We start from the raw sequence: 141,256 nt of genomic DNA, 5'->3' as shown, positions 1-141,256 counted from the left end.
TCCTTCCTTCCTTCCTTCCTTCCTTCCTTCCTTTCTTTCTTTCTTTCTTTCTTTCTTTCTTTCTTTCTTTCTTTCTTTCTTTCTTTCTTTCTTTCTTTCTTTCTTCAGCTGTGGGGCTTGAACTCTGGGCCTGGGTGCTGTCCCTCAGCTCTTCAGCTCAAGGCTAGCACTCTACCACTTGAGCCACAGTGCCACTTCTGATTTTCTATTGGTTTATTGGAGATAAGAGTCTTACGGATTTGCTGCCCAGGCTAGCTTTGAACTATGATCCTCAGACCTCAGCCTCCTGAGTAGCTAGGATCACAGCTACACTGGTGCCCGGCTTCTTCTTTTTTGAAACCATTTCTATGAGGCTGGGGCAGTTACTCAATGGGAGACTGCTTGCCTAGCATGTGCAAGGCCCCCGAGTTCAATCCCCAGCACTGTTAAAACTGCTGTTTAACCAACATGTTATATTTATATGAGTTTAGGGATAGAGTATGACCATTCTATGCATGTATAAACTGCTATGATCAAAACAGGACAATTAGCATATTAGAATTCCCCCCCTCCCAACTGTTATTTCTGTGTGCTGGAAATTTCTTCTGATTCTTCCAGTTATTTTGAAATAGCATCATCATGGGGCTGGGAAGTTGGCTCAGTGGCAGAGCACTTGCCTTGCAATGCATGAGGCCCTGGGTTCGATTCCTCAGCACCACATAAGCAAAAAGAAAAAAGCTGGAAGTGGCACAGTGGCTCAAGTGGTAGAGCGCTAGCCTTAAGCTGAAGAGCTAAGGGACGGCGCCCAGGCCCAGGGTTCAGGCCCCACGACCGGACCCCAAAAGAAAGAAAGAAAGAAAGAAAGAAATAGCATCATCTTGTCTTTTTTTTTTAGTCGTGGGGCCTGAACTCTGGGCCTGGGCGCTGTCCCTCAGCTCTTCAGCTCAAGGTGAGTACTCTACCACTTGAGCCACAGCGCCACTTCTGGCTTTTTTCTGCTTATGTGGGGCTAAGGAATCGAACCCAAGGCCTCATGCATGCAAGGCAAGCGCTCTACCACTGAGCCACCTTCCCAGCCCCTCATCTTGTCATTTCTGTGGATCTCAGCAGGTATAGTCCCCCTCCTCTAGGGTAGTGAGAATGGTGTGTGTGTGTGTGTGTGTGTGTGTGTGTGTGTGTGTGTGTGTGTGATGTTGGATGCCCATGGGTGCACACCTGCCCTCAGCTTGTCTGAACCAGGTAGGACCCCCGCAGCCTAGGGTCTAATAACAGTCGCTTGAGATCTCTCTGCTTTCAGCCCCCTGGGTCTTAGGGGTCAGCCACCCTCAAGGCACAGGGGACATAAACATTGTTGAGCCATTCAGCTGGAAAGTTTGGACTCCCATGCCCCCCCATTCCCCCCCAGCTTCCCCATCACCGTGGATGGAGATCAGACGCCGAGCCCTTCCCTTGTGACACACAATCTCACCGGCTTGATTTTCAGGGAGACAATCAGCCACTGTCCCCACCTGTTGGGCCGCCGCTCGGCTGCCTGCCCTGGAAGATGCTAGACTCAGAGCAGATATGTGCGGAGAGCCTTTCCCAGCGTCTCGGTCTCCCGGGCTGGAGGTGGGCGGGTGGCCTGGGCCTCGGGCGATGTCCTTGCGTGACAGGCAACTTTCTGCCGCACATGGAAGGCAGCCAGGTTTTGAACCCACTTCCCCTTCGCCACAAGGCCACAAGTTCAGCAGGCCCAGGTGTCCTCGCATGCCTCCTGCCTCGGTTTGTTCCTGTGTTCAACCTTACAGATAAACCAGACAAGTTTCTCAGGATGCCCAAATTAAGGAAGAGTGACCGTGTACGGATAGAACAACAACTGAATCGGAAAACAAAGCCAAATAAGGAGGAGGAGGAGGAGGAAGAGGGAGGGAGGGAGGGAGGGAGGGAGGGAGGGAGGGAGGGAGAACGTAGTCTTTGAAGTTCCCAGCTTGTTCACAGCTACCAAGACACAGGACTCCAGTCCTGGTAAGCCCACTGGGAGAGTGCAGTGAGCCATTGCGCCTTGGACCTGTCATTTCCTAGGGATGGCCGCCAGTGGCCATTTTGCACTGAGGCTGAGTAGCAGAGAGCAAATGGATAGGGAGAGTCTAGAATGTTCTCCCAATCTGCAGTTGCACCTGGCAACAGACTGCAGGATCATGAGGCGCTATGCTACAGAAGGATTTTCCAGAGCTGGCCTTTCCCAGCTTTGCTCAGCCTGGGCCTGCAGACCTGCAACTAGAGGAAAGGTTGGCTTGTGCAATCTGGGGGGACAGTCAACTCCGTGGAGGAAGGGGGTTGGTCAAGTGTGGTTGTCTGCCGTGGTGGGACTGGAGACTCCCTGCTACATCTTCCAGTGAGCAAGTGAGCAAGCAAGACTTCTCAAGACTCCAAACTCTCTCTTTCTCCTTTCCTACCAAGCAAAAGACCTATTGATTCCATTAAGAACTTCTCACCCAGGCTGGTGGCTCATGCCTTTAATCCCAGCTATTCAGGAGGCCAAGGTCTGATTATAAGGTCCACCCTGGAAAGTGGGGGGGGGGGGGGAGGAAGACTCCTCCCTCCTCTTGGCTAAGTTTCTGCCCAGTACCTGAGTCACCTAGGTAACTGACACACCTGGAAGTAGTCACACACCTATCCCTCCCCCCCCCCTCCTCTGAGGTCACATCCTGGGCCACCCCTGTCACACATCCCATTGGACTGGGAGGGTCTCAGGCCCCAAGGTAACATCCAGTGTAGCCACACCTCCCCTCCCCCCAACCCCCTCCCCAGCACACCTTCTCCCCAACCCTGGACTAGGTAAGTCCTGGCCCGAGGATGGCTCACCCCTTTTTGGCCATGTGCTTCTCCGCCATACACAGTGGAGCAGGCATTTCCCAAATAAAATAAACTTCTCTTCCTGCTTGAATACCGCATGGTCTTCTTTTCATCAGCTACTTAATACCTTACACTGAGGATCGTGGTTTGAAGCTAGCCTGGGCAGAAAGATCCATGAGACTCTTATCTTCAATAAATGACTCAGAAAAGCTGGAAGTGGCACTGTGGCTCAAGTGGTAGAGCGCTAGCCTTGAGCAAAAGAAGCTCAGGGACCACCAAACTCTGAGTTCAATCCCCAGGACCAGAATGAAAAAAAGAAGTTCCCATCCCAACATCTATTTAAGCCCTATAAAATCCTCTCTCCCCAGCTACTCTTAAAGCAGAATTTAGGAATATGTGATAACCTGCTACAGGCTAATTCTACATGAGCTGTTGGCCTTCGGTATCCTCATGATGCAGCCAGGGGATGTGGTCCACCTCTAAATCGAGGTGCTCAGAGGCCACTGGGCATCTCTGGATACAAAGAGGGCTATGTTCACCACACTGGCTGTTTATAAAGGATGTAGCTCCCACCATCGGAGCCTGTGGATGCTCTGTGGATGAAGATCCTGCGATTGCGTACGTATAAGGATGCTCCACCAACCTGGAATGTGTAAGTCTGAGTTTCCATCCTGGAGCCCTGCATGAACCTGGGATCCCGGGCTGGAAGGTACCATTTCCTGTCAATTTTTTGAACTCTAGCCCAACCATCCAGGAACACTGAATACACACACAGGGACTTGTTAAACACGTAACTCTGAGCTAAAGTGTGTTTATCCATTTCCCCCAGCCAGGTATCAGATGTCCACTTCACAGTCCATGGGGGACCCGGTGAACAACCACCAGGGGGGTTTGCTTCCCGTTTAATTGGAGCGGGTTTGGAAGCAGATGGCCAATGTGCAGGGAGACATGGATGACAGCTTGGGGCCTCTGGCCACCGAGGCTGGAAATATGGAAAATGAAAGCAGGAGAGACTCAATCCAGGGCTGATCCAGTAGGCCTCAAGTCTTCTGTCCAAGGTGGCATCTCTCTTAGATAACTACCTTTGGCATAAAAGGAAGAAAGGTAAAATGAGAAGTGTCCTGGCATCCAACCAGATGCCAACAAGGCCTAGACAACTTCCTCTAAAGAAAGCCTAATGCAAGAGCACAGACCTTTCCTACTTGTTCCTGCCGGGGCTCAGCTTGGGGCTCTCTGGAAATCACAGATCCAACAGCTGCCTCAAAGTAACTGGCAGCACTTTTGCAGTTAGCTTGAGATAGTCATGTTTAGTGTTTGCCTAGGAGTCAGTATCTTGCAAAGAGAAGTAGGGCGGGGGGGGCGGAATCCTGAGAAGAAGCAGGCTAGGGAGAGAGACAATTCACTTAAAAATATTTTAATCTGGGTACTGGTAGTGCATGCCTGTAATCCTAGCTACTCGGGAGGCTGAGATCTGGGAGTTGTGGTTTGAATCTAGCCCAGGCAGACAAATCTGAGACACCTTTATCTCCAATTAACCATCAAAAAAGCCAGTTCTGGAGGTATGGGCCAAGTGGTAGAACACCTGTCTTGAGTAAAAGAAGCTGAGCCAGAATATAGGATCTTGAGCTCAAGTTCTGGTACTGGCACACATACACCACACACACACACACACACACACACACACACACACACACACACACACACACACACACACACACACACACACACACACACACACCATTTTTGACTGAGCAGACATTGCTAACATAAAGCAGTTTCACTATGATAATTCCATCCATGCATTCAGTAGACTTACAACACATTCACCCCTCCATTATATCTCTCCCTCCTCTTCCTCCTTTTTCAGATTTTGGTTTTGGCTATGGCTTTGGAGCCGGGAAAGGGGGTGAAAAAAGCTACCCCTGAATTTCATCAACCAAAATGAGGACCTACCCTTAGCTAATATAGCAAAAGGAGATATTTAGAAAAGAAAATGACACTTAATCAAACTTTAATCACAACAGCATGTTTCATAACATGGTCTCTGGAGGCTCTTTTGAAAAATGAAGAAACCAAGAGTGTACATTCAAAAGCAAGTTTTTCTTTAGAAAGGGATCATCTTTATGCTTTCTTTCAGTTGAATGACACTTTACTCAGTAACTTTTTAATTGGTTTTAAGTGTTAAAAATCCAGACACATTGTTCTATAGTTCTCTTTTGGCAGTACTTAGGTTTGAACTCAGGGCCTTGCACTTGCTAGGCTGGTACAACTTCCACTGAGTCATATCTCCAGTCCTGTTTTTCCTCTGGTCATTTTTAGGATAAGGTTACTCTACACCTCTACCCAGAGTGTACACCTGAGGTCCACTACTTGAAATTTCCTGTTCTTGCTGGGCTGGGAGGTGTCCACATTAGTCCATCCAGCATCCCTCTGTGCAGTTGTGAGGACTTTTTTGCCTGGGTTGGTCTGGCTCACGCGCACACACACACACACACACACACACACACACACACACACATGTGCTCAAGCCTAGGAACTTACTGAAGAGCCATTTTATTCAGATTAGACATTTATTCCCTTGATGTAAGTAAAATTTTGTGTCTACACGGATCTAGTCAGAATGTGATAGGCTTCTGATGTCTCTCACTTGGAGGAACACCATCATCCACTTCTCCCCAGTACCATGAAGAAGGTGGCCTTCCTGCTGCTCAGACTCTGCCATCAAAGGCTGTGGTGATGATGTGAGGGTTTGGTTACTGTGTCTGCCTTGCCTTTAATGGCTGAGTAGACATTTGGCTCCTGTTGCCCTGAAATCCAGTGTCCACCATTGGATTTAGTTGAGCCAACTTGGTCACTGTATTTTCCACGGACTACCCTGAATTTCCAGTTAACTAGCAAAAAGCTGAGCTGGAGTGTGGCTCAAGTGGCAGAATGTTAGCCTTGAGACAAAAAAGCCAAGTGAGAGTATATGGACTTGAGTTTGAGCTCCAATACTAGTGCATGTGCGCACACACACACATACGCACACACGCACACACACACACACACACACACACACACACACAGAAAATTTTCCTTAAGGATGCTTGATTGCACATCATTTATTGATGAATATAGTTCATAAGATTTACCCAAAAAATTGTTGTGGGCCTCTAACACCTAAAATTATGGTTGTCACATTTCTTGAGTATAATTAGGTATATTTTACAGCGTTTTGCATTGTTTATAAAGAGGCAGTAGGGAAGAAAGATTTTTCTGTCTGGATTAAATGATAGGGCAAGCTACACAGACATCTTTTGGGTTTGGAACTGGCATTTAGACCCAGATTGTCCATTTATCTGGGCCATCGGCCTTGGGTCTGGGCTGTTTACCCTGATGCTTCCTGGGCTGGAGCCCACAGCCTGCCTTTGATTGACACCAGGAGGCTTAAACTGGAGTGGGAAAGAGGGAGATCCTCCCCTCCTCTGTGGCTGCCTTGGAGTTTCATTGGACCATGTTGCCCAGGACAAGAGCTTTTATTCTTTCAGATGAGTTCACATAGATGGTGTTGTAATGGAGCTCAGTCAAACACTGTGTACTGTCAGAGGAGCACAGAGCCTGTCATTTTAGCTACTCAGAAAGTTGAGATCTGAGGATCCCAGTTTGAAGCCAACCTGGGGGATGGGGGGATAAGTCCATGAGACTCTTACCTCCAATTAACCAGGAAAAAGCTGGAAGTGGAGGTGTGGCTCAAGTGGTAGAGAACTAACCTGGAGTGAAAAAAAAAAGCAAGAGTAAGGCCCTGAGTTCAAGCCCCAGCACCAACACACACACACACACACACACACACACACACACACACACACACACACACACACACACACACGACACCAGGTAGCCTTAGGAAGATGGGCAGGTAGAGAATGAAACTTGGACAGGACACCAGCCCAGCATGGAACAGGCTTCTGCCCTGTGTCCTCTTTGCCTGCTTGAGTTGAGTGCCTATCTCAGATTGCCAGCTCCTCAAAGAGAAAGAGTTCTTGCAAGGATTACCCCTGCTGGGCACAGCCCTACCCAGGCCTGGGATTTGAGCATCCTGGGTTGAGTAGACAAGTGTTGTAACAGACAGTAGAAACACTGCCAGGCCACATCCAGCATCATCTCAAACTCACACACATCTGGCCCATCCATCTGCAGCATCCCTCCCACATCCAGTATTGTAGGAACCGGGCGTCACTTCCCACGTGATTATTTCCTTTCCAGGTATCTTTAGGAATTATCATTCTTTGAAACATTTTATACAAAAAAGGACCAAATGTACTGGAAAGTAGAGAGACTGGCTGGATAGATTCACATAAGCAAATCATCAGTTTCCACAAGTTTTTAGTCAGGGAAAATTCCATTTCATCTCTGACACCCCCCCCTTCCCAACACCCCCCTTCAACCCCACACATTGGATTATTTCAAAGCCAACCCAGACATCATACCGTTTCATCTGTAAATATTGAAGTAAATTAATTCAGAAAGTTAGAATTGTTTTCGGAAAGATATAAGCACAGCCTCATTACTATATGAAATTTTTAAACAAGAAGTTCTAAGAATCATCGAATATTTGGGATTCTTCACACACACACACACACACACACACACACACACACACACACACACACACACACACATTGACACACACAGAGCCTTGGATTGGGCAAAGCATGAGACAGAACAAGGCTCAGGATCCAGCCTAGAAATCTGACAGACTTGCTGGAACACATTGCCCCAACTTACAAGTCTCCTTGGTTTGTCCACTTGCCTTGCCTGTGATTAGCAGTTGCCCCTGGTTCTGTACCGATCATCTGCCTGGTCTTAAGCAAGACTTGAGTCAAGAATTAGAGTAACAATGTCCTCACCAATGGAACAAGATGTCAGATGCCTTAAATATTTTGCTATGAAGAGTGAGCATGCTGATGACAATATTTGTCAAATACCCATTTCATAATAGGAGCCTAAGATTGTCATCTTGACTCTGATTCTGAACTTGATGATATCCTTGATGACTTAGCACCTGATCTCAGGTGTGCCCTGCCTTCCTACACCAAGGTTATTTTCCTATCTCTACTTTTACTTTCAAACTGCTATGTGAGTACATTGGAAGTCTCTTGTAGACAGCATGTGGTGAGATTATGATCTTTAAGCCACTCTGGAAATCTCTAGCACATTTAGATCATTTATATTTAGTGTAATCTTGATGTGTGAGGCTTAAATGTCTACTCATTTGTTTTCTCTTTGTTTTTCTTACAGATTGCTTAAACACCTTACAGAAGGTGTTCAAACTATGGTTTGAATATGATGGGTACCCCACTGGCTCATACTGGTAAAACATACGGGGTAGGATCTACTTTAAGGACCCCTGGGAGAATGTCCTTGTGGGTTTTTATCTTGCCCTCAACCCTTCCTGTGTCTGCTGTTTCCTGTCCCCTGCAAGGCGAACAGGCTGTGTCTCATCTCCTATCACCATGATGCTCTGCCTCATCCTGGGCCAGACTTAGCAGCACCAGGAGATATGCACTGACATAAATGACTTCTTCCTCCAGCAAATCAAGTCAAAACACTCATTGTGGAGAACCACCCTCTCCCCCTCATCCCTCATCTGAGGGGCAGATTTTGTGGGCTAAACCTCTCTCAGGCAACATAGAATTCCCTATTCTAATTAATGTACAACTGCAGATTTTTCCATCAGCAAAAAGACAGATTCCAGAGTGGGGTTGGTAACATGGTTAATTTGGCTTGGTAATGTCATATAGTGTGTAATCAGATGGCCGCAGATAAACCTGGGCAGTCAGCTACTGAAAAAGATCCTGATTTTTGCCTGTGGTCTTTTAAAGATTGTCTCCCGGGGCCTTAGAGGCAAGATAGGAGACTTCTGATTGCTAGTGACCCAGGTCGTGGAGGGACCCCCCCCCCACATACTTCTATTCTGGCCGGGACCCTAGTGTGTGTGTGTATTATCCTGGCCAAGCTGGAGGCATACAGTGGAACACAGGCACACTGTGTGAGGACACAGAACCACAGGACACTAGGCTGAGCCAGGAACCAGCCATCAGTGGTATGAGAGAAGTGGGGGGTTAAGCAGCTGAGAGTGTTCTGTTCAGGGGGTACAGTGGGCACCTCTGTGCTGTCCCTGAGGACGAACTCTTGGCTAGAGACTTCTGGAAGAGCTGCAGAGTTGCTGCATGGTAAAATTGAGCAAGGCACTAAGGCATCGACATGGGGACAATCATATAAAAGCCAGAGGTGCTGTGATTGGCTCGTGGGGTGGAATGGGGGAAAGGACACCACCTATCACTGAGCTCTGACTGTGAGAATTCACCTAGAGCCATGTGGTCCTCCCTTCCTTGGGCAATGCAACCATCCACTGGCATCAAAGCCCCAGACTGATCTGACCCAGGTCTGTTCTCAGGGGCTGGTGTGAGACCCAGGGTGCCTTAGAACAGAATGTGCTTCAGGGGCAATGGATGCCATCTTGCAGTGGTCAGGGAGGCATGGTCAGGCAGAAAGCAGTGCTGGCTCACCTGGGGGCGCCATCGTGAGGGACTGGACAGTAAGGGGATGGGGAAGAGGAGGAGGACGCTGTCACTTTAGGCTGTCTCCACTAGAGCACCAGCTTTGTAGGGCACAGAGGCAAATGTCTTCTGCTCACTTTATCTGATTTCTTCCCAGCCAATAGAGAGCACAGTGGCAGTACAAAGTTCCTAGACAAGAATACTTCTAGGATACTCTAGAACTTCTAGAACCTTCTAGAATACTTCTAAAAAAAGACCGCCAGCCAGCACTGGCATTCTGAAAGCTTCTTGGTGATCCTGTATTTTGAGATGTCACTGCATGGATGACAGATCAGAGACCTAAGATAGCTTTCCTGGAACATATGGAATAATGTTTTTGGAAATCCATTAGCGTAGTGTTAGCTTGATTCAGAAGATCATCGTTTGAGTGAATCTCTTTGTTCCAGAAATCCGTAACAAGCAATTAGTTCCTGATGGCGCCCTCTGCTCGCTCTCACTTCCTTCCCCCAACCTGTCCTTATGTCTCTATCGCCTTTCCCTCCAGAAAGTCACTCAGAAACTACTCTAGAATTTCTCAGTGTAAGGTCCCCAGACTACCATCAAGTCTCAGGGCTTCATTGTAAAGGTTGATAAAATACGGCTAAAAATTAGAACCAGAGGACCAGTAAGCCATGTTTTATTGGCAATGTGGGATTTGAACTCGGGATCTTGAGTCCGCTGTGCTGACACCCTACCACGGAGCTCTGCCCCCTGGCCCTCTACAAGCCTTTTAGGAACCAGCGCCGAAGCCACCGGAAAAGTCAGACTTCAGCATTGTGTGTAATGACAGTCTCGCATCAGCGGCCAGTTATAACGAGGGGCAGGAAAGAGCATGAACTTGAACGAGGCTCCGTTGACAGCTGTCTCATGATGGAATTTGCAAGGTGAAAACTATCAAAGCCAGAGGCTTGAAAAACACCCATGTTCCACATGAAAGACTTTTAGGTAGCAAAAGAATGTTCAATACTGTCATAAAGAAGGCAAGAAAAACACACCATAGTGGATGTTCATTGTTTGATGAACAATCCATCAGAAATACAAGAAAGAGGGAGCAGAGGTTTCCAACGAATTATGACAAGGTGCATTATATCCACCAAATGTTGAAATTGAGATGAGTGACATCCCATTCACTGCGTGCCTGGATCCTCTCACAAGAAAAGCTCTATCACTCTCCTGTCATGGAGAGTGTTCTTAGATGTGTTCTTTAAAAAATAAAAAGGAAGCTGGGCGCCGGTGGCTCATGCCTGTCATCCAAGCTACTCAGGAGGCTGAGATCTGAGGATGGTGGTTCAAAGCCAGCCCGAGCAAGAAAGTCCATGAGATTCTTATCTCCAATAAACCACTAGAAAACTGGAAGTGGCGCTGTGGTTCAAGCAGTAGAGCGCTCACCTTGAGCTGAAGAGCACAGGGACAGTGCCCAAGCCCAGAGTTCAAGCTCCATAACCAAAAAAATAAATAAAAATACAATAAAAATAAAAAGGAGACAGTAACTGGGTGCCGGTGGCTCATGCTTCTTATCATAGTTACTCAGGAGGCTAAGGTCTGAGGATTGCGGTTCAAAGCCAGCCTGGGCAGAAAAGTGCACATGGAGTCTTATCTCCAATGAACCACTAAAAAAACCAGGAGTAGCCCTGTGGCTCAAATGGTAGCATACTAGCCTTGAGCACAAAGAGGCTCAGGAACAGCACACAGGCCCTGAGTTCAAGCCCCATAACCAACAAAAAGAAAAAAAAAGGAGACAGTAAGCCAAGAAAGATAAAGTTATTGATGCCAAGACAAGGGTCTCAGTGAAGGAGGAAAGAAAGGAAATTTGCAGGATGAGAGGAAGGGTAGGAGGGAAGGGATAGTGGGGGGGGGGGAAAAAGAGGGGTAACTGTTTGAGAAGAAACGTACTCATTACCTTAATCATGTAACTCTACCCCTCTGTACAGCATCTTTACAAGAAAATACATTTTTAAAAAGAGACTGTCATATGCAATGACTCATACCCGCAATCCTAGCTACGCAAGAGGCTGAGATCTGAGGATCACTGTTCAAAGCCAGCTCAGGCAAACAAATGTGAAAGACTCTTATCTTCAATTAACTAGCAAAAAGCTGGAAATAGACGTGTGGCTCATGTATTAGAGTGCCAGCCTTGAGTGAAAAGTCTAAGGGACAGAACCCAGGCCCTGAGTTCAATCCCTAGTACTCAGGAAGAAGGAAAGAGGGGGGGAGGAAGGAGGAAGGAAGGAAGGAAGGAAGGAAGGAAGGAAGAAAGAAAGAAAGAAAGAAAGAAAGAAAGAAAGAAAGAAAGAAAGAAAGAAAGAAAGAAAGAAAGAAAGAAAGAAAAAGAAAACCATAGAATACAGCCAAAGAAAGTCTCCATTATCCACAAAAGTAAATTCTGGAAGATGGCAATGCTAACTTAAAGCTGCTAGCCATCACCAGCTCCAGGCGACCCCTGTCCAGATCCTGCCTGTGGAACAGCTCTAGCTTTCTCTAAGCACAAGGCTGGCCCCCTCTGTCCATCCCTGGACAGTTCGTGACCAGATGAGCACTCTCACGATAAATTGGCGCCGGTTGACATTGAATCAGTTCTTAGTTCCTCTGGAGCATGGCTGACCCAGCATGGACACAAGCACACACACACACACACACACACACACGCTGTGTGCCCAGCTCACTCCTTCTGGTCTTTGCCTGTGTAGACTCTTTGTGGGAACAGATTCTTGTGAACAATTTATTCCAGTGCCTTTAGGACAACAAACTTCATCCAACAAAAAGCTCATTTATTTTCCTGCATGGTTAATTCCCTGATTTAATGGTCCTTTGATATCACACTCAGCACCCTAAATTGGAGAGCAATCCAGCAATTACACTGCAGGATTCCAGGCTATACTTCTACCCAGAGCTTCAGCCCTGGGTGGCCCACAGCTGCCCTCCAGGGGCCTGAGGAGGGACCCCAGTGGGGGTCTCAGCTCCTCCTGGAGACTGCACACTCAGCCCCTCCCCCAGAGCAGCACCTACACACCCTTCACTGCGGCCCACACCCCGGAAGTTCTGTATCTTGAACAGGAAACTGCATATATGACTCCCAAAGAAACTTCCTTCCTTCATTTCTTCCTTCCTTCCTTCCTTCCTTCCTTCCTTCCTTCCTTCCTTCCTTCCTTCCTTCCTTCCTTCCTGGAAGAGAATATAATTAGATAAGATTAATAAAATGCCTAAAAATAGGAAAGAAAGTACCCTTTTCATTATCTGCAGATGTTACAATAGCATTCCTTGAACACACACACACATCCCACCCCTGTATGCATGTGTGCACATGCACATGAGAATTAACTGAACAACGATTACAAAGAATGAGAGGATCTCAGGGACACAAGTATTCAAAGTCAGTTCCTCCTGCGCATGCCAAAATTGATCAGAACATCCAAAGCAGGGTCAGGTGGGAGGCTGAGTCCGGAGGATCACAGTTAGAGGGCAGTTTGAGCAGAAACGTTCAAAAGACCCTTTCTTGAGCCATAGGTGCAATCGCATATGCCTGTCACCACAAGCTCCATGTAAGGCAAAGATGGGCGGTGGGGGCGGGGGGGGGGGGCAGATCCTGTTTCCAAGCCAGTGAGGCAGAAAAGTCCCAGAGACTCTGTCTCCACTGAAGGAAGCTGGAGGCCATAACTCTTGCCTGCAATCCCAGCAAAGAACTGGTATCTAAAGAAAGGAGACTGTGACTCAGATGCCTACTGGGTAGGAAGGAAGACCCTATCTCAGAAGTAGTCAGTGGAAAAAAAAAACAGAGCTGGGGGCATGGCTGGGGTGGGGAGTGTCGATCTAGCAAGTTCAACCCCAGTACCCCCTAAAGATTAAAATAAAAGCAAAAGCTGACATGTTTATGCACATGGCCAACAATGTTAGCGAAACTTTGGACACATTCTGAAATAGCCTTGACTATTTCAGACAATTTATACACATTAATATGAGATAGATTAGAGAGAGATACACAGCTAGATACATTCAAGTACCAAGCCAAGAAAAACACACAAAAGGCTAGCTCGTATTCTTATCCACAGCTACTAGAGAATCCAGGAGACTGAGAGAGTCTGCGGCCATTGTTTTGGTAGAGAAAGTAGAGGAAGGATCAGGCTGTATAAACTACAATATTCATACCCATATACCTTAGGTAACAGAAGGGGATTCAGCTTGGAATTCAGGATTGAAGGAAGACTGGCTTTCTATTAGAGTGTGTGCTCCCCGCCCCACCCCCTCCCCCAGGTACGTAAATGACCTTTTTAATTAAAAATAGAAGTTGAGTAGTAAGCCAGTAATAAGTGGAGCGGTTTTCTGCTCCCGCTAGGAGGAATTCCACGTGCCCATCGCCCTTTCTCTCGGCCTACTGATGCTTTCAATAATCAGAGAGCCGAAGGCCAGACCAGTTCCCAGTCCCGTTGACAAGCTGCAGCTCAAAAGTCCCTTTATGAGATTCCATCCCTCAGGAAGGCTTGCAAATTGCTGTGATCTTAATAGACAAAGGCATCGCTCATTCTTTGAATCTCTGAGTATCCTACACAATAACGTAAGAATTGGCGAAAATGACCCCTAGATAAAGCGTCTTTTAGAACATCAAAGTCTCTGATTTCCAGGCTGTAGGCTGCAGGTATTTGACAAGGCTGACAGCCCAGATGGACAGCCCAGATAAAGGGAAAAGTGAAATTCTCCCGGGAGCCTGAGCGGCTGCACCCACATTGGACTTAGTGGCTAGGATTTCTGCAGAGATTAATGTCGTCCTCAGAGGTGTGAGCTTACGGGGCTCTTACTTTCCAAACCAGGTAATCAGCAGCAGATAACAATCAGAGATGGAAGCTTTTTAAGTACTTCCCCAGCTGTGAAGTCTTGCTTTCCCCTGTCTGCTTTGTTTAACTCTGGCTGGGAGAGTTTGGGGCTATAGGGGACATACTTTAGGCTTTTACTTTCACCCATTGTTGCTAACTTCACCACCTGAATCTCTTTCTCTTCCCACCATCATCCTGGGCTGTCAGGGACAACCACAGCTTTGCTTCTAACATTAAAGGCTCTTGTGTGTCCAAAGGGAACACAGGCAGAAATATGAACAAGATGGAAAGTTTGCACACAGTTCCCAGAACACATCAAGCTAAGCACCTGACATCAGCCATATGCACTGGAAGCTTCACTCTCTGAGCAAAAGCGAGACTGTCTCCCAACCAAACAGGAGGATCATGGTTCCAGGACATCAGGGGCAAAAGCATGCAGACCTACCTCAAAACTGAACTAAACTCAAAAGACAGAGGCAGGCCTTCAGTGCTACAGTACCTGCCTAGCAAGCATGAGGTCCTGAGTTCAAACCCCAGTACCACCACAAAAGAAGAGGGACAGGGCAGGGGAGAGAGAGAAGAAAGTTTCAAACCATTGCCTCCAAATTGACCAGGTTTCAGAAACTGGCTTTTTATAATTTCTAGTGACATCTTCCAATATACCTCAGCTCTGTGCACATTTGGAATTCTAAGCCTGTTTTAAAATTAAGGGGAGAGCCGACCCCCAAGGCAGAGAGCAGAGGGGAGAAAAAGGCAGACAGTGGATGGTGATGTCCCATGATAGTCCCTCATCATGATGCTCTATAGCCAACCCCAAGTCTTCTATCTCCAGCTGCATCATTAACCAACAAGGAGGAAATGCACATCTTCAGGGAAAGCTGTTGCTAGAAGTCCACACCCATCAGGTGTGGTGGTTCAATCCTGTCATCCTAGCTACTCAGGAGGCAGAGATCAGGGCAGGGCTGGGCCTGGGTGAAAAAGAAGTTTGCAGGGCTCCATCTCAACCAGTGGCTAGCACAGTGGGCGCACCTGTCATCGCTAGCAACCCTGGGAAGCATAAGTAGGAGAATCACAGTCCTGACCACCAAGGTATAAAGCGAGAGCCTACCTGGAAAATAACCAACATAAAAAGGGGCTGGAGGTATGGATCAGGTGGTAGAGAACCTGCCTGTGAAGTATGAGTTCAATCCCCAGTAACACCAAGAAAGGGCACATAAGATTCCCAAACCCACCTTCGCCTTTCATAAGCAAAGTCATCTTCCTATCTCCAAGATCAGGAAACTGAGGCTCAGGTCCATGGCCAGGCAGCTGAGGGAGGGTAAACACACTGAGTGCAGCTGTGGCTTCTGCGCAGCTCCCCCTGGAGTCACGCGGACGGGCTCTGAAGCACAAGTTGGGAGAGTGGATGACTTGTTTGTAGTTCACGCCGTGACTCCGCCTGCTTGTGTTTGGACGCTGTCTGCACTAGTTACAAAAGCTAAAGAATTATTCACCAGGCACCTGGCACTCGTGGCTCATGCCCGTCATCCTAGCTACTCAGGAGATCTGAGGATCATGGTTCAAAGCCAGCCTGATGAGAAGAAAAGTTTGTGAGATTCTTATTCCCAACTACCCAGCAAAAGGTGTGGCTCAAATGGTAGAGCACCAGCCTTAAGCAAAAGAGCTAGAAGAGAGTTGTCTAGGCCCTGAGTTCAAGCCCAGTACTGAGAGAAAGAAAAAAAAAGCCCTTCTAATGTATGTCTTAAACAAAGCAGAACCAAACCTGAAACACATCTAGTCATTTTTTAAAAAAATAAAAAAACAAAGAAGGGTAAAAATAGTAACTGTCTTGCTTGCATATTGTATTGTTTTCTTTAAAAAGTATCATGAATATTTTCCTCTACATTTAGCACTTATATAGAGGTGTGTGTGTGTGTGCGTGTGTGTGTGTGTGTGTGTGTGTGTGTGTGTGTGTGTGTGTGTGTGTGTGTACCTATACTAGGGCTTGAACTCAGGGCCAGAGCACTGTCCCTGAGCTTTTTTGCTGAAGGATGGCACTTTACCATTTAAGCCATAGCTCCACTTCTAACTTTTTGCTGTTTACTTGGAGATGAGAATCTCTTGGACTTTCCTGCCCTAGCTGTCTTCGAACCACTATCCTCAGATCTCAGCCTCCTGAGTAGTTAGGATGACAGGCGTGAGCCATGGGTGCCTGGCTTCCTCTTTTTCATTAGGCCCTTGGCACTCACCAGCACAGGACCTTGTCCGTGGAAGAGTGACTTTCAAGTCGTGTCTTGAATGCCACCTGGTTTCCAGCCTCTGTCTGTCATTACACTCATGCAGCTCAGAGAAATTAGCAACCTGACTCTTCCCCTGCTGTCATGTGAAATGAAAAGCTTTCTTCTACGCCATCTGAGAAAAAGTACAGTAAGGCGAGTGGCGGGCAGAGACGGACTGGGAATGAAACCTAATTAACTGCATTCAGTGGCGATCTCTATTGACAGTGCTTATATTCCATGACTTGGCAGGTCTGTAGGTAGACTGATGCTCTGATCTGGGTTCTGAGCGCATTTAATGTAGATGATGCCACACTACAGCATTTGTTTTTGTTGGCTGTATTGGAGGCATTTCTGACATAAGGTTATTCTTTATTTTCAATAGACAATGGGTTTACCAGCATACGAGCCCATCGTAAATCCAGGTCTTGAATATCAACGCCAAGCTGCCAACTACATGGTCAAGCTGGGGTCTCCCACTTTCCCAAACCTCCCACCCCATCTCCCTGTTTTCCGTTCCCCCAGTGACTCCATGAGTCAAATTACGGGCACCTCAGCTGAGTTTCCTGTGGGATGACAGATCTTACTGTAACCAAATATTACCATCTTGGCAGAACCTCACGCAGCTGCAGCGAGCGAGGATGCTACATTCTCACACCAACAGAGAAAAGCGCCTTTGTTCTGCGATCAGACACCTGCGCCATGGTACCCCGGGCGGCCATGGTGGGGGGGGAGTGATGCAGACCTGTCCTCAGAGGATCACTCCCTCCGTCCCATGCTTTGTCTTGGCTCTGTTCCATCCGATCTGGTCTCTGTATCCAGCTGTGGGCATATGGCAGGGGGCACATGGGGAACAGAAGAGACAGGATTAAAGATGTCAAGAGGTAGCAGGCTTGAGATTTGCCCCCTTCTCTCAGAAATGATTGTGAGTGTGTGTGTGTGTGTGTGTGTGTGTGTGTGTGTGTGTGTGTGTGTGTGTGTGTGTGTGTGTGTAAGAGGCAGACACTTAGCCGAGACCAGGCAGCTATTCTTGTGATGGCTTCTCTGAGAAACTAGCAAAATCCTCTTTCTATCTATGCTTTGAAATATTTAGAAAGTATTCTAAAAGAAAAGCTAGCACTCTGTGCCAGTGGCTCACACCTGTCATCCTAGCTACTTAGGAGGCTAAGATCTGAGGATCCTGGTTCAAAGCCAGCCAGGGCAGGAAAGGCCGTGAGACTCTTATCTCCAATAAACCACCAGAAAACTGGAAATGGAGCTGTGGCTCAAGTGGTAGAACACTGGCCTTGAGCTGAAGAGCTGAGGGACAGTGCCCAGGCCCAGAGTTCAAGCCCCACAACTGACAAAAAAAAATGCTAGCTTCATTTCTTCCATATTTTTGCCATGCAAAATGAGGCAGTCACAAAAAAGAAATGCTCCCAGGCACTGGTGGCTCAAGCCTGTCATCCTAGCTACTTAGGCAGCTGAGATCCAAGGATGGAGGTTTCAAGCCAGCCGAGGCAGAAAAGTCCATGAGACTCTTCTCTCCAATGAGCCAGCACAAAGCTGGATGTGGAGCTGTTAGACTCTATCCCAGGGCTGCTTGGAGATGAGTCACAGATGAATGTGGCAGAGCTCAAGACGAGCAGGAATACTCTTCTTCCAGAAGACTGAGAAATGCATTTCTGTTGAGCTCTAGCTATTTTGAATAATTTCAAATAAACTTTAATAAAGCTGTTAACACTCGCTCCTGCACAGGTATGCTTTGAGAGGAACAGAAAATCTTCCTTTGAAGCTCTATCTTTTACACAAATGTGGCCCAGAGCCCAGGCCTGGTTAAATCTTTAAATGTATTCCCCTTAATGTGTTTTCAGGATTTGGGGTTCCAAGAAGATGGGCCAATGAAAGGAGAGATAAACAGTGGGTGCAGACAGTCATAATAGTCAATGTACATGCGTGGAAATGGAAGCAGGTAATTTGAAAGGACGGGTGAGGTTGGGGGGAATGGTGGGAAGGGAGACATTAATCATGATGCATTGTACTCACAAACTGATACGTCGAATTGAGACTTCAGTACAACTATTTAAAGATGTAAAATAAAGCAATATGTAAAATATAATTTAAAAGAGGTAAAATAAAATTAAGACATGAAATAAAAGTTATATAAAACACAACCCACACACCCTTAACTTCCAAACTAGGGATGGGGGCAGTGAGTCTCTTCGCAAACATTTCCCTTAAAATGATAGCCGTCTCATTAATTATTTCCTGTGCAGTGTTGGATTTCACAGACTCTGGTGTATTTTTGCTCATTTATGCTGATCTCTCTAGTAAGACGCAATTGGGGCAGCTTCATTCCACTTTAAAGCAAGTTCAATTTCCTTGATTAAAAGTATGTCGACATTCAACACAGTCTCACGGGCTCAGAAGGGACATTAATGAGGAGTTTCCCTTTGAAATAAAATATACAGATTTTGTTTCCCGATGTTTGCACATCGATCTTCCTTGCTCTCTTGGTTTTTTTTTTTTTTCCTGTCGGATTGGATTTCACAGAGCGGCAGCAGGGCCAGGCAGGGTTTCTCAAGGCAGCCGTTCTCCAGGCTTGCAGTCTGAGTGAGTATATATCCTACAGGAACAATGAGACAGCATTGAAGATCCACCATTCTTCATTCCTGAAAAAGAAATGGTCGGGATGAAGAGTAAATGACTAGTTGTAAAAGGCCTTAGTCAAAGAAATTATGTTTTATTGGAATTTCCCATCCTTAATAAGTACATTAATTTGGGGGGAAATGACACCCCAGTTATCATTTTCTGAGGAGGGTTCTCCCCGACCTCTTCTGCCTCTCACCACCTCTCACAGCAGAAACAGCAGGAAATAACCTCTAACTTCCTGATGATCTTTCCAAAGCCCTATCAATATTAGTAAAACAACAACAAAAATCTCATTAGCATTCATTAAAAACAAAAAACCTGGAATCCTATTGGCCAGAATTTATTACACAGTCAGAAAAAAATTGAGTGTTTCCTATTTGTTTGTATATTTATATCTTTCAGGGGGAAATATCCTGTGTGCCTTATTTTTTCCCCTGCTGTGCAGAAAATCCTTAAGCAAATACATAATTAGACCCTTTAAAATGTAACCATATTTATTTATAGCTTGCATCCACACATTTATTTTTATTTATCTGAGGGATCAAACCAGCTGTTTCTTGAATTAGTTCCTTTGGGGGTTTCTTGTTTAAATAGGTAATTAGGCAAATTTTGAACACACCTGATGACCCTGAAGAGACTGAGCAGCCATCTTTTTGAACCTTAAAAAAATAGTGGTAGGCAATAGCTATGTGCATCTGACCATATAAAATAATATTTATCGAAATGAACTCCAGGAGATGAAAACAAGAGGTTTTTTTTTCTTTGTTGCTGTTTTTATTTTCATTTGTTTATCTGTCTTTGAGAGGGTAAGGGAGCCCAGGAAAAGTGGGGCAAAGGGTGAACAAATGCAGTAGCGGACACTATAAAATGAAATATAAAACTTGTGGGTGAGGATGGGAGGGAAAAACTGGGAGAGAGCGAGGGAAGGGGTGACATTGTTCAAAAAGAAATGCACTCTTTATCTGACTTACGTATTTACGTAACCCCTCTGTACATCAACTTTTCAATAACAGTAAATATTAAAGAAAGAAAGAAAGAAAGGAAAACATACTGGTAGGAAATTGTTCCCTGAGTTTTCTTCCATCAATTTCAATAACTTAGCTATTCATTTCCTATTGCCAAAAGCCAAGGCAATTAGACCATAATGAGAACTCGGGGCTTAGAAGATAGTATCAGAAAGTTGAAACTATGTTCTGCTATGTGAATGTGAGGCAGAGAGGGGCAGCAAACCCCTCTCAGGAGCAAGGAGGGGCACGGGGCCGGCAGGGGATCCTTCCTCAACAACTGGAATGACATCTACCCCTAAAAATATATGTGTGTCTTCCTGCAGGAAGGCCCAGGACACTAGCACAAAGTGACACTTATGCTGTTTTCAGAACCTCACTCTCCCACTTAGCTTTTTCCCTCAATGCTGGTGCTCTAGCATTTGAGCCACAGATCTACTTCTGGCTTCTTGGTAATCAATTAGAGATTGATGTCTATCATAGACTTCTTTGCTTGGGCCTGCTTTGAATCATGATGCTCAGAGATCTCAGCCTCCTGAGTAGCTAGGATTATGACGACAGGCCTGAGCCACCAGCACTGGGCTCCTTTCTGTTTTAGAATGATCAATCTTTTATTGTTAAGAAAGCATTTTTGAAAGCTCCAGAAAAGCTCAGAACATTTGAGCAAACTGTCACTTATTATTTCAGTATTTTTTTTCTTTTTAGACCTAACATAAAGAGAAAGAGAGAGGGAAGGAGAGAGAGTAAAACACATGTTTTTCAGATCGTTTTCTTTCTCTTCTCTCAAGGAGATAGAATTCAGGGTCTTGAGCATGCTAGGCAAGCTTTCTACCACTAAGTCATCTCCCCAGCCTCCCACAGCCTTCCCCGCTTCTCACCTGTGTATATGCCCGTGTCACCCCACAAACACCAAGAAGTAAACCCATTTCCACACATCTCGGACCCTTCTTGTCTGCATCCCAACCAAAACAGCCACAGTCTTCATTTATCTCTGCTCAGCACTCAGTACGGATGGCCTCTTGGCATTCCCACTGCTGTGAACTTGACCTTTGAGTGAATAGAGCATAGTTTATTTATCCGTTCTACATTTTGGGGGACTTCCTGGTTGGGGCTGGTGTTAGTCAGCTTCCTAGTGCTGTGATAAAACACCTGATGCAAACAACTTAAAAACAGGAAAGGGTTATTTTTGACTGATGGCTTCAGACCCAGGGTTGCATGACCCTGTTGCTTTAGACCTTGAAAACATTATGGCAGGAGGTATGTGGTTAAAGAAAAAAAAGCAAAACGCTGTTCGCCTTATGAGAGCTAGGAAGGGGACAGAGAGAGGGAGGGAGGGAGACAGAGAGAGGAAGAGAGGGAGAAAGGGGAGGGAGAGAAAGAGAGAGGGAAAGAGAGACAGGAGAGGAGGGAGAGAAAAGGAAAGAGAGAGAGTGAGAATGAGAGTGAGAGAGAGAGAGAGAGAGAGAGAGAGAGAGAGAGAGAGAGAGAGAATGGAGTCCTAACACATCACCAATGATCTGTACAGGCTAATGACACAGTCAACCACCGAGCTATACCTCTAGCCATGAACAACTCTTCTAAAATAAAAAACAGTGCAATGGCATTTTCAAATGTATAATCTTTCAATTCCTTCTCTAAATTGAGAATCTGCTTCTATTTGCTGCACGAGCCATCCAGAGATAACCAAATCTCAGTTCAGGCCCTTGCTTCCATGGCTTCCTCCTGAACAACTTCCTGTGGGGATTTTCCGCAGGGCCTTTGCTGTGTCTTCTCCATCCCTGGCCCCAAATGGACTAGCATCTCTGATGAGCGTTCCACATATTCCGGGCCCCTGGCGTGTTACCTAGAACTCTGGATATGGGATAGTGGTTTACCATCTTCCTAGAGACTAATAGGATGCCCCCCAGGCATCTAAGAGAATTAGGGGAAGTAAGGAGTTCAACTGTTTGTCTACCTTCTGCACAAAGGGGCAGGAAAGTGCCTTGGCTCCAACAGGCCATGTCCACCAGTGACAGAGCAAGCTGGGTGACGAGGGAAGAGGTGTCCCAGACCAGACTCTGTGTATCTTGATCTCTGTTTCTCTGATCTTCTTTGCCAGGCGATTGTTTTTACCCTCCTCCCAGTAGGAAAGGGACAGGGACAGATGGAGAAGGCCTACCTGTGGCTAAGGGCCTAGCTGAATCGAGGTGAGATGGAGTAGTAGCCCCATAGGTGGACCCCAGTATGTTGGCAGCTACCTGGTCCAAGTGTGCCAACCTCAAGACAGAATCCAGATCCTTGGATGTTCTCTCTTCAGGAGGTAGGGTGGAATTCTCCGCAGCTTATGTGTGGGCTGGGTTGGTACTTCACTTCCATGCATAGAATAAATGTTGTGTGACACCCAGATTAGTTTATAAATGGAACGGTTACTTCCTGCTTCTCCTTGTCTTCCCTTTTTCCTCTTCTCTTCTCCCCTCTCCCTTTCCCTTTCTCTTCCTCTCCCTTTCCTTCTCACATTCCTTATTTTTTTCTCCCTTTCTCCTTCTTCCTCTCCCTTCCTCACCACTAATTCTGGGGAAAACCAGCTGCTCTGTCATGAACACTCAGGTTTCCCAGGAGACAGACCCACATGATAAGAAACTGAGGCTTCCTGCCAAAAGCAACATGCATGGGCGCGCCATCTTGGAAGTTCTGGACTCATTCAGGCCTGCATCCCTGGTCAGTGTTTTAGCCACAACTTCATGACAGATGCTGAACCAGAAGCATTCGGCTGAAGCCACTCCCAGATTCCTTAGTAAGAAAACAAATGGTTATGTTTTTAAGCCTCCATATTTTGTGATTTGTTACACACGGTTACTAACCAAACATCTTAGGTTACTAACCAAACACGACAGAATGGCCTATCTCCCTTCCTTGGAAGTTAGGGATGCACATGTAATTTTCCTGGATAATGAAATTGAGTGAGACAGAATTGTGTCTCCTCTGGGAAAGACCCTCATGAGCCAGTACAGTGTCACCATCTCTTTTTGCAAGGGATGAGTGTAGCAAATGATGAGGCAGTCTTCCACCAGGTTGGGGGTCAAGAAGAGGGGGTGGTCTGGAACAGAAATACTAGACGACTCAACATGGACACATGGCGGAAGAAATCGACCTGACCTCTGTACATGTAGATAGATAGATAGATAGATAGATAGATAGATAGATAGATAGATAGATAGATAGATAGATAGATAGATAGATAGATGTAGAGAGAGAGAGAGAGACAGACAGACAGAGACAGAGAGACTCAGAGAGACAGAAAGACAGAGAGAGAGATTTGTCAGTCATAGGGCTTGAACTCTGGGCCTGGATGCTGTCCCTCAACTCTTCAGCTCAAGGCTAGCGCTCTAGTCCTTGAACCACGGTGCCACTGCTGGTTTTCTGGTGGTTTATTGGAGATAAAGAGTCTCACAGACTTTCCTGCCTGGGCTGGCTTTGAACTGTGATCCTTAGATCTCAGCCTCCCTAATAGCTAGTATTACAGGCATGAGCCACCAGCACCCAATTAACCTCTGTATATTTCAAGCACCTATACTGTGTGGGTGTTTGTTGCTGCAGCACAACCTGACTTGTACTGACTGGTGTAGACAAGATTCTGGGAATCTCTTGCCTGCTTCTTCCAACTCTTGGGACTCTTTGAGCCTAACACAGCCAGCATATCCACCGAGGTCCCTTAATGTGGGATCCTGTGGTCTCCAGAAGGCCCAGCCCTCCCCGCAGAACCCATCCCAGATCCCAGATGGAAAGGATGGAGCCTGGTTCCTCACAGTGTTGGGAGTTCAGCCCAGTCCTCGCGTTCCCATGGATCAGAAGCCAGTGGATGAGAGAATGCCGCAAGGGAGGCCGAGGAGTGGAAGGAAGGTGTTAGGTCACCGCCTCTGTGAACTCTTTCCGAAAGTCACAAAACCAACAACGATTGATCCTTTGCTTTCTTCTTTCCAGAACCATGGAGAATTTAGGGGAAATTTACTGTCTGGCCCACCCAGAACACAAAGACCAGTTAGGATTGGTTTTTGTTTTCTTTCCTTCCCAGATCAATCCGCAGTTCCTCCCCGCCTCCCCCGGGAACTGATGTGGTTTGGAGCTTCCTCTGCCCGACCCCCCCTCTCTTCTGATGGACTCCATGCACCCCTGGCCCTCCCCCAGCCCCCCTCAACCGTCCTCCCCTTCCCCGCTGCCCTTCCTCGCCACCCCCACCCCACCCAATGTCCTCATTAGGAAGTGTTAGGAAGCTGCTGGAGTGAGAAATGAGCCTGTGAACGTTCTTTGTCCTAATTAAACTTCCACAAGGAGAGTGACGAGAGGCGACAGGGAGGAAAGAGTGCCACCATGGCGTCCGCCCCCCCCCGGCTCAGGTTGGACAAGGCCTTTGTCCCCCCGAACAAAAGCATGTGTTAAACCTCATCAAACTTCATCAGACCCAGGTGCAAATGACCCACGTCGCAAACACCATCCCGGCTTATAGCACCTCCCTGGGCATTGGTGGGCCCTCGCTGTCAACCCCAATCAGAGCCAGACCCCCACATCAAAGCTGCAGCCCCCTCCCCAGATCGCTTCTACTCCAAGACACATTGTTAGCAGGACTTCCTATGCTTGGCCCTCGCCGGATGAATTAGGGCACCAGAGCCCCTCTGTGGCATAGCCGGGCCCTGTGGCGTTTCTAATGAGGTAGGAGGGTAGAATCAGCCAGGCCTCCGTCGGACACAATCACACGGAGTTGTTGCACATGCCCCAGAGTAAATCTCCCCGGCTCTCCTGGACTTCTTCGGAGAAGACACAGTATCTCCTATTGTGAACCAGGGACTGAGAGTCACAGCCCTGGGCAAACCCTGGGGTGGTGATGCCCAGCGTGGTTTCCAAACACCCCCACCCTGGCCCCTGTGAGAAGCAATTTTTCACTTCCAGGCTGGCCAAGCTGGCTGGGGAGCACCAGCGAGATCTGGAAGTGGCCTGCGACACAAAACCCTGGCAGCTGGTGGCATTTGGGGGGAGGGGGAAGCTGGGTGGCAGCCAATGTTGGTCCTGCGAGATAGGCTCAGTGTCTGGACAAGAGCCAGGGGACATACAACCCCCACTGCCCTCCCATAGCCAGGCCCAGGAGGAGATGCCTGGGGCCCCGGACCCAGGGCGGGGAACCCCAGGAATCTCTCAGAGCATGCCTGGGAAGCCCTGACCCAGAGACCCTCATCCTGAATCTCTTTCCTTCTCTCCCTTCCTTCCTTCCTTCCTTCCTTCCTTCCTTCCTTCCTTCCTTCCTTCCTTCCTTTCTTCTTTCCTTCCCTTCTTTCTACCATCCTTCTTTCCTTAGTACCTTCCTTCCTTTATTCTTTCACCATTTCCTTTCTTCCTTTCTTCATTTTTCCCTTTTCCTTTACTTGTTTTCTTCTTTCATCCTTCAGTGCTTCCTTTCCTTCCTTCCTTTTTCTTCTTTCTCTTTCTTTCTTGCTTTCCTTCCTTCTTTCCTTTTCCCTTCCTTCCTTCCTCTAGTCTTTCCTTTTCCCTTCCTTCTTTCCTATTTCCTTTCTTTGCCCTCCCCTCCTTTACTTCCTTCTTTCCTCCTTCCATCTTTCCTTTCTTCCTCCTTATTTCTGATCTCCCCTTCCTTTCTTTCCCTCCTTCTCACCCTCCTTCCTTCACTCTCTTTTTTTTTCTTTCTTTCTTTCTTTCTCCTTTAGGGCTGGGGACCAAACCCAGGGCCTCATGCATGCCAGGGAAGCACTCTCCCGCCGAGCCACATCTGCTGAGCCACATCCCCGGCCTACAGCTTACATTTCTCCCTAGGACTCCGGGCTACGGCTTCCTGACTCACCACTCACCCTATAACCACTTCTTCCTCTTCTTCCTCAGCATTGACCATAGTGGTTGTGCTTGAGAGGAAACTCCTTTCCCCCTCACTGGGGCCTCCAGGTCACTGGTCCTCCCTCCAGCACATTCTGAGGACCCAGGATGGCTGGAGGAGCCCCAGGAACGCAGCACAGGGCCTGGGGTAAAAATGGACTCAGGAAGAAGGGGGATGAAAGGCAGAGCTGGGTGGAGCTGCAGAGCTGGGCTGAGCACTGGGTAGGGAGTTAGGAGATTGCTCTGGAAGCTTCAGAGTGTTGGGGTTGAGTATAGATTCTAGAATGTTCTGGACCACCAAGAATTCTAGAGTGACTAAAATATAATCCTTTCTTCTTTTCACCCTGGGGAGTCCTGAATGTGAACAAGCCAAGGTAGAAGGTTCCAGAAGGCTCTGGAGATAGTGCAGAGGAGGAGGAAAGTGAAAGCTTCTGTGCAAGAAGATAGAAGGTTCTGGAGATCTGCCCTGGCTGGCAAATCCTCCACATGGCGGGAGGATTTTGCCAAGAAGGAAGAGATCACCGTGAGCTGAAGTCTTAGCAAGCAAAATACTTCTCCATTCCCAGCTCGTCAGGATCCCTGGAAAACTATGATTTTCCCCATCTGTAACCTCCAACTACTTCCCACCCCTTTTGGGTGGGATCTGAAGCGAGCACCCAAGCAAACTGGGAAATAAAAGCCTTTTTTATTTGTGGGGGGGGGGGAGATGGAGAGGAAAGGCCTAGGAACCAAAAGGATCCATTGGAGCCAAGAGTTCATTCTTGGACATTATCAAGAATGAAATCACTTACAAGGCATTTTATCATATGTCTCTTCTCCCCCCCCTCAAAAAAATAATTGATCTATATTCTATGGGGTACTGTGCAAACCAAACAGCAGAATATAAGATATTCTGACTCAACTTCAATGAAGTTTTAAGAAAGGATAATGTTACGTTAGCCTGTGGTCCATTAGAGCAATGCCATGCTTTCTCCAGGAGCCAAGCATGTCAGATCCTAAAAAACAATGCTTTAAGGCAAATGTAAAGTTCTATTGCACACTTTTCCAGGGTGTAATTATAAACATTTTACCCACTATGAACAGCAACCTGGATTTCTAATAGCGGTGTGTAAATACTCTTTCATTCCCAGAGAAAGATACCCCTGTCCTGCCCCCCCTTCATTTCCTGACCCACTTCTCTCCCCCACCCCAAAAAAAGGATGGAAAATTCTCAAGACAGAAATACTTGGGGCTGTGCTGGCTGGCAGGACAGGGCCATTGTGGTGGCCACATTATCAAGTGGCTCTCCTATAAACCCACGTTTCTGTGGCTCTGTGGCCAGCGCTGGAGACAGACGCTGGGGAAGAGAGGCAGGGCCGGAATGCACGGAGTGCCTTGTTACTCCAGCTGGGCCGCTGCTGGGGCCTCTGGATAGAGCCATTAATGGACAATTATTGGGCACTCAGCCCGCAGCAGATGTGCTAAGGACTCAAGCCAGAAGAAGCGGGGATGCAGCCGCCCGGCAAAGACACACCAAGGGCCTGAGAAGCCTTGGAAAGAAACCACAGGCGGAAACCTAAAAAAAAAAACAACAACAAAAAAAAAAAAAAAAACCCAACAACAAAGATTTCTCACCATCCCAACAAGCTTGAGGTACAGTTTCTTTCCCTGAAATGAGCTTGGTGAACCCCATTGTTGAAAGGCACCAAGAAGGGAGCAGGGGAGGAGAAGAAGGGAAGAAGGTCAGCATGTTTTATATTTATCTGGCCAGCATATCTAGCCGCCCCCTTCATGTGTTGAATTTAAGTTCAAGATCAAGGTCAGAACAAAGAGATTGGGGAATCACCGTTGTGAAAACATCTATATCTTGGAGTTGTGCCCACATTTGCTCTGCTGAAGCTCTACTGATTGAGCCAAGCCCCCCAAACCCCGCTTTTCTTGTGTGTCGGTCCTGTGGCTTGAACTCAGGGACTGGGCACTGTCCCTGACATTTTTTTTTTTTTGCTCAAGGCTAGCACTCTACAATTTGAGCTACAGCTCCACTTCCAGGTTTTTTGTTGTTGTTTTGTTTTAATCTTTGAAGGATTTTTGTTGTTGTTGTTGTTGGCTTTATTGGATTTTTTGTTTGTGTTGTTTTTTTGGTAGTTTATTGAATATAAGTCAGTGAGCTGACTTTCCTGCCTGGGCTAGCTTTGAACCACAATCCTTCAATCTCTGCGGCCTGAGTAAACTAAGATTACAGGCGTGAGACACCCGTGCCTGGCTTCCAACCCTGCTTTTTTTTTTTGCTGGTTAATTGGAGACGGAACCTTAGAGAACTTTTCTTTCTCTGACTAGCCTCAAATCATCAGCCTCCAGATGTCAGCCTCCTGAATAGCTCGGATTTTAGGCATGAGCCATTGGTGCCAGGCTGTGCTTTCTTTTTTAAAGACCAAGTGAATAGGTAGCAGCCTGCAGACTCACGCTTGGGGTGGGGTCTCTCTGGGTGCCCCCTCCAGCTGGCACCTGTTCCGTTCAGCTACCTCAACTCAAAGAAGAAAGATGAGGTTCCATTTCCTCTAGTGTGGGGAGCTCCTGTTCACCCATCTGTGTTCCTAGGCCTCAGCCCCTTTGCTTCTTTCCCCCTCTGCCCTATTCCACAGATTAAAGTCCAGAACATTGTCACCCAGCATTCTAGTCCCAAGACAACAAACCATCCGGGGTTACAACATAGCTGGACATTTCTGAGGACCGCCAGAGCCTACATGCTGACAGCCTACCTTCCCAGCAGACTGTCCCCCCTCCATCCCTCTGAGCAGACCAGGCCAGCCTCACCTGGCAGGCTCTTTTGTTAAAGCAGCAGCAAGCAAACCCACACAGTTAGCATGGCCCAGGGTGGCACGAAGATGGAGACACCCGGAGATGCCATTCATAGGATCATTTGGGGGGTGTAGCTGTTTCACTCCAGGGTTATGTGCGACTCTCCAAAAGTTATAGGTGATGATGGAGAGGCTGTGAGAGGCGAGGGGCCTCATCTGTGCCCCCGAGTGTGGAGAAAAGAATCCAGGACACCCTACCTGCACAGCCTGTCCTCGCTCAGCTCCTTAGTCTATTTCCATGGCTATAATGAAATACCCAGGACTTGGGGATCTATAAAGAAAAGAGTTTTTTTCAGCTCACAGTTTGGAGGATGAAAGTCTTCAGAGCATGTTACTGGCTCTGGTTGGGGCCTCCTGGCAGAGAATACCATGGCAATAACATGGAAGGAAAGATCAGATGGATAGACAGGAAGCTAGAGAGGAGTCCAGGGTCCAGCTGACTCTTTTATAACAAACATTCTCACAGAGCTACCTTAATCCCTTCCAAAGCCACTGCCCCAATGACCTAACTGCCTCCCATTTAGCCCCGCCTTCTTAAAGGCTCCACACACCACACGCCAAACTAGGAATCCTTGGGTGTCCAAATCGCGTTGTCCCTTTGTTTCTGTCTGCTTTGAACACCACGGACTAACTAAGAAAAGAAATATGCTTCTTACTGTTTCAGAGGCTGGGAAGTCAGAAGCCAAGAAACTGGAGTTGGGAAAGACACTGCAGAGTCTGGAGATCATTGTGTACTGAGACAAAAATAAGATTGTTCAAGCCTCTCCTCCTCTTCATATGAGGCCACTAATGTCATCATGGGACTCACCCTCATAACCTTATCTCCCCCTAGTTAACCCCCAAAAGTTGCATTTCTAAATACCAAACATTTTTGGCTCTCAAGGCTCAATGTCAAGAAGACACCATAATGGCCTCAGACTTGGTCATGGACTATCATCTGTGTGTGTGTGTCTGTGTGTGTGCACAAATATGCATGTGTATGTACGTGTGTGTGTGTGTGTGTGTGTGTGTGTGTGTGTTGTGTTGTATACCAGGTCTTGAACTCAGGCCCTGGATACTGTCCCTTAGCTTTTTCTTGCTCAAGGCTGGCACTCTACCACTTGAGCCACAACTTCACTTCCAGCTTTTTGTTTTTTTTGCTGGTTTTTGGAGATAAGAGTCTCACAGACTTTCCTGCCTGGGCTGGCTTCAAACCACCATCCTCAGATTTAAGCCTCCAGAGGAGCTAGGATGACAGATATGAGCCACCAACACTGGGCTCTTGTCTGTGTTTTATATCTATTACTTGCAGCAATGAGGGAGTCCTCGGGAAACTGTCACCCAGAAGCAAGATGACTAGACAGAGGGATGGCCCCATGGAGGGTTGGGAACACCAATTCTGCATCACCCCAAATCACAGTTCCTCTACTTGCTTCTGGCCGTCGTGTTAACAATTCTAAGCATCATTCTCTTAGATGATCACAAGTCCTCACACATCCCCTTAATTCTTCTCTCATTGTTTTTTCCCCAGATAAATCTCTGCACAAGGAAAGCACCAGGGTCCTTGTGAAATGAGCAACTATAGAAGGGGAGCAGAGCTCCCCAGGGCAGGTCTCCAGGAACCGTGTACGTTCCCTTTGCCCACCCTGGATCTGCTCTGCTTTGCCCAGATCTGGTTTGGGACACACACAGTTCCCAGTGAGCCCAGCCCCCACCCCTCAGCGCTCAGGCGCAGGGTAGGGCAGGAGAAAGAATGCAATGCGAGTTATGGCTTAAGGAAGTGAACCGTGCTAAACCATAAACAGACAGTTTGGGATTTGCTTTGTTATTTTGTACAAGGCAGTACCTTTCAATAGCAACTGGTGTTAGGGTCAAGCTTAAACATTTTCGTGTCACCAACCAAAATAACAGTGGTGCCATTGTTACAAGGCTGTATTTTTCCATCCAACAACAGGATTGGGTTTTGTGGGCTGAAGTTCCTTCAGTCTCGAAGGTCTGCAGGGAGGAAGTTCCTAGATCATCTAAGAGATGAGAGAAGGCTGTCAGTGGACAAGAGTGGGCAGAGAGATGCCAGGCTACTTACCTGAGTGTTTGTAATAATGTGTGTGTGTGTGTGTGTGTGTGTGTGTGTGTGTGTGTGTGTATGTGCATACGTGCGCGTGCGCTGGTCCTGGGGCTTGAACTCAGGGCCTGGACACTGTCCCTGAGCTTCTTTGGCTCAAGCCTAGTGCTCTACCACTTGAGCCTCAACACCACTTCCGGCCTTTTTCTGAGTAGTTTGTTGGAGATAAGAGACTCACAGACTTTCTTGCCCAAGCTGCCTTCAAACTTCGATTCTCAGATCTCAGCCTCTTGAGTAGCTAGGATTACAGACATGAGCCACCAGTGCCGGCCTGTTTGTAACATTTAATAGAAGTAATGCAGACAAAAGATCTTACATAAAACAAGGAGAATATAAAAAAGGGGTCCAGCAGTCCTGATAGACAGGACACAGCCGTGCGTCCTCACAGTGTCAGTGTTGTCAATCATTGAGAAATCAATATCCCCTGAAACAGGACCCCCACATGAGTGGGTGGCCCACCTACCAGCCCGGGGTGGAGAGAAGATGATTTGGGATGCAGGTGGCTCTGTATGCCACTTTTGGAAGGGGCTGTGCTAGTTCTCAGAGGCCATGCTACAGGTGCGCCACCGTGGTCTCATTTCCATACTGTCATAGTTGGGGAACACGTGGTGCATTTGTGGGGGGCACTAGGCCAAGTGCTGCCGTCCGCCCGGCGTGACCTGTCTTCAGGAATGAGCTTCCTGCTTCGTACATGTCTCATTTGGAAATCCTGGGGTTTGAACTCAGCGCCTCCTGCTAGCCAGGTGCTCTACCACTTTGAGTCACTCCCCCAGCCCTTTCTGTCCAAGGTAGTTTTCAGAGGCAATCTCATGGTCGTTGACCCGGCTGGCATGGGCCACAGTCCTCCTGTTTCGATCTCCTACCTCACCGAGATGCCAGGCACATGTCAGGGCACCCAGCTTTATTGGTTGAGATGGGTCACCTGCACTTTTTACCCCGGCTGACCTTGAACCGTAATCCTCCGATTTTCCTTATCCCAAGTGGGATTACAGATGTGAGCCTCTGTGCCTGGCCCCCCTCCCACATCTCACAGGACACAAACCAGGAGGTGTGTTAGCTAGCGCATGCCTGGGTGTCAAGGGCTCTGTAGTGTAGGAGGTCCAGAGGCCTACCTGTTCTGTCTAACTCTAACGCCACAGACTGCGCCTGGCCCTGGCCCTCTCCGGCTATTTGCTCACACAAGAGTTTGGAGGTTTATGGTTTCTACCAGAACTATACTCTAAGCTAGCATTTGACATCATTTCATCCATAAATAGCCAATCACAGGTGCAAAGACAAGGAGACAATTCCCACCCACCTCCCAGTACTAAAGCTTGAACTCAGGGCCTCACACATGCTTGAATTGATGATTTAGCTGGTGCCCTATTACTTGAACCATACCTCTAGCCCGGCTTTGCACTATTTTTTTTGTTTGTTTGTTTCTGAGACAAAGTCTTTCAGACTTTTCTTACTGGACTGGCTCTGAACAGTCATTCAGATCTCAGCTTCCCAAGTAGCTAAGATTACAAGTGAGAGCCGCCAACCAGCACCAGGATACAAGAGATAATTTTTTAAATTACTTTAACATAAGGCTTCATTTTAACTTTAGTTAAATTAAAGAGAGTAGAATCTTAATTAATTAGGAATTCATCAAATTCCTGATATATTTGCCACAGACCTGCTAATAAGCCATCCAACGCCCAGTTGGGGAACATGCCCACTATTGAAATGACATTTGTAGCTTGAATAATTTGGTCCCTTGAGCTATCCAGCCCTCCTCAGAGTCAGGACACTGGTCACACTTGTCTTCTCGGTGTCCCACTACAGTAGATCTGAGTAAACACCTTGCTGTGTTCTGTTTCCCCTAGAGTTTTTGGTGTGGCTCTTAGACCAGCAAGTGGCATTCAGTCCTCCAACAGCACCAGATCAAACCTCTACTGTGTCCTGACACCTCATACCTCCAGCCTAGGAGGTCAGTAAAAAGGCCATTTTTATTCAGTGTGATACAAATGTACCTCTTATTAATTGTGTTAACAAGACAAGGCGGGGCAGGGTTCTGCTTCCTGTTGGGCAAGTATCAGCCAGAGCTTCTTCCATTGTGGTGTGCGCTTGAGCCTCCTGGAGCTCCTGGGAACCTGCAGATCCTGTCTCAGCAGGCTTAGGGCCAGGCCTCACAGTCTGCATGGCTACGAAGCTCCCAGGAGATGCCAAGTGTAGAGAAGGACACGTGGGAGATGTGTGTCAGAACTGCCAAAGCCCGAGCTCCATCTCAGACCTGGGAATCGAACATGCCTGCTAAGATTCCAGGTGTGTTCTGTGTACATTACAGCAGAGGCAGGCTGGTTTGTTGGGTTTATCCCCTGTCCAAAGCAGACATAACGAATCAACCAGGAGACTCGGATGATCCTTCTTTATATAGTGTGACAGTGCCAAGGAATGCCTAAAGAGATAGCCTGGGATCAAATCCTTGTAGGGAAGTCTCCAGAAGAATCACACAGGACCAAGTTGGGGTATTTATTTAGAAACCCCAAACTAGGAAGACTTATGAGGCTGCTAAAGATCCCAGCAGGAACTCTTCTGGTCTCTCTCTCTGCTAGACTGAACACCAAGTCTTGGCCAGTTTCCATGCTGTGGGAGGGGCTGAGGGGGGGCGACAATCTGGCCGGTACTTGGGATCAGAAAGCCAAGGGTGGGCAAGACAGGATTTGGTGGCACTTGCTGTCAGCTATCTCAAGAATCAGTCTGGGTTGTTTGTTTCGGCTGGCTCTGTTTTCTTTTCATCTTGTTTGCCTATATGTCTCTGGTAGAGTATGGGGAGCACAGAAATGGAGGGACAAAGGGTGAACAAACACAGCAGTGGTACTCACTGGACACTGTGTTGAAAATGAACTAGACAACTTGTGGGTGGGGCCGGGAGGGGAGAGAGCGCAGGAAGGAAGGAGTGACATTGTCCAAAAGGAAATGTAGTCTTTACCTGGAGTTATGTAACCGTAACCCCTCTGTTTTTAACATTTTCAAATACAAATAATTTTTTTTAAAAAATCAATCAGGCTGTAGTGATGTCCTCTCATTTGCTTTATTGGAAAAAACAAAAACAAAACAAAATAGGTACACCACACCCACTTTCACTAACCCTACAAATGACTCTTTGATGAGCAGGAGTCTGTTCTACCGATTTCATCAGAGGAAGGAAAGGCTTACAAAGATTCTGCCCACAGCCACATCTGTCTATCCACAGAACTAAGGATCCATCTGGGGACTTACTAAGAAAATGAGTGAAACCAGGTACCTTTGACTCACACCTATAATTCTAGCTACTCGGGAGGCTGAGATCCAGAGGATCACAGTTCAAAGTCAACCCCAGAGAAGAAAAGTCCAAGAGACTCCACCTTCAGAATAAGCAGCAAAAAGCTGGTCTGGAGACTACCAGAGTGCTAGCCAAGCAAGCAAGCTGAGCAAGAATATGACCCTGAGCTCAAACGCTAGTGCCAGCATAAATGAATAAATGTTTTTGGTTTATTTGGGATTAGCCTCTGTGCTGATTGGCAGTGCTGATTGTGACTATGGCCCCATCGGTTTGGGGTACTCTACTTTCAGTAAGATTTGCACAGCCATTCATTTGTAAGTTGGGGGAGGAGTTACCTGTGTCACGGAACACTTAGTGACCACTTCCTACTCAACTTAGCCTCCTGACATCTAGTGGCCAATAGGGGAAGCACAGGGGAATTCCTGGACATTAAGAGCAGGTGCGAAGGTTGGTAGTACTTTTTTTTTGGGGGGGGGGGAGGGAGGGGAAGATGGACTGAAATTCTTAATCACTGAAGTATCTATAGAATTTAAAAGCTTCCCATTTAATCCATGTCATGTTTATAACCCCGTGTTCCATTCTTATATTTATGCTTATTAGCTATTCCCAATAGAAATTAGACCATTTCAAATCCATTGTCTCTTAATTGATAAACTATGCCTGACTGAAATACCACAAACACAAGATGATGTATAATATTGTATAATAACATCATCAAAATGGAACGCTTGAAGACATACTCAGTAATGAAAAGCATGCTAAATGAGAACATACCCTAAGTCACTCAATCTAGATGGTCCCCTGGGAGAGGTGAGCTGGTATCTAGGATTAAAAATACCATACGGGAAGAAAAAAACTAGATTAAAAATAGATACATAAATGAATTCTGGCCTATCATACCCACACATATGATAAGACAGGATGTGCTTTGTAGACTTCCAGTTATAGAAAACCCAAGAAAGAAAGAAAGATTCCATAGGATACTTCCAAAGGCCTAAGTACCAGAAAAGCACCCAGGAAGTCCCGTGAGACTGGGGAAATCTCGTGAGAGTGGTAAACCAACAATAACTCCTCCCCTCCCCCCTACCCCTCCCCCCACACCATTGGTCTCTACCCCAGGATTTAAATAGTGGCAAAAATCCAAGGGGAGATTCTTCAATAATTGACACTTCGTGACAGGGGGTCTCAGCTGAAGGGCAGGGGGTAAAAAGTCTTGTCACTGTGAGGCCAGGATAGATGAACCCAAGGCTGATTTGCCAAACCTTAACACACTCAAATTCGTTCTCAAACATTTGGGTTTGGCAAAATGCATCCTGTGAAAGCCCCCTTTCCCGACATTTTTATCCCCCTGTGGATTTCAAAGGAAATTTAATATATGTGTTTCTGATTCATTTAGGCTGAACTCAGCACAATTGTTTGCTGAGAATCATTTTATGTCAAAGAATCTTCCTGGATTTTCTCCCCCCACCCCTTTTTTAAAAAAAAAAATGTAAGTCTCTTAAATTGTTTTCCCTTTTTTTCTAGAACAAATTGAACTCAACCCCTTGGGTGGGGGGTGGAATTCAAGTTTATTTCAAAACTCAGAATCCTTTGATTCTGAAGCTGGCTGAAGTTTGTAAGCAACTTTTCTCTTGGAGGACACTGGTGGTGGCCTTGAGTGGGTGGAATATTATGGGCTAGATGCACTGGTCACATGGGGTAAGATTTTATTCGTGCTGCCCTGCTGTGTGCCTGGCTGGATCATTTTGAGGTCTGGGGACCCAGGGACCTGTGCAGTCATGGCCGTGCCCTGAGTCTGAGACTTTCTCTCAGTAGCTAACACAGCAAACAACCTGGGCATCCTAGGGATGAGGACGGGGGGCTGTCTAGCTCCAGGGATCAAGAGAGTCACTTCCCAAAAAAGAATGTGACTATCCAACTGTGGTAATGAATCCTCCTTTAGTCCATCTCACCATTACTTTCTTCTCCGTTTAAATTTTTACTACAGACTATAAATCCAATATAGCTAGAGTATTTATTAAGATCAAAATATCAGAGATCATAATAAGATTGTTGTTTAGCGGTACTTGGATTTAAACTCAGAGCTCACGTTTGCAGAACAGATGCGCCATCCCCTGCGCTACTCTTTGAGCCCCCCCCCATTTTTTGTTTTAGCTATTTTTTCAGAAAGGGTGCTTTTTGCCCTTCCTTCCTTCCCTCCTTCCTTCCCTCCTTCCTTCCTGCTTTCCTTTGCTTATTTCTCTTTCTTTCTTTCCTTTGTGGAACTCGGGATTGGACTCAGGTCTTTGCTCTTGCTGGAAAAAACACTCTACCACTTGAACCACCCCAGTCCTTTTGCTTTTCTATCTTTTGGTGGCGGGGGGGGGGGGGGAGGAGGAGGAGATCTCAATTAACTTTTGCTCAGGCTGGCCTCAAATGGTGATCCTCTTATTTCGTTCTCCTAGATTCCTGGAATTATAGACCTGCTCTACCATGCCTAGTCAGCTTATATTTCTTTCACCACTCTAAAAAAGAAGCTGGTATATATGGCTTAAGCAAAGCACACAGCTGTCTTCAACACTGGCCAGAAAGAAAGGAAACCAGGAGTCTCATCTGGTGTCAACTTCATTCATTGTGTTCTTTCCTGGCCTTGTCACTACTTCTCACCATTGGAAGGTAGACCAGGGGAAAAAGTTCCAGAAGCCCATGAACGGCCAGGTTCTTTGGGTGCGGTCTAGCCAAAGCCAGAGCCACAACTATTTTATAAAATTACTTCTCTCTTTGCCTCTGCCTGGTCTAAATCGAAGTTACCAGGTTAATATATGGGTGGAAGATGTTCCCTCAAGACTGAACAGGGACCATCATGGCTGAAGAGAAAGCCACAAAGGGAGCAGTGGGTGGCGGCCCTTCCCTCCTTACCTGCTTTGCTTCCACCCTCCCTTCTTTCTTCTGACTCTCCTAGGATCACTATTGTGGCATTCAATGTCTCCCACAGCCCATGTGGTGCTGAAGGCTTAGTTGCCAACTGCTGACACTAGTAAGAGGAGAAGCCTTTGAAAAATGAGGCCTGGCAGGAGGAAATGATGTCATGGGGGGGCGTGGCCTCTTCCTGACTTCCTCTTCCTTTCACCTCTCAGCTGAGGTATACCAGCTTCCTGTGCCACCCACCCTGCTGTTACACTACAGGCAAAACAGCAGGGCCCAGGGACCATGGACGGCCCTTGGAAACCAGGAACCAAGACAGACCTATCCTCCTCCTAAGCTGATTCCCTCTGGTGTTTTGTTATAGTAACAGAAAGCTGACTTCACACCGTGGTGAAGACTCACAGGGAAATGGGTGGCCGTGCACGTGAGCACAGAATGGGGGTGGGTTGCAAAAGGGCTTCATTTACAGTGAGCTTGAAAGCGAAACAGGTTCCCATTCCTACCAGAGCCAATGTTGGGTGATTTGCACAAACGCAGAATCTAAATGGACACCAGGAGGGAGCCCTTCATAAACCAACCAAACTCCCCTCAGCTCCAGGCCACATATTCCCCTCTCCTACCTTCCATAGCCAGGAGAACTGAGCCGGGGTCTCCTGCCCTGGATCTCAGAGACCATGTTGAAGCTGCACTAAGGTTCTTACAACAGAGGAAGAGCCCGGCCCTGGCCTCAGCTACCAGTCACTGAGCAGCCTGGGTGGAAGGAGGCCGCTATGGGAGGGTAGGATACCCTTCAACCCTCAGAAAGACTCAGACACCAATCGTGAAATAAAGTTAAATGAACTGTGGGCTCTGCTTTTGCCCTTGTTGTTATTCATCACACCTGCTCCAGGGCTCAACAATTCCCACCAAGGCTTTGACTTAGAAAGGTGCTGGTAGCTCACACCTGTAATCCTAGCTACACAGGAGGCTCAGATCTAAGGATCCCAGTTCAAAGCCAGCAGGAAAGTCTGTGAAGCTCTTATCTTCCAATTAAGCACCAGAAAGCCAGAAGAGGAGCTGTGGCTCAAGTGGTAGAGTGCTAGCCTTAAGCACAAAAAGCTTAGGGACAGTGCCCAGACCCTGAGTTCAAGCTCCAGGGTAGTACAAAAATTAAAAAAAAAAAAGAATGGACTTAGGCAGGGAGGACAGGGGAATTTCTCTTTTGTTTTAGTTTTTCATTCATGTTCATTTTGACTGAGTGTTTAGCAAACCAACAGGTCCTGAAATGTCTCAGATCACTTGACAATTAAGACTGGCTAGTGATAGTTTGGCTACTATTTTGAAAAGTAAAATGATTCCCCCCCCCCCCCAATGAAATTAAGAGGCGAATCATAGGCTGCTAAAGCTCCCACAATCCAGAAAGGCTGACTTCCTGCTGCTAGGACCCAGACTCAGGGAGAAAGAGGAAAACTAAGAACTGGCCATGTACAACACTTTCCAGTTATGTCAGTTTCCCCAAACATTGTAAAGTATGAAGGGGGGGTCGTGTAATAGAAAAGAAAAAGCAGCATTAGAGAGCTCCTAGTCCCACCCAGGAGCACACAGCTAGAATCAGGGGAGGATGTGGCTAGAAGGATCAGGGCCTCCATGAACCTCCAGTGCCACCTCCAGAAACTCTGTGAGCAAAAAGGAGTCCTAGACAAGCACCAACAGCTCTTGCCTGTAATCCTAGCTACTCAGGAGGCTGGGATCTGGACAGGAAACTCCATGTGACTCTTAGCTCCTGTTAACCACCAAAAAGCTGGAAGTGGAGCTGTGGCTCAAGTGGTAAAGCACCAGCCTTGACTGGAAAAGTTAAGGGGCAGCGGCCCTTGGCTGAGTTCAATCCCCAGGACTGACACATTCCTTCAGCCCCTGGGATCACCTTAGGTACTTAAGACACCGGTGCTCCCCTGAGTAAATGAGGGGACCCAGAAACAGAGGACTCCCCTCCCCCACAGCCAGCACCTCTGCCCTCAGGCAGTCTGCCCTCAGCATCTCCAAGCCAGTCTGGGACGTGCATCCACATGCCTCTCCTTATTCTTCTGTAAAATGGGCGCAGAGTATCGTGGCTTCCCACCGCCCGCCGAATGGCAAGCTGAGCAGAGCCAGGAAGCGCCTGTTGGTCTGGGCAAGCCCCAACCAAGCCTCCCTCCTGACCTCCTGCTGCGCCCGTGTGTGACTCTGTTTCCCTCTGATCCCGGGCTCCCAGGGTCACGTGGGAATTCACAGGAGGAGACGCCACAGGTGATCTTGTGTGTGTCAGCGCAGCCTCTCCCAAAGCTGGTTCCTCAGTCATAAGGGTGGCTTTGGTGGGGGCAGAGGCTGCCCGCCTTCTTGACTTAGTGGCTTATAAAGGGACAGCCGTCTGTTTTGAACTCCTACAAAGAGCCCCTACAAAGAGCTGTTTCTCAACCTCTGCCCTGTTTCCCTCCCCCATCTCCCCAGCAATGGTTTAGGGAACACTATTTCTCTCCATCCACGTCAAGGGCTTTGTGGTGGTGATGGTGGTGGTGGTTTTGTGACTTGAACTTAAGACCTTTCTCTTACTTTCTCTGTCTCTCTGTCTCTCTGTCTCTCTCTCTCTCTCAGGCTAGCACTCTCATGTTTGATTCACACCTCTACTTCTGGCTCTTGTTTTGCTGTTTAAATAAAGATAAGAGTCACAGATTTTTTTTTTTCCCTGCCCATGTTGGCTTGGACCCTGGATCCTCAGACCTCCGCCTCCTGAGTAGCAAGAATCACTGGTGTGATCCATCCATACCCAAGTGTGGTTTTTTGTTTTGTTTTGTTTCACGTGGTTTAAGCTCTGGCAAAGTAACCTGAGTTGAACCCACCCAGGTCTGCAGATCAACTCTGGGCAGGAGAGTTGCTGCTCCCAGAATCTCAATGCACCTACTAATCCTGAGTCTTTGGCCTATGCTCAGGTGGAGCCTGGTCAACTGGAGGCAACACATCTATCTGCTCGGTAGCCGTGAGTCCTGGCTTAAGGGCAGGAAGCCAGGAATTGAGGGGGGTGGAGGGATTGGCTTCATTGAGGACCCCCCTCCCCCAGTTAGTGACCTAGCATCACAGAAGCTGACAGACACTACCTAGCGTTCATTCAGGGGCTGTGTGTCCGCCTTCCCCAGCCCTCCCCTGACACCTACATTCCAGCAGGTGAGGGCTCCCCAAAGGTTTCAAAGTTCACCACCTAACCAGGACACCTGAAAGGAAAGGCACACAGGCCAGAGGTCCGGGAGACCCCCCCCAAAACAGGCCGAAGGAGCCTCAGGAAAGCAGCGCCTCCCACTGGCGTCATCTGGGATGACTTCCAGAAGGTGGGCTGCGGAGGCAGAGCCTGGCCCAGGAGGAAGCCTCTGCTTTGGGGAGGTTGGGGGGCCTCTGGGCCTGGGGGCTCCGGACTCAGGCTCACGTGGGATGGGGACAGCCTGCGGAAGAGGAGCCTCGTGTGTCTCCCATGGGGCCTGGGGCCAGTCCCCAGGGTGAGGGCTGGGGGCGGGGGTAGGTTCCCCAAATGGCCAAACAGACTTGCTTGTCTCTGCCTCTTAGCTTGTTCAAGCCAGGGACTTTCACCCTGAAAACAAGGAGTTTAAAACCTGCTTTCCATACCCGCCCCCCCCGTTCTCTTTTTCACTTTTAAAACTGAGGTGATGCGTTATTAAGAAGCGAAAGAATCCCATCCAGGGCCCTGGGCTGGGTGCTTCTCTTTCTCCTTGGAGTATGGGGAGCCCCAGGGCCAGCGGGGCTCCGGGGGGGTGGGTGGGGGGCGCGGAGGTCCACCCTGGCCCCGGGGTCCATCCTGGCGGGCGGTGGGGAGTCAGACCTTCGGGTGTGCCCTGCGCGTCGGTCCCGCCCGTGGAGACCCCAGGCCGGAGACGAGCGCGGGCAGCGGCGCGCAGGGGGAACGGCAGATCCCCGGCCGGCGGAGAGGCGCGGGGGGCCGGGAGGGGGTGTGTGGGGACCCCCGGACCGGTCGCTCATCCTCGGAGGGCAGCGGGGCGCTACCACGGACTTCGGGGACGGGGGAAGGCGGCAGGTGCCTGGGCCAAACCCGCGGGATGGCGCGGGGGGCTGGGGAGGGGGGAGCCCGACGCGGCGATCCCTGCACCCCAGATCGCTGTGCCGACTCAGCCTGGGGACTTCCGGAGCCGGGTGGCCCTTCAGGGAGCTCGTCCGAGATAACCCCCCCCCGGAACCCCGAGGCTGGGAGATCGCAGGGCAGGACCCCCTCCCCGGGCTCCCCGGGGAAGCGCAGCCGCCCGGGGCGCAGGGCCCGAGCCCGGGCGGGCCTGGCGGGGACGGGGGTGGGGGAGGCCGGGGCCCCGCGGGGACGGAGGGCGGGCGGGGTGGGGTGAGGCGGGCCGGCCCCCTCCGCCCCTCCCCGGCCGCCGCCGTCCTCCCTTCCCGGTCCGGCAGCCAATGGGACGCCCCCTCGGGCGGGAGGCGTGGGGCGCTGCATAGAAAAAGCGGGCGGCCGGCACGGAGCTGTCACCCCGCGCGCGCGCAGGCTGCGCACCGAGCCCCAACCCCGGCGACCCGGTGCAGCCTGGGGGTGGGGTGGGGGGGGACCCCCGGGAGCGCGGAGTGAGCCATGGCCACCACCAATGGGGCCGTGGAAAACGGGCAGCCCGACAAGAAGCCGCCGCCGGCCCTGCCGCGCCCCATCCGCAACTTGGAGGTCAAGTTCACCAAGGTGAGGGCGAGGCGGGTCCTTCCCTTCCGACGGCACCAGCGGGAGCCTGGCCGGGGTGGGGGTGGGGGGTGCGCACGGCCAGGCTGGGGGTAACCCCTTGGATCTAAGGTCATCCCCAGAGGGAACCCGCGCCCCCAGGCACGCTCCAAGAGGGGGTTCGAAACCAGACCCTCGAGTCGGTGCTGCGTTTGCGGGGGAGGGGAGGGCGCAAGATTGCACCCCGCGCCCCCCATCCCCACCCCACCCTAGCTTTGCAGACCGCAGAGGTGCGCGCTGCGGGGACGGCGGCCCAGGGCTCGCTCTCTCCAGGCCCTGGGGCTGGGGACAGTCAGAAGACACCCAAGGCTTTAGCTCGTGTAAGCCCCCCCCCCCCCAAGAAACCACCGTCAAGCCCGGTGGCACCCCAGTGCTTGGCCTGCACCCGGTTCATCAGCAGGGCCGGGGTGGGAGGGCGGCGGGGGGAGAAGGACGGAGCGATCTCCAAAGGTTTCATGCAGGCCTGGGCCTGGGGCCGGTGGCCAGGCCAGGACTCACTGGCCCGGGCGTTGGAGGACCCCCGGCTTTGCTTCTCTGAGTTGTTTTCTTGGGAGGCAGAGCCCTGAAAACACCCGGGAAGATGGCGAGGCCCGAAGGTGCGGCCCGGAGCCTTTCCCCGGGGAAGGGAGGACAGCTCCAGGCTTTCTTGAGTTATGCTGTTCGGTGCCCACTTGAATCTAGGGTACTTGAGGAGTACGGGCCCCGGGGCAGCCTTTGATTTCCTATCTCTACATTCTACTCTCCTTCCTTTTGCATGTATAACCTGTCCCTTCCCAGCTGCTGTGGACAGGACACTTAGGAAACTCAAAAGTAGCAAAAGATCTCTCTCCAAGACTTCTAATCAAGAAGCAAAAGTGGCTGGTCCCTGTGTGTGGCTTTCACATTTCCACCTCCAGCCACTGAAACTCTAGAGTTGATTGTGCCAAGAGGTGAGACATTTAAATTAGGAGGCATTTCAATTAGCTGTGTTGTGAGGTGAGGGGTCTGTAATCTACAAAGGCGCATGCATGGAAAGGCCCGGGGATTGTTTTCAATGTCCTTCCCTTGGTCCTATCTCCTTGAGAGGGAAAATTACAACACACATTGTGGTTAATAGTTTTGGCTGTTGGTTGGTGGGTTGGTTTTACGCGAACACTCACGCTTGGCTGCTGTTGATGTAAGTGGTATTTTTTTTTTAACAGACTTTCGTAAAACTATAGAAACCAGAAAGTAAACATAAGATGGTTTCTTTGCTCGGTACCTGTGAGGTCCCATACGCTGTTTGGCCCCAGAGGGAAAGTTGTCCGCTTTCTCAGCCATTTCTTTATACCCTTTGACTGGGTAAACGCAGCAGTAATGGCGGAGGCTTCCTGGCCATGAGCGGCTTTTGTGCTGGCGGCTGCCTGGCGGGTACACACGACCCATATGCAATCTGTCCAGGCTGAAATACTGTGAGGTGAGATCACCAGGGGACTGAGTCTTCACACCTCTGCCTGCTTTGCCCTTGTTCCTTGCACACCTGTGTGTGTGCTGGCCTCCACAGCCATTAGAGCACCAAGGAGCAGCCTGTGCAGCCGGCCGAGGGTAAGCCCTGCAGTTGGGGAGCTTGGGGCTGAGAAGCAGGCGGCGGCAGCAGCGCCTGCCCCAGAAACAAGAGGAAGGGAGCAAGCGGGACAAACTGGAAGTTCAGAGCAGCGGCCTGGGGCAGGCAGGCCACCTCATGAAGGGTGAAACAGCCAAGATCCTATGGTTTTCAAAAGCAATTCGTGACTCTTCTCCACCATAGAAGATTGGTTTGAGCCCGGGCCTGTGGGCCAGTTCTGGATGAAGACTTGGTCAAAACCCGTTTGTGTGTTCTCAGATTTGAACCTCAGGCCTCGGGTCCTGTGCTGAGATTCTAGTGAAGCATAAATCTTTCTGGGGTCTCTCCCCACACCTCTTCTAGTTTAGGGGGGTCCTTTCTTTATAAAGTTTCTCCCAGTAGCAAAGATAAAACTGTTTGGTTAAAAAACCAGCTTGTATCCTCTCTTTTGTGAAAACTAAAATTCCCCCAAAACTCCTTTAAAAAAAAAAGACTCCTTTTGAGCTTAGTTGAGTATGTAGCATGATGGCCAATGGAAGTTTCTGGACACAATGCCAGCAGCATTAACTTATGCAACCTCCTTCACCTCCACCAGTGCTACCTTCAAACTCGAGTTTTGCTTCTTCAGTAAAATGTGAATTCTGCCCACAGCTTGCCATTGCTTTAATTTTATGTCTTTGTCGTATGCATTTCACACCAGTTCACAAGTGGAAGATCAATTTTTTCTAGACCTTTCGTCCTGATTTGAGTCTCAAAGCAATTCAGCCAGCATCCTCGGTAGATCATGGTAGACTTTTTTTTTTTTTTGGCTTCATTTGTGTCACTTATTTGTTTTAATGTGGAGAAAATAACAGTAGAAACCACTGATTGATTAGTAAGATAAGTTCAGTAAGGTAAAAGACATACAGGAAGGGTTTAGCAACCTGAAGGTGGTCCTATAGGCTACAGATCAATGTCACGCACCACCAAGGAGATTTTTTTTTTTGAGGAGATGAAATACAGACACCCGATCATGGAACCGGTTGCTATCTCCTCTCCCCGCCCATTTCAATTCTGTTTGGCCACCTTCTCATTTTCCCTCCCCTTTGGAATTAATACCAGGAAGGATGTAGAATCAGCAGTTTTCCCCGACAGTCTCTATTACCTAAGCCACGAAATTTCATCTTCCTTTAAATGGGCCTCTTCGCGGCCATGCTCTCCTCTCAGCTCGAACCTAACTCCTCCACTTACTAATTTCTCGCTGTGACTGGGTGATTACTGGCTGCACGGCAAAAGTGAAGTCTTGGATTTGGTTTCAGCTGGAAGAATAACTCTGTAATTGTAGCCTGGTCTTTTCCTCGCACACTTCCCTGGGGGCCTGGCCTGAGATGGAAGGCACCCAGCTCTCAACTCTAAAGATGGGGGCAGATGTTCCCTGCCCACCTGCCCATCCAAGAGTTTGGCCTCCCCCCACGAGGAAGCTTGGGTGGGCCACATTCTTGATGAACTTCAGCACTGCTACAAGAGAGCCCAATGCCTCTTCCTGTCCATGGTCCTCCAGACACCAGTGTTCCTAATGAATCCACTCCACCACCACTGAATTAGCCTTATTGGCACGGTTTGTCCTTGAAGCAATTCAAAGAGAAGCTAAAGAGAGATACGTGTGTAGGATATGCATTTAGATATAGAAGCAGAATCTGAAGCAGAATCTGGTAAGCCAGTTCGGTCTTCAGAAACCATCTTTGGGCTGGATGGGAATGGCTCATGCCTATAATCCTAACGACTGTGTAGAGGCTGAGCTCCAGAGGATCGTGACTGGAGGCGAAGCCCAGGCAGAAAAGTCTGTGTGACTCCGTCTCCAAAACAAGCAGCAAAAAGTCATAGTGGAGGCATGGATTCAGTAGTAGGTCGCCAGCCGTGAGCAAGAAAGCAGAGATGGAGCTGGAAGCCCCAAGTTCAAGCCCTAGTCTCAGCACAACGCTAAATAAGTCAATAACGGATGGCATTTTATTTGATCTTGGTATTGTAAAGGTAGGCTGCTAGCCGTTGCCGCCACTGCCGTCTTTCCCAGGCTGCACTGGGCGGTAGTGACAAAGCTCCACGAGACCCTGTGTGTCCCCTGGCTGGGTCGGCCGGGACCTCAGGCCATACTCAGAGCCTCACGTGTCTTGTGTATCTGGTTCCTAGTTGTTTTCCAAAAGGCTTCGCTTCAGAGGCGGTTAGAGCGAAACTGAGATTAAATAGAAATGTATCCAATGCGTGCCCTTTCCGAATGGTTTTTTTTTTCCTTTAGTTTTTATGCTTTTTTTCCCCCTAGAGAACAAATAATCTTATATTTAGCTCTGTTCTGGATAACTGAGGTTCTCTGTGAGATGAACTTTGTGAGTTATATATTTGGGGCTGTCCAGGATGATCTGAATTTAATGTGAACATTTGCTAATGTGGATTTTTAAAATTTATTTTTAATTTGTATTTATTTTGCCAGTCCTGGGGTTGAACTCCGGGCCTGCCTGGGCACTGTCCCTGAGCTTTTGTCCTCCAGGCTAGTGCTCTACCAATTGAGCCACAGCTCTACTTCTGGCTTTTTAGTAGCTAATTGGAGATAAGAGTCACGGACCTTTCTGCCTGGGCTGGCTTCGAACCATGATCCTTGGATCTCAGCCTCCTGAGTAGCTAGGATTACAAGCGTGAGCCACCAGCACCCGGGCTTCTAAGGCAGATATTTAACTCTGTATTCCAACACTGGTTTTTATCATGCCCAACAGGAAATTTTACATATTTTAACGGGAATAGAGTGGACCCGGGCTTTCATAGCACTGCTGACTGCTCTAGAGCATTGGCAAAATCTTATATAGAACACATTAGCATGTGTCAAAACAGCAAGGAGGAGGGGCCTCACTGCTGATAGAACCTTCTGGGCTAGGTGATATAGATATATGAGGAATTATTAAGAAAAAAAATGCGACAGGACTTCAGTTTTATTATGCTAACATGGCCGCGCTGTTGATCTCTCCGCGTGATTCTGCGTGTCCTGTCCTCCTCGGAGTCTCATCTGTACACCATCAAGGGAGATGTGGGGGGGCAGGGGGTGGGTGGCGGTGAGGGCGAAAGCAGACAAGACGTTACCTAAGGTCCTTAGCATGTTGAAAATTGTATGATTTTGATTGAAACCTAATGCGTAGTACTTCCTTTCCCGGGTAGATATTTATCAACAACGACTGGCACGAATCCAAGAGTGGAAAAAAGTTTGCCACATATAACCCTTCCACCCTGACGAAAATCTGTGATGTGGAAGAAGGCGATAAGGTGGGTCCCTCAGTAATTCGATTATTGATCAAGGAAGGATGGGGGAAGGGGGGAAATGGGGCAGGAGGGGGGGATCCCAGTGCAGGTTTGCCCTCGGGGTAGGGGCCTGGGAGCCCCGGCAGCTGCTCCAAGTGTACGGCTCTGACTCGAGGCCCAGCATGGGATCAATTACAGGCAGTCTTCTGCACAGAGTCCCCCTCCGGTGCTAGATCTTTCTGCATCTTCGAGGATGACCTCAGCTATACTGTCATATGGCGAAAGCAAAGGTTTTCATCAATTATTAGAAGCTGGGGGCATTAAGAAATCCTTGCTGAGAGCATTTCCGGCTGGTGTATTTCACCCAAGGGAGCACACTTTTAGGAGACACTTTAAAAAAAAAAAAAAAAAAAGACTTGAAGGAAGAAAGACTGGTGTTGGTGTATTCAGGTGAGGCACTGTCACGTGACCTCCGGGTTTGGTTTGGTTTGGTTTTTTTTCTCTCTACTGGGTATTTACGTGATCGTGTAAAACTGCAGTGCACATAGCCCTGTAGCCAATGCAGGTTCTGTTTTGTCTTAGAGAAGCTAAGGGATTTTTGAATGTAGCTTTTATGCTTTATTATTATTATTATTATTATTATTATTATTATTATTATTATTATTATTATTATTATTATCTTGGTTGGTCATGGAGCTTGAACTCAGGACCTGGGCACTGTTCCTGAGCTTTTTTTTTTTTGCTCAAGGCTAGCCTAGCATTCTACCACTTTGAGCCACAGCACCACTTCTGGTTTTCTAGTGGTTTATTGGAGATAAGAGTCTCATGGAGGGGCTGGGAAGATGGCTCAGTGGTAGAGCACTTGCCTTGCATGCATGAGGCCCTGGGTTCGATTCCTCAGCACTACATAAGCAGGAAAAAAAAAAGCCAGAAGTGGCACTGTGGCTCAAGTGGTAGAGTGCTAGCCTTGAGCTGAAGAGCTGAGGGACAGCACCCAGGCCCAGAGTTCAGGCCCACGACCGGACCCAAAAAAAAAAAAAAAAAGAGTCTCATGGACTTTCCTGCCCAGGCTGGCTTTGAACTGTGATCCTCAGATCTCAGCCTCCTGAGGAGCTGGGATTACAGGAGTGAGCCACCGACACCTGGCTTCTTTTATACATTTTAGGGGCATAAAGTCTATTTCAAATGGAATTGTCTGTGAAGGAAATGTTAAGGCAAAGAGAGAAAAGAAACATGACATTCTTTAACTGTAGAGTATTGAACAGATCCTCGCTCTCACAACCCCCCCCGTAAGTTTCAAACTTGCTAAGCAGGTATCTCTATGACGTAAGCCATATTTCCAGACCATTTTCTCTGTTTATTTTTGAGATAAGGTCTCACTTTTTTCAGGCTTGGACCTTGATCCTCCTGTCTAGCTATCCCATTGTAAATGGAATTATACTTGTGCAATGCCACACCAGCTTTTTCTGTTGAGATGAGGTCTCAAAACTGTTCTCTGTGTGTGTGTGTGTGTGTGTGTGTGTGTGTGTGTGTGTGTGTGTGTGTGGTTTTTTTTTTTGTTTTTCTTGCTCAGGCTTCGCTAAAATCCAAATATTCCTTATCTGCAGAAATGGAATGACAAACGGGAGCAACCTTGCCCCCAGATTTGTCCACTCCAACCCCTCCCCACTTTTAATTAGTCCTGGGGCTTAAACTCAGGGCCTAGAAACTGTCCTTAAGCTTTTGTGCTCAAGCTAGCACTGTATCACAGTGCCACTTCTGGCTTTTTGGTGGTTCGTTGAAGGTAAGAGTCTTGTGGACTTCCCTGCCTGGGCTGGCTTTGAACCATGATCCTCAGATCCCAACCTCCTGAGTAGCGGCATAAGCCACCTGCCGGTGGCTCTTTTCCTTTTTCAACATGGAGTCTTGCTGTGTTTCCCAGATAGGTTTCTCACTCCTGGGCTCCCGCTATCCTCCCTCCTCAGCCTCCTGCATAGCTGGGATTACAGGCTGTCCAGAGAGGTACTTAATCCATGTATTAGTGATGTGAAGCTGGTGGGGTGAGGATGTGTGAATACAGTTGGATTTTCTTGTCCCAGTGTCGGCTTACTGGGACATGCACAGGGACGCCCTGCAGGGGTCTTCCTCCCCAACGTTTCTCCAGTTAAGCTGGGTTTACAGAGGAGCCTGGGGAAGCTGGGAAGGTCAGAAGGGAGGGCCTGGCACTGGCTGGACTTCCAGGGATGGACGGCAGGTTTGCCTGGCCGCTGTCTGGCATGGAGGCTTGGCAGCCCTGCCATTCATTGCCCTGTCAGCACCCAGACCCTTGCTGCCTGTCATCTCAAAAATAAAAGGTGGTGGAGGGTCCCCTAAATAACCCTCACTTCTTTCTTTTTTTGAAAAAGATTGAGGGGAATGGGCGCGGTGGCACACACCTATAATCCCAGCGACTCAGGAAGCGGAGGTAGACGAATCACAGTCTTAGAATGGCCTGGGCGAAAGCGCGAGACCCCATCTGAAAAGAAAACCAACGGTAGCACTAAAGGGCTAGAGGCGGGGCACAGGTGGTAGGATGTCTGCCTCGTGCCACCGAGGTCCTGAGCTCAAACCTTACTGCCTAAAACCATCCAACCTGCAGAAGACTGGGGAGCAGGGAAGTAAAGCTGCGTGGTGGACGGAACACTCACCTGCCACAGGCCTCGGGGAGAAGAAAGAAAAGCAGAGTTCTGACACGCTTTCTGTCCCCACAGCCCGACGTGGACAAGGCCGTGGAGGCCGCACAAGCCGCCTTCCAGAGGGGGTCCCCGTGGCGCCGGCTCGATGGCCTGAGTCGTGGCCGGTTGCTACACCAGCTGGCCGACCTGGTGGAAAGGGACCGCGCCATCTTGGCTGTGAGTACTGGGTGGGGAGGGGGCTCACTGAGGGCCTGTGCCCACAGGATTTTAATTTTTTTGGGGGGGGTGTGGAGGGGTGGTACTAGAGCTTGAACTCACAAGCTCTCGGCTTGTTCCGTCAAGGTTGGCACTTTGCCACTTGAGCCACGGCTCCACTTCCAGCTTTTTGGTAGTTAATTGGGGATCAGAGTCTCACGGACTTTTCTGCCACTGAGGCTGGCCTCCAGTCGAAGTCCTCAGATGTCAGCCTCCTAGGTAGCTAGGATGACACTTGTGAGCCACCAAGAGCAGGCTCCCTGCACAGTTTCTTAATCAGGAAGTTGTCGTGGTTCAATTATTTCACTTGTTCCCAGACTTGAGATATTCACGGATGGTCACCACGGGCTGGACTGTGTGCTGGTCCAACCTTGACATTTGCACGTTAATGTTTTGTTGTTGGTGGTGGTGGTGGTAGTGGTGTGTGTGTGTATGTGTGTGTGTATGTGTGTGTGTGTGTGTGTGTGTAGGGGAGTGTTGGTTGAACTCAAGACCTCACACTCTTGCTTGGCTGTCTTGCTCTTGTCTGATGCTCTACCACTTAAGCCATAACCCCAGTCTGGCATTTTGCTGGTTAATTGGAGAAAAGATTCTCTCCACCTTTTCTGTCCGGGCTGGCCTTGACCTTCCATCCTCAGATCTCAGCCTCCTGAGTAATTGGTTGACAGGTGTGAGCCACCAGCACCAGGCTGGAGACCCATGCTGTGTCCCTGTCCTGTCTCCAAACTTGTTCCAGACTTTGAGGCTCAGAGCAAACCTCCTTTGTTTGTTTTTGTCCCCCCTCTGGGATTTAAGGAGATGTGTTGTTGTGATGCTGGGTTCGAGGAGAGAGTGAGCGCCTTGCTGAAGGACAGCAGCACCCAGAGGTGTCTTGACTGGACGGGGCCGGGTGTGCCCCGCTCTCTCTGGGGACGGATGCGCCACGGAAGCTTCCGGCTTCCCCCTGAGCTTCACTCTCAAGCTGCCAGACTGGCTTTTTCAAAAACATTTCTGTTTTCTCCGGGCGTGAGCTCATCAGTCTGCAATGTCCCCAGAGAAGCCATGCCTGCCCCTGCCCTCCGCTGTCCGAGCTGTCCCTGGGGACACGGTGATGTCCCCGCACTCGCCCTGCAGCTCAGGCCACACTGGGCTCTGACAGAACCCCATGGGGGAGTGGCGATCCTCCGCTTCACCGGGAAGAATGCCCCCCTGTCATCCCCACCCCAGAAGGAAGATCCAGCGGACCGCCCGTCAGCCTCACTATCTAGGAGGCTGAGGTGCGAGGATGGAGATTCAAAGCCAGCCTGAGCAAGAGAGTCCATGAGATTCCTCTGTGCAGTTAACCAGCTAAAAACTGGAAATCTCAATACTGGCCGGGGTGTGGAGGGAGAGAGGGAGAAACAGAAATAAAGAGAGAAAGAGAATGAAAGAAAGAACCAAGGGAGGGAGGGAAGGGAGAGAAGGAAGGAAGGAAAAGAAAGAGGGAGGGAAGGAGGGAGGGAGGAGCGAGGGTGGGTGATGTGATAAAGAGAGCTGGATCTCCTTCCCTCCTTCCTTCCCTCCTTCCTTCCTCTTTTCTTCCTCCTTCCTTCCTCCTTTACCCTCCTTCCTACCTCCTCCATCTTTCCTTCCTTCCTGCTTCCTTCCTCCTTCCTTCCCTTCATTTCTTCTCTCCCTCATTCCTTTCTTTAAGAATTTTCCATCTGTATTCATCCTAACATGAGTTTTTCTTGGATAAATTCCATACAACCGATCCGAAATTTGTATATTGTCATCCCAGTGAGCCATCTTGTACAAAATAAACTATTTTAAAAACAACAGTGCTCCTAGAAAGCTCACCACGCCCCTGGCTCGTCAGCACTTGACCTGTTGGGTATCTAAATCTATTTCAAAGATGGAGAAAATGGGTTACGCAGCCAGGGATGGAAAACCAGGAGACGGAAAAGAGGCTCCATGCCCCAAACTTCCCCACGAGCATAGCAACACCACCCTCTCGTCCTGTGCCAGGAAAGAGTTAAGCTCAACCCCTGACCCCCCAGCTCATCCACAAACAAGCAGATACTCCCAGGAGTGGCCGCTTGCAGGGTTCTGGCATTATCTGCCATTGCTAGGCTTCTCCTTAGTAAATAACAATTCCAACTTGCAAAACCCATCAATTGGATGTCTCTCCCTCCCTCACCACCCCCCCTTTGGTGTCAGTACTTGAACTTGAACTCAGGACCTGGGCGCTATCCCTTAGCCTTTTCTCTCCATGCTGGTACTATACGTCTGGAACCATTTCTAGCTTTTTGGTGCTTCATTGGACTTTGCTGCCAGGCTGGCTTTGAACCACGGTCCTGAGCAGCTGTGTGGGTCACCTTGGCTCTGGTTCACCTCCGCATGGACCCTGGGCCCCGAGTCCTGGGCTCGGGGTGGCCCCACGCGTGCGCCCTGGGGTGAGAGCACGGGACATCATGGGGGGGGGGGTTCCTTCCTTCCTTCCCACGGCGTCCTCACCCCCTCACCCCACAGAGGCGCGCGTGGCGAGCAGGAATTCAGCCGAGGGCCGTGTGTCCGGGTGGTCACTTCCTGTGCACTCGGATGACTGGACATCTCAGCTCGGGGCTCCACTGAGGCTGTTTTGTCTGACGGACAAAGGGGTTCTCTTTCACCCAGGCTGGAAATAGAAAAGAATCCCCACCATTGAGCTTTGCAGTACTCGCCCGGGTACCCCACCTCCCACCCGCCTTGGGCTGGTGAGCAAGTCCCCCCCACACCCCACACCCCATTCTGCATCCGGATGCACACATTGTGCTGGAGGCATGGTCATTCTCCACAGCCCTGCCCAGCCCCCCAAAACACACCCTCTCCCTCTCCCGCACCCTCTCCCTCTCCCTCTCCCTCTCTTTCCATTACTAGGGCTTGGCCTCTTGCTTGGCTTCTTCTGGCAAAGCTGGCGCTCTACCACTTGAGCTATACCTCCACCCCAAGCTTGGGGCTAGTTCATTGGAGCTAAGAGTCTCTCTCCTGTATCTGCCCGGGGCTGGCTCCAACCTGCGATCCTCAGCCCTCAGCCTCCTGAGTAGTGAGGACGGCAGCCGAGTGTCCTGTTTTCTGAACTGCGCAGAGGATGGGCGTGCAGAGCGTGATGTCCCAGGGCCCGCGGGGCTTTTGTTGGTTTGTTTTTCCTGCCACCCCATCTTTAATCACGCAACAGCTAAGGGAAAGCACGCTCATCGCCACGCCGTCTACCCACTTGTCCCTGCAGACGCTGGAGACCATGGACACGGGCAAGCCGTTCCTCCACGCCTTCTTCATCGACCTGGAAGGCTGCATTAAGACCCTGCGATACTTCGCAGGGTGGGCAGACAAAATCCAAGGCAGGACCATCCCCACGGGTGAGCAGGACGGACCCTCATCTCTAGTTGGGTTCTCTTTGGGGGTTGGTGCTCCCCAGGATTCCCCTTCCTGGCCCATCCCTCCTTCCTCCCCCCCCCCCCCACCGTGGCACTGCGTTCAACCTTTCTCTAGGGGGCACCATTCCTGAGGGGACTCAGGTGGAACTCAGCGAGGGCTGTCCTTGTGTCTGTCTTGTCTTTCAATGCCTCTCTGCTTTCTGTGTCTCTTCCAGATGACAACGTGGTCTGCTTCACCAGACACGAGCCCATCGGCGTGTGTGGGGCCATCACTCCAGTGAGTGCCGCGGCTGCGCTCTACCCAGGGAGGGCTTCCATCTCTTTGGAACCAACAGGAGCTTGGGTTTTGGTCCACCGTAACCATGGAAACCAGCATCCCAGGAGCACGCGCTGCTCCGTGCCCAGGGGCTCTCGAAATGCATTGTCTGTTGGATTCATTGGGGGGGGATTCCAGCCCCGTGGTCAGGAGTGGCCATGTCCGCCGGGAACGTGGGCTCTTGGAGGGGGGGGGCTTCAAGGACAGAAGATAAGGAAAGGTCTGGGTGACTCTGCTGAGGTCGGAGTTAGGCAGGGATGGGCACAGGTGGCAGAGGCCAGCAGCACAGCCCTGGCATCCGGGGTGGGGCTTGGACACTGGGCCACGGGATTTGGTAGACACCACAGGAATGCAATGATGTCTATCTGGAAAACCCCAGGCCCCTTCGATGGCCACTGTGTGGAGTGAGGGTTAGAAAGATGTTGTTTTCACAGCCGGGCATGGTAGGGCTCACCTATAATCCCAGCCCCAGGGAAGTAGGAGTAGGAGGAACTCAAGTTTAAGATCAGCTTAGGCTCTATATTGAGCCCAGCTCAGAAATACAAACAAACAAAAATATGGGTGCTCCACACAGGAAGAGGAGGTTACCCCTTCAGCAAATGAGTGTGTGTGCGTGCGTGTATGTGCGTGTATGCTCATGTGCTTGAACTCAAGGCCTAGACACTGTCCCCTTACCTTTTTGTTCAAGGCTGGCACTCTACCACTTGAGCCACAGCTTCTTTTCCAGCTTTTTGGTGGTTTATTGGAGATAAAAGCCTCACAGACTTTCCTGCCCATGCTGGCTTCAAACCAGGATCCTCAGGTCTCAGCCTCTTGAGTAGCTAGGATTAAGGCATAAGCCACCAGTACCTGGCTGTGACTCCCTTTAGTAGACTCTTTGAGGGGGAGAGCTTCCGGACACATACACCACTGTCTTTACATAAGCTGTCCACAGCCATCTCCCAGAATGCAGTTTGGTCATGGCATACTCCTATGCTACCCCTTAAACCCCAGATCCAGACTGGGAAAAGTTGACGTCCTCTGTGAAGGCATGGCTGGGCCCCTGGGGCAGGCAGGGGGTGGACCTGAGTCCCCAAGGCCCTCTCTGTCCCTGTCGCAGTGGAACTTCCCCCTGCTGATGCTGGTGTGGAAGCTGGCGCCGGCCCTCAGCTGTGGGAACACGGCAGTGCTGAAGCCGGCCGAGCAGACGCCGCTCACCGCGCTCTACCTCGCCTCGCTGATAAAAGAGGTAAAGACGTCTGAAAGGAGAGTCTGGGGCCGTTCCCACCGATGCACCAGGCCGGGGTCACAGGATGTAATGGGGTTGCAGTGCAGGTTCCCTGTTTGGCTTGGCAGTTGTGTTTGTGGTCTGTGAACTAGAATGAACTAGCACGAATGCCGGTGGAGGCATTACCTAGGGTTTGGATGCTTGGTCAGGATAGAGGATGGCGGAAGCTCACTCAGGAAGGCATCAAACATGCTGCTGGGCTTGGCAGTGGCCATGTGCAGAATGGTCTTCTGTTTCCCTCCCCCCCATCTCTCTCATGGGCTAGAATTCAGGACCTGGGCGCCCAGTTTCCTGGTGGTTCATTGGAGATAAGAGTGTCATAGACTTTCCTGCCTGGGCCGGTTTTGAACCACAATCCTCAGATCTCAGCCTCCTGAGCAGCTAGGATGACAGGCGGGAGCCACCAGGGCCTGGGGTGGCCTTGTGCACTGGCTGAGCCCCCTCCCCAAAGCCTCCCAGCACCTCCTGCTCTCTGGACAGCCAGCATCCTCCCCCCAAGAAGCCACAGTTCAGGGAAAGAGAGGCCCAAAGGGCCTCCCGCCTCTCAGCCCCAGCCGCCCGCCCGCTCCAGTTATCCATCATGGCTGTCCGGGTGCCAAGAGAGCCCCGCGCCGCCCGCTCCCTGCCTTCCTCTGAGGTGGTCTCCATCTCTCCCTAGGTGGGGTTCCCTCCAGGCGTGGTGAACATCGTGCCAGGGTTCGGGCCCACGGTGGGCGCTGCCATTTCATCTCACCCCCAGATCAACAAGCTGGCCTTCACCGGGTCCACAGAGGTAAGAACCCCCTTCATGGAGGAGGCCAAGGAAGGACGGCAGCCATGACACCCCCCCACCCCACCCCCACACACACCCCCAAGGCCGCCTGAGAAGCTCACAGGATTTTCTCTTCTTCCTATTACAAATGTTGGCCCTGTCTTAGAAAAAAATAATAATAATAAGTCAGTCACAAAACCACCGGTCTTGTTTCCAAACTCAATAAATACAGCAGGAGCCCCAGAGGCAAAGATTGAGATAAGATAAAATGTAAAAATATCACGCATCCCTAGGGTGGACAACATCATAATTATGGCTAATTATGGCTAAGAGACAATGGAGCTGGGAGGAGGTCACGGAGCACAGATCTCCAGTGTTGCGCCTTCCTATGTAAAGCGCTCCTCGAGATCAATGAAAAAACAAACAAGCCAGCAAGTGGAATGATAGGGAAAAAATAGACATCATTTTCATCTGAATAGCCAGTGCTTATGCCTGAGTTCATTGGTACGCAGGGAAATGCAAGTTCAAATGAGTCAGGCTCAAGCCGGGTGCCGGTGGCTCACACCTGTCATCCTAGCTACTCAGGAGGCTGAGATCTGAGAATCACGGTTCAAAGACAGCCCGGGCAGGAAAGTCTGTGACACTCTTATCTCCAATGAACCACCAGAAAACTAGAAGTGGTGCTGTGACTCAAGCAGTAGAGCACTTGCCTTGGGCTGAAGAGCTGAGGGACAGCGCCCAGGCCCAGAGTTCAAGCCCCATGACCAACAATAACAACAAAAAGAGTCAGCCTCTCCTTTTGTCTGTCAACTTGAGGGACAAAAAATATATATATTTTATTGAGAATGTGGAGAGATGGGTTCTAACCTCCAATGTGGAAGACAAGATTTAGTGGAATTAAGCAAAAAATTAAAAAATAAAAAGATTCCAAAGTAGAAAACGTTTGATTCTGACATTCCATCTCAAAGCAACTCTTGCCCATAGATTCTCTCAAGAGTCTTGAGATGGGCTGGAAGGTGGCTCAGTGGTAGAGCACTTGCCTTGCATGCATGAGGCCCTGGGTTCAATTCTCCAGAACCACATAAGCAAAAAGAAAAAAATCCGGAAGTGGTGTGGTGGCTCAAGTGGTAGAGCGTTAGCCTTGAGCTGAAGAGCTGAGGAACAGCGCCCAGGCCCAGAGTTCAGTCCCCATGACCGGACCCAAAAAAAAAAAGAGTCTTGAGATGTGGAATGTTCTACAGCCATTCTAACAAGGAGAGCTGACCCTCAACTACTGAGAAATGAAAGAAAGGAAGAAAGAAAGGAAGAAAGAAAGGAAGAAAGAAAGAAAGAAAGAAAGAAAGAAAGAAAGAAAGAAAGAAAGGAAGGAAGGAAGGAAGGAAGAAAGGAGGAAAGGAGGAAGGATGGAGGAAGTTTGCTATGCTATTAGTAACACTGCGTGCGTGCACCTGTGTGCCTCTGTGTGTGTGTACACACCTGTGTGTGTGTAGATATAGAAGTTATCTGGGAATGTTCCCAAGACATTACTATATCCCTGTTATGTGGGTTCGGGGACAGAACAGCCCCCTTCACCCCTACACAGCATTCCTGTAAGGAATTATCATGACAACCTTCTCTGCTTAAAAGAGAAATGAAGCCAGTGAAGCCAGTGGCTCCCGCCTGCCATCCTAGCTACGCAGGAGGCTGAGATCTGAGGATCGTGGTTCAAGGCCAGTCCAGGCAGGACAGCCTGTGAGACGTTTTTTTCTTCCCCAGGCTGGCTTTGAACTGGGGCTTCTGAGCTCTCAGCCTCCTGGGTGGCTCTGTGGGGCTTTGTCATGCGCTGTTGATCTTGTGTCTCCCTCCTGAAGGTTGGGAAGCTGGTGAAGGAGGCGGCCTCGCGGAGCAATCTGAAGAGGGTGACGCTGGAGCTGGGGGGCAAGAACCCCTGCATCGTGTGCGCAGACGCGGACTGTGAGTCCTCCTCCCACCCCAGAGCGACTGCAAATGCCCCTCATGCCCTGGCCGGGTTGATTGTCCTGCCCGGGCCCAGCGGTACTGTTCTCCAGGGGTCTGCGCCTGCCCGCAGTCCACCGCGGGTGTGACCAGCGCAGCGCTGCTCCAGTCCCACTGGGGGCTGGAAATTGTCTTGGAAAAGTGCCCGGGATGGGTGGTCATGAGGTGCTGTCCCCTCCGCCCCCCCCCAGGTCACCACCCTGCCCCAGCAGGGCTGGAGCTGGGGGCCCGAGCACCGGCCCCTGCAGCTCCAGGGCCCTGTGTGCTCCGGGCTCTCTGTGGACGCCATCCTGGCGGGTCTAAGGACAGCATGGCTCAGGCTGGATGCCATCCTGGCGGGTCTAAGGAGGACAGTATGGCTCAGGCCGGGTGCTGGGGCTCATGCCTGTAATCCCAGCTACTTGAGGAGCTGGGATCTGAGAATCCAGGTTCAAAGCCAGCCCAGACAGGGAAGCCCATGAGATTCTTATGTCAAGTAATAGAGCTCTAGCCTGCAGAGAAGAAGCCAAGGGACAGTGGTCAGGCCCTGAGTCCAAACCCCAGGACTGGCACACACACACCTGTGCCTGGTTTTGGTCACTGCCTGTGTTGCTTGCTGCCCTGCAGCCCGGGACCGTGTGTGTCTAGATCCACGCAGATGACACAATATTAAGAACATTGGCTGTTCTTGGCTGCCAGGCCCTGAAGAGGGCGAAGGGACTCCCCGGGGCCTCCGTCCCCCCCCCCCCCCCGTGCTCAGGGTGGCCCATCCAGAGGTGTGGCCTCTCTGTGTTGGATCGCCTCCCCCATCCGCCCCCTGGCGCCAGCCATTCTCTTCAGAGAGAACAGTGCCTGCCCAGTCCTTCCGCAGATAAGGCTGGAATTGCCAACACCCCCGGGAGAAACGCTGTCTACCACACAAGTTCTTACTAAAGTGTCCATGACTGACTGATACTGCCCATCCCTTTTTCCCAGTTGGTTCCCAGTGGGAGAGAAGACAGGGCGGAGCTGGAGCCCCAGGGAAGGGCGTGAAGATGGACAGTCCGTGTGGGGTAGACACACGTCAGCCTAGCTAATGGCTTTCCCAGTCACCGGGCGGGGCTCCCCGAGTCATCCAGTGGGGACACATCTTGGAGATCCAAACTCCCAATTCCTCTCCCAGCCACACACAGGATGGTGTGTGTGTGTGTGTGTGTGTGTGTGTGTGTGTGTGTGTGTGTGTGTGTGTGTGTGTGTGTGTGTGTGTGTGTACTGGGGTCATTCTCTCCTTCTCCCGACGGGGACAATTAAATGCTGACATCATGTCAAGGCTACTTCACCCTGGTTGGGGGGCAGGAAATGAATTAGCCGTCTTCAAGGAGGGGCAGCATTAGGCTGGCACTCAGCCCTGGCACCAGCGGGGGAGGAGCTGTCCTGGTGACCCCCCCCCAGCTCTGATCATACAGACAAACCCTGTGGTGTGGTGGGGACCCCAGCCCAGGTACCCCACGAAGTAGCTTTCCAGCATATTTTATTTTTCTTTCAGTAGCAGTCCTGAGGTTTGCTCAGGGAGCCCCAGCGGCTAGGCAGGGGCTTTGCCACTTGAGCCATGGCTCCACCCACCTGGCTGTTTTGGGCTTTAGTTACTTTTCAGATAGAACCTAGGACTTCAGTCCTCTTGCCTGTACCTCCCACACCACTGGGATTACAGGTGTGCTCCACCCTGCCCGGTCAGGTTTTAGCAAGTGATTTTAGTTTACCATCTAGTCTGTAATTCAGATGCAGTACTTAGACACAGATAACTCTATACCCCACAACCCCCTTTCCCTCCTTGTTTTAAATCTTTGGGCCATATTCAAGAACTATTTACTCCCGATGGCCAGTTTGGCTTTATTATTTTGAGGGTTTTTTGGTGTGTGTTTGTTTTTCTTTTTGTGGTGTCTGGACTAAGACTTGAACTCAAGGCCTGACACTGTCCCTTAGCTTTTGGGTTCAGGGCTGATGCTCCACCTCTTGAATCACAGCTCTACTTCTGGCAGTTTTTTTCCCTAGTTTACTGGGAGATAAGAGTCTCCTGGACTTTCCTTCCCGGATTTAGCTTTGAACCTAAATCCTCAGACCTCAGCCTCCTGAGTAGCTAGGATTACAGAACATTTTGGCTTCCTTAGAAGTTCTTGCCAAATTGGCCTAGGGCAAAACAAGATGGCGGCAGGAACTCAGGGATGGGAGAGGAGGAAGGAAAGAGCTGCGATGCTGGGGGCCGGGGCAGATGAAAGGCACTGACAAGTCCTGCAGTCTGCGGACTCCTTTAACCTCCAGCTTGATGCACTTAAACGTTCTCTCCCATTACCCCCGCTCCTCCCCCACGCCCAATCCTGTCCTCTTTGGGAAATACGAAGACCAAAATTAATTTCCGACACTGGGCGTCCGGGGGCTGTTTTCTCGGGGCAATTAGGCCTGCAGCTGTGAGGGCAGCAGGCGTGAATGAGCTCACGGCTTCCTCTTGCGGCCTCTCTCTGGCACAGTGGACTTGGCTGTGGAGTGCGCGCACCGCGGGGCGTTTTTCAACCAGGGCCAGTGCTGCACCGCCGCCTCCCGGGTGTTCGTGGAGGAGCAGATCTACCCCGAGTTCGTCCGGCGGAGCGTGGAGTATGCCAAGAAGAGGTCCGTGGGCGACCCCTTCGACGTGAGCACGGAGCAGGGCCCGCAGGTAACCGCGTGTCTCCATCTGGCCACCCTGCGCTGCTAGTCAGACTTTTCTTTTTGGTGCTGCTCCTGGGGTTTGAACTCGTAGCCTGGGCAGAACCGTCCCTTCGCTGTCATGTTCAAGGCTAGTGCTCTACCACCTGAGCCACAGCTCCCCTTCTCCAGCTTTTTGGGGAGGGTTAACTGGAGAGAAGACTTTCCTGGATGTGTCTGCCCCGGCTGGCTTCGAACCCGGATCCTCAGCTCTCAGCCTCCCTGAGCAGCGGGGATGGCAAGCGCGATCACACGGCGCAGGCCTGACCACACACACACACACACACACACACACACACACACACACACACACACACACACACAGCATCATGCGGGCCTGCTGGGGGTTTGGCACTAAACCAGTGTCGGTGGGGACCAAGCGAGGTGGTCCCCACCCTGGGGACCCCCAGTTATTATCCCTCAGTCTTGTTCCAAGGCTCTGGCCGGAGACTCGCGCTGTGGGTCTTTGTTTTCCCCTTTTCATCTCTGCTGCTGAGATCTTATTCCCCGAGGACTCACAGCTGTCTGAATCCTCCCGTCCCTGGCCTGGACAGAGCTCGCCCGGCCCAGGTCCCAGCGCGTGGACTGACGGCCACTGGGGAGAAGGTCTGGTCCTGTTTGCTTGGCGACCAAGGAACATGGATTGGGCACATGTCACCGGCAACCTGGCCAGCACCAGGCCTGGCAGACAGAGCCCTTGAGCCAATCCAGGGTGGGGGGTGTGTGCATATTTCCATGTTTGTGGGGTCTGTGTCTCACCCTGTCATCTTCTTTCCTGCAAGCCCTTCTGCCTGTTTGATTTCACCAATGTGCGTGGACGCACGTGGCAGGGAGCAAAGGATTCTCACGTGGGCTCAGAACTGCTTGCAGGACAGATGGAAGGTTCTAGGATGTAGTCAGGAGCCAGCTAAGACCTGGGGATTCTGGAAGGCCCTTGTATGAGCTCCCCCAGACCCCTCTCCCCCACATCCATGGACAAATGCTTGGAATACTGGGAGTTTCCGGCCAAGGTTTGGTTCAGCCAGAGAAAAGCTGGGATGGGCTGTAGCCGCAGCCAGGGTGGTTATTTGTATTTTGTTTGGGGGAAGTGGAGGACATCTATAAAGGTTCAAGATAAAAGGACTCCCTCCATCCTCTCCGCCCTCCCCATCCGATGCCCCCCTTTCCTGAGGTGACTCCTCTAGGACTCTTTACTTCTAAGTCACTTTAAGGGTACTAAGAAGTGAAGGTGATAATGGTGTCTGATTGCTCTCCCTTATTATTCTTTCATGTGAGGGAGGATTTTGTACTTGCTGGGCTTGGTGCTCTACCATTTGAGTCATGCCTTCAGTCCAGCATTTTGCTGTTTAATTGGAGATAGAGTCTTTTGTTGTTGTTGTTGGTGGTGGTGGTCATGGGGCTTGAACTCAGGGTCCAGGCGCAGTCCCTGAGTTCTTTTGTTCAAGGTTAGTGTTCTACCACTTGAGCCACTGTTCCACTTCCAACTTTTTGGGGGGTTGTTTATAGGAAATCACAGTCTCACAGTCTCTTCTGGCCAGGCTGGCTTTGAGCCATGATCCTCGGATCTCCTGAGTAGCTAGGATTACAAGCATGAGTCACCAGCACCTGGTACCAGTCTTGCTTATTAAGATGGGGTCTTGATTGTTTTGTGGCCTAGGCTAGCTTCAAACTTTGATCCTCTCGGTCTCTACCATCCAAGTAGCTGTGATTACAGGCATGAGCTACTACCTGCCAAACATTTTTTCTACTTCTTAGACCTTTTTGGACACAATATCAGAGATTAGCTTCCTATGATATGACTTACCCAATTTTGTCTCCAAGTTCATTGTTTTTTTCTTAGACTATGTGTCCAGTAATGTTGCCTTTTTCTTAAAAAAAAAATAGTTTTAACAGTCTTTCCATTGTTGGCATCTACAGGAAAGCCCTCAACACACTGCAAGTCAGCTTTGTACATGAGAAACTTTAGAAAACCTTTTATCCTTTTATTCTTCATGGCTAGATCTGTGGTCTAATTGGAACTTTCTTAGCAGAAGGTGTGGAGTATGGCTCAGACTGGTTATTTTATTCTTTGGAGGAGGGAAGAGATGGAGGTCTAGCCTGAAACTCATGATAAAGCCAGAGTGGCCTTGCATACTTAATCTTCCCTCCGTCTCATGAGTGCTGGGATTACAGGTGTGCACCACCATGCCTGGCTTCATTCTCAGTATTTTAAAACTGGATGCCTTGTCACAAGCTGGTCAGTCACATGACATACATAGTCCATACTCTCCCCTTCCAAGCAAACCAGCCTGCCCCTCGGGAACACACCACCATCTAAACACGCCATTAGGCCATGTGGTTTTCTATTTAACACCACAGGAAGAAAACCAGTTGTCCTTTAAGTTCAAAAGTCAATACGGCTCTGCCTCACCCAGCCATCCGAATGGCCATGATCGCTGGGTGCCGGTGGCTCAAGCCTGTAATCTCAGCTACTCGGGAGGCTGAGATCTGAGGATCACAGTTCAAAGCCACCTAGAGCAGAAGTCTATGAGATTTTTTTTTTAATCTCCATTTAACCATCAAAAAGCCTGATGTAGAAGTACAGTTCAGTGGCATTGAGCGAAAAAGCTCAGGGACAGTGACCAGGCCCTGAGTTCAAGCCCCAGGACCAGCACAGAATACATTTGTGTGTTTGTGCACACGCATGTGCATGTGAGCGAGATTTGAGCAGCACGCTTGCCATCTGTGAAGAAGAGGGGGCTGCCATGGTGTTGCTGAACTCAGCCGTGGCCCTGTGTTTTCTAGATAGACCAAGAGCAATTCGACAAGATCCTGGAGCTGATCGAGAGTGGGAAGCGGGAAGGGGCCAAGCTGGAATGCGGGGGCGCGGCCCTGCAGGACAGCGGGCTCTTCATCACGCCCACCGTCTTCTCCGAAGTCACCGACAACATGCGGCTTGCCCGGGAGGAGGTACGCATGCGCGGCCAGGCTCCAGCGCCGGGCTCCTACAGAGTGCTCCTTCCTGGGACCCGGGAATTTTAGGAGTATACCCAGCACGAGCGGATCCTCTGTACCTTGGGCTCCTTGGGGAGCCTGGATCCCCAGTGTCTCTGGCAAACGCCAAAGACTGCACCCCAACTTCATGATGATGCTGTGTTCTAGTGCTTTCCAATGTTGCTCATCCACTCTGCGTGACAGTGCGCACTCCCATTCAGCCAGGCAGGGGAGAGTCATTGTCCAGCTGAGGATTCCAGGGCCATGGCTGGGCTCCCCAAGGTGTCCCCAGTCTAACACACACACACACACACACACATGCATGCATGCACACACACGCACACACATGCACACATACACACATGCATGCATGCGCACACGCACGCACACGCACACACATACACATGCACACACGCGCACGCATGCACACACACATGCATGCACACACACGCACACACACCACCCTTGATATGAGCCAGCCTTTAACTCTATCTTCTCTTTGCTGGGTTGTAGCCTGTGTGACTCTTGTTACTATGGCAACATGTTATGGAAACAGACCGCCTTTGCAAAGGACCTACCCAAAGGTCACGCAGAAACATTGTCTTCTGTGTACCCCGATGCATATGAGTTACCCCAAAATCTCTCAGGATGAAGTCTTCAGATGCCAAGAATCTTCATAGATATTTTTGGTGGTTTTATTTGTGTGTGTGCACACGCACATGTGTGTGCATGTGCACGCGTGTGTACACTTGTGCCAGTCCTGAGGCTTGAACTCAGGGCCTGGGTGCTGTCCCTAAACTTCTTTTGCTCGAGGCTAGCACTCTACCACTTGAGCCACAGCACCACTTTTGGCTTTTTCTGAGTAGTTCATCAAAGATAAGAGACTCACGGACTTTCCTGCCTGGGCTGGCTTGGACCTGCGATGCTCAGATCTCAGCCTCCTGAGCAGCTAGGATGACAGGCGGGAGCCACCAGTGCCTGGCCGTGTTTATTTTTAAATGTGTGTCCCCTTTCAGTGTTCCCTTGAGAGTTCAACCTTCAGGCAGCCAGGGGGTCTCCGGTGGTCTTTCTTCTCTGTTCTTCATGGTTGTATGGGTGCGGGCTCTGGAATGTACGAAAATATCACAAGCCCCAGCAAACACCTGCCCAGATGTTCAGGGCTGCCCCCACCTTGCTTCTCAGTGCTCTTCTTGGACTTGCTCGTAGATTTTTGGACCAGTGCAGCCAATACTGAAGTTCAAAAGCATCGAAGAGGTAATTAAACGAGCCAATAACACCGACTACGGACTGACAGCGGCCATCTTCACCAAAAACCTGGACAAGGCCCTGAAGCTGGCGTCGGCGCTCGAGTCCGGGACAGTCTGGTGAGGCGAGCTTGTGTGTGTGTGTGTGTGTGTGTGTGTGTGTGTGTGTGTGTGTGTGTGTGTGTGTGTGTCCATGTCTGTGTCTGTTCTTACTTGCTTGTAAGATTCCTCTTCCACGGGCAGAGAGCCTCTGGTTGTGGTCCGCTCTGACCTTCAGCAGTGCCTACGCCGTGTGGCTTTAGGCCTCTCTCTCATTTTCTATGAAGAAACATGCAGGCAGAAGGGTTTATCTTATTGTATTATCATATTGTTCCTAAGACCCTCCACAGCTACCAAAAATTCATGGCTGCCCAAGTTCCTTATGTTCAAGGATCTAGTACCTGACTAGGTCTTCCTGTGTACTTCATTTTTGGGCCAGTCCTGGGCCTTGAACTCAGGACCTGGGCACTGTCCCTAAGCTTCTTCACTCAAGGCTAGCATTCTACTACTTTGAGCCACAGCACCATGTCCAGTTTTCTGGTGGTTCATTGGAGATAAAGAATCTCGCAGGGACTTTCCTGCCCGAGTTGGCTTCAAACCTCAATCCTCAGCTCTCAGCCTCCTGAGTAGCTAGGATTACAGGTGTGAGCCACTGGTGCCCTGTAAGAGTGCATTTCTTTTTGGACCACGTCTCCTCTTCCTAGTTTTTCCCTCCCATCCCCTACCCACAAGTTGTTACAGTTCATTTCCAGCAGTGTCCAGTGAAGACCACTGCTGCGTTCATTCACCCTCTGTCCCTCCACTTTTGTGTAATGTGACTTTTTCCTGAGTATTTTCCATCAAGGTTGAGTGTAGCTGTGACTAGATCCTACAGCCGGGCGTACTCACTGGCGAAGTATGGACACCACCCTGCTCCCTGGCCGGGCTTTAGCTCTCCTGAACTTCCTTTTTCCTTTTTCGTTGGGGGGGGGGGGGTGGTACCAGGGCTTACACTTGCCCATTCCTCTGACTCTAAGCTCACAGCTGGCGCCCTACCACTTGAGCCACGCCTTATGCTGGTTATTTTGGAGATGGAATCTCTTGGACCTTTCTTCCTCAGGCTGGTTTTGAACTGTGATCCTCAGGCCTTGACTTCCTGAGTAGCTAGGATTACAGGTACAAGCCACAAGCACCCAATAAATGAGCCCATTTTAAAGAAGTGAATTGAAGCTCACTCAGAGAGGTTGGGTAAGTTAGAGTCACAGATTCTAGGAAGAGTCTGGGAGATCTATGTCACTTCAAAGCTAATTCCTGCCTCAGCGCTGGTGGCTCACACCTATAATCCTAGCTACACAGGAGGCTGAGCGCTAAGGATTGTGGTTCAAAGCCAGCCCAGGCAGGAAAGTCTGTGAAACTCTTGTCTCCAATGAACCACCAGAAAACCAGAAGTGGCGCTGTGGCTCAAAGTACTAGAGCACTAGCCTTGAGCAAAAGAGCTCAGAGACAGCACCCAGGCCCTGAGTTCAAGCCTTACAACTGGCAGAAATGCTAGAAATGGAGCTGTGGCTCAAGTGGTGTAACATCACCCTTAAGCAAAAAAGCCAAAAAGCCAATCAAGAGCATGAGGCTTTGAGTTATAATAATAATAATAATAATAATAAAATAAGCCTTTATTTCCTGAGCCCTAATTTCTGTGTGTGTATGTCTGTTGGGCTCTCTCTTTCTCTCTCTTTCTCTCTCTTTCTCTATCATGCTCCCTCTCTCTCTCTCTTTCTCTCTTTTTCTCTCTCTCCCCCCCCCCCCACATACCAGTTTTTAGTCATCATTGCATCTGGCAGGCACTGGGCATGCTCATCATGGCCAGGAACTGGGGAGGGGAGTGGAGGCAGGGTGGATTTTCTCAGGGAACTGAGCAATGTTTCCCTCTCTCTGCAGGGTCAACTGCTACAATGCCCTCTATGCCCAGGCTCCGTTTGGTGGCTTTAAAATGTCGGGAAATGGCAGAGAACTGTAAGTCCCTTTCTTACCCCAAGTCTGCTAGCGATCGGTAGGGCAGTGACTCAAGCTCTAGCCCAGCGACTCCCCAATCCCCTGGCCTATCACAAAGGCTAGCAGTGGTCCCTTCCCTGAAGGCTGATCTGAATTCCTCCCTCCCTCCTTCCCTCTGGCCTCCCCCCTACAGCCTCCCCCAGAGCCGAGGCCGCCGTCAGACCCACCATGTCCCAGTTGGTTTGTGGCGTTGTGATCTTACTTTTGCTTAAAACAGCCTCCAACTGCAAACCTTCCAGCCTTCCCCTCTTGAGTAGCTGGGATTATAGGCGGGAGCAGCCACACCTGGCTTGTTTGCAGACTCTTTTAATTTGTATGACAGGCTGGGCACCCATGGCTCAGACTTGTAATCCTAGCTACTCAGGAGGCTGAGGCCTAAGGATCAAGGTTCAAAGCCAGCCCAGGGAAGGAAAGTTTGTGAGATCTAACTGCAAAAAGTTTCTGTCATTTTGTTGCTTTGGGACCTTTTGGACAAGCCTTATGGCTCCCCCTAGTGGCCTGTACTTGCTTTCTCCAAGACAGCAGCCTTGTCCTTGGGCCCTCCCCAGCGCAGGGTCAAAGGTCACCTTTGGAGCCACCTGCTCTGACCCCCTGTGCTGAGCCAGCAGTACATCTCCCCATGGCCAGACTTGCATGAGAACTGCAGCCCCCCCCCCTCCCCGCCACCAAAGCAATGACTGGAGGCTGGATCTGCAGGGAGACCCGTGGGTCCACTGACTCCTGGTTTGTACTGTTATAAGGGTGATCCACTGCCTGGTTTTCCTTCCTACCACCCTGGGGGCATCTTCAGGCCCCTTAGAGGCCCCATGCCCTGGCACAGAGCAGAGCGTGGTGATTACACACTGAATGCAGACTCCGCTCTCAGACTGCAGTTAGCAGCAGCACACAGGGAGGTTTGGGGTCCTTTTTTTTCTGTTTTAAGTTTATTTGGATTCCTAGACGATACTTTACCAAGGTTTTTGATAAAACAAATCAATAAATAAAGGAATTCCACAAACTGGATGTCAGTGACTCCTGCCTGTAATTTAGCGACTCAGAAGGCCAAGATCTGAGGATCTCGGTTCCAAGCCAGTCCAAGCAGGAAAGTCTGAAGGACTCTTATCTCCAATTGACCAGCAAAAAGCTGGAAGGGGAAGCGTGGCTCAAGTGGTAGGCACTAGCTTTGAGCAACATATTAAAAAACAACAACAACAAAAAAAATCAAGAACAGCACCTAGGCCCTGAGTTCAAGTCCCAGAAATGGCATGAAGGAGGTTTGTGGACACATCATGTCCTCTCTATCATTCCCTGCTAACGTCTGCACCCCCGCCCCAGCCCCCGGCCTCTGCGCTCCCCTCGGGCACACCCAGCCCTCTCTCCTGCACCCTACTTGTTTTAATACCATGTATTTACCCCCAAGACAAGCCATAGTTCTTCTGAGGATTCCAAAAGCATCCTAGACAAACAGCTTTATGCTTATTCTATTTATGTATGCATTTATTTACTTTTGTGGGTTGTGGGACTTGAACTCAGGTCCTGGGCATTGTCTTTGAGCTTTTTCCATTCAAAGCTAGCACTCTACCACTTTGAGCCACAGCACCACTCCCAGTTTTCCAGTGGTTCATTGGAGGTAAGCGTCCCACGCAAGACTTTCCTGCCCATGCTGGCTTTGAACTGCGATCCTCAGATGTCTGCCTCTTGAGTAGCTGGGATTACAGGCATGAGCCACCAATATCCACCTCACCTTGGTATTTAAAATTACATTTCCAATTACTCAAGCTCATTAGTGGCATCATAATCCAAGCCTCTCCTTCTAGCAAGACGTCATTCACAATTTCCCTTTTCTCATGATCCCCAAGTTACCCGAAAGAGTAATCAGGCATTAGAATAACTCCCCAGAACCTGTGTGTGACCTGTTCCCTCTCCTGTCATCTCAGAGGTGAATACGCGCTGGCCGAATACACCGAAGTCAAAACTGTCACCATCAAACTCGATGACAAGAATGCCTGAAAGAGAAGGCAGGCTCCCGGCTCAGACACAGATGACCGAAGGTGGCCAATGAAAAGCGCAAGGAAACCATCTGCCGTCTGCCCTCCGCCCCCTTTCCCTAGACCCTCGCTTCCGAATGCTCCCACGCTACCTACCGGAGCTGAATGGTTTTCACTGTCATCTCCTCCTCACGTTCTGTTACTACTCAAGCTCTGGATGCCCACCGTCAGGCTGGGTGTGGGAGATCACTCCTGCCTGACCGGGGAGCTGTGGAGCCATTTCCGAGTGCGCTTCTGGGGCGGGTGTTGGGAGGTGGCAAGCTCTGTGAATGCAACCTGGTATTAGATGTGTCCAGATGTGGCTTCTGGTTAGAATTTGGAAGGGTAGGCCCATGCGGAGGAAAGGATTAGCACTGAGATGAAAACACATACATAAGTGAAAGGGCTTGGAGGATGTGATGCAGGAATCTTCAGGGGGAGGGCGTCCTGGGGCCTGGGCATGCATATGGGTGTGGACCTTGAGGACTGCCATTGACATTGACCTTGAGGTTCACCTTGAGACGAATCCAGCCTTTGGAATAGGATCAAGCTAAAGGACTCACTCTAAAATAGTGTCCCGGGGTACCTTCACACGGGCACTTTCTTAGAGGGAGGACATCTTTGCTGTTGACCTAGTATCCTCGCGCCACAATGACAGAACAAATGTTGAGATGAGCAGGCTCCAGCGCTGACCAATCAGAGTCATAATCACTTTTTTTTCTTTTTTACAAAACCTGTGCACCACTACCACCTTGGGTAATCCATTACAATGAGCCTTTGTGCTTTGCATACTTACCCACAGTTCCATCATTCATTTCGGCTAGTAAAATGCACACACTGGAAAGGCGAGGCTTATAATACAGCTCTGCTTTTTGGAAGTCCCATCCAGACATTCATTTCTGATGAGTTTAGTACCACCTAGATGACATGGAGGAACCGTGAGGGAACCCCCCCCCATTATTCCACTAAGTGATCCATTTTGCTTTTCCTCTAGGTATCTGCAAATGATGTGTAAGTAAGTTCCCATGTTAACTCCGGGAGCCAAAAGTACTTGCCTACAGCTTTAACAGCAAACCAAACAAACCGGGTTCATTCAGGTTCTCTTACTGTTATTAACTAATACTTTTCTTATCGGAGAAAGGGGTGCTTGTGTCTGAGGATTAATTTGGAGTGATAATAGTACTGAAACATTACAGTCAGAAGCAGCGTGTGTGTAGAGAAAAATCCTATTTGAATTAAGGTTCTCTTCCTTGCCAGAGATAAGTAATTCACCTTTCTCCATTAGAAACATTTATTGCTTTTATTACCAGTAAAGTTGTTAAATCAAGATTTCTTCTCATCCACAACACTCCCTTTCAAAGTAGTGCATTAGACAGTTTCTGTTCTGTATGATACTGCCTTTAATATGGAATTCAACCTTATTTATAATGGCTATAGTTAATGTATCTTTTTATAGCTGTAAGTACACAGAGGTGGTATATTTGACCTTCTGTAATATACTGTATCTAGAAATACAAAGCTATATAATGTTAGATTTCACTCTCCTTTTAAAATTTACCCATATCGGATGGTTTTACATATGGCATTGCTGATTCTAACTGGAGACCATGTTCAACAATGATAAATAAAATGGGGTATTTGAGAAATGTGATTTTTTTTAATTGAAAGATCAAACTCATTGCAGTGTGATTGTATTTCTCTTTTTAGGAACTCCTGTACAGCATGACTTGAATAAAATCATAGTTCCCTAGTTATCCAGGCTCTGGGATTGACGTGAGTATAAAACCCATTTCTGGCCCAGCACCTGTGGCTGACAGCTAAGGATCGAGGTTCAAAGCCAGCCTGGACAGGGAAATCTGGAGCCTCCTATCTCCAATTAAACACCAAAAAGACAGAAGTAGAGCTATGACACAAGTAGAAGAGTGCCGACTTTGAGTGAAAATGCCCAGGCCCTGAGTGCAAGTTCTGGTGCACACACACACACACACACACACACACACACACACACACACAGGAAACTGAATTAGATCCTCTCCATATGCATTTACGAGTATACTGATATGCTTCGAAACATCTCATGTCTCAATCCAGATGTGACCAGAAAACCATAGAAAAATGACATTTCCTTGCCTTACTAAACTGTCGCTGCTCAAAGGGAGCCACTCTGGGGACAGCAGCCAGGATGTGGGGTGTGTGTGTGTGTGTGTGTGTGTGTGTGTGTGTGTGTGTGTGTGTGTGCCCGCCCCTTTGAGATGCCCTGGCTGTTTATGTTGGCAGATGGAACCTTTATAATGTCTTGGCTCCTTGCGCCAAGCCATGTGGTTGATTGTGCTTAGAGATGGAGAATGAGGAGTATTTAAAGAATTGTTCAAAGGGAGATTATCAGTCAGGTGCCGGTGGCTCACACCTGTCATCCTAGCTGCTCAGAAAGCTGAGTTCTAAGGATTGTGGTTTGAAGCCAGCCTGAGTTTACAAGCCCATGGGACTCCCCCAGAAAACAACAGCAAGAAAAAATGGAAGGGGAGGGAGATGATCAGAAAACACAGAGTTCCGGATGGAGAAACAATCAGACATCTCAAGGGGGGCAGCCACCCACCATGCGCACCTGTCCATAATCAGAAAAGTGAATTCAACTTCGTGGGGTGATTCAAACTCACCCCACCTTGGGAAGCCATCTGAGGTTGTTGAAAAGCCAGGTGAGGTGCCCGGGAAAGAAAGAGGAGCGTGGATCAGCAGGGACAAGAAAGAAAAGACAAAGGGCGTCAAGAGTGCTATCAATTTCCTCTCTAAGTTTGGGATTAACACTTGCCTAATAAGTAGAGCTGCATTTTTGGGAGGAAGGGGGGTGGGTCCTGTGTTCCAGATGGCTTTCTACACTGGACACACTTCCAGCCTATTCCCAGGCTCAATTACACCCGGCAGGGCGTTGTGGGGAGGATTGCTCACACCTGCCCTCCTAGCCACACAGGAGGCGAAGTTCTGAGGACCAAGGTTCAAAGTCAGCCCGGGGAAGGAAAGTTTGTGAGACTCCTATCTCCAATACACTACCAAAAAGCCAGAGATGGAGCTGTGCCTCGAGTGGTAGAGCACCAGCCTTGAGTGAAATAAAGCTAAGGGACAGAGTCCAGGCCCTGAGTTCAAACCCCCATGCCTGTCCCCAAAGTTCCAATGCTTCTAGAGGCCCTGGCTGTACGGGTCCGGGTCCCGGGCCTGCAGTTCCTCCCCGCGGCGCTAGGTGTCGCCGCGCCGCGCCCCGGGCTGGGGGCGGAGCCCGCCCCGCAAACTTCCCGGGATTTTAAGAGCAAGCAAACTGCTGCCCGCTGCGCACCGGCAGGAGGACCTCGGTGGGGAGGACGGGATCGCACAGATGCAGCTGCTCTTTTGGATAGGTGTTGGGATGTCAGAAGAGCAAGCCAGGGGGGCGCGCGGCGGGGTGGGGGGGAGGTGGGGGGAGGCGGAGGGGGAGGGGGAGGCAAAGGCGGAGGGGGAGGGGGGTTGCATGGCGACCCGTCTCCATCCTGGCAATGGTCCAGCGGTGACACGGGACATCAGGTGACAAGAGCTGAGGCGCCGAGCCTGCCCGGGTGTAGACGCACCCGCTCCTCTGAGCCGGGTTCTCTTTCCTTGGCGCCAGTGGTGTTTGGGGGTGCATTTGGTGCTGGGTCTCGGGGTACTGCACGTGGGAACATGACCCGTGGCCTGCATCCCACAGAATGCTGTTTACCTCCCCGCCAGCGGACAATCAAACAGGATTCGTGATCATAAACTCCATCGCAGGCCTGGGAAGGTGGCTCAGGGGTAGAGTGCTTGCCTAGCGCGCGCCAAGCCCTGGGTTCGATTCCTCAGTACCACACACACAGAAAAAACTGGAAGTGGCACTGTGGCTCAAGTGGTACAGTGCTAGCCTTGAGCAAAAGAAGCTCAGGGACAGCGCCCAGGCCCTGAGTTCAAGCCCCAGGACTGGGGGCGGGGGGAGACGGGGGAGGGAACTCAATGCCTATCCCATAAAATGAAGAAAGTCGAGAAAAGGGAGAATGAGGAAAGAGGTGACATTTGGTGCACTGCATTCAGAAACCGCTTTGTTGAATCCCAGCTAGTTGGGAGGCAGAAATAAGGAGGATCAAAGTTAGAGGCCAGCTCCAGCATAAAAAAATGTTAGCAAGTCCTCAAAACCGGTTCCTTGGAGCAAAACCAGCTACGCAGACGGCCTGATTCTGGAGGACAAGGAAGGAGGAAGAGTATCTGAAAAACTATCTATAGCAAAAAAAGAAGGAGGGAGGGAAGAAAGCATGTGTGTGGAGGCATGGTTTGAGTGGTAGAGCCCCTGCCCAGCAAGCACGAAAGCCCTGAGTTCGGATCCCAGGAACGCACACACACATTGTGTATAGATACATATTCAAATAGACCAGGTATGCGCGTCCACACACAGCTACATACGCGTAGCTCGCGTGGCAAAGGCGGTGTGTACAACCGTCACACTTGCAGGATACACGCGTGTCAAAGGCAGTGTGTACAACCGTCACACTTGCAGGATACACGCGTGTCTCCTCGCTAAACGCTGCGCACGAATGGAAGGCCACCTTTAAAAACATGACCACCAGAGTGTCTGGTGGACGTGTCCATACGCACCTGCCCACTGCGTGCCGCTCGGGACATCCAACCAATCTGGCGTGGTGCCTGGTCCCCCAGGACCAGAACAGAGGGGACCCCCACACCCCCCATCCTGGACAGGATCCCAGCCCTACCGCCCCCCCCCCACCAGGGTCCTGGTGTCTCTTGGGGCACGAGCGGTGACGTGGATCGCTTCTATTTCACAGCTAGGGAAACTGAGGCAGGGCCTCCGGGTGGGGGGGGCATCCAGGCTTGCACCCCCCCCACGCAGCGGCCTCGCCCCGCGGCCTCCTCCCCGCCCTCGCGCCGCCCGCCCCGCCGCGGGCTCAGGATTGAGGAAGTGCGTCTGGGCCCGGCCCGGGCGCGCGGCCCGAAACTCGGGGGGCCGAGGGCGGAGGGAGGGAGGGAGGAAGGGACCGCCAGGCCCCGGCCCGCGCCCGGATCCCCCGCGCCCCGCACCCCATCGCCACAGGTGAGTGCACGCCCGGGGGTCCGCGCCCCGCGCCCCGCGCCCGCCTGCTCGCCCCGGGTGGACTTTGCCCGGAGGCCGCGGGCCCCACAGCTCGAGGGGGGCCGCGGAGGGAGCCCGTGCGTCGCCCTCCTAGCTGCACCCCGCGGCGCTGGGACCTCGCCGCCGGGTTGGGAGTGTGGATGTGGGGAGGGAGTGGTACCCCCAAACCAGCCCCTGCGCAGCACCCAGCCCGGGGAGGAGGGGCAGGAGCCAAAGCAGGACGCGCCGCCCTTTGATCCCCGCGTGCGTCTCCAAGCCCGGGACGGCCTGGGGGTGCCGGGCTCCCCCTCGGCATCTCTGGGTGCCACCTCTGCGCCCGCCGGGGCACGCCGCCGCCTTCCCTGGCACGGGACCCTAAGGCTGGAAAGGTCGGTGGGAAGACGCGGACGGGGAATTGGGGGCCCCCAGAGCCGGCGCCAGCCGCCCGGTGTAATTCGAAGCCAGGAAGTGTCTTTCTTTCCCATACACACGTCTCGCGGCAAGGGCTGGCGAGTGGAAGATTCGAAGTGGATAGCTGCGTTCTGGGCAAACGTCTCCCCAAATAGGCTATGCCGGGGTCGGGGCGGGCGGGTGGGGGCCGTGTGACTCGTGTACAAATGCATTTGTTTGCTGGCTTGTTTAGATTTTTTTATTTTTTGGCAGTATTGAGGATTTGAACTCAAGACCTCTCCCCAACTTGCTAGGCAGGTGCTCTATCAGCCAGCTCCCAGCCCGGTTTACCTCTTTTGATAAGATCTCACACTTTTGCTTGGATAGCCATGGACTGCCATCTTCTCAGTACCTTCTTCCCTACCCTCCACACACACACACACACACACACACACACACACACACACACACACAAAGTGACAGAGTATTCAAGAATTAAAAAGACCGTAGTAAGCATGGTTTTGGAAAACGGGAACATTAAATTCCTTGTGTGATTTAATTTTCACTATCTTTACTCCTGCTCCAGAAAGAAAAAGAAAAAGAATACTATTAAATAACATACCAATAATAGGTGATATTGATATCAATATAGATATAGGTAGATATCGATATATCTTGTGTTGGTACTGGGGCTTGAACTCAGGGCATGGGCTCTGCCCCTTAATTTTTTCACTCAAGGCTGGTGCTCTACTGCTTGAACCACACCTTTACTTCCAGCCTTTTGGTGGTTAACCAGAGTTAAGAGTCTTACAGATTTTCTTGCTGGGGTTGGCCTCCAACCATGATCCTCAGTCCTCAGCCTTCTGAATAGCTAAGGTAACAGGAGTGAGCAGGTTTGTTTTCATGGATGAATGGAGCCTCTCCCTTCTCCCCAGGGAACTCAATTGTTCTTCCTTGTGTTTGGTAAGAAATGCTGGGGAGCTGTCTTTCTAACTCAGACCACCGACCGACCCATTGTCCTGGCCTCCCCAGGTCTTTTCCTGGGACTGTCCTGGGCTCTCTGTTTATGCCCACCCTCGCCCACTATCCCTTGACTGCATTCCCCACAGCCTCCACTGGAGCCCTTGGGTGCACAGGCTGGATCTCTCTTGCTGGAAAAGTCACAGTGGTGTTTATTTAGTTACTTCCTGACTCAATTGGGGCTTGAACTCAGGGCCTCACACTTCTCTTGCTTGGCTTTTTCATTCAAGACTGGTGCTCTACCACTTGAGCCACATTGCCACTTCTGGTTTTGTTTTTGTGTTCTTGATGGTTTAATTGGAGATAAGAGTTTCATGAACTTGTCTGTCCGGGGCTGGCTTGGAACCATGATTCTCCTATCTCAGCCTCCTGAGTAGCTAGGATTACAGGAGTGAGCCATCAGCCACTGGCGTAGAACAATTACTTTCCCTGTCAGCCCTCTCTTCCAGATTCATAAAATCTTTAACCTCATGCTTTACCAAAAGGGCTTTAAGCAGCATTTATAGAATGAAATGCCAGGCTCCCCATGAGCTTTTCCAATAAGCATTGGGAGTTTATCCGCGGATACGAAGAGCTGGCAAAGTGAAATTTATACTTTAAAATGAGTAAAATAAACATGACTGGAAGAAAAATTTTGAAAAACACATCTGTTGCAACTCTTTTTTGGACTGTAGAAGGAAAATATGTCATTTAACCAGGATTCTGTTGAACTGTTATCTTAAAAAGAAGCAGAAGGAAGCCTGGTATGTATTTGGGAGCAAAAAAAAAAAAAAAATGAAGAAAAACTTGAATTACCTCATCAGAAAGCCTCAGCTTACAGTGTAGTCAAATGTGGATGAAGGCGTGATCTGCACCCTGGACAAAACCGTCCAGTAGTGGAGTGATTTATGAACAGAAACTGAAAGGGGAACTCGGTGTGTGGGGTGAGAAGTAGCCTGAAATATCTGTAAGACTTTGTTGTTCCTATTTTGTTTTTGTGCCCGTCCTGGGGCTTGAACTCAGGACCTGGACACTATGTCTGAGTTGCTTTTGCTCAAGACTAGTGCTCTACCACAGCTCCACTTCTGGCTTTTTTTAAAAAATAATAATAATTAAGTGGAGATAAGAGTTTCTCCGACTTTCCTGCCTGGCCTGGCTTTGAACTTCAATCTTCAGATCTCCACACCTCCTAAATAGCTAGGATTACAGGAGCAAACTACTGGTGTCCAAGCTGACACGTGTTTTGAGAGGGAATTCTGGGGTTGGGAATTTTTGAGACGCGGGGTGGTATGTTTGCTGAGATGTTAGGTATTTAGGAGCAGAGGCGGCAGAACTTGGTAGTTTCGGGGGGTTTATATCAGACTTGGAACCTTTCTTTTAGACCAGATTCTGTCTGAGGAGTTCTCCCTTCTTGCCATTCTTCGGTTGATTTTCCAAATTAGGTTTTTATAATCCATACGCATTTTGATCACCTCCTGAGTCTTGTCCACTTTCTTCCCCAGACTGTTTGGGCTTCTCTGCCCCAACCATGTGTTTCGCTGGGGCAGTGCCACTTTGGTTTAGCAAGAAGTGGTTCATAAAGAACAAGATGAGCTGTGTGCCGACTGCATGCCGGCCAAGATGTGAACCCAGTATTGAAGTTGGATGGAGGAGCGCCTGATAGATTTGGCCAGACAGATAGACTGTTAAGAAGTATGGGAAAGGAGCTGGGTGTCAGTAGCTCATACCTGGAATCCTAGCTACTGAGGAGGCTGAGATCTGAGGATCAGCGTTCAAAACCAGCCTGGGGAGAAAAGTTTGGGAAACTCCATTTTATTTTTTTTTTTGTCAGTCCTAAGGCTTGAAATCAAGGCCTGGGCATCATCCCTGAGTTCTTTTGCTCAAGGCTAGTGCTTTGCCACTTTTAGCTATAGCTCTACTTCTGGTGTTTTGGTGATTAATGGTAGATAAGAGTCTCATGGGGACTTTCCTGCTTGGGCTGGCTTTGAACCTCAGTCCTCAGATTCCTTCCCCCCCCCCCCCAGTAGCTAGGATTACAGGTGTGAGTCACCAGTGCCCAGTTCATGAGATGTTTATCTCCTGTTAGCCATCAACAACCTGGAAGTGGAGGTATGGCTCAAGTGATAGAGCACAATCCTTGAGTGAAAAAACACAGGCAAGAATGTGAGTCCCCTGAGTTTAAGCGCCAATACGTGTGTGTGCGTGCACACACACACACACACACACACACACACTCTCACACTCACAGAGGAGAATAACTGAACTGGTATGACCAGTACATGTTTGCAGGGGCCTGCATGTAAGTACTTGTGTTAATGAGATATCTGATGTTCTAATGTCCTTTTGCCTCCAGAAAAACACACCATGATTGTGTGTTCACACCCATAATCCACCTGTGCGGCCGCGGTGCCGGCGGCTGGTGTGACAGCAGCAGGACCTGCCTTTGGAGGTCACCGGCCTGGAGGGCCCATGGCTGGCATGTGGAGACCACCCAGCATGTACTGGTGTGTGGGGCCGGCGGGAGCAGCCGTGGGGCCAGAAGTCGACATGGAGACCCACAATGGTAAGAACGGGGCTGGGAGGGAACCACCACTGTCCGGCAGGGAGTTCAGGCTAAGCGGGAACAGGGCGTTGTCAATTACAGGAAATAAAATGACAGTTATCTAGTGCTTTTTCATTATAAAATATATCTGGGCAGAGGTGTCTCATTTAAATTAATAATAAATAAATGAGGGGCTGTGTACCAAATGTATTGTGGACACAAAGACCTTAGGAACATGGGATATTGCATCCTATTGGGCTTATTATTATTATTATTGTTATTGTTATTGCTGTTGTTGTTATCATCACTTTTTAAGTGGTACGGGAATTTGAACTCAGGGCCTTGCTCTTGCTGGGCTGGTGTGCTACTACTGAGCCATGCTTCCAGCCCTGATTTTCACTGGCTAATTTTAGGATAGGCTCACTCTCCTTCTTTGAGCTGAAATCATATCTACCGACAGGTGTCCCATTGTTGCTGGGATTTACAGGCATGCACCGCCCTATCCAGTTTCCTCCCTGGAGACAATCTCTCAGACTTGTATGTCACTCCTTTAGTCTTAGCCACTCACAGAGCTCTGATGACAGATGGACAGATGTGCCCCCACCAGACTCCCAGCATACCTGCTAGAACTGGCTTAGAAAAAAAAAAAACCAAAGTGAAATACAATGTGATTTTTTTTTTAACTTGTGGATTTGGTGGCGATGCTATTTTGTATCTTTTTAGCTGTGTGTTAGGAAATGTTTTTGCACCAATGCACTTCTGCTTGGCTTGTATGATTTTTTTTTTACCTTGTGCATATTTAAAATGTTCTCCCTTGTGCATATTCAAAATGGTTCGCCCTTTCTCTTCTTTTCTTTGTTGACAATATTGGGCTTTGGATTCGGGGCCTTGTGTTTTGTGAGGTAGGTGCTCCACCACTTGAGTCATGCCTCCCGGCTCCATGGCTTTGCCATTTCACATGTTGTAAGTGCAGGCGAGCCTGGTGCGGCCGTGGTGCCCTGCCAGGAGCTTGTGGCCTGTGTCCCAGGAGAGCGGGTCACATCTTCACCTCACGAGCGAGCGGTGAACTCCTCCATGGTCCGGAGGAATTCAGAGTCATTTCTGATGGTTCCCAGGCTAGAGGGGCACAGGAGGGCACAGGAGGACACAGGGGGCACAGGGGGGCACAGGAGGGCAGGGCGGGACTTTCTGGCCCTGCTGCTGCACAAGTGCCTCCCACAAACATGTCATTAGACATTCCTGGGTGTGTGACACCGCCGGAGTGGCCAAACCTGCCCTGCCAGCTGCGGGAGGCACCCAGGAGTCAAGAAGTAGGGAAACTTCTAGATAACTCAGGCCAGACTCTCCTGGATTGCAGAAGGTGGGGTGCTTGGGGGCTCCCCTGCCCTTTATACCTGAAAGACCAAGACCGAGCCTCTAAGAGGACCGACCACCGCCAGACTCAGCATGGACCAAGGATGGAGAAGGAACTTTCCGGGAAGTCTTCACATTCCAGGTTGTTCCATTAGCTACATCTAATCATGTCTTTTTTCGTTGAAAAAAAAATTTTTTTTTAGGTCTATATGAATATCAGAGCCAAGTGGGCTGCTCAAGCTGGGGCTCTTTGGTCTTCTAGAAATAAAAAGTAGGAAATAGAATTAGGAAGTGCCTCCTCTCCCCTCTGCCCCCCCCCCCGCCCTTGGGTGGCAGCTTGTCTTCTGGCTGGGCCACTGTTGAATATTCTAGAAGGATCCAATCTGTACCCATTAGCCTGGGCTGTGGAGGTGGGGGGCGGGGAACACCATGGTCAGTGAGGGACTGGCATCCGATCTGGCACAGGGAAGATACACAGTGCCCAGTAAGGAATCGCCTACTGACCAGGCCAAGGAGGGAGCAGGGCTAGGTGGTAGCCATGGTGGCAGGAGCAATGGCTCAGGGAATCCATCCATTCCGGGGGCAACGAAAGCTATGCTTCGAACTTAGGAAGCAGAGCCCTGAGACACACTAACCTTAACCTCAGTCGAATTTTTCCAGAATAGAATTGGTTACTCTCAGCAGCAGGGAGGGAAGCTCCCTGCCTGCCCCTGATGCCAGCTTCAGTGAGGAACTGTGCACTGTGGGCATCTGTCCTGCTCATGTTGCTTCAAGAAACATCCCTTTCTTGTGGCCTGGAACTCCGCCCCTTTCCTGGAGCCCCTCCTCCTTCTGGGAGCTCCACCCCTTCCTTGGTGCTTGAGCTCCGCCCCTTTCTTCAACCTCATAAGCTGTGTCTGTTAAAAATGCACAGCTAAGGTCATCCTTAATAGTGCAAGACTGAATTTTGCCTCTGACGTCATGAACAAGACAAGGAAGTCACCTTGACTTTCCATTTAGCATTGCTCTGGGGGTTCTAGCCCAGTCAAGGAAATATAACCCAGCCAGGCACCAGTGGCTCCTGCCTCGAATTCCAGCTGAGATCAGAAAGAGCGTGTGGCTCAATCAGCACCTGGCAAACTCACCAGTGACTTAGTGAGAATGTCCACAGACTCTTCCCGGGTGTCCCAACTTGGCCCCTTCAGGGCTTGAAGCAACAGAAATCTTTGGGAAGGGGATTGCTTTCCCCTTCTTCCAAAAGGGACGAAGCGGCTGCCTTTTCCCTGATTGCTAAGGTTGATCGCTTTGCTTTGCAGCTTGCTGAGCTGTTGCTTTGCGCCCAGATTTGGAAAACTTGATTCAGGGACGCGTTGATGTTTAGTGGGAATTTGGCCCCAGGGCCCCAGGGGTTGGAATGTGAAGGAGCTCTCATCCGGGCATTTCAGATCTGGGGCTTTGCTGATCCATCAGTGCGGATATACTAGTTCAGGAGAGGATTAAATCAATCCGTTTCCTTCCAGACTTACCATCAGTGCAAAACAATGTTTCCATCCTTCTCTTTCTGCTAAACAAACAACAACAACAAAAAAAACCTTTTGTATCATTGTTATCAGCAAAGTGATTTCCGCAAACTTGGATAAATAAGCGGGCTTTAGGAAGTTGCCAAGATAAAGCTATCAGAAAATTTTCTAAATTGGACCTTAAACAATGTCTCTTTTCTCTTGGTCTTTTTTTTTTTTTTTTTTAATTTTTAACCAGAAATAAGCACAGTTCCTCTCTGGTGAGGAATGCTTCTAGTACAAGAGGAGAACAGAGGAGGGAGAGAAGGGGAGGGGGGAGGGCAGAGAGCTTTGAGAGCAGAGCCCAGGCGTACTTAAGATGCTTGTGGTCACAGAGCAATGGTGGAGGACTTTGCTTTAATATTCAGAATAACACTCACGTGGAGACAACAGATACAGAGCCCGGCACAGAAAGAATCAGAGACACCGAGGGAGAAAGAGAAAGTCTCAGAGAGGGGGAGAGGGAAGAAGGAAATTAGGGAGGGAGGGAGAAAGGGAGAGAAGGAGGGAGATAATGACAGAAAGGAAGAGAGAATAAGGAAGGGAGGGAGGAATAGTGAATAAGGGAAGGAGGAAGAGAGAGAATGAAGAAGGGAGAGAGAGAACAAAGGAAGGAAGGAAGGAAGGAAGGAAGGAAGGGAAGGAGGGAGGGAGGAGAGGGAAAGGAGGGAGGGAGGAGAGGGAAAGGAGGGAAGGAGAGGTAGGGATTGAGAATAACAGAAGAGAGGAAGAGAATGAAGAAGGGAGGGAAGGGGGGGAGAGAAGTTTGTACAGCTGTGCATCCAGGGTTTGTTCTAAGCAGCAGCTCTGTGTGTGTGTGTGTGTGTGTGTGTGTGTGTGTGACCACTGGGCTTTTTCATGAAAGGATAACAGCTCTGGTGAGTGGCTCCCACCAGCTCCCAGGACCAGGCGCAGCTGTGTCCACACACCACACACTGCACATCCCAGGACTTCTGTCTTCATGGGCTGCGTGTGTCCTTAGCCAAGGCTGCTGGGGTTTAACCTCCCAGGGCGCCGCCGCCCTTACCCCGGGATTTGTCTCTGTCCACTCTGAGATCTGTCCATGGGAGTCGCAGCAGGCTGGCAGCATGCAGACTTCTCTACTTCTGCGGTTTGTGTGTCGAGGCCTTGCTTTGGGCATGGACTCCACCGTGCCGAAGTCCGTTTCTGTTGTTTCTGTTGTTTGAACTTGAGGCTGCGAAGCTTGCCTGAAGACCTGTGGAGGAGAAGGGAGAACAAATGAGCACACGGTTTTCAGGGGGTGTCGCTGTACACACACACACACACACACACACACACACACACACACAGCCAGTAGACACACACCTATCCCTTGTAAGGCCACGTGGAACACAATCACCCAAGGTAAAGAAAGCAATGCAATTGAGAAATGTAGTAGAGCTAAAAAACAAATAAGTGCATGGTATCTGCTGCCCATCACGGGTCGTAGCTCGTGTATGGGTCTTTCTGTTTTTGTGCTGTCACGCTGTAGATTCATTCCTAAGAGAGAAAAACCACAGGTAGAGTAGCAGAATCTTTCCCTAAGTTCTCATACAGGATTTTCTTGTCACTTCCTGAAAATAATCGTGTCAGTTTCACAATGGTGAACTGACCATAGAATGTGCCCGCTTCTGACAGGGTGGCTCATGTCTGTAATCTTAGCTACTTGGGAAGCAGAGATCATGACATCCTGGGGGTAGGGGAAAGTTCAGGAGACTCTGTCTGTGATGCATGCCTGTAATCCCAGCCACAGGGGAAGCAGGAATAGAAGGACCACAGCCCAGCAATCCAGGCCATCCCAAGCATAAAATAAGGCCCTACCTTGAAAATAGCCAACACAAAGCCAGGTGGTGGTGGCTAACACCTGGAATCCTAACTGCTCAGGAGGCTGAGATCTGAGGATCGTGGTTCGAAGCCAGCCTGGGCAAGGAAAGTACATGAGACTCTTTTCTCCACTTAATTACCAAAAAATAAAAAAATGAAAAAAAATCTGGAAGTGAAGCTGTAGCTCAAGTGGTAGAGCACTAGCCTTGAGCACAAGAGTTCAGGGACGTGCCCAGGACCTGCATGGAGGGAGGTGGGGGAGAGACAGGTAGACTTAAGCAGTAGAGCTCCTGCCTAGTGGGCACAAAGTCCTGAGTTCAGATCCCAGTACTGCAAGAAAAGAAGAAGAGGAAGAAGAAAGAAGAAGAAGGAAGAAGAAGGAGGAGGAGGAGGAGGAGGAGGAGGAGGAGGAGGACGAGGACGAGGACGAGGACGAGGAGGAGGACGAGGAGGAGGAAGAAGAAGAAGAAGAGGAGGAGGAGGAGAGGAGGAGAAGAAGAGGAGGAGAAGAAGAGGAGGAGGAGGAGGAGGAGCCAATTTCAGTGTATGTTATAAGCATTTCAATATTTGACTTATCAAATATTGGATATAGGGATATCTCAGATGTTAGAATTCATTGCAATTGTGTGTGTGTGTGTGTGTGTGTGCATGCGCGCGCACACGCGCGCGCCAGTCCTGGGGCTTGAAATTAGGGTCTGGGGGCACTATCCCTAAGCTGTTTTTGCTCAATGATAGCACACTACCACATCTCCACTTGCAGCTTTTTGTGGTCAATTGGAGATAAGAGTCTCTCAGACTTTCCTGCCCAGGTTGGCTTTGAACTTCGATCCTCAGATCTCAGGATTACAGGCGTAAGCCGCCAGCGCCTATTACAAAGGAAAATAGAACCTTTACACCCTGGGATTGCCGGGTGTGTGTGGGGGGGGTTGACCACAGTTTACTCAGAAAGATCTGCAGAGCTTGATGAAGCCACCGCGAGGCTGTGCAGGGAGCGTTGCTTGCTTTCCAGCTGGGGCTGGTCCTCGCTCCTCAGCCTTTGCTTTCTGTGGGGATGCTGATGGAGTGGCCAGCAGGAGGCTGAGCCCTCACCATCTGTCTGGAAGCAGGGAGAAATTGCTGCCCACGGCGGGGGGGGGGGGGGGGAAGAGGGTGTTGGCTCCCTCTCTCTCTCTCTCTCCTCCCCTCCACAGTCTGCATCCTCTTGCATTTCCTCCTGTAGGAATAAAAGGTTGTATTTCACCATCGTGCAATCTAGAGCTCAAAGCTGCTGCTTAGGCTAAAAATTCCTTGGAGTGGCATGTTGGGGAGAAGGCTCCTCCCCAGAGCCACGCAGGGGAGCTGCTGAAGTGGAAGGGGGTGAGCCTCACCTCGAGGCGGGCCTGCCCTCCCTCCCTCCTGGGGAGCCCTGGCCATTTGCACACTCGCAGGAGGAAGGCACAGGAAGGCGATTACGCAAATATGATCAGGTCAGTACCGTGGCCAAGTTTGCGGGTGGCCGTTCTGCCAGGCGTTACGGGCTTAGGGGGCTTTTATGATTATTATTTTCACTGTAATCTCTTGATAGGGGTAAATGCAATATCACAGGGTGCTAATGCCATGACAGTGTGTTTTCAAAGAGACACAGATGGCTCTCGAATTGGGTGGAGAGGAAGGGAGGCCTCGCATTCTCAATTAAGTAGCAGTGTCTACCTCCATCGCGTGTTGTTGTAAGAGAAGAGATATCACACACACACACACACACACACACACACACACACACACACACACACACACACACACACACACACACACACACACACACACAGAGCCAGGACTAGAAACTAGAGAATTCAGACCACAATTCTGTCTCTTCTCCATTGCCCGGGATTTACTGAATGAAACAGCAGATAGAGAACTTATTCTACTTGTTGTGTCAGGAGAAAGATGCCAGCGCAAATACTGTGCATTATAGAAGGAAAGGTAGGAAAGGTACTGGAGACAGGACATAGCCAGGGACCGACAGAAAAAGGAGGAGATGGCTTTGGGGAGATGCCGCAACCGGGAGGTGAATTGTTGGGGTGTGTGGCAAGGTTTCTAGAGTCGGGGTTATTCTGGAAGATGGATTTTGTTTAATGACTGCTCTCAGATACCAGGTGATAAGAATCACTTCTGCTTGCTTTTCTATAGGTCAGGACAGTTAGCTATTCTAAACCATGACTCTGGAACACGGCATTTCCAGGTTGGGTTATTGACAGCTGAGGTTGTGTCTCCGAGAAATGGCCGAGCCCATGTCACTAGAAGTATTTAGAAATAGAATATTAAATTCCAAGTGGTTGCCAAGCACAAGACGATGTCTGCTTCTGTGGGTTTTCAAAACCAAGTGCTTCTTCGTCTAATGGACTTCCGCCAAGCACCGCCCGCATTCAACCCCAGGGCGCCGTTCCTGCAGCCGGGGACGCGTGGATGGCGAGTTTTAGCTCAGAACTTCTAGCAAATGTGGCCTGTAGCCTGTGACCCACTGGTCTGTGGCTCAGGGTCACCCTAGAGTGTGGTGGGCTCTGGATCCCCCACTTCTCTCCTCCTCTCTACACACACTGTACCCTCACCCCAGCCTGCCCCTGCGTTTGTCTTCTTCCTCTCTGAAGTTCATTCTCACACCCCCCTGGCTCTCCATTAAAATCAAATAAGCAACACGAGCCAAACCTAAAAATAAAAAAGGGAAAAAGGAGGACAAGGAAGGGAGGGAGGGAGGAAAGAAAGGAGGGAGGGAAAGAAAGGAGCTCTCATCTTCCTGTGTTAAATACTGGGTTAGGTATGTATTCAGAACAAGTTTCATCCTGTTTGTAGCACTATGCATGTGTGTGCACACGTGTGTGCGTGTGTGTGCACGTGTGTGTGTGTTGGACATTTTCACTGCTCTGTGGGATAATGATAATGATAGAAATTATAATATAGAGAGCAAAGGATTATTTGAAAACTTTGAAACGGAACTATTCCAAGCTGCTGCTATGATGTTCATACTAGTTCCTGCTACTTGTTCAGGGCATTGGTGTTGAATTAAAATAGAGTCTGTTTGGAAGGCCCCTGTGTTTACTATAAGTTTTACGTCTTCAGGAGGAATTTATGTAAGGAGTATGGTGTTTTACTGAATAAAATAATATTTTGGAACTGGGTCCTGGTGGCTCACACTTTGCAGTCCTAGCTACTCAGGAGAGCTGAGGATCATGGTTCAAAACCAGCTCAGGCAGGAAAGTCTGTGAGACTCTTATCTCCAATGAACCACCAAAAAGCTGGAAGTGGCACTATGGCTCAAGTGATAGAGTGTTAGCCTTGAATGAAAAAGCTCAGAGGCATTGCCCAGGCCTTGAGTTCAAGCCCCAGGACCAGCACAAAAATTAAATCATACTGGATACAGCGAGACATGCACGTGATTCAGACCACACCTTCCCAATGTGCAGGCCCTTGGCTTAAGGGTTTAACTATTTGTATTTTGCATTTGTAACATAAACCAAAGAGGCTGCTTACACCAGGTGACTGCTGATACACACAGACACCTGCACATTTGCCGTTACCAGACAAGGAGGGTCTCTGCTTAATCCAAGAGGACGTGCCCTGACTTAATGAAGTGAGCCCTTCTGATGGAGGTTGCCACCCTTAACTCCCTCCCTTCCTCCCTCCCCCCCCTCTCTCCCTCCCTCCCTGTGGCCTGCTCTCAGATGTCTGAGGGTCCCAGGCTATAAATAATTAATAACAACCATCAGAGTGTGCTGAGAATCAAGGCTGTTTATCTGTGTGTGTCACTTCTTGCATAGGAAGCTTTTCTCTGACTTGTCTTCCCCTAAAATGCCCAGCCAAGCCGGGCACCAGAGTGGCTCCCTCCTGTAATCCTAGCTCTTCAGAAGGCTGAGAGCTAAAGAGCCAAGGTTTGAAGTTGGCCCAGGCAGACTAATCTGTGAGACTCTTATCTCCAGTGAGCCAGCAGAATGCTAGAGGTGGAAAGTAGAATGCCAACCTTGAGTGAAAAAGCCCAGGGACAGCACCAAGGCCCTGAGTTCAAGTCCTAGTATGAGTACACACACATGTGCGCGCGCACACACACAATTCCTGCCATGGTATTTCAGTAATGAAGCCAGAGCTGATCGCCCAGTTTCATGAACATTTAGAGCAGTTGCCTAAAAATGGGACAGATCAAGCCGGGTACTGGTGGCTCATGCCTGTCATCCTAGCTACTCAGGAGGCTGAGATCTGAGGATCACAGTTCAAAGTCAGTCCAGGCAGGAAAGTCTATGAGACTCTTATCTCCAATGAACCACCAAAAATTCTGAAAGCAAAGCTGTGGCTCAGGTGGTAGATCACCAGCCTTGAGCCAAAACCAAAAACCAAAACCAAAAACCTCAGGCACAGTGTCCAGGCCTTGAGTTAAAGCCTATGACCAACCAAAAATAAGGGGTGGGGACAGATCATGGCTTAGACTGGGGGCAGAGAGAGAGAGAGAGAGAGAAAGAGAGAGAGAGAGAAAGAGAGAGAGAAAGAGAAAGAGAGAGAGAGAGAGAGAGAGAGAGAGAGAGAGAGAGAGAGAGAGAGAGAGAGAGAGAGAGAGAAAGAGAGAGAGAGAGAGAGAGAAATGAATGTTCACATACATGTCAATCCTAGGGCTTGAACTCAGGGCCTGGGTCCTATCCCTCAGCTTTTGTGCTCAAGGCTGATGTTCTACCACTTGAGCCACACCTCCGCTTCTACATTTTGCTAGCTAATTGGAGGTAAATGTCTCATATACTTTCCTGCTATGGGCTGGCTTGCAACTATGTTCCACAGATAGCCTACTGAGTAGCTGGGATTACAAGTGTGAGCCACTGGCACCTGGCTTCATAAACAGGGAATTTAATCTGGTTGAGGCCCCCAGACCTCTGATTCGGGGCCCCTGGTGGAGGGCAGGTCTGGTGGAGACCTGTCAGTTCAGAACCCAGCGTAGTGCTGTGTCCCACGGGCTCAGCGCGTGCTCCAGGCATTTCTCTGTCAGCCTTGGCCACGCTCAGCCTTCTATAAAGCGGGCCTCACCCCACCCACAGCATGGGGGGCTGAGCTGGAGCTGGAGCATCTGGAACCTTCCTTCATGTAGGTCAGGCTTCCTACCAGCGTGCAGCCACCGCCAGCCACAGCACAGACAAGCAGAATGGCAGGGCCTGGAGCACTAGGGACGGGCTGGGCAGTCAATGCCTGCAGTCCACACTTCCACGAGATCTTAGCAGGGGTGAATAGAGGCGGGGGGGGGGGATTCCACCGCTCTCCAGGCCACGCCCACCTCCCCTGCCACCAGGTCCGCCCCCCAGCCCCTCCACCAGGCCGCAGCCCTCCTGGGCTGGAGCTCAGTTACCCCCCAACGCCCCCCCTGTCTCCAGGGCTAAGGAGCAGTGTGTGTGCTTCCTTCCCTGCAGGTGCCAGGGACATGGGCAGCAAACTGTCGGTGCCAGCTGGGGACCCCCCCACATGCTCCCCCAGAACCGAGGACATCCACACAGCCTACAAGCAGCGAGACCTGGGCCGAGCCCGCCACCTGCTCAGACAGGCCTGCGAGGCGGAGGAGGGCGGCACGGGCCCGCCGCAGAAGGTCGGTCAGGATGTGGGCTGAGGTGACTGCCACAGCATCGTGCGCAGGCCAGGGCAGGGGCGGGGAGGCTCTCAGGTTGCTCCCCCATCAGCAGAATTGATGGGGGGAAGGAGGAGGGAGGGATTGATTGTGTTCTAGAAATAGCTCGCTTGGCACAAAACTTGAGGGTGTCACTTGTTTCCAGATGACTTCTCGGCGGAAGATCAAGGCAGGAGCAGGTCCTGGTCAGGGTCACAGCACAGTGCTGTCTGTGACGGATGGAAGCCGCTGTGCTCGCCAATAGGCTTGTTGGTTGGTTGGTTGGTTTGGGGCACGCATGGCAAAACTAGCACAGGTTCAGAACCAATTGGGAAGATCTGTAAAAGACATTGGATTTTGTTTGTTTAATTTATTTATTCTTGTCGGTCGTGGGTCTTGAACTCAGGCCCTGGATACTGTCCCTGAGCTCTTTTGCTCACTCAAGGCTAGTGCTCTTACCTCTGTGAGCCACAGCCCCATTTCAGGTTTGCTGGTGGTTCCTTGGAGTCTCGTGGACTTTCCTGCCCAGGCTGGCACTGAGCTGTGATCCTCCGATCTCAGCCTCCTAAGTAGCTAGGGTTACAGGCATGAGCTACTGGTGCCCAGCTTGGTGAAACATTTTAAATGCACTCACCGGGCAGCACCACCCTGCTCTGTCCCGTCCAGGGCCAGCTTCTGAGCATCGCAGCAGCCCATGGGGATGTGGAGACGGTGCGATATCTGCTCTCCGAGAAGCACGTGGAGATGCCCACAGAGCCCACGGATGATAACCCCGCCGTGGTGGCCACCCATTTTGGACACACCGAAGTGGTACAGGAATTACTTGAGTCCTTCACAGGTAAATCACAGCACATGAGCAAATACCTTGCTACCACCCCAGGACTGAAAAACAAGACATTCAACACGCTTGTGGAGAATGGGGGAGGTTCTGGGCAGCAATCAGGGCAGATTTAGGACCCTTACAAAAGAGACTGGGGCCAGGCACAGTGACACATCCCTGTAATCCCAGCTACTCAGGAAACAGAGATCAGAGAACAGGTCTCAGTTAACGTTACCCCAGGCAAAATAGTCACAAGAAGCCATCTCAATCTGATAAAAGCTGGATGCGGTGGCACACGCTTATCAATATGTGGGAAACATTTAAATCTAAATGTGAGAGACCTTGTTCAAAAACACTGAAGCAGAAGCAAGCATAAATTTGAGACACTATTCCAAAAATACTAAAGGAAAAAAAGTGTTGGGGTCATGGCTCAAGTAGTTGAGAATCCGCAATCACAAGACGCCAAGTTCAAATCCTCGTATGACCGAGGAAAATAGTAAGTTAGTATCATTCTTTGTGATTTCACTAAGTGAAATAAAAAAAAATAAGTAGCTAGAGGAGGGAGCAGCTGTTTTTGGCTGTACCTCAGAATCATGAGCCATGTTAACCTACACAGAGCAGACATGTTGCAAGAGCCTTATTCTGATTTTTGGGGTGGGGGGGGCATCTGTTGTGGGGCTTGAATTCAGGCCCTGAGTCCTATCCTTGAACTCAAATCTAGCGCTCTACCACTTGAGCCACCACTCATTTCTGGCTTTTTGGTGGTTCATTGGAGATAAAGAGTCTCACAGCCTTTCCTACCTTGGTGGGCTTTGAATTGTGATCCTCAGATCTCAGCCTCCTGAGTAGCTAGAATTGCAGGCATGAGCCACCAGAGCCTGGCTTTCCATGCATACTTTTTTTTTTTTTTGCCAGTCCTGGGGCTTGAACTCAGGGCCTGGGCGCTGTCCCTTAGCTTCTTTTGCTAAGTGGTAGTGCTCTACCACTTCCAGCCTCTTCTATGTATATGGTACTGAGGAATCGAACTCAGGGCTTCATGCATGCTAGGCAAGCACTCTACCACTGAGCCACCTCCCCAGCCCCCATGCATACTTTTAAAAGTCTCTCAAGATCGCACTGGGTGTGGGGTTCAAGTCAGAAGTCTTAAATCCAGACAGCGTGGCCTCTCAGCAGGTGGGACTTGGATCTGAAGGAGGCCACTGGGTTGTGTTGGTGGTGGGAGGATGATGAGGATGAGGACAGCCAGTGGCCATCACAGTGGGCTGTGCTGTCCTGTCCCCCCACAGGTCCCTGCAGCCCCCAGCGCCTGCTCAACTGGATGCTCGCCCTGGCCTGTCAGCGGGGACACCTGGGCATCGTGAAGCTCCTGGTCCTGAGCCACGGGGCTGACCCCGAGAGCTACGCCGTCCGGAAGAACGAGTTTCCCGTCATCGTCCGCCTGCCCCTGTACGCAGCCATCAAAGCAGGTGAGTCTCCAGGGTCCCGCCCTGCGCTGGCCGGGGGCTGTGACTTCTCCCCAACCAACCTCGCACCTCGGCGGCGGACAGACCCTGGAGACGCTTTTTCAACAATTCCTGTTCATGGCCAGGCACCGGTGGCTCAAGCCTGTCATCCTGGCTACTCAGGAGGCTGAGATCTGAGGATCACGGTTCAAAGCCAGCCTGGACAGCAAAGTCTGTGGGACTCTTATCTCCAGTGAACCACCAGAAAACTGGGAGTGGTGCTGTGACTCAAGGGGTAGAGCGCTCGCCTTGAGCTGAGGAGCTCAGGGACAGCGCCCAGGCCCCGAGTTCAAGGCCCCAAGACAAGGACAAAAACATGACAACACAAAAACTGATCATCTTCTCTTCCTACCCCTCGAGACTCCCTAGAAAGGAGATTTGGTGACAGGGACCAGCGACGAACGAGGCTTCCCCAGGGCAGAGCCCTCTGAAAAGTTCTAGCCACCTGGATCTTGGTGCAGGAAATGAAGCTCAGGGATATCACCGAGTACAAGGACCTTTGCCCCTGTCTGGAGCATGGTGCCATGGGCCAGAGCGGGGACACCCACATGCTGTTTTGTCTCCCTAGGGAACGAAGACATCGCCATTTTCCTGCTTCGTCATGGAGCCTTCTTCTGTTCCTACATCCTTCTAGACAGTCCAGACCCCAGCAAGCACCTTCTGAGGAAGTATTTCATTGAAGCCAGTGCCCTGCCCAGCTCCTGTCCTGAGAAAACAGTGAGTAACTCCCCTCCCCTATCCCCTCAGCACCCCCCCCCCAATGCAGAGCCAGGCTGGGCACTCTGCTCTCTCAAGGGCTCTGGTTTGGGGCCAACCAGGGCAAAAAGTGAAGGAGAACCTCATCTCAACAAATAAACTGGATGTGGTGGTGCACACTTGTAATCCCAGCTACTCAGGAGGCATGGGTAGGTAGCTCATGGCTCAAAAGCTGGCTTCAGGTAATTAAAAAAAAAATCTGTCCACAAAAATAATAATGATTAAAGCAAAAAGGTCTGGGGATGAAGCTCAAGTGGTAGAGACACCAGCCTTGCAACCACAAAGCCCTGAGTTCAAACCCCAGTGTCACCCAGAATTTTTTTTTATTTAAATTAAATTAGAAACTTTACAGCTGCTCATTCTAACCATTGGAAATGCCAGGAAAATGTAGCAAAGATTATGAGTCTATCCTCTCCCCCTTGACTTAAATTTTTTTTTTTCAGTCCTAGGGCTTGAACTCAGGGTGCTGTCTCTGAGCTTCTTTTTCTCTAGCACTCTACCACTTGAGCCACAGCACCACTTCTGGTTTTTCCTGTTTATGTGGTACTGAGGGAATCGAACCCAGGGTGTCACACATGCTAGGCTGCAGCACTCTACCACTAAACCACCTTCCCCGTCCAACATAAATCAATTTCTGACCTTCAAGGATCTCCTCTGCTGCAAAAGTGTATTTGTTTCCTACTTATGAACAAAGTAGCATTGAATTATTTCATTCTCTCCAGTTTGGCTCTTTTCTGTACACGGTGTTCTAGATCAGTGATGGCGGCATATTCTTGCAGTATGTAATTGGCCATTTCTGGGTTTTGCCTCTTGTTAAATTACTTTTGATTTTCTCCTGGAATCAAATGCTACCGCCCTTCCTTTCCCATGTGTGGCAAAGCCGCCTTGGTCTGACTCCCCGTGTTTCACGAGGCCCTAGCTAGATATTTGGACATTTTCTCTGTTCTGCACAATGTACGTCGTCACGCTCCTCGTATTCCATTTTCCCTTCCTGTTACTATATTCTACTTGTATTCTTGCATATATTCTGTGGTGGGATTTTTTTTTTATCACCTTCTTCCTGAAGATCTGGTACCTCTCATGTATTTGATTTCTTTTCTCGTTGCTGTTGTTCACTTGTTTGTTTGCCTTGAGGCTTGAACTCAGGGTTTGGGCACTGTCTGTGAGCTTTTTTGCTCAAAGCTAGCACTCTACCACTTGAGCCACAGCACCATTTCCATGTGTGTGCCATTTGAATGGAAGCTATGTATAAGAAGTATATATGTGCATGTGTGTGTGCATGTATATGTGCGTGTGTGCAAATTTCTCACTTCCCTTTCAAACTTGACATTACTGGAGTGAGAAAGAGTTCTTATGCCTCCTTGGGTTATAGCCAGACCCTGTAGTAACTTCCCTTATTGATTGTGGGAGTTTTGGGTAGAGTCCTTGAGAACTTTAGGGTCGTGTGCAAACCGCCAAGGTTCCTCTCTTCTCACCCGGTGTTTCCACGACTTACTCAGTGTCTTACTTCATATCTGGGAATAATAGTCACATGCCAGCGGGTACCTCTGTCTCCTCCCTGGCTTTGAAGCTCTTGGTGAGAGCAGCAGACAGCCACTTCCTTGGGTCAGGAGATGTTTGTCATGGTTGACAATCTCCACACCATCCCTGGCACCGACCTGTATGAGGGACAGTGGTGAATTTTGCCAGATCTCTTTTCCAGAGGTCGCATGGAGCTTTTCTACTCTATGATGTGGTGAGGGCTATCAAACCAACCTTGAATTCTTGGGATATATACTATTTGTGTATGTCACATACTTGCTAGGCAGGTTCTGTACTGCTTGAGCTATTTCCCCAGCCCTAAATGATTCATTTATTTTTGTGTGTTTGTTTATATATTTTTGGGGATTGAACTCAGAGCCTTATGCGTGGTCAGCTTGCTTTCTAGCAGCTGGTACTCTACTATATGAGACAATACCTCCAATTCTTTTTTTTTTCCCTTCTTTTTGCTTTAGTTCCTTTATAGACAGAGGCCCATACTTTTTACCCAGGACTGACATCCTACCTATCCTTCTCACATAGCTGGTATTATAGCCATACCCAACCATCTTCAGATGATTTGTTGAGATAGAGCTCTCACTAGCATTTTCCCCAGGCTGGCCTGGAACCACGATCCTCTGGATGGCTCCCTCCCAAGTAGCTAGGATTGTGAGGCTGTACCAATACCTGTACCCTCCCCACATAGAAGGGAACTGTATACCTGGCACACAGTAAGTGCTCAGTACAAAGAATGGTATTATTGTTAGCTTTGTGTTGCAGAGGGGAATCGTGATCTAACCCCCGCATTTGTGTAGTGCTTAGTGTTTTCTTCCGTTTGTTCACCACAGGGCTGTATTGTAAGGAATACAGTGTTTTGCAGGTGACACTATTTAGGAACAAAGACAATTGCATTGCAGTTGATATTCCAATTCACAGAGAGATAATTGAAAGAATTACAGGAGGCCCAAGGCTGGTGGCTCATACCTCTAATCCTCGCTTCTCAAGAGAGGAGGCTGAGATCTGGAGGGTGGAAGTTAGAGGCCAATCCAGGACCACCCCCCCCAAAAAAAAGAAAATAGTTCACAAGACTCCATCTCTTAATTAACCAGCCAAAAGCAAGGCTGGAGGTATGGCTCAAGTGGTAGAGCACCAGCCATGAGCAAGAAAGGGGAGCAAGTATGAGGCCCTGAGTTCAAATTCCAGAATAAATAAATAAAATAAACTACAGGAAGGTGTACATAGTTTCTATGCAAATTTGATGCTTACATCATGGAATGCCCCAGGATTCCTGTAGAACAGAGCCCCATTTTCTGGCATATTGACATGCATAGGAGTTTAAACACTTCTCCATGCTCAGCTGCATGCTAAGATTATTAATTCCAGATCTAGGGGGTGGGGGCATCATCATGCCCTTGGTGAGGGCCAAGGACTTGGGTTTTCCCAGTGGAGGTAAAGGCAGACTGGGTTGGTGTCTCTCGTCCGTGATCTGTCCTTGGCTCCCCTGGGTCAGGCCGGAAGAGGAAGTGAGATTCCAGTGTGGCCTGAGTCAGGAAGACCCCGGGCTTCCCCAGTGCAGGTTTTGGATTCTTACAATCCAACTGAGTCTCAGAGCCCAGTGCCTGGGAGCTGTGGGGTAGCTGCTCTGTGCAGCTGGACAGAGAGCTAAGACCCGGCCAGCCCAGAGGTGTCCAGAACCATGACCCAGGAGCCACAGGTAAGGTCCTCTGACTTTCCAGGCAGTCTGTGGGACTGAGATGACATTTTTTTGTTCCAAATGTGTGTGTGTGTGTGTGTGTGTGTGTGTGTGTGTGTGTGTGTGTGTGTGTGTGTGTGTATGCGCGCACACAAGCTCAGGGCCTCTTGCTCTCCCTTGGCTCCTTTTGCTCACAGCTGGAGCTCTACCACCTGAGCCCCACGTCCAATGTGGCTTTTTGCTGGTTCATTGGAGATCAGAGTCTCAGATTTTCCTGTTCAGGCTGGCTTCAAACCATGATCCTCTGTATCTAAGCCTCCTGAATAGCTAGGATCACGAACCACCAGTGCCAGATCTCAGTTCCAAGTGAAAAGAGTGATTAGCTGGCAGGATGCAGGGCCTGCAGATGCCCTGGCCCTGGCTGGCGTCTGCAGCGATGACCTTTTCGAAGCAGCTAGCCCACCGGACACAGGGGACAGAGATCGCTCCCAGTCTTGATGCAACTGGTTTGGGGGCCCTTTGGGGGTGGCCACCTTTTGTACCATCATGTTGCACGTGTGTGTGCTTGGGCAGTGGGTGTTTGTTTGGAGTGGGCCCTTGACCACGGCCCACCCAGCCTCAGTCACCCTCCTCCCCCTGGCTTGGACATCACCTGCTTCCCCCTCTACCAGAAGCCACCTCTGTGGGGCGCCAGAGAGCCACAGTGAAGCCCATGTTTATTGCCCGCGTTGATTTTCTTGGTGATGAAGAAGCAAAGCCCAGTCCACTCATTGCCAAGCCAATTCCCTGGCTCTGCATGGGCCGCTTTAAGACACCAAACCCTTGCCTGAATTTTGAGACAGGCCAAGTTCATGGTGACTGTCCTCCATGGTCCTCCTGGATTACTGCTTCCCAGAACACAACAGGGAAAGTCAGACACACAAAGAAAGGTTCAGTGGGTCCCAGAAATAACTGACCTTTGTACAGTTAAAGGCCAAGTTATCTAAACTTGAAACCACCCACTGGGGGAAATGACGAAGTTCCTCTTTCAAATGGAGCAGCAAGCCAGGTGCTAGTGGCTCACACCTATAATCCATGCTAAACAGGAGGCTGAGATCTGAGGATGGAGGTTTGACACCAGCCAAGACAGGAAAGTCTGTAAGACTCTTATCTGTAATACATTATCAAAAAGCAGGAAGTGGAGCTGTAGCTCAAGTGGTTGAGCACCAGCCTTAAGCAAAACAACTTAAGAGATTGCACCTAGGCCCTGAGTTCAAGCCCTAGTAGGAGCATAAATAATCCAGAGGATGTAAATGCTTGCATGATGATGATTTTTTGAATGAGCGCAGACTTACATGGCTTCAAGATCCTCAGCAACCCCCTCTTCATTCCAGTCTCGAGGTTGGTACCTGAGCACACATCTTCAGGCTCACACCCACGCCCAAGCAGCCCTCACCTGCGGGGTGAGGGACGGAGCGTTGCTGTGTGTACATGCATGTACGCATGCACACACACAGCTGGAGGTGGCCAGCCCACGCGGAAACCTCAGCACCACAGCACAGCTTCCCCGGGGCCGAGGCAGCGCTGGGACAGAGCTCAGTCCCTACGCCTCACCTCTGCATCTGTCCCGCCTGGGGTCATGTCCTGCCTGGGGTCATGTCCAGCGTGGGATCGTGCCCAATGTGTGGGTCATGTCTGGTTATCTGTGTTGCATACATTCCGCTCCCCCCCCCCACGCCCAACTAGGCACTTTGTAACTCAGTTATCACTTGATTGTAAGCATCGCAGTGCTAGGGTTCAAATACTCCTCATTTTATCCCAACATACACAAGTAACCCTAGTTACTTGTTCTTCTCTGGTAAGGTGCGGAGAAAGAATGGGAGAGGAAGGAGAGGGGAGAGGAAGAAGGGGAGGGGGGAGAAGGGAGACAGGAGATCCGGCTAAGGGAGAGGACACGGCACACATCGCCACCTAGTGGCTAGATATGGCACCTCTCAGTTGCTGCCAGTTTAACCTCCATGATTGGCCCCTTTTCCCGCCATCCCTGACCCCATGTGGCATCTCCTCACGCCTGTGTGTTTGTCCTTTCTGTGCCGTGTTCTGCACGCCAGGCCCTCCGAGTGCGGTGGTCCCACCTGCGGCTGCCCTGGGTGGACCTGGACTGGCTCCTGGACATCTCCTGCCAGATCACCGAGCTGGACCTCTCTGCCAACTGCCTGGCCTCGCTGCCCTCCGTGATCCCCTGGGGGCTCATCAACCTGCGGAAGCTGAATCTCTCGGACAACCACCTCGGGGAGCTGCCCTGCGTGCGCTCCTCGGAGGAGATCATCTGCTCCAGGTGGGCCCTGGGGGGCGGGGGAGGGCAGGGCACTCTTGGCACTGGGCCCCCGCCGTCCTCTGCCTGGCTTCCTCACGCACGCGTGCTGGTCTTTAGAACAAAAGTCCCAGCTCCAGGAAAGAAGGAAGTTGGGTTCCCTCTTGTGGGAGTTCTCAGGAGCAAAGGAAAAGGGGGTGAACTCCCTCTCGGGGGGTGTCATGGGACACCTTAGCCAAAATGCTTGCCTTGGTCCTGTACCAGAATTGAGAGAGAGGGTGAGCATCCTGGGAAAGGGGAGGGGCCTCAGAGGATGGGTCATTTGCATAATGGGGGGAATGCACCAGCCCCTGTCTGCTTTTCCTGGAAAGAGGCTGGAATGATTTTACTTCATTCATCTCTTTTGGTTACTTATCTGCAAGGCCTCCTGCCTCAGAGGATTTGCTGATTTGCTAATGCTAAGGCTTGACAGATGCAGTGGTTCACACCTGTAATCCCAGGGAGGTAGAGACTGGGGGTGGGGGGTCGAAGTTGAAGGCCAGCCTGGGCAAAATAAAAGTCAGACTCCATCTCAACAAATAAGCTGAGTACAGTGATGCACACTGTAATCCCAGCCATGTGGGAGGTATGGGTAAAGGTCAAAGGCCCAGGCTCCAGCCCTAGCAAAACCCTATTTGAGAAAAAACCAAACAAAACACCAATAGCAGGAAATGACTGGAGGTGTGGCTCAAATCGTACAGCACCTGCTTGACAAGCATGAGGCCCTGAGTTCAAACCCCAGTAGGACCAAAATAAATCAATCTAAGGCTCTACGTAAACAAAGAGGCAAAGATGTTAGAATTTACAAGTTCTGCACACCAGAAGCTGGAAAAGCAAGGCTGTTCGTGCAGTGGTGTTAGGTTGGAAGTCAGAGGCTCACACTTGCTAGGCTGGCACTCTACCACTCAAGCCACACCTCTGTCTCTGCTTTTTGCTGGCTATTTGGAGATGGAGTCTCCTGGACTCTTCTGCCTTGGCTGACCTCACATTGTGATCCTCCACGTGGCAGCCTCCGGAGTAGCTAGGATTGTCAGCCTGAGACACCTGTGCTGAGCCATGTGGGTTTTGCTTTTCTTTTCTTTTTTCTTTTTTTAATCCAGGCCAGAGGGACAGATCTGTCAGTGTCAACAAGAGAAAAAGTCCTGCTGGGTGGCTTCCCAGCTGCCCCAGGGTGTCAGCTCGCTTTTCCAGAATATTCCTAGGAAGGATTTTAATCCTAAAATTGGCCGAAAGTAGACTCAGGGTTTTGTTTGGTTGTTTGGTTGGTTTTTGTTTTGTTTTGTTTTGTTGTCTACACCAGTCATTGTAAAAGTTCATCAAATGAATGAGAATCACAGGAGAAAAATCACAGTGCAGAAAATTTTTCAGAAAGAGGGAAAAAAATCCCTTGCTTTCAGAGAAATATGTCAAGTGATTTTTTTTCTTTCTTCCTTTTTTTTTTTTTTTTTTTTGTTGTTGGGTTTTTTGTGGTGCTGGTCTTGAAGTTTGAACTTAGGGACTGGGTACTGTCCCTGAGCTTTTTTAGCTCAAGGCTAGCTCTCTACTGCTTGAGCCACCTGGACATTTCTAGCTTTTTGTTTTTGTTTTTGATAATCCATTGGAGATAAGAGACTCAGACTTTCCTGCCAGGGCTGGTTTTGAATGTGGATCCTCAAATCTCAGCCTCCTGAGTAGCTAGGATGACAGGTGTGAGCCACTGGCTACTGGCTCCTGACGTTTTTTAAAATTCTTCTTCTTTCTTCTGATCCCCTGACTCCCTTCTCCCAACCCCAGGCTGCTTGAAATCGACATTTCCAGCAACAAGCTCTCTCACCTCCCACCGGGATTTCTGCACCTGTCCAGACTTCAAAAACTGATCGCTTCAAAAAACTACTTAGAAAAGTTATTTGAAGAAGAAAATGGTATGTGTCCACCAGCATGATCTGATGACACTGGTGATTTTCTTCCTGGTAGATATATATATATTAATATATATTATATATGATATATAGTATATCTATTATATATAGTATATATATTAGCAATTTATGCTCGGATTTATCTGTACTCCCTCCCAGCCACTAACTGGATTGGCCTTCGGAAGCTGCAGGAGCTGGACGTGAGCGACAACAGACTGACGGAGCTCCCCGCCCTCTTCCTGCACTCCTTCAAAGGCCTCACTCACCTGAACGTCTCCAGAAACAACCTCAAGGTGTTTCCAGATCCCTGGGCCTGTCCGCTGGTTAGTATCAGCCAAGGCAAGGGGCCCCGGGGCAGGTAATCCCCCCTGGAAGCCAGCCGACCCAGCTCTGGGTTCAAGAACCACGCAGGAAAATAGTTCTTCCCACAGAAACAGGAGGAGTGGGAAGGCTCTGGTCTTTTAAGACAACAGAAGAAAGAAGCAAGATGGCAGGCGCCTGACTATTCTGTCTCTTTCTCCACAAACGCTTAGAGATGCTGCAAAGCATCCAAGAATGCCCTGGCAGCGCTGCCCGACAAGATGGCTGTGTTCTGGAAAAACCACCTGCGAGATGTGGATTTCTCTGAAAACGCACTGAAAGAAGTTCCCCTGGGACTTTTCCAGCTAGACGTAAGGACCCCCGACGGCTCAGCTGTAGCTGTGCTGAACAAAATCAATCCACAGATTCTTCTAAGACAAATCAGGGAGAGAAGGAAAAAAGGGAGCAGGGAGAAAACGTTCAGCCAGCAAATAGGTGCCTAAGCCAGGCACGGTAGCTCACACCTGTAATCCTAGCTACTCAGGAAGCTGAGATCTGAGGAGCAAGGATTTCAAAGCCAACCCAGGCAGGAGAGTCCAAGACACTCTTGTCTCTAATGAACCGTGGGGGGAAAAAAACAGACGCAGAGATGTAGCTCAAGCAGTAGAGCCCTGCTAGCCTTGAACAATAGATCTAAGAGACAACACCCTGGCCCTGAGTTCAAGCCCCAGTACCAGAACAAAAACAAAACAGTAATAAAAGAAGAGGAGAAGGGAGGAAAGAAGAGGGGAGAGAAAAGGGAGGGGAAGGAAAGAGGGAAAGGAAGGGAAGGACAAAGAAAGGAAGGGAAGGAAGGGAAGGGAAGGGAGGGGAAGGGACGGGAGGGGAAGGGAAGGGAAGGGAAGGGGAGGGAAGGGGAGGGAAGGGAAGGGACGGGAGGGGAAGGGAAGGGAAGGGAAGGGACGGGAGGGGAAGGGAAGGGAAGGGAAGGGAAGGGAAGGGAAGCTCTGACTTTGGGAGGTAAAGTCTATCAGCCAGCTGGCAGGCTCTGACTCGGCCTTGTCTTCTCCCCCCCACCCCCTCCCTCTTCCAGGCCTTGGTGGTCTTGAGGTTACAGGAAAACCAGCTAGTGTCGCTGCCTCTCCAGGACAAATGGACCTGCAGACACCTCAAGACCCTGGACCTCTCCAGAAACCAGCTTGGGAAGTAAGGAGGAGAAGGCCTGGGCCCCCGCGTGCATAGTGCTCCTTAGAGGGTGTGCTGGCCTCCATCTCCCCACTGGAGTGCATGGCCTTGGAGCCGACCCCGGGAGGAACATTCTGGCTGGTGGAAGGCCCTAGAGGAGACTCTGTGTTCTCGGATCGTGGCCCTGATAGTAAAGTGGCCGTGTCCCCAGAGCCTCTCTCCCCTCCCGTCCCACAGGAGTGAGGAGGGCCTGAAAACAAAGCGGATCTCCCTTTTCACCACCAGAGGGCGCCAGCGCTCGGCGACGGATTCAGGTGTGTGCTGGGGCCCAGAGTCCCTGGTGGATGGGGAAGGAGTCCAGGTGGGTGGCTTTGTCTCCTAGCTCCCCACCCCTGTCCCCTTGCCCTCAACTAATGGAAACCCTGGGGATTCTCTCGAGTGGCTCGTTGCCTTTCCATAGCCGTGACCATCTGGAGAAATCAAGGGTTATTTGTGCCACGCGCGTGCCAGGCCGGCGTCCTGGCTTTGGGTGCAGGGCTCGGTGGGGCAGGTCAGGAGCTGGTGCTGAGCCCTTCCCCGGGCTGGCTGCACGCACACCTGCTCCACGCCTCGCCACAGGCCGGCTGGACGCCACTTTGCGTATTTCTCATGAGGAAAGCAAGGCACCTGGCATGCCTCCGCTTCCTTTGCCACAAGACGCCAGAATCATCTCCTCCTCCTCCTCCTCCTCCTCCCCCTCCTCCTCCTCCTCCTCCTCCTCCTCCTTCTCCTCCTCCTCCTCTTCCTCCTCCTTTCCTCCTCCTCCTTCTCCTCTCCTCCTCCTCCTCCTCCCCCTCCTCCTCCTCCTTTCCTCCTCATCCTTCTCCCCCTCCTTTCCTCCACCTCCTTCCTTCCTCTTCCTTTCCTCCTCCTCCCCTCCCCCTCTTCCTCCTTTCCTCCTCTTCCTCTTCCTCCTCCTCTTCCTCCCCTTTTCCTCCTCTTCCTCCTCCTCCTCCTCTCTACCTCCTTCTCCCCCTTTCCAACTTCTCCTCCTACTCCTCTCCACTTCCTCCTCCTCTTCCTCCTCCTTTTTCCTCCTCCTCCACCTCCTCTTCCCCCTCCTTTCCTCCTCCTCCTCCTTTCCACTCCTCCTCCTTTCCTCCTCCTCTTCCTACCTTCCTCTTCCTTTCTTCTTCCTCCTCCTCCCCCTCCTCCTCCTTTCCTCCTCTTCCTCTTCCTCCTCCTCTTCCTCCCCTTTTCCTCCTCTTCCTCCTCCTCCTCCTCTCTACCTCCTTCTCCCCCTTTCCAACTTCTCCTCCTACTCCTCTCCACTTCCTCCTCCTCTTCCTCCTCCTTTTTTCCTCCTCCTCCACCTCCTCTTCCCCCTCCTTTCCTCCTCCTCCTCCTTTCCACTCCTCCTCCTTTCCTCCTCCTCTTCCTTCCTTCCTCTTCCTTTCTTCTTCCTCCTCCTCCTTCTCCTCTTCCTCCTTCCTCTTCTGTACTGGACTTGAACTCAGTACCTGGGCACTGTCTCTGAGCTTTTTCACTCTAGGCTGGTGCTCTGTCCCTTGAGCCACACCTCCACTTCTGGCTTTTTGCTGATGAGTTGGAGATAAGTGTCTCATGGGCTTTTCCTGCCCAGGTTGGCTTCACAATGGTTATTTGTGTTATCTCGGCCTCCTGAGCAGCTAGGATTACAGGCGTGAGCCATCCGTGCCGCCTCTCTTTTCTAATATATAGCATAATTTTATTGTTACTCATCATGTAGTGATTGTACATATTCATAGGGCATTGGCGATGGTGCATCGTGGTCAGGTTAAGGGTAAATGGAATTTCCCTCACCCTAGTTTGCCATTTCTCTGTGTTGGGGACATTCGGACTCCTTTCAGGTACATTTTTGCTATATGCCATCATCTGTGGTCAGTCATATCAACCCCGTTGTCTGTAGAACTTTGGAAGCTGCGCCTCCCATACAAATGCAATCACGGGCCATGCTCTCCGCAGCCCTCATCTCCACACCTTCGCCAGCTCTCCGGGTAACCGCACTTCTACTCTCCGCCTCTGTGAGAGCAACTTGGGTCAAAATTGGCCTTCTAAAGCCAACGGCCTTCAAGGAAAGATCCCTTGGATCGCTGTTCTACTGCCCAGGAGCCAGTGGTTAGCTTGTTCTAAATGCACTGTGATGTCACTGGCTTCTTGGGCAGGAAGCATTGAAACTGACATGAACAGATGTGTGTGTGGGGGGGGGAGTGCGAGAAGTGTCACAGAGGCCAGGAGGTTCCCATTGGCAAGAAGCCAGCTAACATAATCTGTCCACCTGTTCCTCCATTGTGGACTGGTGGGTGTGGCGTATGCAAATGATATGCATGTAGACCCATCCTCTGTGCATAGGAGGGTTCTACCATGGAAGAAGTAGCCATCAGTGGGGCAGATAGAGATGTGTCTGCAGTTTCACATCTGCAGATTCAACTCACCATCAGTTGACACTATTGGGGGGGGAAAAAAACAAAAATTGCATCAGTATTGAACATGGGCGGCCATTTCCCCTGTCATCCTTCCCAAAACAACACAGCAGAATGAACAGCATTTATGTAGCGTTTGCATCGTGGCATCTAGAGACGTCTGAGGAGCTACTTTACACCGGGCCCTGGGCATCCTTGGGTGTTGGACTCTGAAGGGTCCTGGTGACAGTTCTTTAGAGGGATGAAAGGACATTGTGTAGGAGTTTATATATCACAGGAAGGTCAAGATGCGCAGAGCAAAGCACCATGGGAGCAGGGAGCAACCCTGAAAATGGCTGGGAGTTGACCCTCCCTCCTGCATGTCTGGGGGGCTGGGGGGGCAGGGAGAGGAGGCCCCGCCCCTGAGGAGGCCCCTGGCAGAGGCCAAGTTGGTTTGGGCAGATGACAAAGGCCTCTTGGTGTCTTCAGTTTCATCTGGGCGGTGGAGGTCCACAGCTGAGTGGAATGGAGGCAGCGCAGGGTGGGGCGTCCCTTGCAAACCCCCCCTTTTTTCCCCCTCGGTCGAGCTGTTGACCTGGGGGTAATAGAATCATGCACTTTATGGTGCAGCTCCAGGGGACTGTGCGCGCTCGAGCGGTTCTATTTGTGCAGCGGCCTTGTCCAAAAATAATTTGGATGAGCGTTTTTACGGTAAAATTCAGACCGGCGGAGTCATAAATAACTTATGAATAAATAATAACAGTTCATAAATACCTCGAGCCCGGGGCTGCCCCAGCCCAGTTTCCATGGTGTTTCCATGGTTGGCAGGAGGCTGGGACAGGTGCGGCTGCTCCCGAGCTGAGGCTCCCGCTCCAGCCTGCCAGCCTCTCGAGAGACTTCATCCACACCCGAACCTGCACGCCAGGAAGCCTGCCCGCCAGGTGCTCAGGACAGTCTCCCTCTGTGGGGAAGCGCATAGATCGTCTCTCATGACAACGTGGATCAGGGAGGCGAACGCTGACTTCCCTTTTCAGAAAACAAGCCTTGGTGGTGAAAGTTCTCCTCCATGATAAGTCCTCGTCCAGATCTCTGTGTGTGTGTGTGTGTGTGTGTGTGTGTGTGTGTGTGTGTGTGTGTGTGTGTGTGTGTGTACACGCACACAGAACTGGAACTCAGCATCTGGGTGCTACCCCTTAGCTTTTTTTTGCTCTGTAGTACTCTGTCTACATTTCCACGTTCAGCTTTTTGGTGGTTAATTCAGATCTCATGGACTTGCCTGCCCAGGTTGGCTTTGAACCAAGATCCTCAGATGTCAGCTTCCTGAATAGCTAGGATTGCAGGCATGAGCCACCAGCACCTGGCTATGAAGCTATCTTTAAAAAAAGAAAGAAAGGAAGGAAGAAAAATTTACAGTAATTCAATTCCCACATTGGCCTTGCAGCTGGCTGGGCAGATTTTCCAGGCATTGATCTTGGTATTCCACTATCATCTCTTCCAGAACATTCTCTGAGGCCAAGTTACCCCATTAACCATTGATACTGCTGATCTGGGCAGAGAAAGCAGGGGGGGGAGGGGAGGTACTTATATCAAGAGCAATCAAACATAGTGTCTGCCCAAGAAAAGAATCTTGACTCCTCTGTCTGTCACCCATCTGGCAGGGCACCCAAGGTGGGGTGGGGAGCAGGAAGGGGCTGTGTGATGAGGCTTCCATCTTGAATTCTCTGAGCTCTAGGAGGGCTATTCCTGTCTGCTTGCCATGCTGGTAGCCGTGGAATAAAAGCCATCCAGAGACTCTGGTAAAACCTGAACTCTGATCCCTACTTCCAACACCCAGGGGTATTCTTTCTCCGTGCAAATGCCCTGAGCCTGGGTAAATGGCAGATTTGATATGATTTCTGTGGTAACCTCAAAAATTAGCCTATTACTCTAGTAACCTCAAAAATTAGCCTAATGGATAAGTCGATTGAATTGTCAAGAGTCTGGCCAGTTTTTTTTTTTTTAGAGTGCCATCTTAGACAACCTAAAAAAGAATAGGCCATTTTTAAAAATATTATTATTGGGCTGGGAAGGTGGCTCAGTGGTAGAGTGCGTGCCTTGCATGCATGAGGCTCTGGGTTCAATTCCTCAGTACCACATAAGCAGAAAAAGCTGGAAGTGGCGCTGTGGCTCAAGTGGTAGAACATTAGCCTTGACCTGAAGAGCTGAGGGACAGCGCCCAGGCCCAGAGTTCAGGCCCCATTCCCGACAAGCAAAATAAAATGAAATAATTATTATTACTAATTAAAGAGCTCTTTAAAAACAAATTGAAGAAGAAATACGTGTATATTTTAAAACAAAAATTTCAAATAGCACCAACCAAAAAACACGGGGAATACTGATCGCGTTTCCTGTCGAAGTCCTGTTGGTGAAATGCATACGCATGCCACCTTGTGCCTTCATTGCTTCACCGATCCCCTTTGGCAATGGAGAATATGGGCTTTGTTCTTTTGTGTTGCTTTTGCAAGCGATGTGTGTGTCACCGGGTCTGTCCCCGTACCTTCAAGGAAGCCCATGGAATGAAGGGGTCTGGGTTTGGTGAGACCCCATATTCCATTCTGGCAAGTTTCCCAAAGCGCCCTCTGGCGGCTGGACCCGTTTGTGTCCCTCCTGGGTCTCCAGGCTCCTGTGGTCACCTGCTTGGTCATTTCTTCGCAGGGAGCACGCTGGAATTTCCAGCCTTCCTCGGTGACACGTTGGAAGTCCTTTATCTGAACGACAACCACCTCGATGCCGTCCCTCCGTCAGTCTGCCTGCTGAAGAACTTATCAGAGCTCTACCTGGGAAAGTATGTGCATGGGGAGAAAGGGGGCGGGGGACGGGTCCTGGGGGGCCAGGGAGGCGCCTGTAGCCCACGCCTGTCATCCTAGCTACCCAGAAGGCTGAGATCTGAGGATCCTGGTTCAAGCCCCCAGCCCAGGCAAGAAAGTCTGTGAGACTCTTACATACAAAGAACCAGCAAAAATCCAGAAGTGGAGATGTGGTTCAAGTGGTAGAGCACTAGCCTTGAAGGGAACAAGTTCAAGGACAGTATGTAGGCTGTGAGTTCAAGGCCCAGGACTGGCACATTCATGTTGAAGAGTGCCTTGTCAAGAAGAGACCAAAGCCCTCTTGGTGGTGTTGTAGTCCTGAAGAGATTGGGGGGTGTGGAGGAGAGAGGCCCCAGCTCCAAGCCTTCATTTCCACTGTGTACTGTCCAGTGTTGAACGGGATACTTGAAGTCAGGGCCTGAGGTGGGAGGCTTGGGGTGGAGGCTGGTGTGTGTGTGTGTGTGTGTGTGTGTGTGTGTGTGTGTGTGTGCATGCACATGCGCGTGTGCACATGTGTGTCCCCTCACGGTGACCTGTGTGTCCAGCAATCCCAGCCTGCGGGAGCTCCCTCCTGAGCTCGGTCAGCTGAGCAACCTGTGGCAGCTGGACATCGAAGACCTGCAGGTGGGCAACGTGCCCGCGGACGTCCGGAAGGAAGGTGGGTGCGGTTCCCGCGGCCTGCCCCCGCCACGCCCTGAGTTTCCCCACCAAGCCTCCCACGTCCCCATGGTGGAGGAGTAACCCTGATCCTTCTGCTCCACACCAGGGGTGACACCCAGGGCGTCAGGACTCCGGAGGGGACGGTGGATGTGTCTTTGCAGATAGCACGACTCTAGAGTCTAGATTTTTCCACCAAACCAGGCCAGGGCCTGCTGTGAACGAGCCCCCCCCCCTTTTATATTTTCACGCAGGCCCCAAAGCTGTGCTGTCCTTCCTGCGTGCCCAGCTCCGCCAGGCGGAGAGATGCAGGCTGATGAAGATGATCATCGCCGGCCCGCCCCGTCAGGGCAAGTCCACCCTCCTGGAGATCCTACAGACAGGGCGGGCCCCGCAGGGGACCCACGGCGAGGCCACCATCAGGACCACCAAGTGGGAGCTGCAGAGGCCGGCCGGCTCCAAGGCCAAGGTCAAGGCTGGGCCCCAGGAGCGGCCACGTGGGTGGGAGGGGCCTCTCCAGGGGGGTCGAGGAGGGCCGCCGTCCTCTGCACACAGCCTGGTGTCCAGCCCCCCCCCCCCCCAGGCTGCCAGAGGCCGCTGTGTGCTGTTCCAAAGTCAATTCTGTCCACGACCTTGTCGGCTTCAGCCGTGATTATGTTGAGGCGCTCGGCCAGTGGTTTGTTAGACTTGGCTGGCTGTCCGTTAGGTCCCCTGGAGGGGATTTTAAAGACAGAGCTGCTCAGGGCTCATTGCTGGCCCCCAAGACTGAGATTCAGATGACCTGGGAAGGGGCTCCCCTAGGGCTGAGGACTAATGGGAGAACCCCAGCATCTCCCCGCTCCCTAACCAGAAGGCCAGGGACACCCCCGGGCCCTCCCCGTGCTATCCCGGTCCCCACTTCGGCCCCAAGTTCTGAAATGCCTTTGTTCAATTCCTATTTAGTCAGAGCTGGTGCTCATGCCTGTAACCCTAGCTACCCAGGAGGCTGACATCCAAGGATTCTGGTTTGAAGCCAGCCCAGACAAAGCGGAGAGACTTTTCTTTCCAATTAACCAGAAAAAAAAAACAAAAAACAAAAAACAAAACAGAAGTGGAGATGTGGCTCAGGTAGTCTTGAGGGAAAAAGCTAAGCAGGAATGCAAGGAAGGACCAGAGTTCGAGCCCCAGTATTGCCTCCCGCAACAAAAGGAAAGAAAGGAACAGAAGGAAAGGAGGGAGGAAAAGAAAAGAGAGAGAATCCTTAGCCTGGTGCAGTGGCTCCCATTGATCGTCTTAGCTGCTAGGGAGGCAGAGATCAGAAGGTTGTAGTTCAAGGCCAGCTCAGACAGAAATGCAGGCAACTCCATCTCAACCAATGGCTGAGCATGGTGGTACATGCCTGCCATCCCCAATTACCTCAAGGAGCACACGTAGGAGGAACACAGCCCAGCCTGGTCTGGGGAACAAAGTGAGACCCTACTTTGAAAATAGCCAATGCAAAAAAACAAAAGGAGGGGGGTGTTAGATGCAGCTCAATCCTCTGCTCTACCAAAAACACAAAGGTAAAAATGAGAGCACTTGGATATTGTTTAAACCTTTGGCTGCCATCTTTCTCACCCAGGACCAGGCAGATGGAAACATGTTTTCTGCTCTGAAAAGAACAAAAGGGCATGGGAAATCTCGGGGTGGTAGGGGGGGATGCATTCATGGACTTAGTGGTTTTAGGGTGAGCCCTTCCTCTCAGCTCAGGTAAGAAGTCTCAGTGGGATCCTTCCTGCTGGGTGCTGTTTCTTCTGCCCTGGGGTGATTCAGGGGCCCAAGGGGCAAGGCTTTGGGGCTGGCCTTTCTCAGCCGTCCCCAAATACAGTGCCAGCAAGAAATGGGGCTTTGCTAGAATTTCTCATCCAGAACCACTTCCCAAATCAGGGCCATCCAGTTTGAGAACAGAAGCATTTACTCTGACTATACATTACATTCTTAAGATGAGATGGGGGGGTGCAGTTCAGTGGGGAGAATTTAGCATGTTCAAAGCCCTAAGGCCTTGAAGGAGAGCTATGGCTCAAGCTGGTCAAGCACCAGCCTTGAGTAGAAAAAGTATGCAAGGCTCTGAGTTCAAGTCCAGGGATAGGTACCAAAAAAAAAAAAAGTCAATAGGGCACCAGTGGCTCACACCTGTAATCCTAGCTACTCAGGAGGCTGAGATCTAAGGATCTCGGTTCAAAGCTAGCCCAGACAAGAAAGCCTGTGAAACTCTTATCTCCAAGAAACCACCAGAAAACCGGAAATGGCTCTGTGGCTCAAGTGGTAGAGCACTCACCTTGAGCTGAAGAGCTGAGGGACAGCGCCCAGGCTCAGAGTTCAAGCCCCACAACTGACCAAAAAAAAAAAAAAAAAACGTCTTGAGTTCTATCCTCAGCACCAAAACCCAAAGAATGGATTTCTGTTTGTGAGGGAGAGACAAGTCAGCTAATGGATACCAGGTGCAGGAAGGAGTTGGGCTGACTCATTTTCTCTCCCCAGCTGGTCTCAACCAGCTGATGCCTGAGGCCGAAATTCCTCCTTCAGTACTCCCTGTCCGTTTCCTTCCTGCCATCAGCAAAGCCCTCCCCTTTCACCTGAAGGACAGGGGCCAGGGCTTCTGAGACACCAGGTCCCCTAACTGTAGCTGGCCTTTAGCTGGCTCAGAGCCAGCTGTCCATTCTCGTTTTTATCCGTAAAAACCAAACAAACCCAGGCCCGCTTGCTCTGTCCGTGGGAAAAACACTGCCCAGTGGAAATGGTTCTGGCTCCAGCTCATCCATAGCAGCCCAAGCTGCTCTAAGTCTGACCTCACAGAGAGAGACACAGCCTTCCCAGCAGGCTCTGGGCCAGGGAGTTTCCCATCCTCCTTGGTGGCCGCCACCCTCTGACCCACACAAGTTCCAAGACTGCCTCCTCCATCTGACTGGTCCCACCTCTGTGGGGGCTGTGATGTCAGCTTGGGGGGGGGCTCCCTTCAAGATGTCTCTTGGCCATCTGTGGCTGAGCCTGAGCCTCCAAGATGACTGCAATGGTCCCTGACATCCCTGCTTTGTTAGTGGCAAGATAGAAGCTTCTAGAAGTCCACTCTCATGTCACTGGACCCCTTTCGATTGCCTGGGTTACTGAGACCTTACAGATATCGTAGAATGCCCATAACTTTTCTGTGGTTGAGTCTTTTTCAGATGCAAAGTACACTTCTTTCTTCTTTTCTTCTCCCCTGTCCTTCTTCTGGTTTTTGTTTGTTTGTTTGTTTGTTTGTTTGTTTGTTGTTTTGGTATTCAGCTTCCTACTTGCTCAGCTAACACCCTGCCTTGTTCTGTGTCCTACTCCTTGGCCTCTTTTTTTTTTTAATTATAAAAAATACTTTAATAAAACTACTTTCTTATGAGACAAAATCTAACTGAAAATAAGTAAAAAAAAAATAGTAGAAGCGAGGCTTTAAGGATAAGTGACTTTCAGTGGTAATTCACTTGTAAAACGTGCAGAATCTAGTCAGTGAGTGAACTGTGACGTCTTGGGGGTCAAATACTATGTAATTTAAACAACATAAAAAGAAACGTCTCAAGTGAACTTTATTAGTATCAAGCTTAATATAATCTACCAAAAAGTGACCAACCATAACATTACCTTTTATTTTTTGCTCCCTGACTTTTTTCCTATTTTTTATTGTGATTAAGTGATGACATAAATTTCACAAATTCCACCGTATTGTGAGATCGTCATGCTTCGTTATCCTTTGCCTCTTAAAAATTTTTAGTTTGTTTTCCATACAGGCATGTCAAGTTTGCTTTTCAGATCTGGCAGTGTTGCCCATTTAGTCTCAGACGGCGATCCTCCTATCTCTGCCTCCCAAGTAGCAGGGGTTCCAGGCAGGCCCCGCCACACTCATTCTTGATGGTGTCTATGGTCTGTAAGACGCCTCTCCGTGGTGCCTCACTCAAGTAGGTGGAGTCGGTGGAGTTCAACGTCTGGGACATCGGTGGCCCCACCAGCATGGCGACGGTCAACCAGTGCTTCTTCACGGACAAGGCCCTGTACGTGGTGGTGTGGAACCTGGCGCTGGGGGAGGAGGCAGTGGCCAGCCTCCAGTTCTGGCTGCTCAACATTGAGGTGAGCACAGCCCTTCCAGCCCAGCCCAGCCCCCCGCGGCGTGGGGACCCCCCCTTCTCTGAAGCACCGCCCGCACTGATCACACAAGGGGACACGCTATGCATTTTAAACCCCCCGCCCCCCGCTCCAGAATTGTGGTCCTGCTTGAGCTGAGGGCTGGAGCGCTCCTGTGAGCAGCTTCTTCGCTGGAAGTGTAACGGCCCACAAGATGGAGAAAGGCCAGGGCGAAAGAGGGGATTCTTCTGAACATAAGAGAAGCCAGGAGCCTGTGGCACACACCTGTCACCCCAGCCACTCAGGAGGCTGAGCTCTGAGGATCGAGATCCAAAGCCATCCAGAGCAGAAAAGTCCATACAACTTTTGTCTCCAATTAGCTAGCAAATAATAATAGTAATAATAATAATAGTGGAGTTGTGATTCAAGTGGTAGGGTAGTAGCCTCGAGAAAAAGAAGCCCAGACACAATACACACACACACACACACACACACACACACACACACACACACACACACACACACAAAATACTATGGCATAGCCCCTTGGTACAACTAATGTATACTTTAAAAAAACCCTCAGAAACAGGCGCTATGAGATTTAGGACAGATATTAGGAGCAGATGGGAGGTAAGAAGACCAACAGAGGGTGAAGGAGGGTAAAATATGTTCAAAGCACTTATCTGCCCGTATGGAAATAGAGCAATAAACCACTTGGACTTGTTTTAGGAAAGAGGAGAGGAGATACAGGAGAGTAAGGGCAGAGGTACGGTTAACGGGATACACTGTGTAAAGGGAAATGTACACTAATGTTAAAAAAAACATCACCAGGCTGGCATTAGTGGCTCAGGCCTGTAATCCCAGCTACTCAAGAGGCTAAGTAAGAGTGGAGGAGTATGATTTGTGGCCAGCCCAGACAGAAGAGCCTAGCTCAGAAATAATCAGAAAAACAAACAAACCAAAGCTGAAGGAAATCAAGGCTCAAGTGGTCAAATGCCAGCCTAGCAAGTGCCAGGCTCTGAGTTCAAATCTCAATACAGTCCCAGAGAAAGAGAGACAGAGAGAGAGAGAAAGAGACAGAGAGAGACAGAGAGAGAGAGACAGAAAAAGAGACAGAGAGAGACAGAGAAAGAGACACAGAGAGACAGAGATGGAGAGAGAGAGAGAGAGAGACAGAGACAGAGACAGAGACAGAATGAGAATCTTTACAAATGCATGAAAAGAAAACTCCCACCTTTGATGGAAGCTTTCTGGAAGGTCAGATTTCCCAGCCCATGAGCTGAACTCAGCACCTCCCTGTGTGGAGAAGATCATGGGGGCCCCGACACCCCTCGACTGCACCCTGAGCCTGCGAGGTGCCAGGCCACAGAAGCCAGCTGAGCGCAGCTGCATGCCGGGACGCGCCTCAGCCCCCAGGAGCTCAGTGCAGGGCTGGAGATGGGGTCTCACACACCGCCTCTCCCCCTCCCCACAGGCCAAGGCCCCCAACGCCGTGGTGCTGGTGGTCGGGACGCACCTGGACTTGATTGAGGCCAAATTCCGCGTGGAAAGAGTGGCGACCCTGCGTGCCTACGTGCTGGCGCTCTGCCGCTCGCCCTCGGGGGCCAGAGCCACCGGCTTCCCCGACATCACCTGCAAACACCTGCAGTGAGTACCTCTTGGGGCGTTTGTCTTCCTGAGGCCGGGGCTTGGGCCTGGATCCTGTCTCCACCCCAGGGCCAGGAGCCAAAGGGTACAGAAGCCGGCGGGCTCCAAGACATGGCCGCAGTGCCCCTGAGCCAGCCACAGACCCATAGGTGGCAGATTCAGGACCTGGAGTCGGGTCCCAGAGGTCCTGACAGCAGCATGGAGTCGGGAAGGAGCTGGCGTGGGGAAGGGGTGCAGGGCGTGGGAGGGGATGGATCAGAGCAGGTGCCCCTCAGATGACCCACAAGTTACATGGCTGTGGGTGCCCGCTTTGCAGATGGAGAAGCTGAGGCTGGGTGAAGAAAAGGTGCATTGCTATGGTTTTGTGGGTACCCCTCAGGGTCCCTCACGTAGGGTGGAATGCCATAAGTAGGGGCCTGGCGCAAAGCTAGATCAAAACTCAGAGCTGGTTGGGCACCAGTGGCTCACGCCTGTCATCCTAGCTGCTCAGGAGGCTGAGACCTGAGGATCGTGGTTCCAAGCCAACCTGGAAAGGAAAATTCATAAGACTCATCTCCAATTAATCACCTGAAAACTGGAGGTGGTGCTGTGGCTCAGCGTGGTGGAGTGCTAGCCTTGAGCAAAAAGGCTCAGAGATGGTGCCCAGGCCCTGAGTTCAAGCCCCAGGATCAGTACAAAAACAAAAAACAAAAAAAGAACCCGCACCTCAGAACTGGACTTTTGGGGCCTCCTGGGATGCCCCAAAGGAACCCCCAGAGTGTTGGTAATAATAAAGGCATTGGCTCAGATCTCTGGGACCAGCCTGAGTCCCGTCTCCTTCCAGCTAGGATCTTTGGAAGTTCCACTGAAAGTCTATGCCTGACCTTGCTCTTTCTCTATAAACTCAGCTAAGTTGGGACAACATCACAGCAGCAGGGTGTGGGACTCCCAGCGAGGTGCTGGGCACCCAGCAAGGCCTTTTTAGGAAAAAATAAGTAAACGCAATGTCACCCCTTTCCTCTCCTCCCACCCCCCATCCTGTTCATATCTTGGGCCTGAGTCCTCCAAGCCTTGTGGCTTCTAAGGGTGAAGCTTTTGGGGCGGGATTGGGAGACAGAGAAGCTGGGGCTTCCGCTGGAGCAATGACGAGGCCTGGATCTTTCTACACACAGCGAGATTTCCTGCAGGAGCCTGGAAGGCCTGGAAGGCCTGCGGCAGCTGCTCTTCCACGTCGCCTGCAACATGAAGGATGTGGGCAGCACCATCGGCTGCCAGCGGCTGGCAGGGAGGCTGGTGGGTGCCCTGGCCCGCCTACCCCACGGGGGCTGCCGCCTGCGGTCGGTGCTCTGTCTTCCTTTCCTTAAGACCATGTGCTGGTGGCTCACACCTATCATCCTCGCTACTCAGGAGGCTGAGATCTGAGGATCGTGGTTCAAAGCCAACCCTGGCAGGAAAGTGTATGAGACTCTTATCTCCAATCAACCACTCAGAAAACCAGAAGTGGTGCTGTGGCTCAAGTGGTAGAGCGCTAGCCTTAAGCTGAAGAGCTGAGGCACAGCGCCCAGGCCCAGAGTTCAAGCCCCACGACTGACAAAAACCAAAAACAAACACAAAATCAGTGGATCAGCCAGGCGCTGTGGCTCACGCCTGTAATCCTGGATGCTCAGGAGTCTGAGGTGGGAGGATCATGGTTCAGAGGAAAGTCTGTGAGACTCTTGTCTCCAATGAACCAGCAAAATGTTAGAGGTGGAAATGTGGCTCAGGTGGTTGAGCGCTAGCCTTGAGTTAAACAGCTAAGGGACAGCGCCCAGGCCCTGAGTTCCAGCCCCAGGACCAGCACACGCACACACACACACACACACACACACACACACACACACACACACACACACACACAGCCTTTGTGGATGGACCCAGGGGGGCTGGGGAGGGACAGAGGCTCCTCCAGCTCAGACCCACTTGTCTCCAGATCCCCAGGAGCTACCTGAACCTGCAGGAGGCTGTGCTGGCAGAGCAGCAGCGCCGGAGCCGGGGTGACGAGGTACAATACCTCACCGACAGGCAGCTCGAGCAGCTGGTCGACCAGACACCAGGCAACGACCTCAAAGACTACGAAGACCTGCAGTCCGGTGGGCCTAGGGGCTGGGGGGGAGGAGAGGGTGTTGGGTGGCCAGCAGGCACAGGTATGGGGACATAGGGAGGCTGGGCCCCCCAGGGGAGGCCCAAGAACCTTCCATACTTGACAAGGCAGGGGGTCGATTATCAGTGGAAGAACTACAAATCTAGCTTCCCTGAGCCACTGAGGACACACACACACACACACACACACACACACACACACACACACACACACGCGCGCGCAAAGTGAACTGGTCCCCACCCTCCGGGGCAGACAGACCAGTCGGAGTTTAAGCAAGTACAACTGATGCTCCTTGTTCACAGCAGTTTATTCTATGAGGTTGTCGAGATCACTGAATTAGTGACTGCTGAATCATTACTGCTGTGGAAAGAGAGGGTTTGCTTTCTCCCAGCCTCTGCTCAACCTGTTTAAAGATGCCTTGCTTATGCCTTGATGATGATGATGATGATGATGATGATGATGATGATGATGATGATGATGATGATGATGATGATGATGCCAGTCCTGGAGCTTGAACTCAAGGCCTGGGTGCTATGCCCAAGCATTTTCTGCTCAAGTGGCATTCTACCACTTGAGCCACAACACCACTTCTGGTTTGCTGTTGGCTCATTGGAGATAAGAGTCTCATGAACTTTCCTGCTGGGGCTGGCTTTGAACCCCAATCCTTATATCTCAGCTTCCTGAGTAGCTAGGATTCTGGGTTGAGCCACCAACACCTGCCTGTGTCATTTCTTCCCAGGAAGAGTTAGTGACTTGTTCCCCCCTGGGAGTTCCTTTTGCCCTGGGGTGCAACTCCATCTTCTTCCTCCCCCCCACAGCCACGAACTTCCTCATAGAGACGGGCACGCTGCTGCACTTCCCCGATACCAGCCACGGCCTCAGGAACCTCTACTTCCTCGACCCCATCTGGCTGTCCGAGTGTCTGCAGAGGATCTTTAACATTAAAGGCTCCCGATCAGTGGCCAAGAACGGTGTGATCCGAGCGGAAGACCTCAGGATGCTGCTGGTGGGGACCGGCTTCACACAGCAAACCGAGGAGCAGTACTTCCAGTTCCTGGCCAAGTTCGAGATCGCACTGCCCGTCGCCAACGACAGGTGAGCAAGCCCCTAGCCTGGGCTGTGTCGGTTACACGGTACAGAGGGGTGGTTAGGTGTCTAGATTTCTATTTGGTAGAGCAATCGAATCAGCCAGAGGGTTGGCAGGGATCATTAATGTCTGCCTTCTCGTTTCCTCTCCCTTTCAAATGAAGGTAATGTTGTGGCTTACAAGAACGATAAATTAGCTAATACACGCATAGTACTTGGAATTGGATCTCACACCTCCCGAGGACTAGCAGTACTGTTGCTAGTGGGGCGTCTGGTTCTACACCCAGCCAGACATTTTCCACCTTAGCACAGGCAGTGGTTTCAAGATGCCCTGGACACGTTCCGTCTAGCCCCTGTGCCATAAGCCGCCTCGTAGCATGCTGCCACCTTGCTTTCTGAATTAGCACGGAGGACATCATCTGCTTCTTTCATCCGGGTCTTGCATTTGCCGACCTCCGGGGAACCATTGAGTCCTTCAGAAGCTCACGGGGGTGAGGGGGGACCTACAGCACCATCCCTACCCCCAAAGCACACATAAGCCTTTGAGTCTTTGCCCTTCTTGCAGGCAGAAGCTCCGCATCTCTCCACAGACTGGGAAAGACCCCAGGCCATGTACCTGAGTCTGTCTCTCTAGAGAAGCCTGAGCCACAGCTCAGCTTCTGGGTGGACACTGGGTCTTCCCCAGGGGGAGGGGAGTCATCCATGTACATTATCCAGATGCATGAAGAATGGATCTCTGTAATCCCATTGGCTCACCGCTGGGGAGAGTCTTTCCCAGCCCCTAATTGCTCACTGGCCAGCTGCATTGGGCTCTCCAGGAAGTCTATTTCCTATGAGATCTGCCTTCCACGGCCAGCCTGATTTCCAATCTCTTCATTTCCCTTCTGGCTTCTAACTCATCCCTACCTAGCTAGGCATGGTGGTATACTCCTGTAATCCCAGAACCCCAGAGACTGAGACAAGAGGGAGGGTTGTGAGTCCTAAGATAGATAGCTAGATTGATAAATCAATAGATAGCTATACATTATAGGTAGATGATAGATAGATAGATAGATAGATAGATAGATAGATAGATAGATAGATAGATAGATAGATGAGCAAGCTCAAAACCGTAATCCTAGCTACTCAAGAGGTGAAAATATAAGAGAATCACAGTTTGAGGCCAACCCTGGCATAAAAATTCTCGAGACTCTGAGCCAATGGCTGGAGATGGTGACTTGTTTCTGCAACCCCAGCTACAGTAGCACCATGGCTGGGTACAGTGGCACATGCATGGGCACAACCATGGGCAGCGCAAATAGGAGGACCACAGTCCAGGCAAGTCTGGGAATAAAGCAAGACTCGATCTCAAAAGTAACCAAAGCAAAAATGGGACTGTCCGAGTGGCTGGAATGATAGAGCATTCATTTAGCAAATGGGAGGTCCCCCAACACCCCTGAATAAGTCAGTTTTCCTTCCCTCCAAAATATCACACACGGAGCCCTGTGAGAGGTGCCGCCTGGATTATGACACAGGTAGAACTGATGAGCGCCCCCTACTGGGAGCTGAGGGATAAACTGAGACATTCCCTGAGGAACTGAGAGCCAGGGGCTGGTGGATCCTGCCTGTAATCCTAGCTACTCAGGATTTGAGAATCATGGTAGAGTACTAGCCATGAGGGGAAAAGCTGAGCAAAAGCACAAGGCCTTGGGTTCAAGTCCCAGTACTGACTCAATCCTCAGTAGTAGAATTATAGGCATGAACCAATGGTACCAGGCTCCAATTTATTTTTATTCTTACTTTTTGTCAGCTGTGGGGGCTGGGCACTGTCCTGAGCACTGTACCACTTTGAGCCACAGCTCCACTTTTGGTTTCCTGGTGGTTCATTGGAGGTAAGAGTCTCACAGACTTTCCTGCCTGAGCTGGCTTTGAACCACGATCCTCAGCTCTCAGCCTCCTGAGTAGCTAGGATTACATGCATGAGCCACCAGGGCCCAGCTTCAAATTAAAAAAAAAATAAATCTTTTATCTTCAGTCTGGGATTAGTTGAATACTTGGATCATGGATACAAAGTGCCAATTGTATAAAATCTTGAGACAGAAATTTCTTCCAGAAATTTCTAAATACATTTATTGAACTGAAGTGAATTGATTTTTAGAGACTTTGGGATCGCTGAAGACAAAACCCATTGTTAAGAAAAGAATCCAACTTCTGCACGCTCAGGGCCTGCCCGTGACCACCCTGTCTCCCCTGGCCCTGCAACCACCCCGGCTCTAGACACACACAGGGACCCCCTCAGGCCCCAGCTGTTTCAAATAATAACAGACAGAACCCTTGGTCATCCAGTGACGCAGCGGGTTTTTATGATGGCCTCATAAAACATCCTCTCTTGCACCAAATAGCCGCATACTAAGTTGTTAAGACAATGGCGTCATCTCAGTTGGCTAAGAACGATAAACAACTTTGAGGAGCCAAAAAAATTCAAACCACCATTCCTCCAACCCCAGTATCTGCATTGTCCCCGAAACTGTACAGCTGTGTTTGCTTTCCCCTCTCCCCGACCACAGCTAATGCGAACGCTTCCCTAACCGCAGCCCAGTTTGCTGAGAATCAACTGTTTGTTGTGTCTGACTTCGCTCTGTTCTTTTCTTTCTCCCCACCCCCCCACTCCCTCACTAATACTGGGACCTGAACTCAGGCCCTGGGTTCTGTCCCTTAGCTTTTTGCTAAAAGCTGATGCTCTACCAGTTGAGCTACACCTCCACGTCTGGCTTTTTGCTTGTTAGGCCATAAGAATCTCTCAGGTTCATCTGCTCAGGCTGACTTGGAACCATAATCTTCAGACCTCAGCCTCCTGAGTAGCTCGGAGCCGCCGGCGCTTGGCCTTGTAGCTGATTTTCTTATGATCATAGATGGGTTTACATCTCCCGTGCACATCATTTTAGATTTTCTCCTAGAAAGCCTGATGCATGTGTGCTCTTCACTGTGCTCATGTTCATTTGCCTTTGGGGGCGTTGCTTCTCAGCACACATAGACTACCTTTCTAAAGATAGAATTCTGTGGGCTCACTGGGGCTGGGAAGGTGGCTCAGTGGTAGAGTGCTTGCCTTGCATGCATGAGGCCCTGGGTTTGATTCCTCAGCATTCCACATAAGCAAAAAAGAAAAAATCTGGAAGTAGCACTGTGGCTCAAGTGGTAGAGTGCTAGCCTTGAGCTGAAGAGCTGAGGCACAGCGCCCAGGCCCAGACCCAGAGTTCAAGCTCCATAATCGGCCAAAAAAAAAAAAAGAATTCTGTGGGCTCAAACAGGCTCACACCTGTAATCCTAGTTACTCAGGAGGCTGAGATAGGAAGATCACAGTTCAAAGCCAGCCTGGGCAGTGAGACTCTTATCTCTAAGTAACTACTAGAAGGCCAGTTAATAGCGCTGTAGCTTAAGTGCTGAGGGCCATCTTTAAGGGAAAAAAAAAAAACAAAAAACAACCTCAGGAACAGTGCCCAGGCCCTGAGTTCAAGCCCCAATACACACGCACACACACACACACACACACACACACACACACACACACACACACATGCACGCACACGCACGCAACACACACACACACATGCCATAGGCTTAGTTGAGATGACCTATAGCCTGAGCCATGTCAGCCGGTCACGGGTCCCTTTGATACGTTTCAGCTACCTCCTGCCACACCTCCTCCCCTCCAAACCAGGACTGGACATCCACGGTATGCGACACCCCACGGCCAACGCCATCCAGCGGGTGTTTAAGATGAGCTTCGTGCCTGTTGGCTTCTGGCAAAGGTTCATAGCACGGATGCTGGTCAGCCTGGCAGAGATGGACCTGCAGGTACCCGCGGATTCTGTGGAGGGGAGGCGTGCGGGTAGATTCTGCTGAGGGGAGGTGTTAGGGCAGGAGGACTCTGCAGAGGGGAGGTATGGGGTCATCTTCCTGGCTTCGACAACTCACTTCCTGTTAGCAGGGATTCCAAGAGCTCACCTGCACGCTTACCTGACCAGAGCACCCACTCTGGCTCTACCCCCCAGCCAATTCTGGCTCCATAGAGGTGGACTTGAAATGGGGTTTTAGACCTCAAGCCCAAAGCCTAGGAATCTCAAGTTAGATCCAGCCACTCTCCCCCAAAGGCCAAAGAAAGAGACATGGTGAAGGGCAGAGAAAGGAGGTTTATTCAAGGCAGCCATGGATAGACAGCACTTCATCGGCCGCCATCTTTGGGGGTGCTGACATTGGCTTCAGGTTAAATAGGGAGAAATGGGGGCAGGGGGCGAGGAAGGGCTGCAGAGTTAAAACAGTCCGGGTCACAGGTGTGGCTGGTGGACCAGTCGTTCGACTTTGTCCTTGGAGGAATTCTGGAGAATGGTTATCTCTTTATTACTGGAACAGAACGGGAACCAGGAGACCTCCCAAGTTTTTGGCTGTTTGCTTTAAGATGATAAGAAGGCAGTGCTTGTTGGAGGGGCTGTTTGCCTTCTACACCAGATACCTCTCCCTGAATCTTGTCTTTCCTTCTGCAAACAAGGTGATTGCAGCAGAGAATAGCTCAGATCAAAGGGTACAGACACAACATTGAGGGACTTTTAATTAATTCATAGTACTCAGCAAAAGCATCTTTAGTTGGCATTCTAACTCTTCCCTAGGGTGTGCTGTGGGCGGCCATGATTCCATGACTCTAAAAACTGGTCTTGCCATCCTGGCTGAATTCGAGACTGGGGACCCTAACCAACCCAGCCCATGCCCCAGACCACACAAATCAGAAGTATAGGTATCGACAGGAAAATGTTTCCCTCCCTCCTCCTCTCTTTCTCTCCCTCCCTCCCTCCCTTCCTCTTCCCTCCTTCCTTCTTTTTTTCTTTCCTTCTTTCCTTTTTTCTTTCCTTCCTTCCCTTTCCTTCTTCCCTTTTTTCTTTCCTTCTTCCTTCCTCTCTCTTCCTTCCTGCTTTCCTTCCTTCCCTCCTTCCTTCCTTCCTTCCCTTTCTCCCTCCCTTTCTCTCTCTCTCCCCTCTCTCTCTGTCTCTTTCTCTCTCTCTTTCTGCTAGTACTGGGGTGTGAACTCAGGGCCTGGCACACCTTAGCTTTTTTGCTCAAGTCTGATGCTCTACCACTTGAACCACAGCTCCAGTTCTTGCTTTTTGGTGGCTCGTTGGAGATAAGAATCCCACAGTCTTTCCTGCCTGGACTGGTTTGGAACCTTGATACTCAGATCTCAGCCTCTGATTAGATAGGACTACAGATGTGAGCCACTGACACCTGGCAGATGATGGGGTCTGATCTTCCTGTTTTATTTAAATAGGAAGGAAAATAAATGCAAGAACCTGAAAATCAAGCAGAAGTGTTGCCGCCTGTGTTAGCAGGAAGGGAGATGTGTGTATAACCCGATGAGCATGCGCGGGCTGAGAGAGCCGGTGCAGGGCTGGCTGTCCTAGGGTTCCATCTGTCCCTCTGTCCTGCTTTTGAACTCTGGGTCCTGTTGCATCTAAGTGGGAGGTCTCAGAGTCTGAGAAGCCAAGTCCACAAGTGGGGCCCAGCTGGGTGCAGCATCCCTCAAAATTCAGAGAGAAATCCTATTAAAATTCACATGGACGTCCCAGGGGGAAAGAGTTCAGTCTCATTAGGAATCAAAGGCATGCAAATTCACACGGCCATGGATGCAGCTCTTCATCTATCACATCAGCAGAGAGCCAAGGCAGGGGACCGTGGCGGTGGTGGCCAGCACAGAGGACATTCTCATCATCTCATAGCCTGCAGAGTCAGGATGGGATGAGGCGGCTCATGCCTGCAACTCCAGCTTGGTTGGAAAGCAGAAATTGGGAAGGGTGAGATTTGAGAAAGGCATCAGAAGGTCACACTTAGAATCTTAGCTCCTCCTCAGGAGGCTGAGATCCAGCAAAGTTCAACAGTTTCCGTTATAGGTGTGTGTGTGTGTGTGTGTGTGTGTGTGTGTGTGTGTGTGTGTGTGTGTGTGTGTGTGTGTGTGTGTGTGTGTGTGTGCATGGGCATACACCAGTTTGAGAGCCTGAAACCAGGGCCTCATGTTCATGCAGCTTACTTGCTTGGCGGGCATGCTGCCATTTAAGCCACACCTCCGGCCCTGCCTTTTGCTGGTTCATTGGAGACAAAGTCTCAAAGACTTTTCTGCCTGGGCTGACTTCAAACCTCAGTCCTCCAGATCTTAACCTCCTGAGTATTTAGGCTTATAGGTGTGAGCCATCTGTACCCACCCATATTTTTAAGGGAGGTTTTAGTGGTGTAATAAACCTGTTTTTAAAAGTCTTGTGAGTGGAAGGCAAACACTATACCACAGCTCAAACAGCCTGCAGAATTAAAAATACAATATAGACTCAGCTGTTTTTTTAACCGTGTGTAGCTTTTTTTTTTCTGTCTGTCATGGGGCTTGAACTCAGGGCCTGGATGCTGTCCCTGAGCTCTTTCACTCAAGGCTAGCGCTCTGCCACTGGGACCCAAAGCTCCACTTCCAGTTTTCTGGTGATTCATTGGAGATAAGCGTCTCATGGACTTTCCTGTCCCGGCTGGCTTTGGACTGTGATTCTCAGAGATCTCAGTCTCCAGAGTCACTAGAATGACAAGCATGAGCTACCAGTGCCCAGCTTAAAAAAAAAAAATTCTGAAATCCTAGTTACCAAAATCTTAATGATCTCTCTGCTTTAATTGTAGATAAGATTGATTTTTTCCCCTCCTCAGAGAAGGTTTTAAAAAAATGTTTTTTATTAAAGAAAAACCAATTTCCAATGGCTTGGGAAATGTGTTCCCACAGTACCCCACACCCCCCCTCCCACCACGGAGTCCATGGCTTTTAATTTGGAAGGAGGAGGGAGCTGCCGTAGTGGGGGGGGAAATCGGGTGACTTATCAAGATGGGGGTCAGACTGGCCTCCTTCCGCACAAGGCCAAGCGAGTGAGGAGCCCCTGGAATGCTTAAGCAGATCTTTTGTCTTGTCTTTCAGCTTTTTGAAAACAAGAAGAATACTAGAGGCAGGAACAGGAAAGTCGCCATCTACAGCTTCACAGGCAACCAGAGAAACCGCTGCAGCACATTCCGAGTGAAAAGAAACCAGACCATCTATTGGCAGGAAGGGCTTCTGGTCACTTTTGATGGGGGCTACCTCAGGTGAGCATGCTTGGAAGCCCACCCACCCTGGCCAGCATGACCTCATAGCAACAACACAGCACCCCCCAACACACACACACACACACACACACACACACACACACACACACACACACACACACACACACACACACACACACACACACACACACACACACACACACACACACACACACACACACACCCCTGCACATGACCCATCCATTTGCCCAGAATTCTACTCCTGAGAGAGCTTCTTGTGGCTGTGTTTTAGAAGTGTGAAACCCTCCCTGCAAATGTCCCGGAAGTCCTCCATCTTTGTCCCGCCTACACTTCCTGTGTGGGGGTGGGGAGACCCACATGGTGGCCACAGTCAGGCTGGAGAACAAAATGGCAGACACTGAGCCCAGTCCCTGAGCTGGGACCACCCAGTTCCCCCACCCCCACCCCCAGAGCTCTTGGACTTTTTCAGTCTTGAGTTCCCAACTGACTCTGTAAATTGTACTCTAATCCCTTCTTTTTTTTTTTGGAGAGAGGCAGATCAACAGACTTAATGCAGGATCAGCGCATGCAGTGACTTCATATTCACAGTGAATTTTTCGAAATAAACTGTGAAAAGAGGAGAGGGCATAAAATAAGTTTGGGGTAGGACTAATTCCTCCCCCCACCCCTTTTTTTTTTAATTTTGTCAGTTTGGGGGCTTAAGCTCAGGGCCTGGACACTGTCCTGTCCCTGAGCTTTTTCACTCAAGGCTACCATCTGAGCCACAGCACCACTTCTGGTTTTCTGGTGGTTCATTGGAGATAAGAGTTTCATGGACTTTCCTGCCCAGGCTGGCTTTGAACTGTGATCCTCAGATCTCAGCCTCCTGAGTAGGTAGGATTATAGGTGTGCGCCATCATTGCCCAGCTCTTGAGCTTCTTTTGCTCAAGCCTAGCATTTTCCGGCTTTTTGGTCGGCTTTTTGATCATTTATTGGAGATAAGAGTCTCATGACCTTTCCTTCCCCAGCTGACTTTGAAGCACAATCCTCAGATCTCAGCTTCCTGAGTAGCTAGGATTATGGGGCGTGTGCCGCTGGCACCCAACTTGGGCCACTTTTTGTTCTTGAAGCTTCCATACAGGGATGGGGAATGTCCATCTTGTGGGTTGTTTCAAGTCCTGGAAATCCTCTGGTACGTGACAGGACAGACATGTTTTGCTTCTTGCCGGCTTCCCACAGCCAGGTGTTAGCAACTTTGTGTGGCCTGAGAATGATAGATAGCCCTTGACAGAAAGAAGCTCCAGGCCCCACCCCTCCCAGGTCACACTTAAATCTCTAGGTGCTACAGGATCCCATGAGTCAGAGGGCAAAGGGGTTTCCCTGGGGCCATGCCTGAGCAGTAGGGACCACCCTGAGCAGAACCACTCCTATTGCAAAGTCATTTTAGGCCATTTCGTGGAGTTAGGGACCCCTGAAGAGGGGGACAAAGGAGGTCCCCAAACTCAAAGTTTATAGATAAAGATGTCATCGGGACAGCAGGGCACAGGGCCCCTGTGGGTTGGGGTCGGGGTTAACCGTGGAGGTGAAGAGGCTACCCCCAAGGTCCCAGGACACAGTGGTGATGGGTACTTATTTCTTTCTGGGTTGCAGTGTGGAATCCTCGGATGTGAACTGGAAAAAGAAAAAAAGTGGAGGAATTAAAATCATCTGTCAATCAGAAATGAGAGACTTTTCCGCGATGGCGTTTATCACCGATCATGTCAACTCCTTGATCGATCAGTGGTTTCCTGGTAAGAAAACGATTCCAGAACATTCTGGAACATTCTGGGCCAGGCAGGGGCAGACAGACGTCCTCTGGCCTGGAGTCTCAGGATGCTGCTCAGGGCACCCAACGCCGTGTGACCCACGTGACACAAGCGGTCCTCCTCTGACCCCACGCAGCTCTGACGGCCACAGAAAGCGACGGGACCCCACTCATGGAGCAGTACGTGCCCTGCCCGGTGTGCGAGGCGTCCTGGGCCCAGCACACGGACCCCGGGGAGAAATCCGAGGGGGTGCAGTATTTCGACATGGAAGACTGCGTGCTGACAGCCATCGAAAAGGACTTCATCTCCTGCCCCAGACACCCAGATGTCCCCGTGCCGCTCCAGGAGCTGGTGCCCGAGCTGTTCATGACCGACTTCCCTGCCAGGTATGGCATTCTCCCATGATGACCCGCATGGGGTGGGGCGGGGCCACGCCCCTGCCACAGGCCAGCTTGGGAACATCTCCTCCACCCAGCCACCAAGTCTGCAGGTGTGTGTGTGTGTGTGTGTGTGTGTGTGTGTGTGTGTGTGTGTGTGTGTGTGTGTGTGTGTGTGTGTGTGTTGGTCCTGGGACTTGAACTCAGAACCTGAGCCCTGTCCCTTAGCTTTTTCACTCAAGAATCACACTCCCCCTCCTCCTCTTCCCCCCTCCTCCTCCTCCTCTCCTTCATCTTCTTTTTCCTTCTCTTCCTCCTGTTCTCCTTTTTTCTTCCTCTTCCTCCTCCTCTTCTTCTCCTCCTCCTCTTTCTCCTATTCCTCTTCTCCTTTTCTTCTCCCTCTTGATCCTCTTTCTTTTCTTCTCCTTCTCCTCCTCATCCTCTTCTCCTTCTCTCCTCCTCCTCTTCTACTTCTGTGTCTTCCTCTTCTTTCTTCTTCCTCCTCTTCTCCTCCTCCTCTTCCTCCTCCTCCTCTTCTTCTTTCCTCTTCTTTCTCTTCCTCCTTCTTTCTTCGTGGCTCCCTTATTTCTGGAGAAAAAGACAAGTCTTAAGGAATGAGAGGCAGGTCTTGGGGAGGCCTTGATTGCGGGGGAGGGAAGGATGGCCCTTGTGTCCGTCATGGATGGCTTTGAGCTGTGAATGACCCAGGCTGGGGACACCCTTCCCAGCGCAAGGGCCGGTCGGTCACCGGCCTGAGCTGAGCTGTGTGTGCAGGCTCTTCCTGGAGAACAGCATGCTGGAGCACAGCGAGGATGAGGGCAGCGTCCTGGGCCAAGGCGGCAGCGGCACCGTCATCTACCGCGCCCGCTACCAGAGCCAGCCCGTGGCCGTGAAGCGGTTCCATATCAAGAAATTCAAGAACTTTGCTAACGTACCAGCAGGTATTGAAGCCATAGCGCAGCGCTCTCTTCTCCTTCCTTCCTTCCTTCCTTCCTTCCTTCCTTCCTTCCTTTCTTCTTTCTTTCTTTCTTTTTTTCTTTCTTTCTTTCTTTCTTTCTTTCTTTCTTTCTTTCTTTCTTTCTTTCTTTCTTCCTTCCTTCCTTCCTTCCTTGTACTAACAAAGCAAGTGCTCTGTGATTTAAACCATGCGTCCATCCCCCTTCAGTTTTTTTTTTCTTTAAATAGAGTCTCATGATTATGTTCCAGGTCAGCCTGGACCATGATCCTCTTATTTATGCTTCCTTTGTAGCTGGCAGAATAGGCGCATGCCACCATGCCCTGCTTTTTAGTTGGTTAACATGACGTCTGATAAACTTTCTACTTAAGCTGGCCTCCAACTTCAGTCCTCCCAATGTCAGTCTCCCAAGTAGCTGGGATTAGAGGCGTGAGCCACTGCAACCTGACATTATTATTATTATTATTATTATTTAGATGTATGTATGTTCAAACCCCAAGAGCCTTAGGAAAGTTCTAAGCTACACGGCCTAGGGTACGGTAGGTAAGGAAGGTGGCAGTCCTGCTTTGTGCCTGGCATGGTAGGGCAGAGCTGGAATGCCAGGCCAGGTAAGGGTTGGTGGCTGCTCTTGGAGATGGCCCGCTGTCTAGTTATGAGTGCTTGGAATCACCTTCGTCCTTACTGTCTGCACCGTGGCCAGGCCTGGCATACGCTAGGTGGGCAGCCTGACTTTGGGGGCTTTTTGCTGGAAAGATCCCTCTGAGCCACGTCTGTGAGACTCTTACCTTCAATTCATCAGAAATAGGCTGCAAGTGGAGCTGTGGCTCAAGAGGTAGAGTTCTCAGCTTGAGTATAAAAGCTAAGGGACAAGCCGGGCGCCAGTGGCTCATGCCTGTAATCAATCCTAGCTTTGGAGGAGGCTGAAATCTGAGGATCACAGTTCAAAGCCAGCCCAGACAGGAAGGTCGGTGAGACTCTTATCTCAAATTAACCACCAGAAAACCAGAAGTGGCGCTGTGGCTCAAGTGGTAGAGCGCTGACCTTGAGCTGAAGAACTGAGGGACAGCGCCCAGGCCCTTAGTTCAAGTCCCAGAACCTGCACAAAAATGAAAACAAAACAACCCCAAATCTCCAACTTTAAAAATCTTTTGCTCCATACAGGAGAGAAAGAAACAGAACACAACAAGAGGACAGACCTGGCTGTGTCCTGCCTGGTGTTCCCAGGACCGGTCATCCTGGCTACTCAGGGGCTGAGATCTGAGGGTCAGAGCTCCAAGCCAGCCCGGCAGGAACACCCTCGAGACTCTTATCTGTAATGAACCACCAAAAAGCTGGAAGTGGAGCTGGAGCTCCAAAAGCTAGTGGACAGTGCCCTGGCCCTGATTTCAGGCTCCAGTACTGGTGTATACACACACACACACATACACACACACACACACACACACGCGCGCGCGCATGCACACACACACACACACACAGATAATTGGGGCACACAATCGGCCTACAAGAGCCTCTCTTTCCGTGATGAGTGTGGGGCGTGTGGCCTTCACCATTGAAGATCCAGGTATGCCTCAGAGAAAGCTCAAGCTCTCGCTCCATTTCCAACTTTTGGGTGGTTAATTAGCCATAAGAGCATCATGGACTTTCCTGCCAGGACTGGCCCTGAGCCTCGATCCTCAGATCTCAGCCTCCTGAGTAGCTAGGATTACAGGCCAGCCCTGAATGTGGTGGGCTCCTACATTATGCTGTGAGTCCTCCTGAGGCTGCCTGGCCCTGGGTCTGCCCCCCCCCTTCCCCTTTGTCCCTTTGTCCTCTCCGGGTGGCAGACTGCTGTATTCTCCCCCCCACCCCATCCCCGTAAGACACCATGCTGAGACACCTGCGGGCCACGGACGCCATGAAGAACTTCTCGGAGTTCCGGCAGGAGGCCAGCATGCTGCACGCCCTGCAGCACCCCTGCATCGTGTCGCTCATCGGCATTAGCATCCACCCGCTTTGCTTCGCCCTGGAGCTCGCCCCGCTCAGCAGCCTCAACACGGTGCTGTCTGAGAACGCCAAAGGTACCCGCCATTCCAGAACCTTCCACCAGGGAAGGTCAGCAGAACCCCAGAGCTCAGGAAAACCATGATCCAAGGGGCTTCCTCCTGCCCCATCCAGCGGTCTTGGCTGCAGGGGCTGAACCACAGGGGGGTCCCGACTATGCCAGGCCTGTCTATCCGACAGCACGTGCCTTACCTGTGCCCAACATCAGTGAGACCATTGGGGGCGGGGCGGGGGAGGGAATGGCGTAAAAGTTCACTGTTGGGAGTCAGAGAACCAATCCAAGTCCTGGGCCCCTATTTTAATCCAAGAAGCTTGCCTGAAAAATAAAAAGAGGATTCAGGAAGGCTCGTGTGGCAGCCGCTGGCACCTACGCCCTCCAGCCCCGCTACCCTACCCAGAATGCCCCTCACTGCAGCCATGGGGCAGCCCTATAGCCCAGGGCCAGTCCTACAGCCTACCTTCTGCTTCCAAGGAAATGAATGAGAATTAACCTACAGAAACGGGTCACTCAACTCCAAGCTGCTGACCCAGGCAGCAGGGTAGCTGACTTCTGATCAGGGAGAAGTGTTATTAAAATCGATCACTTCTCCCTCCGAGAAAAAGACTGAACCCAGGGCTTCACACACGCTAGGCAAGTACGCTACCACCTGAGCCACGCCACCATCCCTGTCCCTTTGGCTTTAGTTAGTTTTCAGCTAGGTTCTTTTTCTCCTTCTCTCCCTCCCTCAAACTGGAGACTAAGAGTCTCCTACCTACACCTCCCATGTATTGGGGATCAGACACAAATGACTGCCCAGCTTAGTTGTTAATATGAGGCTCTTGATAACTTTTTTGCCCAGGTTGGCCTTGAACTTCTCAGTCTTCCCAATCTCCACCTCTTAAATTGCTGGGATTATAAGCATATGCCACTGCACCGGACAAACATCTTGCTAAGCAAACCTCACACTTGCTAGGCAAGTACTCTACCAGCAGAGCCGTGTCCTCTGTGGAAGGAAAGTTCGAAGGAAGTTACATCTGCAGCTCACCACCTAATCTCACAATGCTTAAGAATCTTGAATCTTTTCTGTGAGCTCCTAACAGACAACTAGAAATTCTATCATAAACACTATTTCCCTCAGTCTCTGCCCCTTCTGGTATCCAGCATGGAGAATAGTAAAAATGTGTCCACTCTGTAAAGTATTTGGGAATGCTGTCTGCTGCTTTCCATGCTGTGACAGAATGCCTGAAGTCAACGACTTATCAGAAGGAAAGGTTGATTTGGGCTCACAGTCCATTTTGGCTTCAGTCTACAGTTCCTGTACCTTGTTGCTTTGGGCCTGAGGTGGCACAGAATGTTATGGCAGAAAATGCTGCTCGTGTCATGCATGACAGCCAGGAAGCAGAAGGAGAGAGAGGAGGGGCTGGGTCCCCATATCCCCTTCAAGGCCACACCCCCAATGGCCTCACTTCCTCCTACTAGGCCCCACCCCTTAAAGGTTCCACTACTTCCTAATAGTGACACAGGCAGGAGACTAACACTTTTACCAGGTGGGCCATACCCGATCCAAACAAGCAGGAAAGAATGGGAGACACGATGCTGTATTGTGAATTTGATTTGATCACAGTTGAAAATTCGGTAAATTAGAACACTGATGTTGTTTTTCCCTTGCAAGATGCTTCCTTTATGCCCCTGAGACACATGCTTACTCAAAAAATAGCCTACCAGATTGCCTCCGGCCTGGCTTATTTGCACAAGAAGAATATCATCTTCTGCGACCTAAAGTCAGACAACATCCTGGTGTGGTCCCTGGACGTCAAGGAACACGTTAACATCAAGCTGTCTGACTATGGCATCTCACGCCAGTCATTTCATGAGGGAGCCCTGGGTGTGGAGGGCACTCCCGGCTACCAGGCCCCGGAGATCAGGCCTCGCATCGTGTATGATGAGAAGGTATCTGCTCAGCTCATCGCCCCCAAGCCCAGTGCCTCAGAATGGGAACCCAGCTCCCACCTGAAGCCAGCCAAGCAGTAATGGCAGCACCCGAGCCTTCTGAGCACAACTCCCTATACACGCACACTTTGCTCTCTCTTCTGTGCTCAGTAAAGAGTGGGGGTGGTGATTCTAGCTGTGAACAATTCAAGACAGAGATGGGTCTGGCTTGGATTCCACTATAACATTTGATGGGCCAAATAGGAACAGAGGGTGGATGGATGGAAGGATGGATGGATGGATGGATGGGAGGGATGATGGGTAAATGGGCAGTAGGTAAGCAGTCAGATGGATGGGTGAGTGAATAGAAAGAAAAAAGCATAGGAAAATGAATGGGGAAGTAGACCAAATGCAGGTGGTCAAACAGATGAATGGGTGGGTGAATGGACAACTGGATAGAGCGGCAAGTTGAAGGATGGATGGCTAGACATGGAAGAATGGAAGTATTCAGATAGATGGGTGGATGACAAAATGGATTTTTATAACTGGGCAGAATAACTAGCCAGAAGGAATGGATGGCTAGAGAGATGAAGGGAAGTATGGCTAGAGAAGTAGACAGAAGGACAGGGAGTCAGATGGATGGATGGATGGATGGATGGATGGATGGATGGATGGATGGATGGATGGATGGATGGGCAGATGATAACTGGATGGATAGATGTAGATATAGTATAAGTAGATAGTTAACTAGATAGAATATCTGGTCCAAAAAATAGGTGGCTAAAAAGATGGAGAAATAGATAGGTAGATAAATGAACAGAAGAGAAAGTAGTCAGATGAGTGGATGGGTGGGTGAATAGATAGACGGATGGATGGATGGATGGATGGATGGATGGATGGATGGATGGATGGATTGGCAGATGGGCTGACCATGGTTCCCCTTTGGGCAAGGCTCATGTTTCCTTACTTAGTTGTGTCTCTCCGCTCCCTCCACCTCAAGGTCAGCTTGCCAAAGCCACAGGGCCCTGGCAGGGGAGCAGGGGACCTGACTTGGCTCACTTCTCTGCCCAGGTAGATATGTTCTCCTATGGAATGGTGCTATACGAGCTGCTGTCAGGACAGCGTCCCGCACTAGGCCACCACCAGCTTCAGATCGCCAAGAAGCTGTCCAAGGGCATCCGCCCGGTTCTCGGGCAGCCAGAGGAAGTGCAGTTCCACCGCCTGCAGGCACTCATGATAGAGTGCTGGGACACGAAGCCTGAGAAGGTACATGGGCTGCCCTTGGGCTGGAGGCTGTGTGTGTGTGTGCATACGTGTATTTGCATGCACCTGTGTGTGTTTGTACACGTGTATTTGCACACCTACCCTTGACTAAGAACAACTGGTCAACCTCTGCTCACATTGTCTAGATAGAGAATGAGTGCCTCTCTCATAGCCAGTGCTGTTATCTTTGTGTGTGAATCTCTGGGAAAGTGAACTTTTCTTCCCCAACTTTGGTGTCACTTTCTCAAGCAGGCAAAGTAAAAGCTGTGTACCTTTCTACTTTAGATCAGAAGAGTTTCTGATTTCTGAGCTTTTCAGATTGTAGAATATTTGTATAGACTTTACTAGTTTAGCATCTGAAAATTGAAAATCTGAAATGTTCGCAAGGCTGACATGTCCACGAGTGCCTTTCTAGTCCTTGTGCAAGAACAGAGAGAGTATATCTAAGACAATGGGGAAAGGGTTTGGAGGCATGGCTCAGTTGGTAGAACACCAGCCAATGAGCAAAGTGTCAGGTACCAAGTCAGTACCAAGTACGGAGTCCCAGTCTCACAACAAAAAAGAAAGAAGAGAGAGAGAGGCAAGGAAGGAAGGAAGGAAGGAAGGAAGGAAGGAAGGAAGGAAGGAAGGAAGGAAGGAAGGAAGGAAGGAAGGAAGGAAGGAAAGAAGGAAGGAAGGAAAGAAGGGAAAGAAAGAAAAAACAAGACAAGACAATGGGGAAATTTTCATGCATAAAGCAAAAGTTATAGGGTTAAAGCTCCTTTGTTTGGGCTGGGAAGGTGGCTCAGTGGTTGAGCGCTTGCCTTGCATGCCTGAGGCCCTGGGTTTGATTCCTCAGCACCACATAAGCAAAAAGAAAAAAAAGCTGGAAATGGCGCTGTGGCTCAGGTGGTAGAGCCCTAGCCTTGAGCTGAAGAGCTAAGGGATAGTGCCCAGGCCCTGAGTTCAGGCCCCACGATCGGACCAAAAAAAAAAAAAAAGCTCCTTTGTATGGGAGAGGCCCCTAATTTCATGGTTAACTTATCAGTCAGGTACCTATGGCTCACACCTGAAATCCTAGCTATTCAGGAGGCTGAGATCTGAGGATCATAGTTGAAAGCCAGTCCAGGTAGGAAAGTCCATGAGACTTTCATCTCCAGTTAACTACCAGAAAACCACTGTGGCTCAAGTGGTAGAGTGCCAGTCTTGAGTAAAAAGAGCTAAGAGACAACAGCCAGGCCCTGAGTTCAAGTCTCATATGGACATAACAACAACAACAACAATAAAAAAGACCTATTAAATCAGATCATTTAATGTCTTGGTATGAAATAGGGGCTGAGAAAAATTCTTTGCCATAAAATTTTGGGGCTTGAGGTAGAATACTTGGAGTGAAGGCTAACCTGACCAGCCAGGCTCAAGCCCAGGGCCCTGGATGGGCTTGGAGTTTGTGGGGGAGAGGGGGTTGGTCAAATCTTTCAGGCCTCTTATTAGGATCTGGCCCTGAGAGAGCCGATTCTCCAAGTTTCTTACTTCTGGGTTGAGACAGCTGATCTCAGGTTTGAAACCAGCACAGGTGTGCCTAGCCAAGTGCTGCCCTTCCCTCCCACAGCGCCCGCTGGCCCTGTCTGTGGTGAGTCAAATGAAGGACCCCACCTTCGCCACCTTCAAGTACCTGCTGCCCTGCGGGACACAGACAGCCTTCTTCTCATCTCAGGGCCAGGAGTACACGGTGGTGTTCTGGGATGGAAAAGAAGAGTCCAGGTAACCACCCCAGGCCTGCCCTGCCCCGCCATGCTTGTATCTGGGGTGGGATTAGGACAGAAAGCCTTGGATGAATTCAGGGCTGGTGGTTCACGCCTATAATCCTAGCTACTCAGGAAGATGGCAGTTCAAAGCCAGTCTGGGCTGATAAGTGCTTGAAGAGAGACTTTATTTCCAATGATTCAGCAAAAAGCTAGACTGGAGGCATGGCTTAAGTGGTACACTCCAGCTGAGCAAGCAAGCCAAGCATGTGTGATACCCTCTCCCTTTTTGAAAATTGTTATTATGAAGGTGATGTACAGAGGGTTTACAGTTACATAAGTCAAGTAATGTGGGTATTTCTTTTAGGACAATATGAGGGCCCTTCTTGTTGCATCTTTTTGGTTTTTTTTGTCGGTACCAGGGTTTGAACTCAGGGCTTGGGTGCTGTCCCTGAACTCTTTTGCTCAAGGCTGGTGCTCTACCTCTTTGAGCCACAGCGCCACTTCCGGTTTTCTGGTGGTTCATTGGAGATAAAAGTCTCACAGGCTTTCCTGCCCGGACTGGCTTTGAACTTCGACCCTCAGATCTCAGTCTCAGAGTATCAGCCAGAAGGATAGGTTTGAGCCGCCAGTGTCCATCAAGATGCTTTTTGTCCCTAGTGGAATTTTCTTCTCTGTGTGCAAAATTCACGCGTGCCCAGCAGGCGGAAGGAACGTAATGAACGTGGTGAATGGTGCTTGACTCTGAGAACATAGCAAGGTCCTGCTTTGTGACTGCTACCTCCTCTCCTCCTCTGAGAGCTTTCCCCCAGGTCCTGGGGGAACGCTGACCTCAGGACCCTTACTGTAGGAATTACACCGTGGTGAACACAGAGAAGGGCCTTCTAGAAGTGCAGCGGATGACCTGTCCCGGCATGAAGCTGAGCTGTCAGCTCAAGGTGCAGAACACTCTATGGACGGCCACTGAGGTAACCGCTGACCCCTGACCCCAACACCAGGGAGTGGCCCCCCAGAGGGACCAAATTTGTAAATCTGTGGGGTATCCAAGCAGGCCTGCCTCTCAAAGCATCCTGGGTGATCCCCAAAACAGTCATCAGCCTGGTAAGGCAGTGACAGGTCTCCTGGGGTGTTCAGCCTCTCCTGCTCCTGGTCTGGCCTTCAGTGGCAGGCGGCTGGATTCAGGGTTCAGAGAGGCAGGAGATTCTCCAAGGACAGGAACCCCAGTGGGTAGTGCCACTGGGTCTTGATTTCCTGGCACATTCTGGATCCACACAGCACCAGTTCTCAGCTCTGAAGACCTTTGTGTCTTTACATCCAGGAAGTCATCTGAAGTCAAAGAGCCAGGCGCCAGTGGCTTATGCTTGTCACCCTCGCTACTCAGGAGGCTGAGATCTGAGGATCGTGATTTAAAGCTAATGGAGGCAGGAAACTCCATGAGAGTCTTATCCCCAGTGAATCACCAAAAAGCCAAAAGTGGAGCTGTGGCTCAAGTGGTAAAAATGCTGGCCATGAATGAAAAAAGCTCAGGGACAGCACGCAGGTCCTGAGTTCAGCACCAGCCCAAAACAAAAACAAAACAAAAATCCTAAGAGTAAAAGGGCTGAGGTTGGGGCTCAAGTGGTACAGTTCTTGCCTCTCAAGCACAAGGCCATGAGTTCAAATCCTAGTGCTACAAAACAACAAGTACAAACAACAACAAAGCCCATACAGAAGAAACACGGATGCCAGCTTTCCAATTGATTAGTTTATGTATTCCTGTTCTTCAGAGAAATGTGAAAACAAACAAACATAGAATCCTCTAGAAGAAAAATAGAAGTATCCATAATCTGTTACCCAGAGAAAACTATTTGGAACTGTCTTTTTAGCCCTGGGATTTGAACTCAAGGCCTCAGACTTGCTAAGCAGATGCCCTACCACTTGAGCTACTCCAGTAGCCCCCTTTTGTTTTGAGGCAAGGCCTTACTTGGCGCTTGGGCTGGCCTGGACTGTGATCTTCCTATCTGTCTTCCCTGTATGGCTGGGATGCCAGGCACACACCCCTGGGCCCAGCCATGGGTTCAGATGGAGTCTCCTGAATTTTTATGCCAGGATTGGCCTTGAACCAGGATTCATCAGTCGACCTCCCAAGTAGCTAGAATAAAAGGTTTGAACCACAACATATTTTCTTAGAATAAATTCTTATAATCCTTCTGTGATTTCTGACATGTATATACATATATATGTATATTTGAACCATGCTTCTAAAGAAAGATAGATTTATTCGAAAGAAAGAAAGATTGTCTCCGTCTCTCTCCTACCCATAACTTCTGAGCATTTACATTCCTCTCTGGATTTCTCAGAAGACAGCTTCTAGCCTTTTATTTGTTTATTTTGTGTGTGTGTGTGGCAGTACTGGGATTTGAACTCAGAGCCTGGATGCTATCCCTTAGCTTTTTCATTCAAAGCTAACACTTTTACCACTTGAGCCCAGCTCTACTTCTGGTGGCTTTTTGGTGATAAATTGGAGACAAAGAGTTTCCCGGAGATTCCTGCCTGGGCTAGCTTTGAACCACCATCCTCAGATCTCAGCCTCCCGAGCATGCTAGAATTACAGGGATGAACCAGCAGCGCCCAGCTTAGTTCTATTTTTGACATAGAGTCTCGGGCTCCTTTTGCTGGCGCTAACCTTGGACCTTGATCCTCCTACCATCACCTTCCAAGTTGCTGGGATTGCAGGCAAGCATCACCATGCCCAGTCCCTTCATCCATGTTCTTTTTTGAGGCACAAAGGGGGACCCCCATCTGTGTGCACCCCAGTAGGAGCGCCAGCCACTTTCTCCCCTGTCCTTATAATGCGTTTCTCTGCCTCTGCAGGATCAGAAAATCTACATTTACAGCCTCAAAGGCATGTGCCCACTGAGCACACCGCAGCAAGCCTTGGACACGCCGGCCATTGTCACCTGCTTCTTGGCTGTACCTGTCATTAAAAAGGTGAGGCGGGGAAGGCAGGTGTGCGGCTTTCTGAACCCCTCTTTCCCTACTTGCAAGTTGTTTGGGGCTGGGGACAGGAGAGCCACACCCTCTTAGGCTCTCTGGCCAGGTCGTGCATTTCCTTCCTGCAGAACAGCTCCTGCCCGTGAGCAAACAGCACAACCCCTTCTCGGGTTGCAGCGTGCATTGGTGCCCGAGGGGTGGATGAGCGGGGCCATTAGGCCTTTCTTCCCCAGCTGCCCCGGCCTCAGCCCCCACCTCAGCCCCAGCCTCTCAGTCTCCAGGCTCTGCCAGGGCCGACTTCTGATGAATAGGGTAATGCCACCTCTCAAGGACTCACTGACTGGATCTCAGCCTGGCTGCACAGGGGTGTCCCCAGGGCGGACCCCATCTTACCTCACAACTGGGCCTCTTCCTGATCTGAGGCCTTAACACTGGCCTCCACTAGCCCAACACACACACACACACACACACACACACACACACACACACACACACACACTCAATTCTCAGGATTAAAGGCCATAACTACTGCTTATTTTCCCAGGCTTTGCTGCCCTTTAACCCAGGTTGCAGGTTGTACTCAGGCAGCCCTGGCTGTTCCTGCCTGCTCACCTGCCTGCCCACCTGTTTGTTCCAGCCGCAGGCACACTAGGTGTGTAAGGGGTGTATTAGAGTATTGACTCCGTCCCAGCCCCTGCCACTGCTCAGCTCCAAAATGAGGATCATGAGCGATCATGAACTGGAACTCAGGACCTAACCTAACCAGAGCTTTAGGCTCATGCATGTGGAGTTTGCAGGCATTAGTAAGAGCTTGATAGTCAGGTGTATGGTTGCTCACACCTGTAATCCTAGCTATTCAGGAGGCTGAGATCTGAGGATCACAGTTCGAAGCAGCAAAATCTATGAAACTTTTATCTCCAATGAAGCACCCAAAAGCTGGAAGTAGGATTGTGGCTCAAGTAGTAGAGCACCACCACCCTTGAGTTAAAAAAAAAAAAGCTTAGGGACACTGCCCAGGCCCTGAGTGTTCAAGCTTTAGACACACACACACACACACACACACACACACACACACACACACACACACACACACAAAGACCCTGACACAAAACACCCAAACTCTTCTCTCCATTCTGCTCCGGTTTCCTCTCTTTTTAATAGAAAGAGAGCACAGCACAGGTATGAAACAAACCTTAGAGCCATTGATGACTCTCGCGTGGGGCTGGGCAGCGGGAACCGGCCTGCACCGGAGTGCGGGCGAGGGGGCAGGACACAAAGCGGTATTGAAGGATATCGCATCACCGCCCGTGCCCCAAGCCAGGGCACCACCTCCAGCATGATGGGGGGGGGAAATAAATAAAGCCGGCTCTGTGCAGGGGCTCCCACACCCGTGTCCGCCCCCCTCCCAGCCCGCCCAGCCCACGGTCCTACCGGACAGACCCCTGCGTGTTTGCACTTGCAGACTAACACCCAGCCAGGACGTGGCACTCACCACGCACGCAGGCCAGGCTGACCCAGAACTCCAGATAGAGATCCAAGCCTGCGTGCCTTGGCTGCTTTCTGAAGATGGAGTGTGTGTGCGTGCATGTGTGTGTGCATGTGTGTGTGAGCATGTGTGTGTGTGCATGTGTGTGTGAGCATGTGTGTGTGCATGTGTGTGTGTGAGCATGTGTGTGTGTGCCACTATTGAGGCTTCAATTCAGAGACTGGCCCCTGTCCCTGAGGCTTTTCTGCTCAAGGCTGATGGCTCTACCATTTGAACCACAGCTCCACGTCCAGCATTTTGGTGGTTAAGTGGAGATAAGAGTCCCACAGACTTTCTTGTCCTAGGCTGGCTTCAAACCCAGATCCTCGGGCTGGGAAGGTGGCTCGGTGGTAGAGTGCTTGCCTCGCATGCATAGAGGCCCTGGGTTCAATTCCTCAGTACCACATACACAGAAAATGCTGGAAGTGGCTCTGTGGCTCAAGTGGTAGAGCACTGGCCTTGAGCTGAAGAGCTGAGGGACAGCGCCCAGGCCCAGAGTTCAAACCTCACGACTAACCAAAAATAAAACCAGATCCTCAGATCACAGCCTCCCGAGTGGCTAGGTTCCTGCCCCCTGCTTTCATGGAGCAAGCCACCTCATACGGACAGTGAGGACACCCCACCATGGATCCTGATACAGTCACGGCTGGGGAGAGGGAGAGAGGACAAAGCCAGCCTAGTGGAGGCAGGGCCTGTGGCAGCTGCGCCTTTGTTTGGTGCTGTGGCTGTCACTCCACACCCCTCACCTTGAACCCAGAGGGCAGGGTGGCCCTGTCTAGGAGGCACAGGTTGGCAGTGCCAGTTTTCTAGGGGCATGGCGAGGATGCGTGTGGCATCCCCCCCGTGACTCTGTTTCTCCCCACAGAACTCCTTCCTGGTGCTGGCAGGCCTGGCAGATGGCCTGGTAGCGGTGTTTCCCGTGGCGCGGGGCGCCCCGAGGGATAGCTGCTCCTACCTGTGCTCCCACACGGCCAACCGGACCAAGTTCCGCATCGCCGACTCCGACGCCCGGCAGAACCCATACCCGGTGAGCGCCATGGAGGTGGCCAACAGCGGCGCCGAGGTCTGGTACAGCAACGGGCCCGGCCTGCTGGTGATCGACTGCGGGACACTGGACATCCGCAGGCGGCTGGAGCCCTACACGGCCCCCTCGGTGGTCACCGCCATCACCTGCGGCTCCGACTGCCGCGGGGAGGAGGTCGTCTGGTGCCTGGATGACAAGGCCAATGCCTTGGTGATGTACCACGCAGCCACCTATCACCTGTGCGCTCAGTACTTCTGCGGGGACCCTAGTCCCCTCCGAGACGTGTTTCCTGTGCAACTGGTAGGCGCAGAGTCCCCGGGAGGCCACACCCCCAGCTCCAAGGAAACCGAGGGGGACCCCATTGCTGACGTGAGCATCATCTACAGCAAGGAGCTGGGGACCCAGATCCTGAGCCACCAGGACTCGCTCACCGACTACTGCTCCATGTCCTCCTACTCCTCATCCCCACCCCACCCAGCCACCAGGTCCCTCTCCAGCTGCCCCAATTCCCCAGCCAGTGGTTCCAGTGTGCCCTTCTCCACTGACTATGAGGACTCAGACAGGATGCCGGAGCCCGGGGTCATCTCCGACAGATCCGACCCGGACCTCAGCCCCCTGGACGGGGAGACATTCAGCCAGCACCTGCAGGCCGTGAAAGTTCTAGCTGTGCGAGACCTCATTTGGATCCCCAGGTGAGTCTCTCAGCATGGCCGGCCAGGCCTCTAGCTGCCACAGAACCCGAGGGTTTCCTTGAGGATCAACATGCAGGCCGGGCACTGGTGGTCATGCTGGAATCCTAGCTACTCAGGAGGCTGAGATCTAAGGAACACAGTTTGTGGTTCCAGGCTGAGCAGGAAAGTCCCACCATCACCTTGGCATTGGGCTCCTGGCCAGGAAAGTCACAATCTGCCTCCTCTGCTCTCTGCCAACTCAGTCTGTGGTGGAACTCGCACACGCGTGGCCTGTCTTTCCACCAGCCAGCTCCAGCCCATCAGGGTGCAGTGGGCCACCCGCCCATCACTCCCCCTTCTCCGTGTTGATTCCTCAGGCGAGGCGGCGATATCATTGTCATCAGCATGGAGAAGGAGTCCGGTGCCCAGCGGGGCCGAGTCATCGCCGTTTTAAAAGCCCGAGAGTTGACTCCACATGGGTAAGCTGGAGGGAGCCATTCCTGTGGGGCCCAGCAGAACAACCTAGAACCCAATGACCCTGGAACCCTGTTGTCACTTACCCAAACAAATAACATTGAGAGGGTGGCCATGGGGGAAAGCAGGAACAAGGTTTGGGTTCCTCCACACAGGTCCTAGGGGGCTCAGCAAATACCAGCTGTAGGAGGCCTCTGCCCTGACCCAGTTGCTCAGCTCTGTGGCTGTCCATGGACCATGGACCAAGTGTCCTGTAGAGGGCGCTCTTCTGGGCAAAGTCCAACTTCAACCTGGAGGTGATTCACAATCCTTCTAGCAAGAGGGCCCTTCTGGGGCCTGTAGAGCTGCAGATAAGGTCCCCCTCCCCCCAACACAGGCACACCTCCTTCCCCTGGGTGGGTAATCTTGGGAGTTGTGCCATTCTCTACACTGGAGACATCTGGGCAGGATGGCCCAGCCAGGATGTGGAGGAGAGCAATGCCAGGAATGAGTTCCAGGGTTGATCTCGAGCCCCAACTGAGTTTATACCTGGCAGCCTTGAACCCAAGGGATTCCTGGCTTGCAGGTCAGGTTTGTTGGGCTCAAGTGAGTCCACAGAGCCCCAAATGCATGGCCTGCTTCCTCTTGACTGGTCCAGCCTACTGATGAGGCTTTCTTTTCCAGTATTTTTGTTGTGTGGCCTTTTTTTGTTTGTTTGTTTTGTTTTTGGTCGGTCATGGGGCTTGAACTCAGGGCCTGGGCGCTGTCCCTGAGTTCCTTTGCTCAAGCCTAGTGCTCTATCACTTGAGCCACAGCACCACTTTCAGTTTTCTGGTGGTTCACTGGAGATAAAGAGTCTCACAGACTTTTTTGCCCAGGCTGGCTTTGAACCCTGATCTTTGGATCTCAGCCTCCTGAGTAGCTAGGATGACAGGCGTGAGCCGGCAGCACCCAGCACAGACGAGGCTTTCTAAAGTCTCACAAAGAGCCAAAGATGTCTGTCCAAGTTCACGGGCATCATCTGGAACACTCTTTGAAGGCCAAGTTTCAGCTCGTCCGTTCACTTGCTTCCCTTGCCTTCGTTCTCCCACGCTGGGGAAACATGGTCACTCTACTGGACAGTGAAGCCACTGGGCCGCAGCCCAGCACTGCCATGTTCTTCTTGAGGCTCTGGACTACATGATCTTATGGCACATTCTGAGGCCAAAGCAGGTGGCTCCCAGCAGCCTCCAGACCCTAGTCATGTCACCACCAGGCTGGTGACCCAGGCACGGACTTGTGGCCTCTCCTCTCTCTGTGCCACTGTGTAACTTTGCCAGATTCTGCCTTTCCCAGCTTTCCTCCCTATATTCCATGTGCCTGACTTTTGGCAAAACCTGACTTTGGGGAATAAAGAGAAAACAAAACCAGAAAAGCCAAGTCCTGGTGGCTCACACCAGCTACTCAAGAGGCTGAGATCTGAGGCTTGTGGTTCAAAGCCAGACCAGGCAGAAAAGTCCATGGGACTCTTATCCCCAATCAACCATCAAAAACTGGAGGTAGAGCTGTGGTTCAAGTAAGTGAGAGAATGGCCAGCCTTCAGTGGAAAAGCCAAGTGAGAAAATGAATGCACACATGCACACACACACACACACACACACACACACACACACACACATGAATCAAGTATAAATGAAGGGGCATTCAAGAAGGCTGGGATGCACACCTTCACCAGCCCTGACCCCGTGGAGACCCCTGCAGGTTCTCAGGCTCCCCCTTTTCTCCACAGGGTGCTGGTGGACGCCGCGGTGATCTCAAAGGAAACAGTGGTGTGCTGCTTCGAGAACGAGGCGAGCGAGTGGTGCCTGGCTGTGTGGAGGGGCTGGGGTGCCAAGGAGTTTGACATTTTCTACCAGTCCTACGAGGAACTGGGCAGGCTGGAGGCTACGCGCAAGAGGAGGTAGTGTGTACAGATAGACCTTCAGTAGGACTGCCTGACCCTGGGGTTGGCCCCCAGCCACTACAAGCCCTGGAAAGAGCCAGCAAGATGGATGGAGTTCTTTGCCAAACCCCAGCTGCTCAAAAGGGCTGGGCAGTTATGGCTGGTGGAGGGGTTGGGGTGTTCTCAGATTCCGCAGGACGGAATTAGCTGAATACCTGAGTCCCTGCTGCAGGCTTTACAACAGGGCTGGTCAGGGGGCTCCTCCTCTTTCCTCCTCTGTGGGTTTCCAGGGGGCAGGGGAAGGGGTACCCCCCCACTGCCCACAGGGTCTTCTTGGCATAATGGGCCTGCCCTGTTTTAATCATAAGCCTCAGATGGAATTACACTAGAAATTTCCAGTTGGGGAGCACATCAGGGCAGGGTAAATGCAGGGCTGTGACCCCTATACTCCCCTCACCCCTAGAATCGCAGACTCGGAACGTTTCACAAGCCCCCCGGGTATCTGGAGCAGGGGGGCCCAGCTTGGGGAAGCTGAGATCAGATATCTCCCCCTCAGAAAAGCCTCAGTGTGAGAAACTCCTAGAAGGATCCTGAGCCAGAAGCAGGGTACAATCTAGGCTGGGGTGTATGTGTGTGTGTGTGGGGGGGGGAATGAATGAGTTCCTTTAAGAGCGAGATCCGGAAAGCCGGGCTCAAGGTAGCCACTCGCCTTACATTCTTCTCCCCCGACAAAAGGAAGGAGAAAGCCAATCCGCAGGACGAGAGAAAGGGCCTGTGTTTATAGCTTGGTCAAATAAACATCGATGCAGTTGGAGCACAAGCTCTGTTTGTTTGTACATCATAATCTTGTTTATCGCTTTCACAAATTAGGTAGTATCTCGGTGGTTTAGGCCTCTGGTTGGGAAAAATCTCAGCGTCCGGGGACTTAAACCAAATTATGGATGTTGCTAAACATGGTTGGCCCATATGGACAGCAGTGAAAAGTGAAATTGTTAGCAGTGATGTATGGCTAAACAGAGGACTTTTTATACATTGTGGGCTCACACA

At 50.5% G+C, this 141,256-nt stretch overlaps 2 protein-coding genes and 1 long non-coding RNA gene across 6 annotated transcripts; 2 read left to right on the top strand and 1 right to left on the bottom strand.

Annotated features, from left to right (window-relative positions):
• Window positions 1–3,620: 3,620 nt before the first annotated feature.
• Window positions 3,621–9,526, bottom strand: LOC138841835 (uncharacterized). The gene is made up of 3 exons (XR_011376513.1): window positions 9,363–9,526; window positions 6,504–6,563; window positions 3,621–3,896 (listed from the first exon to the last, which is right to left on the bottom strand). It is a non-coding gene; the product is annotated as an uncharacterized lncRNA (long non-coding RNA).
• Window positions 9,527–41,611: 32,085 nt separating this feature from the next.
• On the top strand, window positions 41,612–69,888 carry Aldh1a3 (aldehyde dehydrogenase 1 family member A3). The gene is made up of 13 exons (XM_070043142.1): window positions 41,612–41,785; window positions 46,563–46,667; window positions 49,373–49,513; window positions 52,779–52,908; window positions 53,142–53,203; window positions 54,342–54,470; window positions 55,168–55,281; window positions 57,111–57,213; window positions 59,739–59,923; window positions 62,737–62,901; window positions 64,132–64,289; window positions 66,123–66,197; window positions 68,153–69,888. Exons 1-13 carry the CDS (start codon window positions 41,684–41,686, stop codon window positions 68,223–68,225), a joined length of 1,542 nt encoding a protein of 513 aa, XP_069899243.1. The 5' UTR covers window positions 41,612–41,683; the 3' UTR covers window positions 68,226–69,888.
• Window positions 69,889–73,230: 3,342 nt separating this feature from the next.
• Lrrk1 (leucine rich repeat kinase 1) lies at window positions 73,231–141,023 on the top strand. Of its 4 annotated transcripts, XM_070043137.1 has the most exons (34): window positions 73,231–73,325; window positions 77,086–77,295; window positions 87,404–87,576; window positions 88,261–88,432; window positions 89,701–89,880; window positions 90,485–90,633; window positions 95,974–96,200; window positions 97,989–98,116; window positions 98,273–98,436; window positions 98,647–98,784; window positions 99,507–99,619; window positions 99,836–99,912; window positions 104,713–104,842; window positions 105,410–105,522; window positions 105,776–105,990; window positions 109,467–109,631; window positions 111,100–111,272; window positions 112,424–112,544; window positions 113,221–113,380; window positions 114,210–114,486; window positions 118,140–118,311; window positions 121,445–121,608; window positions 123,220–123,359; window positions 123,511–123,760; window positions 124,526–124,692; window positions 126,569–126,766; window positions 128,402–128,679; window positions 129,730–129,924; window positions 131,510–131,661; window positions 132,493–132,610; window positions 134,496–134,612; window positions 137,006–137,856; window positions 138,213–138,314; window positions 140,057–141,023. In XM_070043137.1, exons 2-34 carry the CDS (start codon window positions 77,202–77,204, stop codon window positions 140,229–140,231), a joined length of 6,048 nt encoding a protein of 2,015 aa, XP_069899238.1. In that variant the 5' UTR covers window positions 73,231–73,325; window positions 77,086–77,201; the 3' UTR covers window positions 140,232–141,023. The 4 variants fall into 4 exon arrangements, with proteins under 4 accessions (XP_069899238.1, XP_069899239.1, XP_069899242.1 ...); XM_070043138.1 differs by lacking the exons at window positions 73,231–73,325; window positions 77,086–77,295 and adding an exon at window positions 78,595–78,769; XM_070043141.1 differs by lacking the exons at window positions 73,231–73,325; window positions 77,086–77,295 and adding an exon at window positions 82,485–82,533.
• The last annotated feature ends 233 nt before the right edge of the window (window positions 141,024–141,256 follow it).

This window comes from Dipodomys merriami, unplaced genomic scaffold (genome assembly GCF_024711535.1).
Source record: "Dipodomys merriami isolate MVZ:Mamm:240054 unplaced genomic scaffold, mDipMer1.0.p SCAF_33, whole genome shotgun sequence".
Lineage (NCBI taxonomy): Eukaryota > Metazoa > Chordata > Mammalia > Rodentia > Heteromyidae > Dipodomys > Dipodomys merriami.
The sequence above is the reverse complement of the archived record's forward strand: the minus strand, read 5'-3'. Positions and strand labels throughout refer to the sequence as shown.

Bases quoted from the DNA above. Each gene is read 5' to 3' on its own strand.
- Aldh1a3 (XM_070043142.1), top strand. From the start codon at position 41,684: ATGGCCACCACCAATGGGGCCGTGGAAAACGGGCAGCCCGACAAGAAG. The intron at 52,909-53,141 runs GTGAGCAGGACG...TGTCTCTTCCAG, and splicing joins AGGCAGGACCATCCCCACGG to ATGACAACGTGGTCTGCTTC. The intron at 64,290-66,122 runs GTGAGGCGAGCT...CTCTCTCTGCAG, and splicing joins CTCGAGTCCGGGACAGTCTG to GGTCAACTGCTACAATGCCC.
- Lrrk1 (XM_070043137.1), top strand. From the start codon at position 77,202: ATGGCTGGCATGTGGAGACCACCCAGCATGTACTGGTGTGTGGGGCCG. The intron at 96,201-97,988 runs GTGGGCCCTGGG...TCCCAACCCCAG, and splicing joins GAGGAGATCATCTGCTCCAG to GCTGCTTGAAATCGACATTT. The intron at 132,611-134,495 runs GTAACCGCTGAC...CTGCCTCTGCAG, and splicing joins CTCTATGGACGGCCACTGAG to GATCAGAAAATCTACATTTA.